Source organism: Eumetopias jubatus, unplaced genomic scaffold, assembly GCF_037043125.1.
Source record: "Eumetopias jubatus isolate StellerSeaLion01/CBP00866 unplaced genomic scaffold, mEumJub1_p1.0 scaffold_8, whole genome shotgun sequence".
Classification (NCBI taxonomy): Eukaryota; Metazoa; Chordata; class Mammalia; order Carnivora; family Otariidae; genus Eumetopias; species Eumetopias jubatus.
In genome coordinates this window covers 131,976,825-132,082,753 of record NW_028274814.1, presented here as the reverse complement: position 1 = coordinate 132,082,753, position 105,929 = coordinate 131,976,825, and the positions used below count along the sequence as shown (strand labels likewise).

The window sequence follows — 105,929 nt, the reverse complement described above, 5'->3', positions numbered from 1 at the left end:
GAAATGGAGGGATGGGTGGCCTGGGAGTCGCGGGGGCTTCCCTCCGCGGCGGGATTCACCGCCCCAACCCCCCCCCCCCCGCGCCGCAGTTAGGGAGAATTGGAGGAGAAGGGAGGGGGCCGGGAGTTGGGCGCAGAGTCCGAGATCAAGGGGGACAAGATGAGGAAAGGCTGCCTCCAGATTGGCTTGGCCTCACCTCGCCTGGCTGACACTGCAGGGCCTGGGGGCTTCTTGACTCCGGCCGGGCACCCCCACAGGCGGCTCCCCGGTCCGCACCAAGCGCCAAGCCGTTTTCCGGCCTGCCGACTGCGAAACTCCCCCCCTCCCCCCGCCCCCTTTTACGCGAGCCCTTTAAAAACCCGGGAGCCACAGAGCTGCAGGCAACTCCTCCTGGGAAATGTAGTTCCCCCCCCCCCCCCCCCGCGCCGAGCCCCAGCATTCTTCCCCCATCCCCCTTCCGCCCCCGGCGCGGGGAGGGGGTCAGACATCATCTGTCCAGTCACGTGGGGAGGGGCCCAGGCCTCCCCGCTGTTATTCCACTTGCCAAAAAAGGCTTCAGTGTTTCCACCTGTAAAAAGGTGAAAGGCCATCATCTGTCCTACCTACCTCTGGGGTTGTTGTGAGGGTGGAATGAAATCCTGTATGGAAAAGTGTAAATTGCATTAGAATGCCAGGGGTCAAGTTTTTCTAATGTTCATATGTTTGCACGTGCCAGCCTTTATTAAATAGCATCTTCATTTTTCAGAGAGGAGGTCTAGAATGACTGAGTGACTTGTCCAAGGTGGGTCAGCCTGAAGGAGGGTGGGAGGGTGACACTCCCAAGTCAATGACTCCCATTGCACCACCTGTGCAGGACATGCACTCATTCTGGGCTTTGGAACCTTAGGGTATTCACTTGATAAAATGCCCCGCACTGGGGTAGTCACTGGGATATGGCCGTGAACAAGGGATAACAGATTCCTGCCCTTGTGGAGCTGACATTCTAGTTGAAAAGATAGATAAGCAATAGACCAGATAAAGAAGTCAATTATCCAGTGTGTTGGAAGGCCATAATTGCAAAGACAAAATTAGAGCAGGATAAGGGGGAGGTGATGGGGCAGTGGTAAAAGGATGTGGTTTGCAGTTTTCAATGGGGTGGTCAGAGAAGCCCTCATTAAGAAGCTGACATGTGAGCAAAGATTCAAAGGGGGTGAGGGAAGGAGCCATTCTTATTCTTGGAGGAAAAATCTTCCAAGCAATGGGAACAGCCCGCGCAAAGTCCCTGTGGCGGGAGTGTACAAGATGGCTGAATTAAGGGGGACAGCAGGAGAAGATGAATTTTTAAAAGGTAAGAGCTGGGGAGAAGTGAAGAAGGCACGGGTCACATGGGGGTGTGGGGGGCTTTGGCTCTTACTTGAGTAAGATGGGAGCCATGGGAGAGTTTTGAGCGGAGGAGGACATGATGGGACCCACAGACAATGGTCCAGCCCGGTTAACTCTGGTTGCTGTGTGAAGAGGCTGCAGAAGGCAAAGACAGAAGCAGGGTGAGGAGGTGGTTGTGATAATCCAGGTGAGAGGTAACGGTAATTTGGCCCAGGTGGCAGCAGTGGAGGGGATGGGAAGTGGTCAGGTCTTAGGGCACCCCAAGGACTTTGGCTTGAACACTGGGAGAAAAAGCTATCGTGAACTGAGGGGGGGAAGACTGAAGGCAGAGCAACTCGGAGGGGTTAGGTTGGAGATGTCTCCCAGATGGGGTGAGCGGAGATGCCGAGAAGGCAGGTGAATAGGAGAATCCTAAGTCTGCAGGGAGAGAGTCTGAGGTCTCAGATGCACATTTGGGAGCTGTCAGCAGACGGCTGGCAATTAAAGGACGCGATCAGAGGGAGAGCAGACAGGAAGACAGCGAAGGACCAGGCCTGGGGCTACTGACAGGACGAGGTGGCAGTGAGGAGGAGGCACCAGCAGAGGGGACCAAGAAGGAGCCGCCAGAGAGTTGAAAGGCAAACCGGGGGAGGAGGGGTGTCCCGGAGGCCAGGGAGGAAGGAGAGTGTATCAGGGGTGGGGAGGGAGAGGCCGCCTGTCCAATGCCACAAGCCAGGGCAGCAAAAGCCATCATCTGGAGAATGAGAATGGGTGACCAGAAGATCTCCCAGAGCCCTTCCAGCTCCCTGGGACTCAGGCAGGGCTGGGGGCGGAGGGCGGGGAGTCGGGCCACAGGTTCGGCCCCCAGCTTTTAAACATCTTTCCTTCAGGGACAAGAGGAAATCAGAGCCTTGGCAAGAGGCCGGAGATGAGGGAAGATTTCCCAGAAGAGGACACAGGAGCTGGGCTTTGAAGGAGAAACAGCATTTCCACAGGTAATGGGGGCGGCCAGTTGGTGGAACAGCGGGGAGTGGAGGCGTGGCCAGGGGCCCCGCAGGTGACTGTACAGGCAGAAGTGAGGTGACTGAGCGGCTCAAGCAGAGATCCAGGCGGAGGGGGATCCAGGCCTCACAGCTGGGCAGAGGGGGCATGGAATGTTTTTGCGCAGGGGAAGCGGTGCGTGTGACACGATCAGGTTGGCATTTCTATTACGTATGTAGGTAAGTAAGTAAGCAAGCTCTGCACCCAATGTGGGGCTCGAACTCGGGACCCTGAGATCAAGAGTCGCAAGCTCCACCGCTGAGCCAGCCAGGTGCCCCCAGGGTTGGCATTTTAGAAGGTCCTCGGGCTGCAGCCTGATGGTGGCCTGGAGGGCGAGGGTGCTATCTGAGGGGTGTGGGGCAGTCGCGCCAGGTGCAGGGATGGAGAGGAGGGGCTGGATTTCAGTGACATTGAAGAGGTCAACCCAGCAAGTCTCCCGGAGAGAGAGATGAGGGCGAGCAAGCTGAAGGTATCAATAGGGGTGTCAGTATATGGACTGTGGTGGGTAGGGGAGAGGGCAACTCTGGCCACGTTGGGCTTGCAGAGCCTGGAGGGCTCTGGGTGGGGGTGTCTGGAGGCTGCTGGGCAAAGAGTCAGGGACTCAGGAGAGAAACTGGAGCTGGAGACGAGAAACTGGAAGGGTTTGCAGCAAAGTGCCGCCATTCTCAGGGGAAGCGTGGAGAGAGAAGTCCACGGCTCCTGAGATTCCAGCAGGTCAAGATCAGGGGGCGGAAGGGGAGCCAGCCAACAATGTTGGGGAGGTGGGGTGAGAGCCAGGGCAGAATGATGACCCCCCACTCCTCTGGAAATCTCAGCCAAGCTCAAGGCTCAGCCCCTGGACTGTCTCCTCCCTGAGGTTGTGCTGACTTCCCAGCCTCCCCTGTCTTGCCTTGTAGCTCAGTGCTTCCCAAACGGAGGCAGTTTTGTGTCCCCAAGGACATTTGGCAATGTCCAGACACAGTTTCGATTGTCCCAGTAGGGGGCTGCTTCTGGCATCTAGTGGATAGAGGCCAGGGATGCCTGTCGCTTTAATGCCCTCCAAGGCACAGCCCAGCACCCCCACCCCCAACAAAGAATTGTCCAGAGTGCCAAGGTGGACAAACTGTGATATAGTCAGAGAAAATCTGTGAAGTCCAGAGTTCCTGGGGAGGTGGGGGCATCCTGCCTCACTTGTGCCGTCAGTCCCCAAACTGAATATAGGACTTTTCCTATCAGAGCTGCTCAGAGGATATTAACAGACACAGTGTGAGCTCAGATGAATCCTCCCCTGGGATGGACAGCACCTGTCGGTGTGCCAAGCACTGGCCTAACTTTAGACTTGTTAAATCTTTCTAGCTGTGCTGAGGGGTGGACTGTTAGTGTCCCCGGTTTACAGATGGGAAAACTGAAACAGAGAGGTGAAGTAACGCGCCCAAAGTCACACAGCCAGTGAGTGGCAGAGCTGATTTCAAACCGAGGCGTATCTGACATCAAGTACCTACCACTTTGCTCAGCGGCTTCTTTTTAAAGAGCACACACAGAAGGAAATGAGCAATGGGTTAGGTCCTCGGGCCAGGCTGATGGCTCAGGGGACAGGGGCCCCGTCACATCACCTGTGGCCATCCTTCCTTCTCTGGGAAATTCACCGAGTGAATAGATTATCACCATTGTCCTTAAGTCAGGGAGGCCTTACTTAATTTCATTGAACAAATGACGTGTCTCTTTCTTTCAAACAGATTATTCATATTACACGGGAAGAGAAATGTCTGCAGATTTTTCTTTCTGGTGAGAAATCTTTTTTTTTTTTTTTAAGGTTTTATTTATTTATTTATTTGAGAGACAGATAGTGACAGAGACAGGAAGAGAGAGCACAAGCGGGGAGCAGAGGCAGAGGGAGAAGCTGACTCCGTGCCAGGCAGGGAGCCCGAAGCGGGGCTCGATCCCAGGACCCTGATATCATGACCTGAGCCGAAGGCAGACGCCTAACGACTGAGCCACCCAGGCGCCCCCATCTTAATCATTTTTAAGTGTTCGGTAGTATTAAGTATATTCACACTGTTGTGCAGCCCACCTCCAGAGTTCTTTCCATCTTGCAAAATCAAAGCCCTGTCCCCATTAAACAGCTCCCTGTCCCCTTCCCCCAGCCCCTGCCACCCCCATGTTACTTTCTGTCTCTATGAACTTGACTCCTTCGGGAATCATACAGCGTTTTGTTTTCTGTGACTGACATCACTCAGCGCCACATCCTCAAGATTTATCCATGTTGTAGCCTGTGTCAGAATTTCCTTCCTTTGAATAATAATCATTATTGATGGCTGGACAATATTCCATTGTATGTATGTATCACATTTTGTTTATCCATTCATCCACTGATGAACTCTTGGGCTGCTTCCACCTTTTGACTATTGTGAATAATGCTGCTATGAATACGGGTGTATCATGCTTCCTTTAAGAGTAGAGAAGATTTTGCCCCGCAGTGCCCCAGATGAGGTCAGAGAGTTATGCCTGGCCGGCTCACTTCTACCCTGGGGAGAGGGAAGAAAAGAATAAGGGTATAAACTCCTGCCACACTGTAGCAAATTGCTCCAAATGGGGTGGTTTGAAACACCACAAAGGAGTCAGCAGATATGTGTTCCTTCCGGCTGTCCTGTCCGGGAGAATCTTTTTGTCTTTTCCAGCTTCCAGAGTCTGCCCGCATTCTTTGGCTCCTGGGTTTTTTCTATCTTGAAAGCCAGCAATGGCGGGTCAAGTCTCTTTCATGATGCCATCTCTCTGGTTCTGACTCTGCCCCCCCCCCCGCCCCCGCTTCCCCCGCTTAAGGACCCCTGCGATGACCCTGGACCACCCGAATAATCCAGGCTCATCTCCATGTCAAAATCAGTTTAACTCCCCTATTGGCATTGCAGCATAACACGTTCGGTTTGTGGGAATCAGGCCTTGGACATCTTTGGGGAGCCGTTAGTCCTCTCACACACGGTTACCCACACACCTAGGGGGTGCAGGGGATGGGGGATGGGAACAGCATCCCTCCCCATCTGCCATGGCACTGAGTGTGGCCCAGCTCCTGGCCGGGGCTGTTCCGTATTCCAAGAAATCTCATGTGGGCAGAGAGCTAGGGGCAGGGTGGATACTCTCCGGTCACCTCACAGCAGTGCGACTGGTAGGGAAGGAGGGGACATTTGTAAAAACCCACGGGCTGGACTTTGTTAGATTTCTGGTGCCCCCCAAAATCAGTTGGTTTTCAATTTAAAGAGTCCAAGCGACACCTAGCCCAGGTGGAGGTGAGGGGCAGCTCCTATTTCTGGCAGGTCCCCAGACAACGAGTTACCCCAGAACCTTGTTGACAGGAGGAGACCGCCATCCACTGGCCCCTTCTTCCCCCACCTCACCCCGTCCCTCCATCTCCAGGTCTTGTTTTCTTTTTTTCTGATGACCTCGTTCTCCCATCTGCCTCGTCTACCTCAGAGTGTGAGCCTCGCCACAGCAGGTCCAAGTCAAAACCCTTCAGAAGAGGAGGAGGCCCAGGGGGTGCCAGAAGAGAGGCGCGCTTGGGCTCTCGAGGCTCGGAGTCCCGTGGCGGGGGCAGCATTGATAACACTGCAGACTGGGATTGCACGGAGTTCCAAGCAGGCAAGCGGCAGGGGCTGTGAAAGGGGGTGACCAGCAGGTTAATGCAGAGCAGGTGCCGGGGAGGGCCGTGTGGCTGGATAGAGACAGTGCCCGGGTGTGTGGTGTGAGATGCCCGCAGAGAGGTGAGCCACCTGGAGCATGTGGGGTTTGGGGCCACAGCAAGGGGTGTGGATTTGGTTCTAAGTGCACTGAGAAGCCACTGAGCCGAAGGCAGACGCTTAACAACTGAGCCACCCAGGCGCCCCTTAAGTTTCCTTAAAGAGTTAATCCAGTTACTTTATTTTTTTTAAGACTTTATTTATTTGAGAGAGAGAGAGAGAGAACACACACACACACACACACACACACACACACACACACACACACACACACACACGAGAGGGGGGAGGGGCAGAGGGAGAAGCAGACTCCCCGAAGAGCAGGAAGCCTGACGTGGGGCTCGATCCTGGGACTCCAGGATCATTACCTGAGCCGAAGGCAGATGCCCAACCAACTGAGCCACCCAGGTGCCCCCAATCCAGTTATTTTATTTTTATTTATTTTTAAAGATTTTATTTATTTATTTGACGGAGAGATAGAGCCAGAGAGCACAAGCAGTGGGGAATGGCAGAGGGAGAGGGAGAAGCAGGCTCCCCACTGAGCAGGGAGCCCGATGCAGGGCTCGATCCCAGGACTCTGGGATCATTACCTGAGCCAAAAGCAGATGCTTAACCATCTGAGCCACCCGGGCGCCCCCCCCCCCATCCAGTTCTTTTAAAACACAAATTTAAATTACGACAAACATCATTCATGCAAGAGAGTATGCAACATCTATACACAATTCTAAAGGTAATATGGAAACAAAAATCTGTGTTTCTTCTCTCAGGTTCACTTACTCAACCTTGGTCGTCCCTCAGAAGCCCCCTCTGTACCCCTCCCTGGTCACATCTCCGTGACCTCTATCCTGAATCATGTAAAGAATTCTCTTGTTTCTTCTTTATAGTTTTCCCTTATATGTATGCATCCCCATACACTATAGAGCTTGGCTGCGCCTGGTTGGGGACCATATACAAATGATGTCACGCCGCAGCACTCTTTTCTGTGACCTGCTTCTCTCACTCAGTATATTTTGGAGAGTCATCCACATTGGTTCAGGTAGCTGTGGTTCATTCATTTTTGCTCCTATGGTCAGAGCACATTCTGGTTGTATAGGGCTTGAAGTTTATACCATTTAGTGGGTCCTTTCAAAGATATATAAAATTAGAATGCAATATTAGGTAAAAAGTAATTTATATTTAGAATGAGAAAGGAATCACAACAATGACAGAATTTTTTTAAAAGCTGATAAATAGCATAAGCAAATGTATTTTTACTAATTAATCATCTGAGCCACACTGCTAGTGTCCCTCTCAGGCCTCACAAGGGACTCTGGGAGCCCTCACGGGGCCTCGCCAGGGGTTTGGGCAAGGAAGGGACCCTTCAATGAGGTCAACTGCGCAGGGAATCCGTCTCAGACTGTGGTCTGTTCCACTAGAGGAAAAGGCCACAGTTTGTCTCTGTTCTCCTGGTGATAGAATATTCCCGAAGATGTTCATGTCCTCATCCCTGGACACTGTGTATGTATTCTGTTACGTAGCAAGGAGGAAGTCAGGTTGCAGATGGAGCTAAGGCTGCTGATCTTGAGACGGAAATTAGCCGGATTATCCATCATTGCAGCTTTTAAGATGGAAAGAGCCCACAAGCCTCTGAGTTTGGAACAATTTTTTTCTTTTCTCCCTTCCTCCCATCTTCCATCTTTCCTCTTTCTTTCTTTTCCAGAGATGAACATCTATTGAATACTGGGTACATACATATGCTCTCACGTCTGATTCTCACACAAAAACCTATATAATGGGTATTATTAGTGATTTGTAAAGGGAAAAGTTCAGGTAGGAACTCTGGTCTGTCTGCCCCCCACACCTGTCCCATCTTCAAAATGTCCAGTCCTGACAGAACATAGCATGTCTGTGAGCCACGGGTCCCCCGAGCTACCCCTGTTGGACTGCTTGGTTCCAGGAGGCCTCTGGAAGCTGGAAAAGGCAACAGCCAGATCCTCCCCCTAGAGCCTCCAAGGAACAGACATCTGCTGACACCTTGTCTTGAAGCCCAGTGAGACCCATTCCGGACTTCTGAGCTCCAGAACTGTGAGATAGTAAGTTGTGTTTTTTGAAGCCACCAAGTTTGGGACAATTTGTTATAGCCGCCTCAGGAAACTCATACACTACTGTATTGGTTGGACATTTGGGTTGTTTCCAGTTTCTTGGGTCTTGCTTTCCAGACAACGTTGTGGTGACTTTTCTACAGCGAGTGTCCTGGGGCAAACGGGAAGGAATTGCTATATGAGTGGCTTCTGCTTTACCAGCTGGTACCAGCTACTTCCCACAGGCTGCAGAATGGATGGGGGGTTAGGGAAGGGTGGAATGCGTGTGGCCAGGCCCTAGAGGGCCATCTCAGCTGTGCGGGTACTGAACTAAAGAGCCAGGCCTGGAAGGGGAAAGAAGGGGCAAGTGTGAGAAATATTTAGGAGAACAAGTCCACAGGGCTTGCTAAAGGGGTTGTTGTTGGAGGCGGGGGGTGAGGGAGGAACCAGAAAGACTCCCAGGTTCCTGGAGCAGAAGCAAGGATGGGGTGGGTCCTGAGATGGTGGTGGCCAGGGATTCGGACACCAGGACCCTTTCTTGGCCAGCCTTCCCCTTTCCTGCCCTAACTGACTTCTCTCCCGGTCCCTCCTCGTGCTGTGGAAGCTGACCTCTCACTGGCTTCTCCCAAAGTAGGAGAACAATCACAATCCCACAGGGACTAAGAGCCAAATGATGGAGAGAAAGACAAACACTCCCCGGACAAAGGAACAAAAATGCAGGGGATGGGACGCCTGGCTGGCTCAGTCCGGAGAGCATGCAACTCTCCTTTTTTTCCTTTCCTTTCCTTTCCCTTTCCCTTTCCCTCTCCCTTCCTTTTCTTTCTTTTTTCTTTCTTTCTTTCTTTTTTCTTTCTTTCTTCCTTCCTTCCTTCCCTCCCTCCCTCCCTCCTCCCTCTTTCTTTCTTTCTTCTTTCTTTCTTTCTTTCGTTCTTTCTTTCTTTCTTTCTGAGGGGTTAGGGGAAGTGATGTGGGAGAGAACCTTAAGCAGACCCACGCTGAGTACAGAGCCCTGACACGGGGCTCGATCCACGACCCTGAGATTATGACCTCAACTGAAATAAAGAGACGCTTAACTGACTGAGCCCCCCCAGGCTCCCCAGAGCATGAGACTCTTGATCTCAGGGTGGTGAGTTCAAGCCCCACACTGGGCACGGAGCATACTTAAAAGAGAAAAAAAAAAAAATGCAGGTGACAGCTTCACAGTCAAACTTCAACTAATTTGCTAAGATTTAACGCAACAGGCCACATCGCCGAGGAAAAGACTAAGGCTTTTTTTTTTTTTTAAGATTTTATTTATTTGACAGAGACACAGCGAGAGAGGGAACAAGCAGGGGGAGTGGGAGAGGGAGAAGCAGGCTCCCCACTGAGCAGGGAACCCGATGCGGGGCTCGATCCCAGGACCCTGGGATCATGACCTGAGCCGAAGGCAGACGCTTAACGACTGAGCCACCCAGGCGCCCCAAGACTAAGGCTTTTGACCTCACAGAGACGGTTTGATATGGTGCGTGGATGCCGTCCTTTGGAGGGCTCTGCGCCTCTTACCCGGGGGCAGAGGCTGCCCGTGTAGACACGGCCAAGTGGCTATGGAGTGCGACTTGAGAAAAGCAAGCAAAGAATAATGTGTCTATGGGATCTCATTTTTATAGAATAGGCAAATTGGAGGGTTCTCATATATATTAGGCATAAAATAATAGTTCACGCTTATTGAGCAGTTTCTATGTGCCCGGCACTGTGCTGAGGGCTCTATCCATAGGTCCTGATGCGTTGGATCTCCTGCTGTTGTTCTAACTTCCTTGGACAGATGGGGAAGGAACTTGCCTAAAACAGGTCTGGCCCCCTGCTCTTAACTAACTGTCAAAGCTGACCCTCCCTCCCTTAATCTGGGAATGAGGTGGGGAAATTTGCCTCTGGCCTGGGGGAGCCCCAGGAGGGATGAGCTCTGGTCCCCAAGCTCTCCCTCGAGCAGGTCAGTGGGTCAGATTAGCTGCCATCTGAACTGTGACAGTCTTGACCTTAGGACAGTTAGGCCTCAAAAGAGGGAATACTCTCTGTGGGAAAAGGCGTGGACGGGTGACTCAAGCCCGGGGCTAGAGGCGGGCATTTCACAATGCCCTGGAGGGGGCGGGACAGACGCCACGTGTGGCTTGGACTAGAAGCCATGCCTGACGCACCCTTTCTGGCGTCATTCCCACTTCAGGGAGCGAGGACGGGTGCTGGTATGAACCAGAAGGCTGTAACCTTGGGGCCCACGGGCAGGCAGGGTTGGGCACTGTGCAAGTGAGACTGGCCTCCTCTGGACTGAGTCATCCCCTGGGATTCTCAGACTATTCTGGAAGAAACCTCAAGAGGGAGACACTGAGCTGCTGCTTTTTTTTTTTTTTAAGATTTTATTTATTTGTTTGACAGAGAGAGACACAACGAGAGAGGGAACACAAGCAGGGGGAGTGGGGGAGGGAGAAGCAGGCTTCCCGCTGAGCAGGGAGCCCGATGTGGGGCTCCATCCCAGGACCCTGGGATCATGACCTGAGCCGAAGGCAGACGCTTAACGACTGAGCCACCCAGGCGTCCCGACACTGGGCTTCTTACCAATAAATGCATGGGGTGCATGAGAGATTGGTTGAAAAAAACCAACGGCGCAGCCCTGGGACCAGCGTGGTTCTCCAGGCTGGGTAAGGGGGCCATGGATGTGTGCACACTTACCCTCACATTATTGCTGACCGTTTCCTCGGACAGGGGGACCTGGGTCATGGTGGGCTCTTATTTTTTACTTTATACAGTTCTAGTTGGTTAAACTTATAATTTAAAATAGTTCTATACAGTTTTATTTTGGCAAACAATAAGCACGTATTTTGTAGAAAACAGAACCTTCATAATGTCCAAAAACATACATATGATGAAGAAAACAAAATATAGAAAAAGCCCTTCAGAGGAAACATGACGAATGGTAAATATCTGTAGCATACAGAAGATGCTTACAAATCCTTAGAAAGAAAATGGTAACACCCCAGTGGGAGAGAGGACATAAACAGATCATTTATAGACCAGTAAATGCCAGCATCTCCTTGACCCCATAAGTAAGTAAGCAGAGATGTGCACCTGTAAACAACAGCAATGTCAACTTTGTCACCTTTCAGATTAACTAAGACTTTTAGAAATGATGACAGTGCTGGAGTGGGGCACCCCCCCCACCCCGCCAAGGTCACAGGCATGGACATTATTAAGTCAACACGTCTAGATAGCAGCTTCCCACGAGGAATCAGGGGCCTTACCCTGTTCAAACTCAGCCTGGATCTCATCATGAGAAAAGAACTGGACAAACCCAAACTGAGGGACATTTTCCAAGATGACAGGCCCGTACCCTCCAAAAACGTTAAGTCACGAAAGACTGCAAAAGACAGGAGGCATACTCCAGATTAAAGGAGACAAAAGAAATCTGCTAACTAAATAGAACACGTGATTGATTGTTGGAGCTTGCATTTTTTTTTTTAAAGATTTTATTTGGGGCGCCTGGATGGCTCACTCGTTAAGTGTCTGTCTTCGGCTCAGGTCATGATCTCAGGGTCCTGGGATCAAGCCCCGTGTCGGGCTTCCTGCTCAGTGGGGAGTCTGCTCCCTCTCCCTCTGTGTGCTTTTTCTCTCTCTCCCAAATAAATAAATAAATAAATAAATAAAATCTTTTAAAAAAATAAAAAGAACAAATTGTAAGCCACGTCACAGAAGCAGGTGGGGAAATTTGAATGCAGGTTGTGTATTAGATCCTATTGTACCTGCGTTCTATTTCCTGAGTGCGCCTTGGATGGTGATGATGGAGGCCAGTGCTGTCTACTTCGGAGATGCACTCGGAAGGATTGAGAGAGAGGGTCATGATGGCTGCAACTCAGATCACTCAGCAAACTCTACGTAGTTAGACATCTGTGTAGCTTGGTGGACGTGGACGTATATGCAGGCGTAGGTGTCGACAGAGAACCACGAGAGAGAAAGCAAAAGGGACAGAGCTGCAACAGCTGGTGAGCCTGGGCAAAGGATAGGGGAGTATTTATTGCCCTCTTCTTGCAGCCCATCTGTAGGGTGAAAATGTACAGAGTAAGTTGGAGGACCAGTGTTCAAGGCCGAGTCCAGCAGCAACGCCTGTTCTCAGCCCCACACCTGAGGGAGAGAGGCAGGGTGCCAGCCAAACGCCACTGCCCCTCCCCTCTCCTGCTCTCCCCGCACCCTTAGAGCCCCACCCCGTAGCACCTCTAGGCTGGAGACCTTTTGCTGGCCTCTCTGGGGCCTCATGCCACAGGCCGCCTACCCCACCCCAGGCCCCATTCCAGAACCCTGGGCCAGTCCTTTCTAACCACCCCTCGATCCCCACTTAGCCCTGCTCTGGGGCCTTTGCCTCACTGGACTTGCCATCCATCTTCCCTAGTGCTCAGGGTGTGTGTCCTTTCCCGCCATGGACAAACATTGGCCAGGCGGTCACAGCCAGGAAGGTCACGGAAGGCTCTGGAGATGGGGGTCTCCCGGAAGAAGCCCCGGAGCACCCTGTCCTAAGCCTGAGGCCCTGCTTCTGTCACTCAGTGTGCGGAGCCTGCTGAGGAAGCCCAGGGCACACGGAGGAGTCATTTGTGTTTCTTTTTTTTGCAAAAAGCAGTAAGACCGAACATCAGCACCAGCTGTTTTCCTAACCTCAGGACACGTGCTCTGCTATCAAAGCGGTCAGCTGAGCTTGACCTTGGGGCCCCTCATGCAAGCAAGAGCCCGCCTGGAGGAGGAGAGAAGGAGCAGTGCCTGGGTGGGGGGCCTTGGGTGTCTGAAAGCAACACACAAAACCAGACCAGAAGTTCCAGGAAAAGATGGCAAAATGCGCAGGTCCCGGTCCCTGTCCTCCGACAGGCCCAAACAAGCTGCCTCCCGCTGCTCCGTGTCCTCCAGGCAGCCCACTTCCTCACTGCGCGGGGGAAGGAGCCGTGGCCTTCCTTAGGCTCAGCTTTTGGGAGTGAAAGACAAAGACTCCTAGAATCCAAGAATGCCAAATAATCAAATTATGGAAGCTGAGATTTCTGTACTCCCTTATATTAGAATTCTCACTTAATATTAGAATTCTAAAATGTAAAATATTAGAGTCACGATCTCTTCCAGCCGGAAGGTGCTAGGCAGATAGGCAAATACTATTTTTCCACTCTGTTCACCACACTCAGATACACGAACTGGTGCCCTGACCATCACCAGCGGCCAAATGCACCTGGAGCCGAGGCCGGACGGCGAGGGGGCCTGCGCACCAGGGACCTCACAGGGGTCATGCCCACCTAGGGCCCAACCGGCACCACTCCCCGCAGGTGTTCATAGAAAGCAAAGCACTGCTCCCAGGACGGAGTGGGCACAAGCTCTGGGTCACCGCTGCTCTTTTGGAAAGGTGCAGGCCCGTTTCCCATGGGCACTGAGGGGGTTCAAACACTGTGGAAGGCAATTGAGGTGGGCAAAGCACCCAGATCTCCTGTGTGACCCCAAGTAGTTTTCTAACCCTCTCTGGGCCCGTGTGCTCTCTTAAAAACTCGGGGTTTGCAGGGCGCCTGGGTGGCTCAGTCGGTTAAGCCTGTGACTCTTGGTTTTGTCTCAGGTCATGATCTTAGGGTGGTGGGATCGAGCCCCGCGTAGGCTCCTCACTCAGCAGGCAGTCTGCTTGAGATTCTCTCCCTCTGCCCCTCCCCCTGCTCACACTGTGTGTGTGTGTGTGTGTGTGTGTGTGTGTGTGCGCGCGCGCGCGCATTGCACACGCTCTCTTTCTCTCTCTCAAATAAATAAATACATCTTTAAAAATAAAAAAAAAACAAGTCAGCGTTTGAATGGATCTCATCCACCCACAAGAAGTCCACAAAGTCTAGCATAGTGGTGAGGTCCATGTTGTCTGGGTTCAAATCCCAGCCCTACCACTTAGAGGTATGAGGCTCTTGGCAAACTGACCCTTCTGTGCCTCATTTTCTTTCCCTGTAAATAGGAGAATAATGGCACTTGCCTGATAGAGTTTTCCTGAAGACTAAATGTATACACATCTCTATACAGAAATGTGTGTATAATATATACATAATGAATGATATATATCATATGATGTGTGTCATCTGTATGTCACCTAGCAGAGGGCCTGACACATAATCAGCGTGGTTTAAGTGTTAGCTGTTGTCCACACTGTTGGCATTTCAGTCTCCTGGACAGAAATGATATGTTTACCCACAAGAAGGCTGTAGAGACTCACAAACGTGTGGAGTGTCTTTCCTTTTGGTTATGATTTATGTCAATTCAGTGTGGGAGCAGTGGATTTCTCCTACTGATCCAAAGCTCTGACTGGCAGTTCCATATGGCTTTGCTTAATTTTTTTAAATGCAGGAATTTCTTATTTCTGAATGTAGTTTGAGAGACCAAAACTTATTTTTTTATAGAGATTTTATTTATTTATTTGACAGAGACACAGCGAGAGAGGGAACACAAGCAGGGGGAGCGGGAGAGGGAGAAGCAGGCTTCCCGCGGAGCAGGGAGCCCGATGCGGGCCTCGATCCCGGGACCCTGGGATCATGACCTGAGCCGAAGGCAGATGCTTAACGACTGAGCCACCCAGGCGCCCCGAGAGACCAAAACTTTTAAAACATGGGAGAGACCCATGTACAGGAACCTAACCTAAGGAAATAACCAGAAATTCACACGAATATTTGTGTACAAGGATATCCACCACCGCATTATTTTTCTTTTAAGATTTTATTCATTTATTTGAGAGAGAGAGAGAGACCAAGCCTTTGTGGGGGGGGGGGGACAGAGGGAGAGGGAGAAGCAGACTCCCCGCGGAGCAGGGAGCCTGACGCTGGGGGCTCGATCCTGGAGCTCCCGGATCATGACTTGAGCCGAAGGCAGACCTTTAACTGACTGAGCCAGCCAGGTGCCCCATCATTTTGAGGTTTTGAAGTAGCCTATGTGTAGTGTGACCCTATAAAAAGTATGTACATTTTACATTAAAAGAAGTATATAAGCCTGTGTACATGGGATCATAAAACAGACTGACGAGACATTTGACAAATTAATAACGTTTAGCTCCAGGTGGTGGGTTTTTTTTGATGATTCTTTTTTCTTTTAGCTCATTTGCTCATCCTCACTTTCAAAAATTCACATAGCTCACGTGTATAGTAAATAAGTCTTTTAAGCTTAGAGGGAATATACTAAAAGTGGCAAAAAAGTTGGTTTCTGCTATACTCAGAGCACTCTAGGTCCCTTGGTGGCTGAGCCTGAGCCCCACCTCAGTTCCCCAAGACTTGCTGGATTGGGGAGCCCCATCCTGCTCCCCTCAAAGGAGGTTTTCTGAGGGTCTCCTGGGGGCCTAAGAGCCTTGTGTTCATGACACCACTGCATCTTCATCACCTTCCTTTGAGGCAAGGACGATTCTTTCCATTTTATAGATGAGGTAGTGGAGGCTCGGAGAAGGTAAGGCATCCGGCCACGGTCACGCAGGTGACAGGTGCTGAAGTCAGAACCAAAACATGCTGGATTCTCAAGGGCATGCCTTTGGCCGTTGCCTGGCCCTTCTCAGTCTTCCTCTGAGCTCTGGGTAGCAAGAATTACTGCCAGCCCCTCTGTGCATAGGCAGTACCGGCTGGGCTACCACTAGGCTCCCTCCTTCTTTGACTACAGTTGTTGTGTACTCAGCCTGACAAAGAATTCCCCAGATGCCCTCTGCATCTTAGACAGCTGAGTTAGCAAAATCCTGATAATGGTGGAGCCAGTGTCCGTGTCCCCCTTGGAGTACAGTGATGAAGCCTCTGATGTTTGGCTCGACGCATGGCCCCCTAAAGTGGAGACTGCCTTTCCCAGCTTCTTTGCAGCTAGATGTGGCCACGGGCCCAAGTTCTGGCCAAAAGAATGTAAGCAAAAGCGTTGGGCTAGAGCTTCCTTAAGAGAAAGCTGGCTTAAGTCCTTTGTCCCTTCTTATTTCACTTCTCCTACCTGCTGGCTGGGATGCAGATGTGGTGAAAGGAATTAGAGCAGCCAGCTTGGACCATGAGGTGCATCTGTGAATGGAGGCTGTGCATGATGGAGTCTAAGTCCTAGATACAAATATATAAGGAGCCTGGATCCCAGACACTGTGGCTCAGCCTGGGATCCCTCCCTTCAGACTTCTCTGCATAAAATAAATAATTGTCTTTCCTTTTTTTTTTTAAGATTTTATTTATTTATTTGACAGAGAGAGACACAGCCAGAGAGGAAACACAAGCAGGGGGAGTGGGAGAGGGAGAAGCAAGCTCCCTGCGGAGCAAGGAGCCCGATGCAGGGCTCGATCCCAGGACCCTGGGATCATGACCTGAGCTGAAGGCAGACGCTTAACGACTGAGCCACCCAGGCGCCCTAATTGTCTTTCTTTTTTACTGTCATTGCCTCTCACAGTCAAATATATCCTAGCTAATCCACTCACGGATGACCACTCTTTGCCAGAAGCTGGTTCTGGGGACAAAGACAAGTCACACGTGAGCCCTATCTTCACGAAACTCACAGCTCGGAGGGGAGATGAAGATGAAATGGACAGTCCCAAGACAACTATTTTCTTTTTTTTTTTTAAAGATTTTATTTATTTAATTGACAGAGAGAGAGAGGGAACACAGGCAGGGGGAGTGGGAGAGGGAGAAGCAGGCTTCCCGTCGAGCAGGGAGCCCGATGCGGGGCTCGATCCCAGGACCCTGGGATCATGACCTGAGCCGAAGGCAGTCGCTTAACCAACTGAGCCACCCAGGCGCCCCAGCAACTATTTTCAATAGAGTTCTCACCACGAGCCAGGCCTCCTGCTCAGCACTGGGCACTGTGCTGAGCGCAGGGACACCTGGGCTGGCCCTCAAGGGGCTCCCTGGCTAAGAACACACACTGTGATTCTGGAGGCTTCTCTCCATCTAGAGCAGCAGCCTCTGACCCAGCGGCTCTAGAATGTGGTTCCTGGCATCAGTGTGGGTCTACCCTTCTCAGCGGGTCTGAGAAGGCAGCCTGGAGCCTGGGGGACTGGCCGGGCTCAGCCTGGGCAAACCCTGGGGACTACCTTTCTCATTGCCCTGTGTGGACGTTCAGCTCGGGAGGAGAGGGCGGAGGCGGCGTGAGCATGTGGAGAGGGTGCGTGTGTGTGCAGACACATGTGTGTCTGCATGTGCATGTGTGCACTGGAGTGAGTGTGCACGTGTAAACACACACATGTGGGTGTGCATGAGATGTATGAGGGGGTGCATGGAGGCTTTTGCCTGGATAGCTAATACATACGTGCACACTCGGCATGTGTGTAAGAGAACATGAACATATACTATGAAACATGAACACAATGTAGTGATACTAAGATATTATTAAGTACTTGAAATGTGTTAATCCGAGCCTTAGAAATCAGACCAGTGAACAGCTGTGAACTGTAGGGGAACTGCCTCAGGCAGACCTCATGACGTCCCCGTGAGCCGGTACTGTTATGATCCCCAGGTTAGCGGGGAGGGAACTGAGGCACAGAGAGGTTAAGTGACCTGCCTGGGGTCCCACAGGCCGTCTGCAGTCTGTCCCCAGCCCACACCCCGACCCCCATGCTGCCCCGCCCTCCCCGCACAGCCTGCTTTGGAGCAGCTGAAGCCCCTGGTTGCAGGTGCGAGGGCCTGGTGGGCGGGCGGGGGAGCGTGTGGGGCGGGCTGGGCGTGCGCGCGGCTGCTACTCCGTGGGGTGTGGCCACAGGCGTGTCCGGCCGGTCCGGCCCTCCCCCAGCCTGGAACGCCCTTCCTCCCCTCTTGTCCCCTGATTGTGCCTACTTATCTCTGGAGACCAGGCGCAGCTGTCGCCTCTGCCTGCGTCCTGCTCTGGCTCCTGGGTCAGGTGCGTCATCAGCCCTCCCCGGCGTTGTTGTCCTCAAACAAGGTAAGGGTGTGTCCCTTCACATCTGTGTTACCGGGTGCTGGGGAACAGGCCCCACCAGGACGGTCACAGGTATGACAGTAGCTGCCACTCAGTGGGCGCGGTTGCTGTGGCAGGTGCGTGCAGGAGGGGCGCCCTCCTGCCCTCACCGAACCCCAGTCATCAATCTCATCTCAGGTGTGCGGGAAACGAGGTCTCAAAGGGTCAGTGGCAGGAGCAGGGACGCGCCGAACCAGGCTCTGGCTCTGTCTTCCCCATACCATGCTCCCTTTGGGGCTGTTTCATTATTTTTTTTAATTTTACTTATTTTTTTAAGGATTTATTTATTTGAGAGAAAGAGAGAGAGTTGGAGCAGGGGGAGGGGCAGAGGGAGAGCGAGAATCTCAAGCAGACTCCCTGCTGAGCACAGAGCCCACCGTGGGGCTCGATCGCACGGCCCTGAGATCGTGACCTCAGCTGAAACCGAGAGTCGGACGCTTAGCTGGCTGAGCCCCCCAGGCGCCCCAACTTTGACTGATTTTGGAATAGATATCACATGCCCCGAGAAACCATTCAGGATCGATGAAAACCTATAATCCCGAAATGAGTGTCCCTCTGCCTTTATCCCCCAGCCTCCCTGCCCCCTCCCTGAGGCAACCACCGGGCCAGTCTCTTGTGTGTCTGGGGCCCCCTTCCCAGTGGGTTTGCTCACCCTGTGTGCATGTAACCCCCCGCCCCGAGGTTTATAAACGTATATAAGCACATAGGCCAAACTGTGCCTCCACTTCCCTTCTCACGGAGTGCGGCATCCCACAGCCGGCTGGGCCCCCGGCTTCGTTTCCCGCACGATTCTCCGTGGAGATCGCTCCGAGTCAGCACGCCGCTGCCTCGCTGCCTTGTAACTGCGTGGCTCGCGTGGCGGTGACTTTATTTAAACACGGCCTACCTCCAGCGCAGCAACGCATGTTCTTGTGTAGACACAGGCGGTCACTGAACGCGTGAGGGAAGAGGTGACAGAGCGCACGACGTTGGGGCCCAAGTCCTGAGGGACCCCAGGCATGGGGTGGAGGTACCTGCCCCCTGACTCCCTAAGGACACGGGAGGACGTGAGAACCCGCCGGAGGCCAGGGGATCGCAGCTAGGGCCCCCCCGCCCCGCGCCCCATTGCTGCAGTGTCGCCTGCTGGTGAAGGGCGGCCACCGTTCGGTGTCGCTTCGCCAGCACAGTCAGCTGCCCCACTCCGCAGGGGGGCCGCGCTCTGGAGAGGCCTCGACTCAGGGCCCAGGGCCAGCGGGCCGGCAAGCCCGGACTCAGGCCCGGGTGACCATCTTTGGGAGGCAGGCCCCTCGCCTTGCGCTGGTAGAGGGGATGGAGCCCCAGAGACGGCCCCCGGCCTTAAGGAGCGACAAGGGAGCTTGCAGAAGGCAACCGGCTGCATCGAGGGTGCCCGAGAGCTGGCGGGCCTGCAGGGGAGTGGAGGGACTGGGGATGGAGGTCTAGGTGGGGAGCAACACTGCAGGGGCTTCGGCACCCTCTGTGGCACCTGGGGTGAGTCCGGAGCTGCAGGACGGCGAGGACATGAGGGCCAGCCAATGACGCGGGCACCGTTGGAACACCCTCCTGCCCTTTCCGGGGGGCCTCCAGCCTTCCCGGCCCCCAGGGGACAAAGCTCTTGCTCTGCTTTGCTAGGGAAGTCATCCAAGTCAGCCCAGCAGAGGCGCACCCAGACCCGTCCTCACACCTGCACCCAAGTAGGGGACCCAGAACAGGTGTCCAAGCAGTCTCCAACGAGAAGACCTTGGTCGGCTCGGGAAGCCCCCTGCCCCGCGCAGTGAGACCCACAGACCCGACCAGCTCTGTGAGCGGGTGACTCGCTGTGCTGCTCTGAGTCCCGGCCCCCTCCCCTGGAAAGTCGGACGGTCGTGCACCTCCCTCGCTGGGCTGTTCTGGAGACGAAGAGAGATCATGAAGGCAGAATGTTTGTTCCAGGGCCGGGAACGCAGTGAGGGCCCAACCGAAGGCAGCTGTTATCACTGGGGGGGGTAGCGTGTGAGGCAGGAGATTTGGGTGCTGGAGGCAGATGTGCCAAGAGGTGAGCCACTGAATTATTGACCTTGGTGAGTCATGTCCCCCTTCTGAGCCTCAGTTTCCTCTGTAAGACAGGGACAGCAGCAGGTACTTCAAAGAGTTATTGTGAGCGTGAACCGGGATGCTGTCCAGAATGTTTGCTCACGGCAGGAGCTCTGTCAGAGCCGGCCCCTCCCTGCCTGTGCCTCGGAGCCTGCAGGGCCCTCGTAAAGTCCAGATGGGACGCTGGGATGACAGGGATGACTCAGAGTTCCGCCCCGGCCCTTTGAGGTACCAGAAGCCGCCATCAGCTCCCAGCCCCTCAGACTGGCTGCCAGGCTTCCCAGTTGGTTTATGAGGAGACCCGGCCCGTCGCCACTTGGTGTGCCAGGGAGGCTGAGGCCGTGGCTGTGCCCTGCCTAGAGGCGTCCGGCTGGGTAGTCACTTGCTTCCGGTCAGTCGGTCAGTTAGTCAGTCAACACACGCATCCAGCCAAGACCCCATGTGCTCTGTGCAGGGCCCTGGGGAAACCGAGGAGAATCAGAGCTGGTCCCTGGCCTCAGGGGTCTCATAGTCTGGGAGAGCCATACGGAAAGAACACGTCAAGTGGAGAAGCTGTGGAAGCCAGAACAGCTGTTCAGCCCCATCTGGGTGGGGTATCTGGGAGGGCTTCCCGGAGGTGGCAGATGATGACTGATCTGAGTCCTGACTCTACCAGGGGAGGGGCAGAGAGTGGGCAGGTATGTGTGGAGGAGAGAAGTGAGGACGGCCAGGTGCGTGGCTGAGCACCCTCGCGAGATGGAGGCGGCTTCTTGGGGGAAGCCTGGAGCCCAAAGGGGCAGAGAAAGGCGCTGGGGCAGGCTGAGGGGCTCCTGTGCCAAGGCCTGGGGAGGCCTTCGTGAGGGGAAGCAACAGCCAGCCAGCTTCCTGTTTTAGGAAGCCCATGCTGGTGGGGTGCGGATGAGACAGGAGGGGAAGAACCAGAGGCTGGGGAGCAGGGAAGGGGATGAGCAAGGACAAGCAGCTGCAGCTGGGAGCTGGGCTCAGTGCGGAGGAAGTCAGGCGCTACCCACTGGCCAGGCTGGACTCCCCCCCACCAGGCCGCCCTCCGTCAAGATGGTGCTAGGACATTCTTTGAGAGGATTGTTTGCACTGAAGGGTCTGGCCTTGTACCTGGCAACACATCCTGCCCTGGGAGAGAGGAAGTCTCAGGAAGCCCTGAGAAGCGACAGGTGGGAACCAGCCAAAATGAAAGGAAGAGGTCTGGATTCTCACGGGCCTTGGAATTAGGGTTTGGACCAAGTTTAGCCAGACCTCCTGGGGAGGGCAGGGGAAGGGGCATCCAGCTGACTTCTAATAACCATAAAATAAGAGCTGCTGTTTTTGAATTACCCACTGTATTCCGGGCCTTGGGCCCTGCATTTTCCTGTTGTTTCGGTGAATCCTCATACCCCTCCGTAACGATAACCACCACCGCTGTGAGGGCACTAGGCAACATTTGTGTTGAGCTGCGAGGCCCTGGCCCCCTGCTCAGCCTTTTATATGTATTAGCTCACTTTGGATTGTCACACGGTTCTGTGAGGTATGCACTACCACCCCCAACTTGCAGGTGAGGAAACCGAGGCACAGAAAAGTTATAGAACTCGCCAGACGGGGCAGTGCTAGGAGTAGGGAGGCGATGGAGCCTGGCTGCCGATGGATGGGGACCCGGACTGAGATCTCACGCCTGCCTCCCGCAGGTGTGTGCCAGCTTACGGAGGGACGTCCAGGCTCGGAGCAGGGGCAGTTGGGAGAAGAGGGAGGGTGGGAGTGGGGGGGGGGTCTGCATCAGTAGCGTTTCCTGAGGGGGCCACTGTGGGGTGACAGTCCCGCTAGAGCAGCGGCAGGTCCTTGGGGCTGAGTGTGGCTGGGGGTCTCAGGGCCCTGAATGGGGTGGGGGCTGGGTGACTGGAGCTCCATAAAGGGAGGCAGAGTCTGACTCAGTGTCAAACTCTGTCCTCCCCGACAGCACCCCGTACCCCACACAGCTTCCTACCTCCTGTGGCCCGACAAAATTCAGTGGCCTCTTTGTGGACCTTTACTTCCAGCCCCTGTTGACCACTCCCTTCTGGAAGCATTTGCGTGCTCCGGCTGCTGTGGACCTACCTTCTGCCCCTCCGGGAGTCCTGTCCTCTGCTCTTGCCCCCGTGCTACATCCCACCCCCTTGGCCAACCTGCAGCCTTCGCTAGACTCCATACGTGGAGGATACCCCCCCCACCGTCTTCACCCAGACCTCTGTCCTAAGCCAGGGCGCCCCTGTGGCTCCCCATTGGGTTAAGAATGAAGTTAGAGCTTGGACCCATGGTCCCCCACTGTCCCCACAGATCAGGTTCTAGCTCTGGCCTGTCCCTCTGGGTTCATTTTAGGTCACTCTATGCATCCCTCTAGCCAAACCCACCTGCCCTGTGCCTGAATGGGCTTCACTTTCCTAAGTGCCTTTGAACATGATGTTCCCCCGACCTGGAACACGCTCTCTGCTCTCTTAGCATAGCTAGTTCCTGCTCAGCTCCAGCACCCCCTCCTCTAAGAAGCCTCTCCTGACCTCTCAGGCCAGGTCTGCTGCATCCTCTGTGCTAATTGCAGCTCCCTGTAACTAACCGAAGAACAGCAGGTGGGAGGGAAGACGAAGCCTTGACAGTGGCCTTGAGACTGAGGCTGCTCAGGTCTGGAGTTCCTGAGTAAGGTCTGGGCTGGAGACAGACAAAAGCCAAGGATGAGCGGTCAAGGTTGTCACAGAACAGGTAGAAGGCGGCACAACTGGGGACAGACCCCGGGACCTCCAAAATTATAGGGCTGCGCGGAAGAACAGGGCTCTACGGAGACGGAGAAGTAGGAGCTGGAGAGGGAGGGCGAGAAGCAGGAGTGGGGAGGAAAGATGGCGCCCAGTGAACCACTTCCAGCATTCAGCCCTGGTGCTGTCCTCTCCCCTTGAATCTGGGCTGGCCCTGTGACTTTTTTTTTTAAGATTTTATTTATTTGACAGAGAGAAAGAGAGCACAAGCAGGGGGAACGGCAGAGGGAGAGGGAGAAGCAGACTCCCCGCTGAGCAGGACCCCAGGATCATGACCTGAGCCGAAGGCAGATGCTTAACTGAGCCACCCAGGTGTCCCCCTGTGACTTGTCTTTGGCTAATGTGATAGAATGTGGTAGACGTGATACCACAACACCTCCAAGCCTCAGTCATAAGTTTGTAGATTGCTCCTGGGTCTCTTGAAACTCTCTCTTAGGGAAGACAACTACCATGTAAGTCAGACTACAGACTGCCCTGAGGCCGCCATGTTGTGGGGAAGCCCAAGCTAGGCACGAGGTGGCCATGTGGAGAAAGGGAGACGGCTGTCCAGTGCCCCCCTCCCCCCACCAGCTGTCACAGCCACCCAGCTGAGGCCGCAGACCTATGAGTGAAGAGGCCATCTTGGATGTCCAACCCAACGGAGCCTTCAGATGACTCCGGTGCAGCCACCACTTGACAGCAACTGCAAAAAAGACACCATCATGAGAACTGCCCAGTTGAGCCCAGGCCATCCACAGGACCATGAGTGATCATAAAAAAGCTTGTTCTAAGCCATGAGGTTTGTGGGAATTGGTTAAACCACAACAGATCATTGAAACAGTTGGTAATCTAGTACCTGAACAGCCCTCTGGGATAGACATTATTGTCCCCATTTAACAGATGGGGAAATAAAGCCCGGAGAGGGATGTGACTCAGTGAGGTTCATGTAGCCAGCTGGAGGCAGCAGCTGGGGTTCGAACCAGGGCAGGTTTTTCTGGTACCTCAGCCTCTGCTCTTTCCACAGCACATGCCTGGCTTCCTGAGAGCACACCTTGCGGCCCCAGCACATGGTTTGGCCCAAATGCCCTGTGTGACAGGTCACTGGGTTTTCCCCAGGGCAGCCCACCTGGGCACCCGCTGGAACCCCAGCTTTTCCAGCACAGACATGATTCACACACAGCCAAATGCACAGATTGTACAGTGTACAGCAGGGGACATTTTACATGCGTGTACACCCCTGTGACCACTACCCAGCACCCCAGAAACTTCCCCTGTGCTCACTGCTAGCCCGTGTCTGCCCCTGCCCTGGCCCAGAGGTCCCCACTGTTCTGATGCCCACCACCACAGTGACGGATTGGCCTGTTCTTGAACTTCACATAAATGCAATCGTATAGCGTGCTCTTGTGTGTCTGACTTCTTTTACTCAACATTATCTGGAGGATTTATCCGTGTTTTTTGTGTGGAGCTGTTGTTCTTTCCTATTACCGTGTAGTATGCTGAGGTGTGACTATCCCACAATCTACTCATTCATTCGGACATTTGCAGCCCCCCACCCCCACTCAAGACGTCCCCCCCCGCATCTGACTGGAACTGCCTCCCAGGCCCGTTCCTAAACCCATCACTGGCCAGGGAAGGGGTACATTTTCCCCACAAGCCTACAAAGTTGCTCCCCTGCGGGCCTTTCCCTGAACACACTGGGGATGTTTATAGGGCATTTGCTCATGTTACTCCCTCACTTGAAATGCCCTTCCTGATTTTTCTATCTGGAAAAGACCTATTTCAAAGTCACCTCCAAAGGCCCTCTTCTACCCGCAGGCTGGATGGGGTCTCCTCTGGGTGCCTCCGGCCTCTGGGACCCCACAGCATCCGGGACCCCACCTGTTTTCGTGGCCTCGGTGGGGGCAGGGCCAGTCAGTCCCTGATCAGCTCCCCCAGTACCCAGGCTGGACTGATGGGAAAGGCTGTGGGGGGCGAGGCTGGCTCACTCTATCACCCCATCTTGGACACAGCCCTGCAGATTGGACCGCCCGCGCTGGGCTTGCAGTCGCTCATGGCCAGGACCAGGGTTCAGCAGCAGCACAACCGGCCAATTGGGGGATGAAGCCTCCAGCCTGGTGGGCCTGGGGTAGCCACGTCCACCAGGGCTGGACGTGACCTGTGAGCACAGCCTCAATGTAGGACTGGGGCCGAAAGGCACCCATTTGACAGGGAAGCAAATGAAGGCTTAGAAAGGGGTCGTGGCTTGGGCGCCCGGGTGGCTCAGTTGGTTAAGCGACTGCCTTCGGCTCAGGTCATGATCCTGGAGTCCCGGGATCGAGTCCCACATCGGGCTCCCTGCTCGGCAGGGAGTCTGCTTCTCCCTCTGACCCTCTTCCCTCTCGTGCTCTCTCTCATTCTCTCTCAAATAAATAAATAAAATCTTAAAAAAAAAAAAAGGGGGTCGTGGCTTGCCCAAGGTCATCAGGGGCAGAGCCTCAGCTCCTGTCCTTTCTCCAAGGCCTGGGCCTAGGGCCCACTCCAGGCCTTCTCAGACTTGGAGACGACATGAATCACTGGGGGGGTCTGGACTTGTATTTCTAACCAGCTCCCTGGTGACCCTGCTGGGGCTGCTGGTCAGCAAACCCCACGTGGTGCTGCAAAGCTGTCGCCGGCCGGACTAGATTCTCGCCTCCCTTTCCCTTCAGGAAGGGTGCGTGCTGGGGGGGGGCGTGGGTGATGAGGCCCCAACCTCCATAACCCGCCCTGCCCCAGCCATCCTGGACACCAGAGCTGCGGGAACATTTTATTAAGTTAAGAAGGCTCATGGAGCAGGAGAGAAGCCTTCATGGGGCGGCTCCAGCGTTTCCATGTCCAGCACCCCCTCGGAGGAGGAGGAGGCGAGGCCTTAGGGACAGCTGCTGGCTCCCTCTGCCCGTCTGTCCCTCTGTCCAGAGTCCCAAGGTGTGGGTCGCCTCAGGGCAGGAAGTAGGTAGTGGGAGGTAGGGAAGGAAGAGAGTGGCTGGCTCCCCGCCTCTCCCATCGGAGTCTGCTCTGCGCCGGCTGCTGCTGGGCCTCGGCTAGACCCCTGGGGCAGGGCCACGGGCCCAGAAGCCCGAGTAGGGGGCTAGAGCCAGAGGAGGAGCCCGTGATGGAGGCACATGGCCACCAGGAATTGCTTTCTTCAAAGTATAAAGTGTTTTTGGGGGGGGAAAAAAAGGGAAAAAATCTATATAAAAATCTCTTCACATATAAAATCCTGAAGAAGGTGCAAGGTAAGACCCAGTGCGAAGGGCGCGCTCAGATACGCAGAGTGTGTGTGTGTGTGTGTGTGTGTGCGTGTGTCTGTGTGTGGTGGGTATGAGTGCACGTGCGGCCCACAGAGGGTGGGGAGAAAGCTTGGCTTCTGACTTCCATCCAGCAGGAAGGAGGGCGACTGACTGGCCCCCTCAGGCCAGGGGACGGTCTGCCGCGGGGCTGGGCCACCAGGACCTGGAAGACAAGAGTCGGGGAGCTGCGCGCTTAGGCCAGGCAAGGGTGGCCTGGAAGGCTGGGCCAGACCTGTGCCTGCTCCTCTGGGCTTCTCCCCACATAGCCTGGCCCCCAGGGTGGCCTCTCCCGACTGCCTCAGGCAGTCCCCAAGGATCGGTCTGAATGAAGCAGCCCCCGGCAGATGGGGCATTAGGAGAGGCAGCATCGGAACGCTCTGAAGCCTGGGAAATCAAAGACGGCTGTGAGACTAAGTCAGGGGGCAAGCTCCATCCGGGATGTCGGAGGCGTGGAACTCAGGGGAAGGAATGCTGTCACTGATCAGTGACCTGCGCCATGCCTCCAGCTCGAAGGTGGGGCAGGCACGCCAGACTTGCAGGGGCACTGGGGGTCCTGACGAGGGGTGTGGGTTCATCAGGCTGCGGGTGGGGTGCGGCGTTAAGTGCCTGCTGTCACGGGGGGGCACATGGCAATAATTGGGCCCTGAACTGCACCTCCCCACCTCTGAAGACACACGCTCAGGTTTACAAAGCAGCCTCTGGCTGAGCCTGACCCACTGACAGCCCCCCACCCCCCATGTGGCTAGAATCACTGTCCCCGTTTACAGAAAGGGAAACAGAAGCCATGAGAAGGGAGCGTCCCGGGTGAGGTGGCACCATGGGTCGGGTGTGGGCGAGCCTTGAGCTCACCTCTCCAGGCCCAGTGCCCCACCAGGCCTCACCCCTGCACGGCCCTGCCCACCCCTTGGCACTCACTTCTACTCGGCCAGGCTGTTGCGCATGGATTCCTTCTCCTGCAGGGCAGCCATGGCGAGGCGCAGGTGCTCCTTCAGCTGCTCGATCTCCCGCTCCGACCGGGTCTTGATGTGGTTCAGCTCCACATACACATCCTGGTACTTCCCCGAGGTGAAGCGCTTGTCCTGGGAGGGCGCAGAAGAGCCGTGAGGGCATGGAGCCCCCCCTTCCTGGCCTTGCCTACCCGGCCCATGCCCACCATGCTCCCTGCCGGCCGGCACAAAGCCGCCAAGCCCCTCCATTGCCTGGTGGCCTGTCCTTCCTGGTGGCCCCTCGGCACCCCCGGGCCTGGGTGCACCCTCCCAGCATGGCCCAGTGACGGCTTCCAGCATCGTTTTCGTCCCTCGAGACGGGAGCTGAGGCTCCGGGAGGGGAAGCCTTTGTCTAAGACCACTTGGCAGTGAGGGGCCAGGGCACGGACCAGGTCAGCCTGGCCCGGGGCTGGGGCTCCTTCTGTGAGTCTGACTCACATCTTCACGGAGCCACCAACACATGTGGGTGCCAAACACACGGGGACATGGCACGGGGCAGGCGACAGACGCACAACCCTGGGCCCAAATCTTGGCCCATCCCGCTGCCGGCCACACGGCTCACTCCTCACTGGAACGCGGGCGCCCCTTCACGGGGCCTCGGGCCTTTGTCGTTCACAGCTGTCTCCCCCGCACCAAGCACAGGGCCTGGCACACAGCAGGTGCTCAATAAGTATTTACTGACTAAATAAAGCAAGTGTAGCTGTGGGCAAGTCACTCACCCTCTCTCAGCCTCAGTGTCTTTGTCTGTAAATAGGGACAAGGACACCTACGAGGGAGAGATGCGAGGAGAGCCGTGAATGAGGGGGTGAGGAGGGTGGCTGGCACAGCGTGGGTGCTCATGGGATGGGGCACGGAGGCGCGTCCAGAGGCTCCCTGCCCACAAGCTCCGAGTCGGGCCCTACCTTCTGTAGCATCTGCAGCTCATCCCGGAGACACTGCACCTCCTTCTTCAGGTACTGGAGCTCATTCTCCTTCACTCGAAGCAACACCTAGGGTCACGGTGCCGGGCTGACCCAGGGCCACAGCACCCTGCAGGCTGGCTTCTCTCTGCTTCAGGCCCCTAGACTGGAACTCCCAACCTGCACCAAGACCCACCACAGCCCAGGGCCAGGCTCCTCCAGGAAACCCTGATTTCTTCTTGCTCTCTCACCTCTGTCCACACAGTGAGTGCGTGTCTCATGATCACCTCTGCTGTTGTCCCAACACAGTACCCGGCCCTCAACTTGAGGGCAAGGAGGATGACCTCCAGGGAGCTGGAGAGGGCGGGCCTCCCTACAAAATACCTCATTAACCCGTCCCCAGTCTGAGCAGCACGGCTTGCTATTGCTATTCTGACTTGACCAAATCAGAGACAGGTTCAGCCAGGACTGGAGAGGCTTAAAAGCTTCAACTCCGGAGCCAGACTGCCAGGTTCAAACCCCAACACCTGCGCTGACCAGCCGTGAGACCTCGGGCAAGGTACCTGACCTCCCTGCATCTGTGTTCTCATCTGTAAACAGGCACAGTAAACAGTATCTACCTCGTAGGATTGTCACGAAGATTCAATGAGTTAACTTACGGACATTCCAGACACAGAGTAAAGCCACATACAAATTTTCATAAATTAAAATCAAGTAAAATAAAATAAAATAAAATAAAATATAAAATAAAATAAAACACTAGGGGATCTGGGGATCACACATATTTTCTCATTCCAACTTTCCCCAGTAAGGGGGATGCTAGCCTCCTTTTACAGAGGAGCTCCTGGGGCTCAGAATGGTGGGGTGACTTGCCCTGGTCACCCAGCAGCTAGGTGGTAGGCCCCTGATGGGAGGGCTGGACTCTGGCGGTAGGGCTTTGTCCCAGGAGCCCATCCCAGCTGCGCTGGCTTCTTCCCCCCTGGGGCCCGGCCCTGCGGAGCCATACCATTCCCTGCGCAGGGCACACCCAGCCCATGGGGGTGCGGAGAAGCTGCCAGGCTGCCTGGCACCGGGGAGTGGGGGGGGCGGGGGCGCTCACCTCCAGCTCACAGGAGCTCCGCTCGCTGCCGCGCCCACAGCCATCTCCCGTGCCCTGCGAGGCAATGAAGCCACGCAGCCGGTCGATCTCCTCTGACAGGCGGGCGTGCAGCTCCTGGGAGGCCCGGGACAGTCAGCGCGGGGACGACGGACCACTGCGCCCGGGGCCCCCGCCCCCACCCGGGGCCGGGCTCACCTGGTTGTGGCGCAGCAGCTCCTGGCCCTCCTGCTGGCAGCGCCGCAGCGTGTGTTCCCGCTCCTCGGCCTGCCGCGTCAGGGCCCCGATCTCCAGGCACTTTTGCGAGTACTGCTCCGACAGCACCTGCAGCTCCCGCTTCAGCGCCGCCACGTCTGACCTGTCCGGGGCAGGGGCGGGCAGGGATGGCGGGGGGGGGCGGGGGGGGGGCAGGGGGGGTGCTCAGCTCGGGGGAGGCTCAAAGCAGCTCAGGGACTCCAGGTTCCTGCTCTGGTTCTGCCTTCAGCCCACTGGGGAGCTGTGAACTGGTGACAGCCTCTTTGGGCTGCGGGTGCCGCCTCGATGAGGTGGGGGTTAAGCCTCCAAGGCCTCTAGGGCCCAACAATCCGGAACTGTCCTCTGCGGTGGGGAGGGACACCTACTGGCCAAGGGTGGTACTGCAGCCCAGCTCTAGGGGACACGAACCAGGGGAGGCCGCGGAGGCTGAGACCAGCCGGACAAGAAGGGGCCTAAAGGACTATCTATGTGGACTGGCATGGGGGTCTGGCCGAGGGCCCCCTGCCTCTGTCCCCTGTGCCCGGTGACTGGGTCGGGAGTCTCAGCTGGTGGCAAAGTGTTGCATCCTCTGCCAAGGGACCTCAGCACAGGTTCCTGCCTCACGAACACCAGGGTGGGCAGCCGCTGGCTCAGAACGAGGCCCAGCCAACAGACCCCAGGGTCCGGGTGCAATCTTACTGGTGCTGCTTGCGAAGGCCATCGGGGCCCTGTGGGAGACTCCGTGTCTTGCTCAGTTCCCGGCTCAGCTCCTCCTGGTAGGCCTTCTTCATGGCTTCAATGGCTAGAAGCAGGGCAGAGGCATGAGGGGAGCTGGGGGAGGGGTCAGCAGCAGTAGGCTCCACCTCCCCCAAGACCCCACATGTACCACTCAGACAGAAGCTAAGAGCACCGGACCGGGCTGTCTCAGGAACTGAGTGGCTTTAGGGAAGTTGCTCGACCTCTCTGAGACTATCAAGGGAGGATACCAATCCCTGTCTGCTGGGGTGGGACAGTGCTGGGCAGACACTTCAGTATCTGACCTGTCAGTGACGTCCAGGTGGGACCCCACTCAGTCCACCACCCCTGCAGAGCCTGGAGGGTTCTTTCACAAGGCCAAGCTCCCTGGCCCAGCCCGCTGATCGTACCCAGTGCAGGGACTGCAGCTGGTACAAATCTGTGACTTTTCACAGGGGACTTAACCCCTCTGTGCCTCGGGTCCCTTGTTGGAAAGCGGGGAAAACAACAGCACCTTCTCTTGTGCGTTATTGGAAGACGTGCATAGAGCATTTAGAGCAATGCCTGGCCCAGAGTAGATGTGCAGAGAGCTCCCGCTGGCTTATTTTCCAGACTGTAAGCAACCAAGGACCAAGTGTTTTCACACTCACACAGGGTGGTTGGGAGGACTAAACAAGCCGTCGTCCACAATCTTATCCATAATTCTAAAATCCAAAGGCTCAGAACACTGGAAGTTTTTCCTAACTCTTTCAGTGGCAATCCCTGACCTGAACAGATGCAAGGCTATCTGTGGTCAGTTGTAGCCCACTTGAGCGTAACTCTGAGAAGTTTCACCGTGAAAATCTTAGCGCTAGATTTCAGGGAAGAGCCCAGACTCTGCTGGGAAGGATATCTAATAGGTGTACTAGGTTACCTTCCTAAAATGCAGAACACACCGGCTCCAGGGTTCGGGATGAGGGGCCGTAGGCTTGCGTGCATGAAGCATGTGACACAGCACTGGCAGGTGGTAAGTTCTAGATCAAGTGACTTCTCTCATCATTACTATGATTCTGCAAACCCCACGGGAGTGCCTAGGATGTGCCAGGCTCACACGGGGGGTGTGCAGGGAACACAGGAAGGGAGGGAGATGTCGAACATCTCGGGCGTTCCTGTTTCTGGCTTGGGAGAGCAGAGGGTGGGGTTCAGGGACCAGCTCTGCAGTCAGGATGCTCTGAGCTCCCACTCCGGCTCTGCCATCTCCAAGCTGTGCCATATGGGACAAGTCACTAACCTCTCTGAGCCCCAGTTCCTCATTTGTGAAATGGGGTCCCTCCATCGGGCACTGCAAAGAGCTAAGGGTGCTTGCGTGGGGAACGGGGCTTAGCGATAGCTCACAAATTTGCTCCGGCCCTCCCCAGGGTCTGGCCCTTCCCTCCCCCAACCCCCGGTCCGCAGCTGAGCAGTCTCTACCCCGGCAAACAGCGCACACGTGGGCATGGAGTTGGAGCTCAGTGCGTGCGTGCGCGCGCCTTGGGGTGAGATCCCCAGAGGCTGCAGGCCTCTGAGGGAGAGTCACAACCCAGGAGGACATGGGGGTGGGTGGGGCTTTTATTGCCTCGGTTTCCCCTTATCATGTAGGAACAGAGGCCAGTTCTGGGGGCTCCACCCCTTCCTAGACCCCTTTCCCAAGTTTGGCACAGAGACCCCCCCTTATTTAAAGTCCTCCCCGATTTCAGCGAGGAGCTGCAGCCTGGGGTCCTCACCTGAGGCCGTGGCCGCCGTCTCCTCGGCCAGGAGCCACTCCTTCTCCTGCTGCAGCCGCTGCAGCTCACGCTCGTGGTGCCTCTGCAGCCCCTCCATCACCTGCTGGTGTGAGGACTCCATCTCGGCCAGGCTGCGCTCGCACGCTTCCTGCGGGTGGGAAGCCAGCTTCGTCCCGGGGCCGCCCCCGCTGCCCAGATGGTGGCCCTTCTCCAGCCCCAGGTGGTGAGCCTCAGGGGCAGGCCCATCCTGGGCCGGCCATCTCCACCTCTCCTCCCTGGGGCCCCATACCACCGACCACACCTGCCCCTGCTCCCCCAGTCCACAGACCTCACCCTGTCACTCTCCTGCTCCCAACCCTTCAGAGGCTCCTATCCAGTGGGGTCAAGTCCCTGCTCCTGTGTCTGACCCTCGTGGCCTCGGGCTGAGCCTTTCCCCACCAAGGAACTCCAGTTAGAAGAAATAATTCTTCTGCATGGTCACAGCTCTGAGCTGTAACTAAGGCTAAACCCTCTGCCTGGAACGTTCTTCTGCAACTTTCTCTTCCAGGGTAACGGACTTGGCCTGCAGTCCAGCTTAATGTCCTCCCCGCTCTATCTCTGGACAGCCTCTCCCCTGCCTCCGAAGGCTCTGGCTCTGCCAGACTGTAAGTTCTCCAAAGACAGGGAAGACCTGATCCAGCTCAGAGCCCCCCAGGGTCCAGACCAGAGCCTAACACGCGTCAGGTGCTGAGAAAGTGAGCTGAAATTGCTGAGATCACAAAATAGGGCCTGTAGGCAAGACTGGCAAGTGTTTCAAAGACTGATAATACTCGTGCTTGGGAGAGTCAGCTGCAACAGATGTATGGGGGGGGGGGGGCACCTGGGTATTGTCATCACATTTTTAGTAACTCCCCGTTGACCCCACAGAAAGTCACATGTGTACAAAGACTCTGGGACAGGGGTATTCCCTACAGTAAGGTTGGTAAGACATGAAAACCAGAAACAACACCTAACAGGGAAGCCCTTAAATGATGGGATCAAGCCTTACAAGGGCTCCCAGGCAGCTGGTGAAGAAGAGAGCTGCGCACGTGGACTGCCTTGGAAAGGTGTCCTGAAAAGTCAGGTGACGCAAGCTGGTCTCTGACAACACGTACAGTGCGATCCCACTCGCGGAAACAACACAGAGCCACGCATCCGAGTCCACGCATGTCAAACACAGCGAAGGGCATGGGAAGATGCCGTGGGGGGCAGAGTAGGGGCACCCAGAGATGCCCACATCGTACTCCCTAGAACCTCTGAATATGTTACCTTATGTGGCAGCAGGGCATTGACATTGCTAATCAGCTGACCCTAAAATAGGGAGACTATCCTGAATTATTCCCTGGGCCCAATGGAGTCACAGGGTCCTCAGATGCGGAAGCAGAGGCAGGAGGGCAGAGAGGGAGAAGTGGCCACAGAAGGTCAGTGATAGGGGCGTCAGTGATAGGTGGCTCAGTCGTTAAGCGTCTGCCTTCGGCTCGGGTCATGATCGCAGGGTCCTGGGATCGAGCCCCGCATCGGGCTCCCTGCTCCGCAGGAAGCCTGCTTCTCCCTCTCCCGCTCCCCCTACTGTGTTACCTCTCTCGTTGTGTCTCTCTCTGTCAAATAAATAAATAAAATCTTTAAAAAAAAAAAAAAGGGTCAGTGATAATTCACTGTGGGAAGCGAAGGGGCCAGACTTTCCACTGCAGGCTTTGCAGACGAAGGATGGGGCCAGGAGCCCAGGAATGCAGGTGGCCACAAGCCGCTGGAGAAGGTGAGGAGACAGGTCCCACCCGGAGCCCATGGAAAGGATTTGAGCCCAGCGAGACCGCAGTTAAGCTGCTCCCCTTCAAATCCAGGGGCTGATACACCCATGTTATCTAAGGCTGTGGTGACTTGTTCCAACAGCAACAGGAAACTCTAGGGATGTGCTCCGAGGGTGATCAAGGTGACGCCTGGGGCGGGGAGAGCAGGCAGGGGAAGGAGCGCTCACGTGTTTATTTCGAACCTTTTGATTAGACTGAATTATTTTTGAAAATGTAAACATATTTTTTATGTAATGAAATTTAAGATCATGAAGAAGGAAAAGGGAAGAGCCCTGGAGGAAATTGAAGCTGAGGGCCCAGATAAGAGTATATCCCCCATGCCACTGGGCACCTCACGGTGTGGGGGGGGGCTGACCCCCACCTCTCCAGCAGCTGCACCAGGGGGCTACAAGGACCAGTCTGGGGGAAGGGCCAGGTGTTCTGAGTGGGGGGCAGGTAATGTCTGTCCCTCTGCATCTGTCCTGTGTCCCTCCAGTCAGAACAGCAGAACATGGCTTTGGAATTCCACACACCGGGTCCTAATCCTCGTTGTACCAGAGTGAACTTGAACAAGCCTCTTCCCCACTCCGAGCCTCAGTGCCCTCTTCTATAAAGCGGGCCCTTAAGACCAACTCATGAGGGTCTCTAAGATAAGCCCACCTACAGAGATGGGAGCAACATAGGGGGTGGGGACTGCTGTCCTTACAAGGCCAGATGAGGTAGGCAGACCTGGCAGCTAATAGGGGGTCCAGAGGCAGGAACCAGCCCATGAGGAAGGAGGGGCTCCTAAAAGGCCAAGTGCTGCTTTCTCTATCTTCAGGAGGGCCCAAGGTGTCCAGTAGCCACCTCTGACATGGATCAAAGCAAATCAAGAAATGCCTGTTACTCCCTCTGCAATAAGCTGGGGGGAGGCCAGAAGAGGCAATGGTGGCCCCCGGCAGGTGAAGCCCCAGACCCCCCAGCTGCTGTCCTATGTGGCAAGCCCCACAAGCTGAAAGAGGGGCTCCCTGCCGGACTAAGATACCAGGAATCCCTCCCCAGCTGTCACCTCTCTAGGGTCCGCTGACTCCCCAGCCACGTCCTCCTGGGCCAGAGGGGGACACAGATGGCTCAGCTCCTCTTCTCTGGCTCCCACCACCTCTGCAGCCCCTCCTCCACCCCGGTCTTCGGCTCTGTTTCCTTATCATTCCCTTCTCACCTCCACACCCGCCAATTCCATTTGCACCCCAGCCCATCCCGACCTAACAAGATGAAACGCCAACAGCCCTTCGTGTGCCCAGTAGCCTCATGGGGACCAGGAAACCTGGACTGCAGACACAGGTCTGCCTCTAGATCGAAGGTCTCACCTCCTCTCTATGCCTCAGTTTCCCCACCTGTAAGCTGAGCAATCAGAGCAGTGCTTTCAAACTTCATTTTAGTGAAATCTAATGTAGGTTCTAACAGTAAAACAGACAGATGAGGCTGCTCCGATACCAGATCCCGATGGCTGCGAATGGAACCACCCACCCAGAAAGGCAGCCCCTGGGGCATCCAAGGGCTGAGTACACTTTGAAGCCCTCTGGTGGGGGTCTCTGAAGGGTGTCCCAGCTGCCTCAGGCCCTGCTGTGGGGCCTCACCCAGCCTGAAGATGCCCCCACCCACTCCTTCCTCTGGCCTCAAGGGAGCCTTTGACAACACTGGTCCCTCCCGGCTCCCCTCTCCATGTCAGGTGACCCCAAAGCTAGCCCCCCTCCCCCACCCAGGTCCCAACTCCCCCTGGCCCTGGTCTCCCTTCAGCTGACTGCTCCACCCACCACTCAGCCCCATGGGGCTCCCTGGCCTTGCACAGCGGACCAGCCTCAGGGCCCCTGGGGGCCCCCCTGTCCTCCTTGGGCCCTGTCACCCAGTCCTCATCTCTCCTCCCTGTGAACCCCCCCTGCAGCCCTCGCTCCTCCAGCCCGTCCTAGGTCCTGACACCGCCCTTGCCCCCTCCCAAGCCCCCCTGCATCCCAACACCACTTTCCGGACGTCACTGTCAGACCCCAAATCCCCTCAGGTCTGGGGAATGAGACCCCAACTCCTTGGCTTGCTGGAGGTCTCCACTGTAGACACCTACTGGCCCTCCACCTCCTGCCCCAGCCCGTGCCGCCACCCCAAAACTGGTGCCTTCCTGGGCGCCCCACACAGCCACCTCCAACCCTGGAGCTTCTTCTAGAAGGCCCCCGTGCCCAGAGCCTAGGACCCCAGCAGAGTCTCTTCTACTTCAGGCAATGGCGTGCTGACTGGAGGCAGCTGATGGTCATATTCTTCACAATTTCGTGAGGTGGTTGTTAAGCGCAGCCATTTAAAAAGTTAAATTATATAAACTTACAATTAACTACAGTGAAAACAAAGGTGATACTCAAAATTTTCATCACTTCCTAGTTATTTCACTGCATTTTATTATTGTCTATGCTTGAGGGTTTTCTCGTGTTTTTTTTTTTTTAAAGATTTTAAGTATTCTCTACACCCAGTGTGGGGCTGGAACTCACGACCCCGAGATCAGAAGTCGTGCGCTCCACCAACTGAGCCAGCCGGGCGCCCCTATGCTCTTGAGTTTGTTTACGTCTTCTGTACCTTGTCTGGTGGAAACGCTCTATAATTCTGTGCAGCACATACATCTTCCCAATTCGGTGTTCAGGGACATCAGCCACAGTGGGAGTGTTTACACCATGGAAATTGGTAAACATTATAGATCAGGGCTTGACTTATTGTTTTGTTGATTGTCTGGACTTAAGCAAGGGATAAGAAAATGCTAATAATGCAGATTAAACTTCCAAGTCTGCCAAATTTATGACCATCACACTGTAACTAGAACACGGACCTGAAGAAAATCTTCTAAATAGAATATTCTCAAAAGAAAACTATTATCCAGTTCGGCCAAGAAGTTACTCGTGACGTTGACCAAGTAAAGTTCTGACGTATATCTTCTCGTTTTACTCATTAACATGAACAAAACAGTCAACCAACATTCATGTTAGAACAATCCTCGTCTGCCAGTTAGCTGAGGACACAAGCATTCGAAAAACCCAGTGAAAGTATTCTGAGAAAATTCAATTAGCTATATATGGAATTCACAAGAAAAGTGATAATTTCGTATTTGTACACTGTGTCCTAAACCTCCTTTATATCAGCAAAATTGATCAGTAATTATCAGTAAAATTAATCAGTAACATATGTCAGCCTGTATATGTGCTTAAAATACACACGTATTTTTCTGTCAAACTGTTTCCAGACATGGCCAAATGTCCCCAGAGGAACAAAATCAGCCCTAGCTGAGAACCACTGTCCCGGGCAGGCCCAGCGTCCCACATCCTGCAGGCCACCTGCTGCAGCGCCTTGGCCTGGCAGGCATGCGTGGGATTTCTCTGTGCTGAGGCAGTGACCCTGGGGGCCTGCCCGTTGGGGGCCCCACTCCCCACTGGCTCTCCTTCCCCGGGTGGTGTGGGAGAAGGGGTCCAGGTACAGAGTGTCCCGGGGGGCTCACACACAGTCTCTGCAGTCAGCCGGAACCGAACTCAAATCCCACCTCTGACATCTGCAGCTCAGTTGACCTTGGGCAAGTCCTATCACCTCTCAGAGCTCAGTGGCTTGTCTGTAAAATGGGCACAGTGACCATGGCTACCTGCGGGGCACATTCGATGAGACGATGCAGGTCAAATGCCTCACACGGGTTCTGCGACACTCCCAGAACGTCAGTGGTTCTCTGAAACCTCGGCAACCAGAAGCCTGCCCGCAGCCCCCACCAAACAGCCCCTTGGCCTCACCTGCGAGATGTAGCCCGGGGGGACGTGGCTGTCCTCCTGGGACCTGGGTGCACCCTGAGGAGCCTCTCCCTGAAGACGCCATGCCTCCAGCTGAGCACGAAGAGACTGGACCTACAAGGGGATGGGGGGGGGGTCAGTGGGAACCTGGAAGCCGGGAAGGGGGTGCTGGGAGGCAGTGAGGAGCTTTGGGTTTGAGCAGGGGACGCAGCCTGTGGTGGAAATGCAGGCAAAGGGGACATTCCAGCTATTTCCTGGATGGCCAGGTCAGTGACCCAGGAGAACTTTGTCCCAGGGAAGACTAAACAGGTTTGGGAGCAGGACACTGTGGTCACAGACACTGATTACATTACGTAGTAGGTGGTCTCTGAGCCTCCGTTTCCTGTCAGTACAACTGTGACGAGGTCTACCCTCTGGACCATGAGACTGCTCAGAGGATTACGTGAGCCAATACAGGGAAACAAGGCCAAGGATGAGGTATACAGAAGACGCTGAGTAAGTGGTCTCTCCCGGGGCGCCCGGGTGGCTCAGTCGTTAAGTATCTGCCTTCGGCTCAGGTCATGGTCCCAGGGTCCTGGGATCGAGCCCCGCATCGGGCTCCCTGCTCGACGGGAAGCCTGCTTCTCCCTCTCCCACTCCCCCTGCTTGTGTTCCCTCTCTCGCTGTGTCTCTCTCTGTCAAATAAATAAATTAAAAAAAAAAAAGTGGTCTCTCCCTCCTCCTCCCTTCTATGTGGTTGCTGAGGACAAAACTGAGAAGGAAAAAAAAATGCCCCAAAACAAGAAACACCAAGGTCCAGGAAAGAAGATTCCAGTTCCTAAGAGTCTGAGGTACCAGACAGTGAATCAGGGGTGAGCTCCCCGTCCCTGTAGGTATGCCAGATGAATGCCACAGTGACTGCAGGCACAGGAGGGCCCCTGGCGGCGGGGGGGGGGGGGGGGGGGTGTTCCCGGAGGCCAGCGGTGATGCCTACCTCCTTCTCCAGGGCCTCGTGGCTATCACCCGGAGGCCCCCGGCGCTCCCCGCGGCTTTGGTTGAGCAGGGCGGTGAGAGGCACCCGCTTGTTCTCCCGTAGGGGCAGCTTCTCCAGCTCCTGCCACTTCTTCTCAATCTCCTCACTGAGCCGGCTCTGCTGGTCCTCCGTCAGCGGGGCACCCAGGCCCCGGCGCGGCCCCTCACCAGCTGCGGTCTCCGGGGGCCGGCTGTCCGTGGCCTCAAACCACCTGCGTCGCTCCTCGGAGCGCTGGGCCAGGTCCCGCTCGAGCTCCTCCTGCTTGGCCGGGCGGTCGAGGGTGCGGGCCGGGCCGCGGACCCGCTGCGGGGAGCCCTGCGTCAGCGGGGAGAGCTCCACGTAGTCCAGGGACGGCCGCTGCCCATCCGCCTTCCTCGGGCTGCCCCGACCGATGACCTCAGAGCCCCCCCGCTGCTCCCCGGCCTTCAGGGAGCCCTTCTGGGTGCTGCAGCCGTGCAGCGTGTTCTCCTTGTTGCAGTCCGAGAGCCTAGGGTGCCAGCAGAGCCTCGTCAGGCGGGAGGGAGTGAAGGGTCAAGCACTGCTGGAGGGCCACCCCTGGGCCGGGGCCCGGGGACAGACCCCCATCTCGAGGTTAGGACTAGAGCTTCATCATTAACAGACCCTGAGAAGCATCCCAGGGTCCACGCTCAGCAGCAGAGGCACCAGGAGAGCTGGGGTCCTGCTCTGGCCCCCAGGGACCTCATCTGTGACATGGGCCAACAATGCCTCTCACAGGATGGATGCGAGGACCAGGTGAGTGAAAGTGTGCAAAGCAAACAGAGCCCCTGGCCAATGGTGATCAAAGCGTTCCTCCCAGCAGTGTGGTTTAAGATAAGGTCCAGGGTTCAAGGGGCTCACGGTGGGCGGGGGAAGATGAGGTGACCGGTGACCTCTGGGTGCACAGAGTGCCAACTATGGCAGTCCTCCCCTTCCTCCATTAGTAATAGCGGGGTACATCGTTGGCTGGCCAAAAATGACACCCCCCCCCAGCATCCCTTGCAGCTGTGTGGCCATGTGACTGCATTCCTCCACCCAGGGGTGTGAGAGGTGGTTCCCTTTAAAGGACTGGGCATGCCCTGGCCTGGCTGCTGGCAGGAACTCCACGAGAACGGAGCCAGACACAAAGGTGTGAGTTGTGGGCCGCAGAGCTGCCCCGCCAGGCCTGGATCACACACCTCTGGATTGTTCTGGAGAGGGAAAGCAAGCGCTCCCTTATTTATGCCACTGTGTTTGGGGCTTCTTTGTTAGAGCAGCTGAGCCTATAGACTACCTGGAAGCCCTGCTGCAGAGTGCTCTGGAGTCCACAGAGCCCTTCCACACACATCCCTCCCACAAGGCAGACGTCACGCTCGGCATGACAGATGAGGAATCTGACCCTCAGACAAGAAAGTCACGGGCCTGAGGTTGAACAGCCGAGGTATGGCCAAGTAGGGGGGGCTTATGCTTGGGCCCCCCAGTACCACACGCCATTCCTGCTGTTCAGCAGCTGCGATTCCCAGCCCCGCCGTGGGCGGTGAGGGTTTAGACTGGGGGGGGGCTCTGCCAGCAACTCATTCAGTCCTCCACTCCTCCGCGCATGGCGACGTCCGGCGGGGTGAGCTCCTCATCCGCACTGCCTAACCACACCCTCTCCCCAGCTCAGGCTCAGACACAGCTCCCACGGCTCGGAGACAATCAGCCACTAGCGGGGGGCCTCTGACTCACTGGCATCTTCTCCGAAGAGTCAAGATCCCTCCCCGCCTTTCAGATGTGGGGGACTATAAAGGAATGGCAGTCAAACCACAGATCCTCAAAGTATTTTCGGGTGAGTGCCAAGAATGCTCCTTGCCCTCTCTCCATTTTGTTGATGGAGAAACCGAGGCCCCAGAGGTACAGCCACCGGGCCCTCAGCTGGGTGCCAGAACCCCACTCAGGGATGCAGGGGTAGGTGCCTCCCTCAAGGTCCCAGTCCAGCTTGGCACATACTTGGTGACATCCGGGGCAGAGGTGGGTCGCACGGTCTTCCTCAGAGCCTCGATCCAGTTTCGCCGGATACCCGAGGTCATGGCCGACAAGGTATAGATAGCATCCTTGGTCTGCAAGTCCACCCCACGGGCAGGTTGCCACATGGCCAGCTCTGGCCCCACCCCGCTCCCTCGCCACTCTGCACCCCAGGGAGGGTGGCCCTCTCCCCCCAAGTAGGGAACCTAAGGTCCTGCACCTAGGGATGAGCGGAGGGTGCCAAAGCTCCCTTCCACCCGCGGGCTCTGCGGTCTCCCCAACACTCCACCCGTCCTCCCCCACCAATGATCTCTGAGGCCTCCCCAGAGACGCCAGGTGTTGGCAGCAGAGCTTCTGACGGCTCTCAGGACAGGGTCTCCAGGTCAATGAGTGACAGGAGCCAGTCACGAAGCCCATCGCCGGCCCCCCCACCCGGCCCTGATGCCACCCCAGCTGCACGGCGGCTCACATGGATCTGGAAGCCATAGTTTCGCTGCACCGCATACTCAGTGACGTCTGTACAGGAGCGCAGGTCAATCTCGCCATCCAGCTCGTCGGCCTGCCGCAGGAAAGCCCACGATGGTCCACGCCTTCCACTTCCCCGCTGGGCGCCCCCGGTCCCCTTCCAGGGCCCCCAGCACCTGATGGGGACAGGGAGTCTTCCCACTTGGTCTCACCTCCTCAGCGGTGGAGTCCCTGTAGTACTTAAGGCTTGAATCTGTCAGCACAAACCAATGCTTCTTCCACTGTGAAGAAGAGGTGGCAGTGAGCGAGGGGAGGGGGCCTGTGGGGAGGGCGGAGCGGAAGGGGGTTTGTGGGCACCGTTCTGCAGCCATCCTGGGTGCTGCCAGGTCAACAGTAGGGCCCCAGCACCCTCTTCTGCCCTGTTGATGGCCCGTGGGGGCAGGGGACAGAGCAGAGGCAGAAACTCCAGATCTGAAGCCTGGCCCCTCCAGGGGCAGCACCTGTGAAATGGGTTGGCCTTTCCTCAGTGCCGACACCTTCCCTTTCCTTCTGGGAGCCCTTCTTTGATGTGTTGACAGTCCCGTAGCCCTCTTGACCCTCTCCCTTGAGATCACCAAGGCTCCTACGAGTAACCCCCTCCAGTGCAGACCAGGAAGGGGTTGTGACCTGTGTAACGTCATTTGCCCAGCAAGTCAGGGAGCAGAACTTTGCACGTCTTTTCCCCCAGGCCCCTCTGGATCACCTCAGTAGCCAAGGACAAGGGACCCAGAGTGGACTGGAAGGTGTCCTGGAGGAGGTGTCTGAGCACTGGTCCTATTGCTCCTTGAGCTAGGTGCTGGTTACACGTGTGTTCAGCTTGTGAGGACGTTCTCTGCACATTTATGATTTGGGCCCCTTTCTGCAGTGCATCTCTGCTCCAGCTGGGGTCAGGTCAGCAGGCCACAGAGGGGAGGGCAGGGGTGCCAGAACAGCTTGATATTAAATATGCCAAGCTCAGCCCACCTCTGGGCTTCTGGCCATTCACTGGAATGCCAGTTGAGGTCCACCCACTCCCAGGGTCAGCACATGCCACCCAGTCCTCAGCCCTCCTGGGGCTCCCCCAGATCACCAAACTCTATTCACTTTTTTCTAAATACTTAGTTTTCTTCCCTCAAGAAGATGGCAAGTTTTCAAGGATGTGGCAGAATGACGCCTGCGACTTCTTTCCACACGGCCTCCCCTAAGAAATAGGGCTTAGCATCCAAGAGACCTAGGTTATAATTATTTTATCCCTTGCTAGCTGTGTGGTCTTCGATCGGGTATCTCGACCTCTCTGAGCTTCACTCTTCTGACCTGCCACGCGGCGCTGATAAGAAGTCCCTAAGCCTTCTTGGGAGGTCAGAAGTGTATCTATCCCTCCCTTGTATGTTTCTCGTAGCACTTAGCATAGGGTCAAGCACCAGGTTACTGGGGATTGTCCTAAGAGTCGCCCGGGTTGCCACTCAGAACCTCAACTATCCCTCTACAAAGCAGGGCAGGGCTTCTGTGCCAAATGGTCTCTTTGGTCCTTGCAGCCTAATCTATGATGGCTGAGACAGGAGCCAGATAGAGTTCCGTGGCCTTAGGCGGCCCAAGTTCTAGGCCTGGGTCTACCGAAGGGGCTACTAGGCCCGGAAGAGATGGAAGCTCTGTGGGCCTGTCCCCTGTCTGTGTGCACCAAGGGGCTGGGCTGGCTGAACTCCCAGGGTGGACATTCCAAAACCCTGCGAAAGAAGATGAGTAGCGGCCAGTTCTGGGTGGGGCCCATCATCTCTGCCCTCCGGAGACCCTGGGTGGGGAGGCTGGGAAGGGTCACTGGCAGGGTTCCAGGCCTTGTGTGAGCCTGGAGCACAGCCACCAGAGGACCAGTGAGCAGGCAGCAGGAATGGAAGGCTGTGGGCTGGACGGAATAAAACATGTCGGTAGGAAACACAATGAGATTCCCTTTGGCTCTGAGCCCTCCCCGGCATGTGGGCTGCACGCAGACCCGAGCCAAGGACACATGCAGGACAGGGGCAGGGAGCTGTCCCCTCCCAGGCTGAGCGGGCAGGAAGCCAGCTCCAGCTCCCAGACTCCAGCCAGCCTGGCAGCTGAATGGGCAGAGCCAGCGAGAGGCCACTGTCCCTCCTGGTTCTAAGGATGGACACATTAGAGAAAGGGAAGGGTTCTTAGCTGAGCTCTGGCAGGGACCCTACACGCCTCAGCCTCTCCGACCCTGTTGTCCGCCCTGGAAAGAATCATCATGATCCATCATGCCCATTCCATAGATGTGGTTCCTGAGGCCAGAGGAAGCTGTGGCTCGACCGGTGGAGCCCCAGGCTGGTGAGACTTCAAAGTCGGTGCTCTGAGGCCCACTTCAGGGGGGCGGGAGAGGTTCCTGCACGCCTGAGTCTTTGGGAATCTGTAATGTCTCAGGCCAGATGATCTCTCTGAGCCCTTCCACCCCAGACCCTCAGACCCAGCCAGCATCATCTAGAGACAAGAAGGCCGAGGGGCTCTCAGTGACACGAGGGGATGGGGTGTAGGGCGTGAGGGGCTAGGAGGCCTCTACTCCTGCTGCCCTGTATGCCGGCAGACTGTTCCGGCAGCCTGAGATGACTGTAGCCTCTGCATTCCCACCCCCACAGCCCAAGGCCCACTGCGACTGCCCAAGAAACACCCGCACTCAGGGTGCCCGCTCTGGGCCCACCCGGGTCTCCTCCACTCAGAGGCCGGGCTCTCCAGGAGCCTAGACAAGCCGTGTTAGCAGCTCAGCCTGCTGGGCTGCCCCCAGGGACCTGCTGGGGTGCTGAAGCTGCCCAGACCAACCCGTCCCCTCTTGTTAGAGCCCTCCTACCTCTCCAGGCTCATCCAAGATTGACATCCATCCCTTCTTGAAGTTGAGCAGATCGGGCTGTGGGAAGATGAGGAGGCAGGTGATTTAGGCCTGGCGGAGAGCCAACCAGGACTGCACCCATCCTGCCCCCTGAGTCCTGTGAGACTGGGTTTCTGGGGAGCCAGGAGAGGGGGGCTGAGGGCCCAGGTAACCCCCAAATCAAGGCAGGCTCCCCAGCCACTGAGGCAGCCTTGGCCCCTTTCCCTCCGAGAGCCAAGAAGGTAGGCAGGGTGACTGGCACATCTACCTTAGATGCCCAGGCTCCCCTCCCACCAGCCTACCTCCTCACCGAAGAGTAGGAGAGAGGGGCCAGAAGGGCTCTGCCTATAGAGATCCCAGAGAGCGCTGAGAACAGCCTGAACCAGCAGGCCTGAGGAAACTGTCCCGTTCCTCTCACCGACGAGGCCAGGAGGCCCACCAGGAAAACGCCCTAATGACCCCGCTCATCCCCCACTCACTGATCCTCCTGTGTTCCAACCAGCCCTGCCCTTTCCATGATTCCTGGAGACCCTGAAAGATGGAGCCAGGCCGAGGCTGGGGTCAGAGATCCTCTGGTGCCCTCCAGATCTCTGGAAGGGCCAGGAAGATGGGACCTCAGTCCTGGCAAGCCCTACCTGCCGGGTGCTGCCCAGGGGGGCGCGGGCCCGGGGTCTGGGGGCTCCCAGCTGCAGCATGTTCCACAGAGACCTGTGAGCTACGTGCCACACACCCCCCCTCCCCGGGCCTAGACGAAGCAGCTACTCATCCGGGCATTTTCTCTGGCCATGCCCTTCTGGTGGGCTCCAGCCCACAGACCCTCCCAGCCCACGGCAGACTTCTCTCTCATCTAAGTCCTGGTCCCCTCAGCAGAGTGTCAGCTTCTGCCCACTGGCAGGGAGGAAAGCGGGGCGGGCCAGGCTGTGGGCAGGGAGGAGGCAGCCACCTGTTGCCGTGGCCCTGAGCCCACCTATCAGCGCCAGCATCACAGCCTCACCAGGCCAAGGTGTCTGGTTGCGTGGAAGGAGCCTGCGGCATGGCTCAGTGGGGTGGGCAGCAGAGACAGGAGCTGGAGACCGGAGCCACCTGACCTGGCCACCTCCCCTGACCCGCCTTCCTCCCCATTCTCCTCTTCCACAGGTGGAGGAAGTGGCCCAAGAGGGGCTTGGGCCAGCAGCCTGGACATCCAGAGCCATCCAGGGCCCAGGCTGTGGGGCCAGAGCCCCTGGATCTCAGCAGGCCAGCAGCCCCACCCCTGCATGGAGGCCCCTCCCTGCATACCTGTCTGAGGGAGGGGACCCAGGCTCTGCTCAGAGCTGGGAAACCCTGGGGCTGTTTCCCGCTGTCTCTCTCCATTCATCCTTACCCTGCTCCCCACAAGTGCCAGAGGCTGCTTAGGGTGGTCCCCAGCTAAGACTGAAGACCGGCAGCTACGCCCGGGGCCACCAAATCACCTGGGTGACCTCCATTCAGAGAGGGACCTCCAGGGACCCCAAGTCCAGGCATGCTGTGACTAGGCCTCAGCAAAAACCTGCTGAATAAATATTACCCTCCTTTACCTTCCCGGTCTAAATTCCTGTGCTTTGGGGGCCGTCTCCGCCCCCACCCCTTGGCCCCGAGAAGCCAGGCTATCCAGGATGGCCCACAGAGCTGGCACTGCTGTGCTGGTCCAGGGAAAGCTCCTGGGAAAGCTCCTGGGAAGGTACGAGCGGACAACCCAGCCCATCAGACTGGGCCAGGACTGGGAGATCAGCCATAGGCTTCCAGGGGTGAGCAAGGGCTCCCCAACTAGAATGAAAGGCTGGGACCCCAAGGGCTGCCTGGAAAGCAGAGGGTGGGGTGGAGGTAGGGTGGCGGGGGAGGACATCACATCCCCTCCCTGAGCCCTGGCTGCCTAATGTGGCAAATGATGGGGGGAGGGGTTCTGCCTTCCCCCAAGCTTTGTGAGAGGGCTGAATGAGCTATACATGGAGAAGCTCAGTGACCCTCTGGAAGCTGGTACAAACATGCTGCACGCCATGTCGGGTGCTAGATGGCACACTGACCTTAGGGGCAGGAGGCTGCCAATGTGAGATTTTAAATCCGCTGACAGGGAAGGTCCTGCAGTAACCTGGGAACCCCTGTTCAGGGTCAAAAGGTCTGCTAGCTTAAACCTCTCATGCTGTACCTTCCCTCGTGGCCTCTAGGGCCCAGCCACCCTTCCTCGACCTGAGGAAGCTCACCTGCCCTTTGTCCCTCCAGGAGTACCAACCAGCTCTCTCCTCCTTTTGGTCACGGCCACAGGTCAGCACTGCCTCCCACCTGCCTAGACCACTGACACAGCCCCCTCTAAGCACATGCTTGGCAGGCGGACCCCCTCTAAAAGGCCTAGTGTCACAAGTCTGCTTCAAACCTCCAGGGATGGCTCCAGGGGGCTTCAAAACAAAGTCCAGCTGCCTGATGGCACAAAAGCCTCAGCTCAGCCTTCCAGCCTGGCCTCCCCCTTGCATAGGGAACCCCATTTTTATATCATCATCACATATGCTCTCTGATCCTCAACACATCAGGACTCCAGGCCCTCCACACCAGCCCATGTCCTCTGCTTAAGTATCAGGCTTCCTCCTCCACCGGGGACCAGGCAAACCCCTAACTCATGCCTTAAGACCCAGCTTAATTGCCACCTCCGAGGTCCCTTTCCCAGTACACACCACACCCCAGCCAGCCGCCTTCCCACAGCCTCTGCTGCATCTGTGATGATCTTGAAGCCATTCACTTATCCCTCACAGGCTAGAGTAAAAGCAACTCACTGTTAGGGACGGGTGCTGTTCACCCTCTAGGACCAAGGGGCTAAGGGAGTGTTTGTTGAAAAACATTTTTTTGTTTGTTTTGTTTTAAAGCACCAGGCACTGTTTTAGGCCAGGAAATCAGCTGCGAAGGGGAGATGTGGCCCCTGCCCTGGTGGAACTCAGGAAACAGACAGACAATAAACAAGTGGACAGGTATATAATTTGATGCCAGGCAGTGGCTAGGCCAGGAGGCTCCAAGGGCAGGGCTACACCGGGCTAAGGCTAAAGGAGGTAGAGCAGATCTGGACTCCAGGCCCAGCTTCCTGAAGCCTTTAAGCATTTACCCATTCACGGCAGCTTTACCACTCGCTCCCTCCAGATATCTGAGCTCAGGGCTGGGGTCAGGAGAGAGGAAAAGGGTGTGACGAAGACACAGGAGGGACACCAGGCTGGGGCAGGCTCAGGCATGAAGGCAGCCACAATGAAGCCAGCAAACACTGTCAGTGGTGATCATGAGCCTCCTCTCTGCTCCAAAACCTTTCTTGGCTCCCCAGTGCCCCCGACCAAAGCCCAAACTGCTCCTCCTGGCCTTTGAGGCCCTCCCTTCCAGGCCCTCTTTCTATCTTCTCACCTTTCCCCAAACCCGACCAAGGTGTGTGTTATCTACACTGTTCCCTCCCACTAGTCCATTTCCACCTGACCAAGTCCTCCAATAAGAGGAGGGTGTCTTCCTTTGGAAACCCCCACCCACCACAGGGTCCCTCCTCCAAATGCCCCCACAGGGGGCTTGGAGCTGCCTCACCCTTGTTCACCATGCGCTTCCTCAAGAGAGGCAACAGTGTACCTTTCTTATCTAGCCCCAGAGAGAAAGCTGGGGCAGATCTCGCTACAAATGCTGGCTCAGCCAGGGCCCAGCTATGTCACCTGGGGCATGTTACTTCCCCTCTCTACACCTCAGTGTTCTCATCTGTTAGATGGGAAGTTATAATCAACTTTAAAGGATCAACTCTGGTAATGTGAAAGCGCCCAGTTCAGGATCTGGCAGGCACCCAGTAGGCAATGCAAGTACCCTCCCCAGGGCCTGGGGGCCTGGGAGCCTGGGGGTGGGTGGCCAGGACACTGACTCAGCTCCTCCCCCCACATCCCTCTCCGCTCACTGACCAAAGGGAGGCTGCTGACGACAGGAAGAGCCAGCAGGGAGGTGGCAGGATGTGCGGAGGCCGAGGAAGTCCAAGCAGCGGCCAGGTCATCACACTCACAGGGGCAGGGACCCTTAGGGCCAACCTCCAGCAGCCCAGCCCACTTCTTGTCAGGGTCTCCACGGATTTGCGCATGCGCAAACACACCCTGCTCAACTCCATCACCCCACCCTCCTAGGCTGTCAGAGCCTCCCTAAGGCGCCAGCCAGAAACCAAAAGCAGCCCCGCCCCTCCCTCCCAGAACATCATGGTCAAGGGGCCAGACTGACCTGGAAAGAGGCTACTCCTTCCTTTACACTCAGGATAACCTAGGGCAACTCACCACCACTCCCTCCCCGTGCCTCAGTTTATCCAACTGTGAAATGGGAATAATGGTGAACTCGGCTGTGGAGCCCAATATGATCATTAAGGCACAAGTACTGATGTGACCTGGGCAGTGTTCATCCCCAAGAGAAAGACAAATCTCTGCCATCGTGTCCCCCACCTCACTCGTGGGCTTGCCCCACCCAAAGCCTCAGCGCCTCTGCGAAGCGGCAAGCCCGACAGAACATGGCATCGCTCCGCTTCAGAAATCCCAGGACGGGCTCCCGGACAGGGTGCGACGGGATGGCCCCTTCTCACCCACCCAACCTCGGGCCAGCGCCCACGCGGGTAGGCAGCCCTCCCAGGCCTGGCTCTGCGCGACCCATTCGAGCCGGGGAGCGCCTCTCCAGCCCCGGGCGAGACCCCAGACCGGGCCCATCCCCGTTCCTCCCACTGCCCGGAGCCCTGGGAGTCCCTACGGGTCCAGTAGTTTGGGAATCAGGTCAGGTCTTCACCAAGGCGGCTGGAGGAGAGGTGGGAAAGGGCCATCCGAAATCGTCCGTGACTGGTCCCGCAAAAGTTGCGGGGGGGGTAAGGGTCTCCCCAGGACAGGGAGTTCCCATCTCCTGGGGGTCGCTCTGGCTCCTGGCCCGGAAAGGTGAAGAGGAGGCTGGGGGAAGTTGAGGCAGGACGGCCGGCCTGTGCCGCTGAGGTCGCCCTGTCTTCCGGCCGAGACCTCCTCTCGCCGCTGGGAAGTGAAGGGGGTGCCCAGGAGGGGAGCGGCTCGGCTCTGGCTCGGGCCGTCGGCTCTCCTCCCGGCCTGGGGCGCAGAGGGGCTGCCCCGCGGGGGACACTCACCGTCATGGCGGCGCCCCGGGGCGGCGGGAGCAGGAGGCAGGAAGGTTGAAAGGGCTCTCGGGCCGGGCTCAGCAGCGCGGGAATCCCGCCGCCGCCGCCGCCCCTCTCGGCCGCCCGCCGCCGCTCCTCCGGCCCTTCCCTTCCCCGGCGCTGCCCCGGCCCCTTCCATCCGCCCATAAAACTTTTTTTTTTTTTTCAAACTTCCTGGGAGGACCCGGGAGGGCCAATGGGCGGCGGGGAAGCCGGGACAAACAGCGGCGGGGGCCGCGGGCGAACCAATGGGAGCGCGGGTCGGGCCGGGGGCGGAGCCTGCCGCGACGGGACGGGTGCGCGAGGGCGGTCGGGGCCGGCGGATGGGGGCGGAGGGAATCGAGGGCCGGGCTCGCGCCGCCGGCGCGCTGGGAGGAAGGAAGGACCTAGTGTGCAGGTGACTCGGTCGGGCCCCGGCTCGGGAGTGCAGGGCGGGGGCAGCCGGGTGTGGCACCCAGTCGCCCTGCTATGGCTCCCGCGAGCCGCCGGACGGAGCGATGGGTCCACTAAGGGCTCGGCGCGTCGGTTTGACGGAGACGTGGGCAGTGCACCCGGTACTAACAATTCAGGGGGTCCCACTCGCCGAGCCCCGCTCGTTACCTGTGTGAACCTAATTTCGGCCTCTCCACAGACCTGACGGGGAGGTGTCCCTGTCCCCATTTTACTAATGAGAAAACAGGCTCAGAGAGGTGAGTCGACTTGCCCAGAGTCACAGTAGGAAGGGACGGGATTCCGAGCATGTAATCTAAGCCCAAAGCGAGTTCTGGAGTGGTAGGGCATTCACCAAATGGCTCCTCCTCACAAGCGGGTCTTTCTCGGCTTAAGAACCCCATTTTGGGATCTTGGGTGTGGGCGTACGCCCGTTTCTCACATTCCCAGCACTTGGCAGGTTGTAAGAGGCCTTTTGCCTGCAGAAGCTCATCTGAGCCTTGCAGCAGAGGAGGGACTTTGGTGGAGTGTGTTGAAAATGCAGCGATAGCTTGTGTGGCATTGTGATTCAAACCCTGTGTTACCTTAAGCACCGTACTCAACCCCTCTGGGCCTCAACTTCACCCTCTGTAAAAGGGGATAACGCTCTTATCTCCTGATGTTCCTGTAAGGATTAAGTGTTAATTTAAGTAAAGCACCCAGAACCCCTTTATCCCTAGTTAGCTAGCGTTGGGGGGGGGGGGTGCAGGGGAGCTTGGAATAATTGCCATTTCAATTTTCTGACAGCTCAGTTTTGGAGTTCAAAAATTATTGCTGTCATAACTATAATTACTCTCCCCATTTCACAGATAAAGAAACAGAGGGCCAGGGAGCTGAACTTCCTTCCCACATTTCCCACTGGGTGCCTCTCCTCTACCCTAAGGAATGAGTCCAAGAACCAGCCTGTCTTCCTTTAGACACTGGCCTTCCTGTTTTCACGTGCTGTTTTCCCACTCTACCCCTGTACCTCACTCAGGCATTTGACCCTTGGTAGAGTGAGTGAATAAACAGAAGACCTCACCAGCCACCAGTGCTCTGGCCCAGTGGCCCCTGGCAGCACCAACCTCCTTGCTGCTTTCCTGGCCTCTGGGACTCCTCTTGTAGTACCCTCAACCCAGCGATCAGATCACTCCCTTGCTCAAAGTTCAACACCTCCCCAGTGCTAGTAGATCAGCTCTGCATTCTTGTGCCAGGCAGTCAGCGTCCATCATAATCAGACCCCTGCCTGTTGTCTTCCATCATTATACACACACATTTTACATGCTCAGGATACAGAACATGGAGCCACCGGGAATTCTCAGAATAAGCCAGGTCCTTTGTACCTCGGATGGGACTGCACATTGCATTCCCTGCCGGGTCTGGAACACTTCTCAGCCTGTCCTCTGTGCCGCAACACACACATACACTCTCCCTCCCTCTCTCCCTCCCCTCCCTCCCCTCTCTCCAAACCCTCCTTGTTTGCCTGGAAAATGCCTCCTCACCCTCCAGCTCTCAGTCCAAAGGAAGCCAAAGTGCTACCAGCACAGATTTAGAATCTCCTGGTCCAGTGCTCCCTGCATCCGTATATTTGGCCACTAAAGGGATGACCACAGTGTTCTTACCAGTTACAAGTCAGTGCCCTCACCAAACTGAGCTTCCTGTGGGCAGAGACAGAGTGTTTTTGTCTATATCCTGGAGGCCAGCCCAGGGCCCCAGCCCACAGTAGGTCCTCAGTAAACACAGTTCCGATGAATGCATGCACAAACGAAGGAATGACTCCCTTACCACAAATTGTCCTGGTTCGGACAGAGATGGCACAGACCCAGGGACCCAGGGCTACCAAACTCCAGGGTTATCCATCTCAAACCATTACTCTACTGAGGATAAGACCATGAGGCTCAGAGAGGGTGATGATGGCCCAAAGCCATACACGTTAGTGACAGAGACAGAACTCAAGTTTCCTGGCTCTTGACCTTGGACCGATTTCACTCTCCAACCCACGAGGTGTTTGAAGCTGCTCTAAGTAACTGGGATGCCCCGCTGGCAGTTCCATCCCGTAGCTCCTGATTTTTCTCCCTCCCAGATGAGAAGACATCTGCCAACTCAGAGCCTCCATGGCCACATCTGTGTAATGGGGAAAATCTGCGGAGATTCTTGGGGCTGCAAGCAGGGCTTGGAGATCGGGATGCTCAGAGGCGGGAGGGCTCTGCAGTTGGCCCAAGCAGGGTTCAAATCTCAGCTCTGCCCCTGTGTGACCTAGAACAAGTGGTTTCTCTCCTCACCGAGCTTCATTTCCTGATCTGTAACATGGACAATATCCACCGTACTTAGTATGCCTCGTGGTGAGGATTAAATGCGATCAGGCATGTCATGCACCGAACACAGAACTGAGCACAAAGGAGATGCCCGATACACTCTGGTTATCAGCAGCAGCAGCACCACTCCGGAATCCTTCTCCCCATTTCTCTGCCCTTCTGTCCGCCAGGGACTTACCTGCTCCCTCCTACCAGGCCTGCTCCATGTTAGTGACCTTTAGTTAGTGTGATAAGGTAAATCCCGCCCAGGGCTTGAAGGTACCACTCTGCCCAGATAACCATGTTTGTCCGATCACCCTAGTGCCTTAACCCCCAAAAGCAGCAGAGAGGAAATCATGAAGTGGCTGGGAAAGTTAGTGTTTGGATGCCGCCCACCCCCTACCATCACACCTCTGTGCATCCTGATCTCCCCAAGCTCTCTCTGCAACCCTGAGAGTCGCTATAGACTTTTCCCCATTATACAGATGTAGCCACTGAGGCTTCGGGTGATTAGCTGCAGCCATTCTCTCATCTAGGAATGAGGAAAATCAGCAAGAGGCTGGCTCCTCTAAACCCTAGCTGCGCCACTCGAGCAAGTCAGCTCACCTCCATGAGCCTCCATCCCCTCATTTGCAAAATGGGTGCACTGTCGCTAACATGTCCAGCCTAGTGCTGGACCCAGAGCCAGTGAGAGTACAAGAGTCAGCCTGTCATTAAGAGAAGAGAGCCCTTGAGCCAGCCAGTGGCCCCTGCAGAGGCCAGGCCCCTTGTCTCTGCTGTGAAGGGGGCAGGAGGGAGCCAGTCACAGCTGCCTCCCCTCCCTGCCCTTGAGGAAACCCTGAACCAGAGGCTTGAGTGTTTACAGCCCTCTCAGGGCAGGGGGTAGGTTACGTAATGCCAGATGTTTGTGAAACTGGCTCAGGCCCAGGTCTGAGACACACTTTGCAATCCCAGAGCCCCCCACAGGCCATCCCGCTCTCCCTTCCCCCCCAAAAAAAACTTGGTTCCCCTTGGCCCAGTTGCTGATTGGGAGCTTTCAGCCGTGTAGATTATTCAATCCCACCTCACCCCGAAAACTGAAAACAGCCCCAGTCCTGTCCTGGAGGTGGGAAATCCCACTCGTTTGCAGAGACCACGGGGCCCTTAGGACCGTGTTTCCATCCTTCCTTTCTCTTGTGGGAGCCCCAAGTCCCCCCGCCTCGGCCCCCACTCTCCCTCCTTTGACTAACGCCAGCGTCCTTCCTCCCCTCCCCGTCTCTCCCACCCTCATCCCTCCCACCCCGCTGGAGCCAGCCTACCCTTTGCCACCTGAGGACCCCCAGAGACAGCAGGAACGGATTGAACAGCGTGGGACGGTCCCCGGGCATCCGCCATGAGGTCACCAGTCGGCCCTTGAGTGGGCTCCCAGACTTGCCCTCCGCTGGCCTCTTGTCTGCCTGTCAAATAGGGTCCAGTGTTGGCCCCCAGGTCCCTTTGGTGGGACGGGGGGGTCCCTGACTAGTCTCCCCTGCCTATTCTGCCATGCCCACCTCAAAGGCCCAGGGTTCCCATCTTTCTTGTCTCACAGAACTGCCAAGAAAAGAGCTTGTTGGGGCGCCTGGGTGGCTCAGATGGTTAAGCGTCTGCCTTCGGCTCAGGTCATGATCCCAGGGTCCTAGGATCAAGCCCCGCATCGGGCTCCTGGCTCAGCGGGGAGCCTGCTTCTCCCTCTCCCTCTGCCTCTCCCCCTGCTCATGCTCTCTCTCTCTCTCTCTCTCTCTGTGTCTCGAATGAATAAATAAAAAAATCTAAAAAAAAAAAAAGCTTGTTAATTCATTCACACTACAGGGTGTTTGATAGGGCTCTTGGGGCTCAGCACCTTTGGAGACGTGCACTTCACCACCCTAAAGTCAAACCACAGGTGGCCAGTAGGAGGGGCGTGCAGAACCCCGTGTGTTCAGCCTGCATAAGGTTTTCAGATTATTTTGCATTAGGTTCCAATGTTAAAAAATCAAGAGATTAACATATAACCGCAGATTTCCAGTTTCTCTTGAAATACCTAAAGATGTGGAAACTCTGGGTCCATCTCCCCCATGGCAACAACCCGTCTGGCACCAAGAGGTCACAGAAGTGCTTCCATCTGCCTTCCCCTCCCCCCTTTATGAAAGGAATGAATCACAGAGACTTCTGCAGCCACCCCTGGCAGAGCCCCCAAATGTGCCCCCTTTGCAGTCATCCTTGTTGGGGAGACAAGCCCCAGCAAAGCGGAGGCATTTGCCCAAAGTCCCCCAGCAGCTTACTGGCAGAGAGGTAGGACAGAGTCCAGGTGTCCCCACTCTTCAGAATCCAGAGATCATCTGGCAGTGGGACATAAAGCATCAAATCACAGGCCCAGGAAGGCTTTGGGGCAAGGACTGCTCCCCACCTTCCCACCACATTCCCCCAGCACAGCCCCGGCCACTGGACCAGGAGCTGCATGCACTCCAATTTACTTCTGGCCTACACCCAGGCATGCAGAAGGTGCTGGCTAAGTGTACGTGAATAAATGAATGGATGGATGAACGAACGAGCGAGCGAACGAGACAGTCATCAGCTCTGTCCAATCCAGGTTGCCTGGGGCTGCATTGAGAGGCTTCCGTGTTGGTGGAGATTAGAGGGAGACCCCTATATTGCTATTTCTTCTTTGTTCACAAAACTCTGGCCCCAGGAAATATGAAGAAATAACCCAGAAAGAGGAAGAGCAAAGTTGCCAGAGCAACTTTGTGAGAGCAAGAAGCGCCTTCAGTGACCAGTCCTCTGTCCCCTCCCATGTCACAGACGGGAAGATGGGCCACCAAGCAATGAGAATCCTGCTGCCACTGTAGGAGGCCATGTAGGGAATCAGGGCAGAGCCAGGAAGCAACGTGCAGGCAGCAGAGGGACTGTGGGATGGGGGTCCCAAGCCCCAGGTTCTAGTTGGAGGTCAACAGCTGCCTGGCTGTGTGACCTGGGATGACTCGTTTCCTCATCTGCACAGTGAGGGGCAGAATCCGCCCCCCCCCCCAGCTCTGATTAGCGGCAGGGCCAGACCGGGGGTTCCAGGCTGCCAGACAGATGCATCCCCCCCTCCCACCACCACCAATCGGCTTCTCAGGCGGAGCACAGAAACAGTGGAACAAGAGCAGGATGAAGAAAGCACAGCCGCAAGCAGCCTGTCTCCTTCTCCCTGCCTCCTGCTGCCCCAGGCTGTCAGCGCTGACCTCACCTCTCTGGAGGCCGAGCGTGATGAGAACAGTCTGTTTGGCAGGTTGTGGGGAGGGGTGGGGCGCAGCAATGTGCTCCAGCTGCAGCCAGGCCTCGCAGCAGCCTCACTGGATCCCACCCCCTGCACACATCTCTCCCGCCCCGGACCCTGGAGACCATCCAGGCTCAGCTGACGGCAGCACCTCCTCGGCCCTCTTCAGTGGTTCTCTGGCTCCAGCTCTTGGAATCTCTACCCCTTCTCCCTGCCTGGCCAGCCCTCCAGAACCAGATGGGCCTTACCTTCAGACACCATCAGAGTCAAACTGCCATTTGCCCAGAAAAGGGGAGTGACTTTTCCAGGACATTCTAGCAAGTTAAAAGCAGAGCCCTGGGCTTCTGACTCCAGGATCGTTTACCTGCCCAGGTCCCCAGGCCTAAAGGTAGCGCTGCTGCCCAGCTCCTCTGGAGCCCCTCCTCTTGAGGCCCTACCATGCACACAGATGACCCCTCGGAAGAGCCATCCCTGGTCTGGATGACCCTAGAGCTCATCAGAGGACCTCAGCCCAGCTCCAATCTGATTTCCCTTCCCTTCACCTCCCTATGTTCCCACACCCACGACCCAACTACCGAGTCGGCCTGCTTCTGGTCGGTCAGTGAGTCTTGGCCTTTGCTTGGTTCTGAATCCTCAGGCTCCTCTGATTGGAACTGGAGATAAGAAAGAACACAGCTTAGCTCAGGTTATTCCCCAGGTTCCATCCATGTATCTACCTTCTTATCCATCCCTTGATCATTCATCCATCCAACATCCATCTAGCATCCAATATCAATAGATCCATGTATTATCCATCCAACCAACCAGTGTCTACCCTACATTATCCACTCACTAACCTATTCAACATCCATTATCCCACTCATACATCCATTCCTCTATCCATCCATCCTACATCCATGTAGCCTTTCTCAACCCATCCAACATCCATCCATCCAACCACCCATCCATCCATCATTCTACTCATCCTTCCAACATTCATTTACCCATCATCCATATGGTGTTGGATGGGTGTCACCACCCATCATCCATACTCCACATTTACCCTTCCCCACACCATCCATCCATATTCTACTCATCCATCCATCAGTTCATCATCCCGTCTTTCATCTAAGCAACATCATCTACCCAACACCCATTATCTATTCCACCATCACCCACCTCACTTTCCACCCAACATCTTTTTATCATTTATATTTACCTATTTATCTGTCCGTCACCCATTTACACACCTATTGTCCATCATTCATCCATCATCTACCCACTGAGCCACCCATCCTCCGTTTGTTTCTTGCATGCATTTAAGCATTCATGGATTCACTGATCCATCATCCATTGAGCTGAGCTCCTCTGTTGTGTCACATTCTGGGCCAGGAGCCAGAAGTGCAGAGATAAAGTAGGTGCAGCTCCCACCCCCAGAGGGCTCCTCTTTCCTATGGAGGAAATGACAACTTTCTTATGGGGGAAATGACAGAATTTCTGAGCCTAGAAGGGAAACATTTCCAACGTAGGGGTGGGGTGAGTATTCAGGGAAGATATCTCAGAACAGGGCACCTGGTCTAAGACTTGAACGATGAACCAAGTGTTCGGTGAGTGAAGAGGGAAGGGAAAGCATCCTAAGCAATGGGAAAGGCACGTGCAAAGGTAGGGAGATGTGCCCGCAGAGCTCTGCATTCATCTCCGTGGAGTAGAGAGCAAATGTGGGGTGGAAGGAAGGGCAAGGGGAAGCCATGCCAAGGATTTGCATAGAGGGTGACCAACTGGCGCCCCAGCAACCTGGTAAATGCCTCTGCGGTGTCATTCGTGAAATGCCCTTAAGCACCTGGTGCTCCCTCCCGCCCCTCCCTAGTGGCCATGGCTAACTTGCCAGGGACTCCGGCGCCTCACCAGGGAGCAAGTGCTGGGAAAGACTCTTTCCGGTAGACCAGGCCAGGCAGCAGTGTCCCAGCATCCACTGGGCCATAGCACCCCTCCTCCCTGAGCTGCCTGTGGTCCGTATGCCTCCCTGACAAATATGACAGCTTCTTGGGCGGGGGCTCCAAATTCCCCAGTCCCCCTCTGGCCAGGAGGGCAGGACCTAGTTGGTTCATCCCTGCATCTCTCTGGTGTCTGTGCATTGAGTCAGTTGGAAAGTAAGTAGATAAAAGCCTCAGGGAAATACAGAGGAAGGGGCTCCCCAGTCGGACCCTGTGCTCAGAGGCTTCACAACATGGCAGTTAAAAGCTGGGGCTTTGGAATTGAAGCTTTGATCTAATTTCTCACAACTTATGCATGTGTGACCCCCAGCAAATGCCAGACATGTCTGAGCCTTCTATCAGGCTGAGGCATACATGGCAAAGGATGTAAGGCACCAGGCTCAGAACCCAGTATAGTGTCGTCCAGGAGGGAGGTGGCATTGGGCTGGACATCAAGGAAGTGAGGGCATTTGGATGAACGAGCAGGAGCCTCCAAATCACCCCAGCGGAGCCTATGAGGGAAGCAGCTGGTCCCATTTTACAGGGCAAGAGAGGCTGGGTGCCCCAAAATGCATGCTGCATTCCCAGTGAGCTGAGACTAGCTTGCCCTGCTCTGGCCTCCCCAGCCGCCAGCTGCAGGTAGATGCTCCGGGCAGCACCAGCGTACCACTGACTCCGTGACCCCGCCCCTGGGGCGAAGGAGGCAGGGAAGGGACCTGGTGAGCTCCTACTCCGTGTCAGGACTGGGCCTGCCTTGCACATGGGCCCTCATTTAAATAGCCTGGCTTAGCAGCCCGCTCAACCCAACAAGCATTTGTGCAACCTCTTCTCTGTGCCTAAGAGGAGCTGGTAGGGGCCAGAAAGGGCTAAGTGAAGCTGTCCAGACTTTGAGGAACTTCGAATAGGGCAGGGTGGAGGGGACTTGACCACACTGGTTGCGGTCCAAGCCAGGGTCAGGTAGGAACCACCAGAGGCCGCAGGAAGAGGGCCTGCACAGCCGGGAAGGGGGAGCGCCCTGGGCAGAGCACCTTGCTTGAAGCCCCGGGGTGGTCTGCGCTGAGCCGTCCCATGGGATCCGCTACCCCAGCCCCAGCCCTCACTAGCTGTGAGATCTCGGGTAGTTTAACCTCTCTGTGCCTCCAGTTCCTGATCTGTGAATACACGGTGCCTTCAGGTTGCTGTGGAGATTAAAGGAGGAAAATACCCAGAAATACCCAAACCAGGGCTTAGCAGCTAGTAAATGCTGGTCATCAAAAAGTGTGGGTCGTTATCACTGCTGCCCAGTTGGGTGGTTGGGAAAGTGTTGGTCAGGAGGGAGGATTAGGGCTGAGCCTTGGAGGGCGTGCAGGAGCCAAAGAGAGGCCTTTCTAAGGATCCTTGTCTGGGCGGGGCGGCTTTCTTTTCAGGCTGCCCCTTGCCTGTGAGACAGACTTACCTCCCAGTCTGGCAAGCTGGGACCCTCTGCAGGGCTCCTGTTTCCCAGAGGGCCCAACTCCTCCAGACCAGCCTTAGCCGAGGTCTCTGGTCCACTCGTCACTTTGGTCTTTGGCCACTGGGTGGCGGTGCAGGCAGGGCTGGGTGGCTGGGCAGAGCTCTGGGGCCACTGCCCAGCGCTCTGTCCATTGACCAGTGTGGACTCCTCCCAGCCGTCAGGCTGGCCCTGTTGCTCTAGCTCTGGGGCACCGTTTGTGCCTGGGGAACCCACCTCTGGCCCTGAAGCCGGGGCTGGGGTACCCCAGTGTCCAGCTGGGTCCTTGCAGGGCAGCTGGGCCTGCAGGAGCTCCAGGAGGCCTTCCCAGTCCAACCTGGGAAGGTGGGAGGTGAGCGTCAACTCCTCCGTGCGGGCCGAGGCCCCTTCTCTGGGCGCCCCGAGAAGGCCCACGAGGTCCCTCCCATCGAGCTCGCGTCGCCTCTCAGGGCTGTGCAGGTGTGCGCACATTCCCTCAGCCCCCCAGCCCATGGTGGTGGGTGTCTCAGGCCTTTGGGATTTCAAGAACTCTGCTGGGCCTATCCTGGAGTTCTCTGGGGGGCTCTTAGGCTGGTGAGCACTGGGCAGCTCCTGCAGGCCGCCCCAGCCTCTCTGAGCTGACCTGTCGGGGGACTCCCGCAACCCATTACTAGGGGGCTCCTCCCAGGCCTCTGCCTGCCCCCTGTGGCCGGTGGGGCCACCCAGCTGCCCCCAGCTCTCCTCAGACTCCCTGAGAGGGCCCCTCCAAGTTCCCTCTGGGGCTCTGGCAACCCCCCGGCAGGGCCCCCCAAGTCCTTGCCAGTCCCCCAGGCCTGGGCCCTCCTGCAGGCTGTCGCACCCTCTCTCCAGATGTCTGTAAGGGCCCTGAGTTCCTGGAGGCTCCTCCAGACTCTGCCACCCCCCCAGAGGCTGTCTTGGGCCCGCCTGGCCACTTTCCAGAGGTCTCTCTGTCCGCCGCTCCCTCTCAGGGGCCCTGGCTGATGTCCTTGGGGGCAGCGAGGACCCCTGGAGCTGCCGGTCCCCTTCAGGCCGCCTCTCGGGGCTCCTGGGATGAGGGGGCTCTGCTTGGCTCCTCCGGGCCGGTTCTGCCTGCTTCGCAAGGGACTTGGTTACCTGAGGATGAGGTGAGCGGGTGGGTGAGGCTCCAGGACCCTGACTGGGTGGTCTCTCTCTAGGACAGAGACTGGCCTTTGCCAGGCCTGGGGAGAGGCAGGCTGTCTTCACAGCAGCCTGGATGACAGCAAGCCACAAAGTACCTAGGGTCCCTGATTTCCCTCCCTGGGCAGGGGAGGGGGGGGGGTCAGCTCTTTCCTTTCACCCAGTCTCCTCACTTTCAGAAAGAGATCTTTAAAACGCTGCTTACTTTCCTACCCACCCCCGCCCCCCGCCAAGATATTGATTCCAACCTGTGCTATCAGGTGCTGGAACTTCCACCACCAATACCCCACCCCACTGGGTCGGGCCTTGCTCTCTAAGAGTTTCTTTAAAAATACGAATGGCCACCCTGGAAGACATAGCCCTTAAAGCCGGAATGATGCATCTGGGGCTCTCCCTGAAAGCTTTTCAAGATAGCAGGTGCCTAATGAAGGAGGGTGACGACATGGAAGGGCGATCTACAAAGGACTAATGTGGGGTCCTTCTCAATTTTGCCAAGAGCTGCTGGCTCTTTGGGAGAGGGGGAAGCTGGAGGCCCATGATTGGGACTTGGACCCTTTCATAAAGGACCTCCTTCCCAAGACCCAAGCCTGGCACCTGGGGGAGGGGAGAAGCAGTGGCCCACCTCTCGGGGCTGCAGGGGCCCGGGGCGGACTGGCAGTGCTCACCTCCCTGCTGAGGGCAGGGCTGGGCTGTCTTCGGAGAAGGTGGTTCTGACCTTGGCTGGGCCGCTGCGACTGCCCCTCGTCCCGGGCCTGGAAAGCCCCTGGTGCCTCGGACTTCCTATGAGCAAAAGCAGCCGCCCCTCTGAGGGCCCTTGGGGCTGTCCCACTTCCAGCATCCTGGGTCCTCTACTCCCGCCCCCAATCGGAGGAGATGTGGGAGACTGGGGGGCCCGCCATGAGCTTGTTGAAGGGCTCTAAGTAAGGGATCATCCTCTCAGGTTCTCAGTTTCCCCTTCTGAAAAATGAGGATGGTTGACCACTCTAATCTGTCTACCTCAGGGGGCAATAAAGTGGGGAAAAAGGGTAAGCACAGGATGGGGGGCTTAGCCTTGGCCTTGACTGCCTCCTGTCTCACTCAGTACTTCCTGTTTCTGACCACCACCCCACGAGCAGCCCACCACTCACCCCTAGACATGAGCACCTACTGTGTACCAGGCACTGGGCACACATGATCGTAACAGCACACATTGAGCACTTCCTATGTTCCAGGTGCCAAGCACTTGACCATCCCACTTTCTCTCACGTACCCCATGAGGTGCGGAGGGGAGATGCAGAGAGTTATGTACCCCCATATCCCATTCTTTCTGCCCTTTTCCTGTCCACATGGTGAGTTTGGGATTTCCCAGGCCTGTCTTTCCTCCCCCTCGGTAACTAAGAGGGTTCCAGCACTTAGCCTTGAACACTCCAGACCATCCTAGCTGTCAGTAAAAGAGCTCTGAGCAAGATCAGAAGGAAGAAACATCCTCTACATTTCCAGAAAGTCCAACATAAACTGTTCACGCAAATGTCACTTCTAAGACACCTGGACTCCAGGCATTGTTGCCACATCCAACAGAGATAACCTCTAAGCTGTAAAAAGTCCCTAGTTCCAGTTCATTGTCTTGCTTAACAATGAGTAGCTGTGGTTGTTAATATTTAACATGACATCTCTGTTGAAAGGTAGCAACCAGACAGAATCTGGGCACACCTCTCCCGTCCCGTATGTAAGGGCATCAAAACCCAAGACTCAACAGCTCCACTGGATGTTTATTTCAACAGGTCTGACTTCATCTAAATGGACAAAGGGAGCTGGGTCTCTAATGGCTGGACTGACCTGAGGGAAGCCTGAAAGAGATGACCCGGTGCCGAGCCCCAACTGAGCCAGCCAAAAGGGAAGGAAGAGGGATCTCTGCTCACCAGACCTGTGCTCTGCCTTCAGCCTGTCTCTCCCTTGGGAACTACACTGAAACTCCACAGAGGCTTTGGAGAGTAAAAGAATTATGAGTTTGGGCTTTGTTGCTGTTGTCTATGGCTTTTGCCAATGTCATTAGAATAAGACCCATAAGGTGCCTGGGTGGCTCAGTTGGTTAAGCATCTGACTTTGGCTCAGGTCATGATCTTGGGGTCCAGGGATCAAGCCCCGCATCAGGCTCTGCGTTCAGTGGGGAGTCTGCTTCTCCCTCTCCGTCTGCCTCTCCCCCTGCTCATACTCGCTCTCTATCTCAAATAAATAAATAAATAAAATCTTAAAAAAAACAAAAAACAAAAACAGACCCATAAAGTAAGTCAAGTTTTTGTAGACTCACAGGAAGCCAAAGTCCTCTACCCCGGAGTTAGTGTTTCTGAGTTTAAGTGCTGCTTGATCAGCTTCTATTTTTAATCTATCTGAGACTAGGAGGGTTCCTTGCTCTGTTAGATCTGAGGCCTCAGAGGGAGTTTTCCCCAGAACCAGGTGTTGGGGGCTCCACATAGCGAAAGCTCCAAATGACTAGGCTGGGGAGGGTAACAGAGAAGACTGCTCAGTGCAGGGCGTACAGGAGAATGGGTACCCCTCGAGTGGATGCACTTTCTGTATAAACTCCAGCTTGCCCAACGATCATCCCTTCTGAGAAGTTTCCCCCATGTGGAATTGAGAGATAGGAAGAAAGGACTCAAGAAGATTCTGAGAAGCCAACGGAGAACCCAGTCCCCTCGGGCTGCCTGTTCCTCAGTGTTGGTGTGGCTGCAACAAGGGAGACGAAGCATATTTCCTTTGGAAGCTTGGATGGGCTCTACTCTACTTCCAGAAGGTATTAAAGGACAAAAGCCATCAAGTCTAGCAAATTCCATGAAGGCTCTGTTTTACATTCAAGAGATTCCAAAATGTTTATATGATGCTAAGATAAGGGATTCCAAAGGCATCTAGAGGGGGAAGAATGAAGCTATCAAGCCAAAACATCTAATGCTTTAATGGGATAGCCCTTTAAAAGAAATTTTCCAGGCTCAGTTAGACAATGCTTGGACAGAGTAGATGCTCAATAAATACATGTTGAATGAATATATGGAAGAAAATAAAAGCATGGCTCTCTAGCCACCCACTCATAACTTTCAGTCTGTCCCTTACAGATATTTAAATAGGTTTTAAAATTTCATCTTCAGACGACAAATGTTTTTCTATTTGGAAAAAGTGCCATACAAGAGAAAATAACTTACGTACTCAGTAGAGTTATAAAATCTTGATTAATAGTAAATAGTCTACTTCAAAATGTAGACATTAAATATATACAATTTTTTGTCTATCAGTTATACTGCAATAAAGCTTTTAAAAGGTAAACAACTTCAAAGAGAGTAAAATAAAATGAATAGAAGTATCTATGGAAAAATAATTAAACGGTTAACAAGAGTATAAACATATTCCTGACTTCTATTATAAACTTTTCTCTCTCTCAAAGTTATTGCCATAAGGAAAAAAAGAAAAAGAAGAAAATATAACTCTGGTATAAAGACCTTTAGTGTCCCTGCTGAATTATCAGATAAAATCAAAAGTATGCACATTGATACTGGACCAAAAATAGTAATCATAAAAAAGGCCAAAGACAAGGGGGTTTTTAGGGCAGTTAAATACTCTGCGTGATAGCATAATGGTGGATACATGCCATTATATGTTTGTCCAAACCCACAGAACGTACACCATCAGAAGGGAGTCCTATTGTAAACTATGGACGGTGGGTAATAATGCCATGTCAATGTAGGTTCACGGTTTGTAACAAATGCTCCACTCTGGTGAAGGCTGTTGTAGTGGGGGGAGACTGTGTGTATAGGGCGGCTGAATGGGAAATCTCTGTACTTCCCATTCAATTTTGCTATGAACCTAAAACTGCCCTAGAAAAATTAAAATGTGTGTTTTTTGTTTGTTTAAAGACCAAAGACAGAATTACAATAATGATGGAGACCCCAGAGGTTGTCACCTGGGTAGTAAATGGATAAAACTTACCGGAGAAGGAAATCTGAAAAGTAAGAGATAAGGTTTCTCAAGTAGATTCAAACCTAAGAGAAAATACTGCCCCAAGGAAAACAAAGAAGAATTCTGGAATGCAAAATACTACCCGCTCCCGGGGTGATGGAAAGTTTCTCAAATTAGGTTGTGGGTGGCTATACAACTCTATCTCAGTAAATACACTGTAATGTACTGAATTATACACTGTAAGTTTTGAGACTTCCAGACCTACTTTTTTGGGTTCTTTTAACCTTAACTAATGGTATTCCAGCCCCGGTCCTTGAAAACTCTGGGGCTGGAACTGCGGGAGAAGGAAATCTCAGCCAGATCGAGAGGAAATGTTTTCCCTCCCCGAGCTGTGCCAAAGCAGACGCTTTGGGTCATAAACCACCTGTGCGGCCCTGCTGACCAAAGAGACTTGCGGGATACTTAGACTGGACTTCTGGCATTGTCGCCATGTCCCAGGAAAGTGACATTTAACTTCTACAAAATTTGTAATTCTATAAGTTCTCTTATTTAAACTATGTGGCTTTTGGGACGCCTGGGTGGCTCAGTCGTTAAGCGCCTGCCTTCGGCTCAGGTCATGATCCCAGGGTCCTGGGATCGAGTCCCGCATCGGGCTCCCCGCTTCGCGGGAAGCCTGCTTCTCCCTCTCCCACTCCCCCTGCTTGTGTTCCTCTCTCTCACTGTGTCAAATAAATAAATCTTTTCTTTTTTTTTTAAGATTTTATTTATTTATTTGAGAGAGAGAGAATGAGAGATAGAGAGCACGAGAGGGAAGAGGGTCAGAGGGAGAAGCAGACTCCCTGCTTAGCAGGGAGCCCGATGCGGGACTCGATCCCAGGACTCCAGGATCATGACCTGAGCCAAAGGCAGTCGCTTAACCGACTGAGCCACCCAGGCACCCTCAAATAAATAAATTCTTAATAAAATATCTGGCTTTGGCCATTCATTTTAAACTGACATCTCGGGGCGCCTGGGTGGCTCAGTTGGTTAAGCGACTGCCTTCGGCTCAGGTCATGATCCTGGAACTCCAGGAACTCGAGTCCTGCATCCGGCTCCCTGCTCAGCAGGGAGTCTGCTTCTCTCTCTGACCCTCCCCCCTCTCATGTGCTCTCTCTCTCATTCTCTCTCTCAAATAAATAAATAAAATCTTTAAAAAAAAATAAACTGACATCTCTGTTTTCTGAAATTGAAGGGGACCCATGAGTTTTCTTGGTTAAAGTAGAAGAGAAAAAAAAAAAAGAAAGAAAAGAATTAAAAAAAATTTTTTTAAAAGCAGAAAAGAATCATAGGTACTTTCTTTTCCTTCATGTAAGAAGGAAAAAATAAATAAACCTGTGATTCTGGATCAAAGAAAGGGTTTGTGAGTTTAACCTTATTTAAGGTACTAACATTCTCCCCATTTTACAGATGAGGAAACTGAGGCTCAGGTAGGTTAAATCACTTTACCAGGTCACATAGTCTGGGGAGTGGGTTTGACCCGGGATTTGAACCCAGCCCGCCTGACCCTGGTCTTTGCTCTTAACCACTAGGCTATACACAGTATCACTTGGTTTCCAAAAAAACCTCCTAAAATGTGGAAACAGAGATGAAGTGACTCGCCCAAGGTCACACAGCCAGTCAGTGGCAGGATGGGGGTCTGCACCCTTTCCATCTGCCAACCTAAGCCTGTGAAACTTCCACCTGTCCTGCCGCCGAGACTCCTCCCCAGCCCACCTAGCTGGCCCCGCCCTGAGCTCACCTGCGCTCTTGCCCGAAGAGGCGCTCCACCTCTGCTCGGCCAGGGCTGCGGGTGCGGCCCCCGTTGCTGCACTGGGGCCCTGGCTCCCTCTGCGCCAGCCTCCTGGGTGGGGGCAGGTCAGCCAGCACGGTGTACTCTTCCCTCTCCAAGTTGTGCCTGGTCTCCCCAGGGGCTGCTGAGCCCCGGGAGCCCCCCGAGCTGCCTGGCGGAGGTGAGGGTTCCAGGAGTGCTAGGTCACTGGGGGGGTGGCGGGGTGGGGAGGAGGCTCTAGGTGCATCCCGGTGCCCGATGCACACTTGGGGGGGCAGCATTGGGGAGCCATGCCGAGAGTCAGTGGAGGGGGCCAGGCTCTCCATACTAGTCCCTGGGAGATCCTGAAAGAAGAGGGAGGGCTCAGGGGCCTGGCGTGGTGGGGACGAGAAGGAGGGTGCATCCCGGTGCCCAATACACACGGGGGTAGGCATGTGGGGCTGCTCGTGCAGAGAGAGTGTGGAGGGGACAAGGCTCTCAGTGCTAGCCCTGGGAAGATCCTGGAATAACAGGGAGGGCTCTGGGGGCTGGCGCGGCGGGGAGGAGGCCCTGGGTGCATCACGGTACCCAATACACACAGGTGGGGGGAACTGAGGAGGGTCATGCTGGGGGGACTGAGTCTCAGCATCTGATGTGTCTGGGAGGAAGGGGAAGGGGTCAAACTGGGTGTGGCGGGGGGGTGAAGAAGCCCGGGGGGCATCCCGGTGTCCAATGCACACGGGTGGAGGTATATAGGGGGGATTATGGTGGGGCGATTCACTCTCAGGTGCGTGGGGGTCTGGGAAGAAGGGGAAGGGGTCATGTTGCAAATAGCGAGGAGGTGAAGAAGCTCGAGGGGCATCCCGATGCCCAATACACACAGAACATGGAGGCTGGGAGGGCTCAGAAGGGGTCTGGGGTGCCCCGCGGGTAGCAGGGTACAGAGGTGAAGAAGTCCGAGAGGCACTGTGGGGGCCCGGGTTACGGGAGGAGGAAGCGGCTGGAGATGGTGAGTTGTGTCGAGGAGATCCGGAGGAGAGAGGTGGGTCGCGCTGAGTTGGCCTAGTAGGAGATGAGGTCTGAGGAGGCCTGTCCCCTTGGGTTGGCCGAAGGGCAATGGAGGCCCAGGGAACTTCACTTTGCTTGGAGCGAGATGGGGAAGAGGTTCGGGGGCCTTCAGTCTGGGTCGGGCGGAGAGGAAAGGAGGCCCAGGGAATATCTTTGTTAGTACGATGGAGAGAATTCCTGGGATGGTCCCGTTGTGTGCAGCATTGAGGGGAGGGAGTTCTAGGGTTGTCCCGCCGAGAGGAAGACTGTGGATTGTCTCGTTGAGTATAAGAGGTTCTAAGGTTATTCCATTGCATGTAAGAGGTTTTAGGGTTGTCCCGTTGGGTAGAAGAGGTTCTGGGGATGTTCTGTTGAATACAAGAAGCTCTGGGGTTGTCCCGCTGGGTGGTTCTGTTGGGAGAGGGGGCTCTGGGATTGTCCCGCTGGGCACAGGATGTTCTGGAGTTGTCCCGCTGGGTGGCTCTGTTGGGAGAGGGGGCTCTGAGATTGTCCCGCTGGATGGTTCTGTTGGGAGAGGGGGCTCTGGGATTGTCCCGTTGGATGGTTCTGTTGGGAGAGGGGGCTCTGCGATTGTCCCGCCGGATGGTTCTGTTGGGAGAGGGGGCTCTGGGACTGTCCCGTTGGGCACAGGATGTTCTGGAGTTGTCCCGCTGGATGGTTCTGTTGGGAGAGGGGGCTCTGGGACTGTCCCGTTGGGCACAGGATGTTCTGGAGCTGTCCCGCTGGGTGGTTCTGTTGGGAGAGGGGACCCTGGGATTGTCCCGTTGGGCACAGGATGTTCTGGAGTTGTCCCGTTGGGTGGTTCTGTTGGGAGAGGGGGCTCTGAGATTGTCCCGTTGGGCACAGGATGTTCTGGAGTTGTCCCGTTGGGTGGTTCTGTTGGGAGAGAGGACTCTAGGATTGTCCCGTTGGGCACAGGAGGTTCTGGAGTTGTCCCGCTGGGTGGCTCTGTTGGGAGAGGGGGCTCTGGGATTGTCCAGTTGGGCACAGGATGTTCTAGGGTTGCTCCGTTGGATGGTTCTATTGGGAGAGGAGGCTCTGGGGTTGTCCCTCTGGGGAATACATGTGGGAAAAGAAGTCTGAGGGTTGTCCTGTTGAATAGAAGAGGTTCTAGAGTTGTCTTGTTGGGTGGCTCTGGTGGGAGAGGAAACTCGAGGACTGTTTCGTTGGACGAAGGAGGTTCTGGGGTTATCCCGTTGGGTGATTCTTGAGGGAGAGGATGCTCTGAGGGTGTTGTGCTGTGTGAGAGAGGTCCTGGGCATGTCCTGTTGGGTGGATGAGGTTTTGGGTTTGTCCCGCTGGGCAATTTGTGTGGGAGAGGAGGCTTGGGGGGTATCGAACTGTGTGGAAGCAGTGTGAGCAACATCCCTCTGGGCAGAACAATGAAGAGAGGAAGCCTGGGGGGTGGCACTGCGAGGTCCGCCCTGCGGTGTCTCACAGGAAGCCGGGGTTAGTGCCGACCGGTGCCGCTCCAAGAAGTACCCACTCTCTCCCCGGAGCTTCGCCCAGTGCTGTCCAGCGCTTCGGCTCCCACTGCAGGTGTCTGGAGAGAGGGGAGAGGCAGGTTCAAGATAAGGGGAGGAGTCTCACACACAACCTCTCTTTGTCCCCTGGGAGAGATGATTAAGGCAGAGCCCACAGCCCCTTCTTAGAGGACCCACTGTCCAGACCAAGTGAGTCCACCCCTCGGAGTGAGTTAGATCGGACGAGGCTTAAAGGTCTCTCTCAAGCTGAGGCTGGGAACTTGACACTGAAACCCCAGCTGACTCAGTCACTGGGAGGTAGGCTCCAGAGCTGAAAGGACATGTCGACTGGGGATCCCTGCACAAATTTGTAGAGAGCTCTTTTGACAATAGCCCATGGGACCCAAGAGAGGGAGAGGTGGGTCTGGGGGCAGCTACCTAGCAACTTCCCTTTCCCTGTTCTACCTCCTGCGAGTGAGTTCTGAGAACTCCCCCCATCTCTTCTAAGGAGCCTCTTTCACGTGTGATAGCTCTAGAAAGCTCCCATTCCTTATACCCAGAGAGGCTCCTGTCCTGGATGCTCTCAGGGCTGCCCTGAGCCCAGTATGGACTTTTGTGAACCTGCAGCATGGACCTCACCTGGGAGTTTGCTAGAAATGCAGACTCTCAGGGCCCCCGCCCTGGGTGCACTGCGAGGAATCTACATTTTAATAAGATTCCCAGGTGATTTGTATGCACATTACAGTCTGAGCAGCCCTGGTCCGAGAGATTAATGTAACTGCCCTAAACAGGGACCACTTCACAACACCCATTCCCAGGGAGGGACCACCATGACCTCAGTGTCACCCTCCAGCCCCCTCAGCCCTTGGTCACCCAGCATGTGGTGGCCCCCAGCTGTGTGTGTGTCCCTGGGCCGGAGCTTCAGGAGAGGAATGAAGGGTATGGTGGCTTCTGGAACGAGCCACCACTGCTTTCATTAAAGGCCATGCTTAAGGGGCTCCTGGGTGGCTCAGTCAGTTAAGCGTCTGCCTTTGGCTCAGGTCATGATCTCAGGGTCCTGGGATCGAGCCCCACATCCAGCTCCCTGCTCAGTGGGGAGTCTGCCTCTACCACCACCCCCCAGCTTGTGCTAGCTCTCTCGCATGCTCACTCTCTCTCAAATAAATAAATAAAATCTTAAAAAAGAAAAGAAAGGCCATGCTTAAGATGCCCTCCCCTCCTGCTTAGAAAGCTCTGTCTCCTCCAAACTTTCTGACCTGCTGGCCCCGAAGTCTGAATTTCCAGCACCTAGCAAGGGACCAGAACCAAGCACATAGCAGCACTTAATTTTTCATTGTTGTTGCCCAATGCCTGACGCCCCATGGCGTTCCAAATGGGCCGGCTTCTCTTATCCGCCTCCTCCCACCTCCCCCTCAGCCACCCACATCCCTCGCCTGGATGGTTGCAATAGCCCCCAGCATCTGCACTGGGGGCCCCAGGTCATCATCCATTCAGGGAGATCCTTTCCAAAAGCAAACCTGGCTAGATCACCCCTGCTTACAAGGAGGGACCAGAAAGCTATCAGACTGGAGGAGACTAGGAGACATGGTGTCTCCATGCAGTGTGGGTCCTGGATGGGAGCGCAGGACCACAGAGGGACGTTAGTGGGGAAAACGGATGAACCCAAATAAAGTCTATAGTTTAGACAGTGGTGCTATACCAATGTTAATTTCTTAATTTTGATAGCCGTACTTTGGTTTTGTAAAATGTCAACATTAGGCGAACCAGGCAAAGGGTTGTAATGGAAACTCTCTGGACTCTTTGCAACTCTGCTATAAATCTAAAATTATTTCAAAATAAAAGATGGCAAAAACATCAGGGGCTCCCAACTGCATTTGGAAGAAAATCCAGGGACTTCACATGGCTGGCGAGGCTCTGGCCACCCCCACCAGACTCCCTGCTCCATTTGGGAAGGGGCCCCACCTTCTAGTTTTCCACTGTGTCTCCCCGGCTAAGGAAAGTGCTGAGCACACAGGAAGGGCTCAATCATACTGTGCTGCCCGCCTCCAGCTCTGAGCTCTGCCTCACCCTTTGAGCACGGGTGCTGGCTGAGATGGCGTTCGCCACCACTCCCGGTGCCTCACAGTAGGGTCAGTGCCCCCAGCCCAGGCTTCTTCCTTGCCCGCCCACCTCGAGCATCCCTTTCGGCCTGGCCCCCCCAGGATCTGACCTCTCTCCCACAGCCCCCTAAACGCGCACACAGGGCAGGCTCTACATAAGTCCTAGGGCACCGTGTCCTGTCCCTCGGCCGGCGGGGCTCTGTGCAGCCTACCCCTTGGAGTGTGCTTTGCAAACTAGGAGGAGCCCAGAGCGGGATGTCAAGGGGTTCCTAATGTCTCATCCTGGAGTTGGTTAACTCCTCCGGGGCCTTGGCTCCCTGTCTGCAGTGTGGGAGCCTGCCACCAAGTGGACAGTAGTGACTGCCTTCGATCAAGAAGGGCACAGAGTGAGGGTTCCCCCCACTCCACTGCCCTGTGTGAGAAGCAAGAAAGCAGGTATTTAGTACAAAATCCCACCTGCCTATTAGGCCACTCTCACTCCGGGGAGGCATTTGGCTCCCTGCGTCTTCTGTGATATTACTTCTTCCCATGCACCCTCTCCCCAGGGCCTGAGAGGGCAAGGCAGTGGGGATGGGGCGGTGATAAGATCTGATTCATGTTTTTGTTTGTTTTTTTGGGGGGGGGAGCACATGTGCCTGCGAGCAGGGGAAGGGGCAGAGGGAGAGAGAATCTCAAACAGGCTCCACGCTCAGCGTGGAGCCCAATGCAGGGCTCGATCTCACGACCCTGAGACCATGACCTGCGCTGAAATCAAAAAGTCAAATGCAGGGTGCCTGGGTGGCTCAGTTGGTTTAAGCGACTGCCTTTGGCTCAGGTCATGATCCCGGAGTCCCGGGATCGAGTCCCACATCGGGCTCCCTGCTCAGCAGGGAGTCTGCTTCTCCCTCTGACCCTCTTCCCTCTCGTGCTCTCTATCTCTCATTCTCTCTCTCAAATAAATATATAAAAAAAAATCTTTAAAAAAAAAAAAAGTCAAATGCATAACCGACTGAGCCACCCGGGTGCCCCTTGTGTTTTGAAAGGCGGCTCCAGCTGCTGTGGGGAACGGACTGAGAGGGCCGGACAGAATCCGGAGGCTTGAAGGGGACTCTGGCGACAATCCCAGCGGGGGGCAGCAGTGGTTTGGCCAGGGAGTACTTGTACAGATGGCAAGAAGGGGACAGATTTGAGGTGTGTTTTGCAGGTGGCCCTAACCACAACTGCTGACTGAATACAAAGGTGAAGAAACAGAGAAATCGGGAAAACACAAGATTGGGGGCCTGAGCCGTCAGAATGGTGGTGACATGGAACAGACTGCAGGAAAAACAGGCTTGGAGGGAGGGTCAGGGTGTGAGCGGCCCCCTACATCAGCCTCCTCTCTCCCCCCGACTCCCGTGCTCCACATGCTCCCATCACCCCCACCCGGCTCACATGCCAGTGAGGTGCTAACCAGGGTCGTGAGCATCTGGGGGTGTGGCCTGCCCAGCAGCCTTTTCCCTTTCTCTGCAAACGATGCCCCTGATTTCCTGTGAGCAATCTCCTCCCCCACTCTCACGCCATGAGGTGTGCACAGGCGCCTGACCCCATCCCTGATCACCAGGTTGGGCACGTGACCCACGTTGGGTCCCAGGGGAAACCCTAAGGACAAGATTGTACCCTCTTTCTTGGGAGCTGATATGCAGGTGGGATAGAGCTTGGGCCTGCTGCTGCTCATCATGCCACGACTGAGGGACGGTCAGGCTGAGAACAAAGCCAGTGCAGAAGAAAACACAGTAGAAACCAGATTTCTGATACTGTTTGAACATCTGGATCCAGCCATACCTGAAGTCACAGCCACCTAAACTTTTTACTTATGTGAGTCATTTCATCTACATTCAGTCGGTTTCTGTCAATTGCAACCTAATCCTAACCAACCAGCTGTGAGATGATGTATTTAAAGTAGGTCGCATGGCACACCGTGGCCGCTCCATAATTATATGGGAACTGTACTGTTATCACTCAGGCCACCAAAGTAAGATGTGCTGGGGGACCCAGATGGCTAGTGAGATCTGGCCAGGCCCCGGGCCATCATGTGGTCACAGCGACCAAGCTGGCCTAGCAGGACTCACCTTCCTTTCTCTGGCCTGCGGTATCCCCTCCCACAGGGGACCGGGTGAGGAGAGATGGAGCCCTTCGGGCACTGTCAGCTCTTGGCCCTTCCTGGGGCTTCCTCGGGATCATCACGGTGAGCTCGTCCCCACTGGAGGCCTCCTCCGGCCTTTCAACAGTGTCCCAGTCCTGCCAGGGAAGGGAGGAGAAAGCATGGAGCCTCTAGGGCCCGTGCTCCCAGCATGAGATAGGTAGACAAAGGGAAAGGCCCTGACATTGAATAGCACCTGCTGTATACTCAGCACTGCACCGGGCCCTTTGCAGACGTTAACTTAGCTAATCTTCAACCAACCCTTGAGGCAGGCATGTACGTCAGAGCTAAAAACTTGCCCTAAGTCACGCAGCTGGGAAATGGTTTAGGTGGGAGGGGACTTGAACCCAGCGCACTTGGACTCCCTGTGGTCGAAAGGCCCTGGCATGGCAGCCCCCAGTCGGCAGAGACGCCCCCAGGGTCCAGAGAGAAGTGGGTTCAAAGCCTTGCCCCTCCACTTCCCAGATACATGGCCTCAAGTAAGTTGTTTCCCTTCTCCGAGCCTCAGTTTTCTTGCCCTAGAATGGGGCCATAAAGTCTCTCCCTCAGAGGGGGTGGTGAGCCTTCTTGAGCCCACACCTGCCGTCCCATCACTTTCCCTCAGAGGTCTCACAGATAACCTGCCTCTCCTGCCCTGTGACAGCCCTTTGAGGGGTGAATACCCCAGGAAGTACCCGCGTCTTCTCTTCTCCCAGCCAAATGGCCCCCAGCCCTTGCCTGGGCTCCCCAGCCTGCTCCCTCTCCTCTGTCCTTCAGAGATCTATGCCAGGGCTGGTCATGGAGCTCAGAGGTGTGTGACCAGGACAGGGCCCAGAACCAGTCCCATCCTTGCTCCGGAGAGCATGCCCAGCATCCCGGTCCTCTGTGACCTGAGAGTATTTGGCAGCCTGACCCCATTGGTGATTCACCTGGAACTTCCTGTCAATTGAAACTCCTTCCGTCTTTTCACGGAAGAGACACCTGCCCCTCCCAGGCGGTTGGTCCGGGCGGCCCAAGGTGCTGGCTAAGTCTCCAGAGGGCCCTGGCCCAGTTCCCTGGTGTAAGAGGCTCAACCCTTGTCTGGAGGTTTGGGGGCTACCCCAGGGCTGGCACAGAGGGGCGATCTTGCCCCGGCCTTCCCTCCCCAGCTCACCACGGAGGACGAGTCGCTGGTATCATCAGGGGTGTCGCAGTCAGGGCTGGAGCTGGTGCCAGACTCAGGGCCTTCGTCGAAGCTGCCTCCGAGGGAGGAGGCCAGAACCCCCAGATAGGGCACTGTCTCCGGCTCCTGGCTCCTGTGTCCAGGGGCGGCTGTGGGGGCCTCTGCGGGGGCCTCTGCGGAGGACCCTGCTGACTGGCCCCTGGGAGAAGAAAAAGACCTATGACTTCTTCCCCCAAAAGTCATGGGAACTAGGGAGTAGTACCCCACCCAGGTACACACACACCTCACACTAGAGCAAAGGAGGGAGTGAACACCCAGGCCTCCCTGTGCTGGGCTCTTCACATGGACTGCCTCATTCAGCTACAACAGTCTCCCTTTGAAATGTGTGTCATGATTCCCATTTTACAGATGAAGACACTGAGGCTCAGAGAGCTCAAGGGACTGGCGAAGGTCACAGAGCCAGGAAGGGGGACAGCTGCATCGTGAACCATGCCTGTGACCCCAGCACCAATCCTGTCACTGGAGCAGGAGTGGGACCCTCAAGCTCAGTAAAACTGACATGACAGGTGTACTGGGCTGAAGGGGGGGGCCTCAAGAGGTAGCAGGGCTCCAGGGATAGTGACAGGGTCACCAGTCTGGATGCCGAGGGAGGAAGTAGCAGAGAAAGCCCTGCTTTAGACAAGCCAGTCCAGATAGCCAGAGGCCCAAGTAGGCTTATAGATGGCAGTGTCCCCAAAGAGTGACCCACAGATGGACCTACAGGATGGAAAGGGATGATGGGCCCTGAAAAAGGTCTGTGGTCACATGAGTTTGGGACATACCACATACTTCTACCACCCTACCCAAAAGCACAAGGCCTGCTAGCAAACTGAATTTTCTGACAAGTCTTGCAAGACAGATATTCAAATCTGTTTACCCTGGACTTTCTGAAACATACTTGATGGCAGGGCTGGTTTTGGTTTTTTTAAGTACTACCTATCTGTGAGGCATACATGTTCCCAAAGCAAAGCTGATTTGATTCAATTCCTCTTTTTTAAACAGGGAAACTGAGGCATAAAGGAGGGAATGACTTGTTTCCTTAGCCCATCGGGGATGGGACAGAGGCTGGAACCCGGGTTTCTGGGCCCTCGGCCATGCCCTCCCAAGGCACCATGGCCTCAAAGAGGGACTTCAGTTCAGCTCAGGCCTGGGGGTGGAGGGAATCCCAGAGCCTGGAGCAGCACATGGTCAGGTAGGTGGGTGGTCACAGGTACCTACCTGTTTAATCTTTTAAAGCTGTGCCAAGGGAACCAGGAAATGTGAGCAGGCTGGGGGCCATGCCCCCTGCAGGGTGGGTGCATGGCTGCTCCTCACCCTGGAGCAAACTGAGCTAGGGCCCACGGAACATGCCCACTGCTGGCCTATGCCCAGGCCGTGTGACCTGCCCATGTGACCCATGCCCACAGCCAGCACAGACAGATCCTGCCATCGTGAAGGGGTGTAGGGTGGGGTGGGTGAGGGCATCCTCCCCTAGGGAGCCCCTCCCCAAGCCCTGGGGCTCTACCCACCTCTCAGGCCCTGGCCCAAGGCCCGGGCCCACCACGGACTGGCAGCCGGAGGCCGAGGAATGGGGAGGGTCCTCAGAGGCAGGCAGGCGGCGTGGCAGGTCGCAGTAAGGCACCCCAGCACTTGGAGGGCTCCCCGGCTCCTGGGGCAGAGTTGGAAAGAGGAAGCAGCTCCTGGCCCACGTGGGGGTTCCCTCCCCCTGCGCAGCCCCTCCCCCCACCAGGCAGTGTAGCGGAGTGTCCAGGCATCTCCTCCTGGGATCTCAGGCTTCTCAAGGAGAGCTGTCCATCAGGCGGGCAGCGTCTCTGGGGACCCAAGCCAGGGGCTGGCGGAGGTTCAGGGTGTGTGCAAGCACACGTGTATGTACAGGTATGTGTGTGTATAAAGGCCTGTGTGTGCAAGTGTGCCCCGGCGCGCCGGGGAGGGGGACACTAATGCATATGTTTGCATCAGTGCATGTGAGTTTAGCTCTACATGTGTGTCGGCGCATGTGCATGTGTGTGCTGGAAGGCTGTGAAGGAAACAAAAGGGCCCAAACGGGTCATCTGTAGCTGGAGAACAAGGTCGAGAGCGGAAGGTGAGGAGGAGGGACCAAGCCCACCTGGAGAGTGAAGGAAATGGGTCTGAGGGAGAAAGAGGAAGTCTGAGGGGACAGAAAGCGAGCCCTGGGTGGAAGGAGCAAGGGGAGATTTGCCCTGCTGCAGGGGGGTTGCAGGGGGCTCAGGGGCAGGAGGGTCCAGGCCCCGGGGTGGGGGTGGGGCCCTGAGCCGGCAGCCTTCTCTCCCCCGCCCGCTTGGCCAGGCCACACCTGCGAAGGCTGGAGCCGGGCTCACCCGGGGGGAACGGCGGTGACTCACCTCGGGGAAGGCCCCCCCATTCCTCCCCTCCTCGCCGGGGCGGCGGGCCCTCCCTGGTGGTGGGAGCCGGCGGCCGAGGCACCCTGCACCCCGCCTCCTCTCAGGTTACCTGGCCGGCGGGCTCTGGCGGTGGCGGCTGTGGGCTGTCAGCACCCTTGTCCCCGGGGGGCTCCGGCTCAGGCCCCCACGCTGCCGCCCTCCCAGGCCGCGACTCTGGGCCGAGGCGGCCGCGGCCGAGGCGGCGGAAACCTTAGAGGGGCCGGCTGCGAGCAGGGGCCCCTCATTACTCTTTCATAAGCCGGGACCCAGCCAAGAACAATGCGGGACATGAAACCGCAGGAACCTGATCCCCGCCGCCGTTCACCTGAGAGCCCGGCAGGGAGGGGGGAGGCTGGGCGCGGGCTCCCGGGGGACCCCGGAGCTCAGCGCCCAGGGCTGAGGCCACATCCTGGCCACACTGCAGGGTGGGCACCAGTGTGCAAGAAAGCCAGGGAGAGCGGGCCCTGGGCAGTGCCAAGGAGCGGGGCCAGGGTGTGCGCAGGGCCATCCAAGCCAGAGGAGGCCCATGTGGGTTCAGTTTCGGCCCCTGCCCTGGAGCCAGATTCTGATCAGAACTCGACAGTGGGAGGTGTCAGATCCACAGCCCAGCCTGGCGCCTTGGCCGCCCTGGGAACCTTGCCACACAGGAATGAGGAGGGAGCAGTGGGTTGGGTACCACCAAGGGGTCCAGCCCAGCTGGGCCCGAGCAGGACCCCCAGCCTGTCATGGCACCTCCTCCCTGCTTTCACCCCAAGACCCCATCACTGCCCACTGCCCGCCTGAGCAGGCCCCGAAGCCTGTCCCTGGCTCTGATTTCCCGTCTGGTGGGTCAGCACGGGCTCTGGCCTCAGACAGACATCAGGCCCAATCCTGGCACCTCCACTTCCTAGCTGGGTGACCTCAGCCCAGTGGTTTCCCTCTCTGAGCCTGGTTTTCTCATCTACAAAACTGGGATGATAAGAACATGCACCTCCTAGGGATGTTAGGACAATTAAATGGGTCAATATTTGTAACTTGCTTAGAACAGTATATAATAAATAATGTAAAAACATTAAGTAGAATTTTATTAGTGTTAAATCAATAGAATGTTAAATACATTTAAGAATAAATACATTGAAAGGGCACCTGGGTGGTGCATTCCGCTGAGCGTCCAACTTTTGGTTTCAGCTCAGGTCATGATCTCAGGGTCCTGCGATCGAACCCCCAAAAGAACCCCACGACAAGCCCTGCATCAGGCTCCCTGCTCAGCGGGGAGTCTGCTTGGGATTCTCTCTCTCCCTCTGCCCCTCCCCCAGCTCGTGCTCTCTCTCTCTCTCTCTCTCTCTCTCTCTCAAATTAATAAATAAATCTTTTTTTTAATTTTTTTTCAAATTAATAAATAAATCTTAAAAAAAAAGAATAAATACACTGAAAAGGGATGTGTGGTGCCTGGCAGACAGCAGGACCCTCCCACGTAGCCCGTCCTCCCCCTGCAGATCCTGGCTGTGACCTGATTTCCAGAGATAACCACCTGCCCCCCTGGCCTGTGGGAGGCTCAGCTGAGAAAAGAGCAGGGATGCATCCAGCACCCAAGCTCCTAGGGGAGCTAGAGTAAGCCTCAGAGAGAGGGTTGCCCTGGGACCTGGGGCCACATCTGTACATTCCTGGGAAGCATAATGCCTGGCACATTTTAGGCACCTGTTCCTTAAGTGTGAACACATGAGCTGGCCTAAGGTCTCAGCCCAGACGTGGCTAGACTGACACTAGAACTCAGACCTGTCTGAATCCAAGTTTCTCCTCCTGTTCCACACTTGCCATCTCCCCACCCACTGCGGAAGGCCATGGGCATCAGAGACAGACTCGCAGGGTCTTCAGGTGTGTTTCCCGAACTTGGGGCTGAGGGTAGAGAGCTATTCTTGGAGGTATTAGGACAGGTAGAAAATTTTCTCCCAGGTTTATTTTTTGGCTTGGGAAGGAGGAAGAGAGGAAACTAACATGTATTGAATTAGCCACATGTCCTTGGACTAAACAGTGCCAGATGCCCTGAGTGAGAGGCCCTGTTGTCCCACTTCCCCCATTAGGAGAGTGAAGCCAGAGAGGGTAAGACCCCAGGTCACATGGCTGGTAAATGGCAAACCTAGGATTGGGACCCTGGCTTGCCTGGCTCTGAAACTGAACAGTAACTCCCTTAGGGAGGCCACCTCGTGGAGCCTAACGTCCCGCATGGAGCGGGCTGCCAGGCTCAGGAGGAGCCTCAGGACCCTCTGGGAATGACAGAGCCATGGGGGATGGGGCGGGGGAGGGTCAAGGCTGGAGTGGTCCATGGAGATTCACAGTCCCATGCTTCTCGTAGCTTCTGTACCAGGAGCTCTGGGTTTACACAGAGCAGGGCTTGGCATAAGACCACAAGGATGGCAAAGTGAGAAAACACCTCCCCTTTCTCTCCTTCAATACCTCGAGGGAGAGTTTCCAGTAGGTGTTAGTATGCCTTTAATGCCTCCCTAACACCTGCCAATCTCTCTTTTTAAAGAGAGACAGCAAGACTCAGGCTCAGAGCCTTCAGCTGACAACACTCTCTAGTGAGAATTTAATGACATTTCTGATTTTCTTCCTTTTCTTTTTTTTTTTTTTTAAAGATTTTATTTATTTGACAGAGAGAGACACAGCGAGAGAGGGAACACAAGCAGGGGGAGTGGGAGAGGGAGAAGCAGGCTTCCCACTGAGCAGGGAGCCCGATGCGGGGCTCGATCCTAGGACCCTGAGATCATGACCTGAGCCGAAGGCAGACGCTTAACGACTGAGCCACCCAGGCGCCCCATGATTTTCTTCCTTTTCTTTCTTCCCTTTTAACCTTCTATATAAAGGATATGATCCTAGTTTCCCATTTGTGGTGATGCTATAAAGTTTTGTTTTAGTATAAATTTTAAAAAGGGTGTTTATTTAAAGCATAACAAAATAAGTACTAAATAACATGAGGCCATGGCAAAAAAATCATAAAAGCAGGAGAATGACTTGCATTTGGGAAACATAACGTGGTCCCACCAGCTCATTGTACAGATGGCAGAACCTCTGTTCTGCCCAGGAGGAAGGCCAGTGTCTGGGTTTGGCCACAAGTTAGTGGCCCACCAGGCGCAGCCCATCCTGAACCCCCCATCCCAAACCACCACAACCACTCAGGGAAGCTGGCCAACCTGGTGCCTTGGACTGTGGGCCTCCTCAGGGTAGAAGCAATTTTGACAGCTGCTCTGGGCAAGCACATTGGCCTCAAAGTATTCGCACGGGGCATTCCCAGCCACCTCCTCCATATTGGTTGAGTCAGGCCAAAGTAGCTCCTGCGATCCTATGGTGGGGCCTGGGAAGAATGGGGGGGAGGCAAGGACCAGGTAACTGGCTGGCAGCCCACCAGAACCCAGCCTTAGCTACCCCCAGACAGATAAGGACTAAGGAAATAGGTTGTCCATCCATTCATTTAGCTGTTCATTTATTCACTCGGTAAACACTCTTTAAGCACCTACTAAGCACCAGGCACTCTGCCAAGCATTTGACATGTGATTTCTAGTCATCACTGCAGTGTTGCTCAAAGTGTGTTCCAAGGACGCTGCATTAGACTCAGCTGAGCCTCTCATAAAACGCTTGTTCCTAGAGCACCTGGCAGGCTCAGTCGGTGGAGCATGCGACTCTTGATCTTGGGGTTGTGAGTCTGAGCCCCACGTTGGGCCAAGAGATTACTTTAAGAAACAAAAACAAAAACATATTCCCAGTTCCCTCCCCATATCCACCCAGTGAGAATCTCTTGGAGGTGAGGCCTGGGGTTGCTCATTTTCAACAAATTTCCCGGGTGAGGCAATGCACCCCAAAGTTTGAGTACCCTGGCCTCACAGTTACCCCACATTGTAGATAAAGCAATGTCAATTTCAGACAAGGCAACTAAGGCTCACGTAGGGTCCACACCTTGCTCTAAGTCCCAGGGGCTGAACTGAATTCCAGCCCAGGTCTGTGTCCCTCCCCACCCTCTTGGAGGTGGAAGTGAGGGGCACTGGATCACACTGCCAATTCACACAGGTTCCTTGGGCAACGCTGGGAGTGAAGCAAAAGCCAGCAGGTATTTTCAGAGTTGAGGACAATGTCACACAGCAAGGATGCAGTACAGTTTAGCCAAAAAGAAGCCCCGGCGCTCTGACTTGAGCACAGGACCCTCCCATCTGGGTGAGGCCACTGAGGGCTCTGGCGCCATGTCCTGGGACGGGGGAGAGAGGGCAGACCCCAACAAAAGAGTGACTTGAAGATGCCTTCCTCGCTCACAGAGAGCCCCAGGAGGAGAGTGGCGCAGAAGATGAACCCATATCCCCAAACCCCATGCACCTTGCGGTGCCCCCAGGTCACCTGCCCATACACCGGTCCTCACCTGGTGAGTTTCCTCCAAAGCATACCAGGACATAAGGCCTTTGTAGCCCAATCTCAGCTGAGACCTGGGGAATTTCACATCCTCCCCTGGGGCAGCCAGGGCGAAGGTTCCTGGCTTCTCCACCATCAGACCTGGGGAGGTGGCAGGAGCCGGCGTGTTGTGTGAGGAGGGTACCCACTGGCCCCTCAGCCTCCCTGGGCTGTCATCTCCCCGCGGCGTCCCCTGCCCCAGTGGAGGGGGCGCGCACTGGTCCCGCCCAGCTTGGGCGGTTCTTTCCTGGTCTGACCACATAAAGGAGCATCGCCTGAGACAAGACAAGGCGGCTCATTTCCCTGGGGGCGGCTGGGGGCTCTATTCCACGTGCCCCTCACTGCTCCCGCTTCCTCCTCTTTCTTAATTCCCAACCAATTGGCAGAATCCCGTAAAATGCACATTAGGTGTGGCTGTAACAATGAAAAACCTTCGGCGGACACTCATGCCCCACCCGGAGAATGGACTCCTGGACCTCTCCGGCGGGTCAGGCCAGTCCCTGTCCGTATGCCTCGCCCCTCTCCCTTACCCCAGTAGCGTCCTCTCCCCGCCCCCGTCCCCCCTTTCCGCTGCGCAGTGCTACTGACCTCGGCTCGGGTTTCCACGCACAGGGAGTGCCGGGGTGGGATGCCGGGGTCACAGCTTCTATTTTAACAATAAATCAGAATGTTGCCCGGGAGGTGGACGAAGACCACTCCCCTGCCGCTCTTGCATAGGCTCGCTCTAGGCGCTTCATTTACATAAAGGCTGTGGGATTGGACAACCCGAGGGCAAGGGGCGGGGCGGAGGCGGGCGGTGCCCCGATGCCTCTGAGCGCGGGACCCGCCGCACGTTTAGCCTGAGCTGCATCTGGGTCTGGGTTTCCAGGAGGCCCTTCAGAGAGCTAGCACTGACGGGCCTGGCTCCCTCTGATCTCTTTCCCGCCGGTGCATTCTCGCTGCACTTCCCTGGACTGGCCTTACTCCAGATGTTGGGCTAGAGACTTAAATTCTCTATGCCTCAGTTTTCTCATCCGTAAAATGGGAAGAGTAGTAGTACCTGTGGGGATCAAATGAAATGCCCGGGGTTTTCAGCCTCCATTTGCTTGCTTCCACTGATGCAGAACTCACTCACAAAATGCACAGCTCTCCTTTTTTTTCTTTTTTTACTCTGCCCCCTTTTTAAGCTAACATTTATTCTGCACTAGGTACCAGCTCCAATTCCAAAATCTTTACATTCATTAGGATACAGTAACCCAAAGGGTTAAGTACCAAGATCCTCATTTCACAGCGACTAAGGACAATTAACTTGCCAGGGTCTCACAGCTAGTAGGAGGCAGAGCCAAGACTAAAACCCTGGTGTGTCTGACTCTACTAGCACCACAGAGCATCTTCATTTACTAATTCGTTCAGACATTCACATGTATCTCTGCTGGGCACTGGGGAGATGGTAACATGAATAAATTGTGCCTCCTTCTGAGATGAGAAGCCCACTGACCAGTGGAAGAGATAGCCCGTAAACAGGTCATCCTGGCCCAGGCTGGAATGGGTGAAGACCCAGTTTAGTAACAAGAATAATGAGCTTTCAGCCTGATCCCACTTACTGTGAGCAAAACAGGAAGTAGTGAGACAGAGGTCCGGTATCTGGCTCCAGCACCTCTTGGCTGCATGATCTTGAGAAAGTTACTTGACCTCTCTGAGCCTGGTGTGGGTTAGACATTTGGTTTGAGTTTGAGGGTCAGGACATGGCTGGGGCCCTTTAGCCCCATCCCCCCACCCTCTCACCCCCACCAATCAGTAAAACCTGTAGCTAACTCAGGGTGGTGTTCCTGACAATTCAGTTCATTAAATACTTATGAAGCCCCTATTTAGTTGGGTGTGCTGAGGATACTTAGCTAAAAAAAGATTGAATCTCCTGATTCCTTGGTGTTTACATTCTAGCAGAGACAAACAGACCCCAAACAAGATAAAGATTTATTTATTTATTTATTTATTAGAGAGAGGGAGGAGGAGAGGCTGAGGGAGAGAGAGCATCTCAAGCAGACTCCCCGCTGAGCAGGGAGCCGAATACAATGGGGGGCTCTTCTCAGGGCTCGATCCCACGACCCTGAGATCAGGGCCTGACCCGAGATCAAGAGTCAGACGCTCAACTGACTGAGCCACCCAGGCGCCCTGATGCCAAGCAAGATAAATAAGCAAGATACGGAGTATGTAGGCTGGTGAGAGGTGTTAAGGAGAACACTGAAGCCAGGAAGGGGGGTGGAAGTGGCTGGTGTGGGGAGAGCATTACATTTGAAATAAGAAATAAGGTGGGCACGGAAGGCCTTGCCGAGATGGTGACACCCTAGCAAAGCCCTGGAGGGGAGGGAGTGAGGCTGCAGGCCCCGCAGGCCCCGGGGAGGAACAGTCTGGCGGAGGGGAGAAAGGAGTGAGGCAGGAGGAGAGGGAGGGAGGAGGGAAAGAGCCTGGGGGCAGGACGGGGGTTGTCCTGAGCGCTCTCCCTAGCTCTGGAGCCACCTGGCGGGGCCCCTGGAGGGCAGGAGAAGGTGGTAGGCAGGTGGGCGTCAGCCAGCATGCTGGAGAGAGGACCAGAAGGAGGCAGGAGGAGGGGGCCAGGGAGCTCCGGGGACTGTTGGGAGAGGCCTCCCTCTTGGGAGGGGGGGGGTCCATGGCTCTAAGAGCGGTTGAGGCCCAAAGAGGGGCCTTCAGTCATTTAAGTAATGACAGTCCCTCCTTTTCCCGAGTGGGCAAAGCTGGCCTCTCTGCCTGCATATTCATGTTTCTCCCCACACCTCCCTGCAATGCGAAGGGCAGCCGTTGCCATCCACGTAGTATAGAGGTGAAACTCAAGGCTGAAGCAAGGTGTCCAGAGCCACTCAGTTACTTGATGACGGAGCCTGGTCTAAAAACCACACACACAAGAGTCCTGCGCGGGATGGCTCTGATGGCTCAGGGTTAAGGGCACAATGGCAGCCGGGGCAGCACGTGCCACCCTTGTCACCATTTATCCTGGTGACACCATCCCCCTTCCTGCTCCCTGCAGGGTCTGTGACTGCTCACCTCCATCTTTGCTCATGCTCTTCCCCGTGGCTGGGATACTCTCTCCTTAGGTCTGGGGTAGCTGAACCACCACTGACACTTCCAGACCCACTCCACCCCTCTGCCCTCAGTTTCCTCCTGCCCTCCCAGCCCACCCTGCCCACAGGCCTGTTGGACAATCCCATGCCTTGGGCAGGCAAGGTAGGGAGGCAGGGGGTGGTGGCCCCACGGTGCAGAAGCAGGAAGGCCCGAGTCTCTCACAGGGTCATCAGGGCTGACTCCAGTCCATGCGACCCTGGGAAGTGGTGATTGGGTGCAGCCAGGCTTCCTTTTACTGAAGAAGCCAGAAATCTGAACTTCTGCATGAAATTGCAACATCTTGAAATACGGCAAAGTCAACTTATTTAGGTTTTGGTTTTGATTTGGTTTTTGCCACAAAAAATTGGGTAAACGCTCAGAATTGTTCCTCTCCACAGAATTCTTTTTTTTTTTCTAAGATTTTATTTATTTATTTATTTGAGAGAGCAGGAGCAGGGGCCGGGGCAGAGGGAAAGGGAGAAGCAGAGTCTCCACTGAGCAGGGAGCCTGACGCAGGGCTCGATCCCAGGACCCTGAGATCATGACCTGAGCTGAAGGCAGATGCTCAACCAACTGAGCCACCCAGGTGCCCATGGTCAAACTGTCTTTAAATACTCTTGAGTCAAACCAAGCTAATGTTCAGAACTTCTAGCCCATGCAATGTCTCTGAAATGGTAAATCACAGATTTTTTCATTCCCTTAGTGATAGCTTAAATGGCACCCCCTCCAGGAAGCCCTCCCTGGTTTCCCCAGCCTTAAGTAAGGGCTCACTGTGCCGAGATCCTGTGCAGGACTCGCACAGCTCCTGGGGTGTCTTTCACATTATGGACCTTGTGAGTGCACCCCTTGGAGGTTAAGACTCGGCTCGTTCAGCCAGTCAGGCAGTATTAATGTCTTGCTTCCTGAGGGGGCCACCTCAATGCACAACTGCAAAGTGGGCTTAATGGAATTGCCTAGACTGTGGGGTTACTATGAGACTGTAGTGAGTGGTATACAGTAAGTGCTCAATAAATGCTATTATCATCTCTCCTCCACTCAGTCCCTACAGCTACGGCTCATGAAATATAAGTCACTGGAGGGCAGGGACCACACTGTCCTGTTCACCAGTGTATCCCCAGTGGCTGGGACTTCATAGGTGCTCAATAAATGCTTGGCGAGAGTGAATGGGTTCCTGCATGAGAGGGCCTCCCTGCCTCCCCCGGAGTAACTACAACAGGGTCCTGGAGCCTCCAGGACTCCCGGTGCAGCCTCCACACTACCCCTAGGGAGATCTCTCTAAAACAATCACCGACCCTGACTTGCCCCTGGCAACTCCCCAGCCCCACCTCAGGGGCTCCCACTGCCCACAGGATAAGGGTCCAGGTCCACAGCTCAAGTTTGAGGCCCTTCAGGGTCTGGGGCCCAAGGGCCTCTGCAGCTGCTTTCTCTCTGGCTGCTCCCCACCTTTACTCACCAGGGCCCTCTACCCGCCCATCCCCTCCCTCAGCTGCCTGGCCAACCCAAGTCATCTTTCAAGATTGACATCAAGGATCACCTCCTCTCGGAATCCTTCTTGGATACCCTCCCTGCCCTCTGGGCTCTAAGGATGTCTGCCCTCTAACACTTGATGTCAAAACCCTGACCTCCAGAGGGACGTCCAAGTGTCTGCCCCCTCTGAGGGGTAACTTCCAACATTATGTAAGGGCTCGGTTTTCTCCCCCGTCAAATGGAGCTAATTCCCACTTTGCCCTGCTGCTGTGAGTTAATAATGTGACTGGCACATGAGAAGTGCTCGATAAATTACTTTCCCATCTGATTTCTTTTGGTTGTTATTTGGCAATCACGCTGACTAGGGGGCGACGGAGATGGGGCAAAGTCCCTCGCCCTCTAGTCAGCATGATTGCCAAATAACCAAAAGGAATCAGATGACAGGGAAGGTTTCAGTGGAGGCCCAGGAGATGGATATGGTGACGGGAAGGAGGAAAAAAAAAACCAGATTCAGAAATTTGCAGACAGGCAAACATGGCAGTAGGGCCAAAAAAGTTCTGTAACAGATTATTTCAAGGGCCATTGGGAGCACCTGTGGGGAGGGGGATTGGGTCCTATGTAATTCGGCCAGGACTGGCTCAGGACCTATGGTGAGACGGGCCCTGTGCCAGGGGCAGAAACAGCAATTACTGACACAACTTCTCACTCAGAAGGCTCATGGTCTGGTAGTGGGGACAGATGTCACTAGGTTACAATGTGTTCAGTGGTTACAAGAAGGAAACACAAAGTGTCATTAGGCCCATGTTGGGGGGGAGGGAGGCTGGAGGAGGGGTCAGGGAAGGCTTCTCTGAGGAGGTGGCCCACAGAGACAGAGCGAGAAAGGTGTGAGCAGCCTGGGAACATCTAAAGGGTGCCTCCAACATCTGGAAGATGTCAGCTCTGGGGGCTCCAAACCTCTGAGGTCCAGGGGACTTTGGAGAGGAAGAAAGCCTTGGCTTCCCTGGCATGGAACCTTCTCCTCCACAGCTCCCAGCCCCGGTGGGCAGCTCCAGCGGGCCTGCCCACCTGTCCCCCTGGGGAGGGCTCAGCCGCCCCAAAACGCATTCTACCGGGACAGTCCTTCCTCTACTGAGCTGAGAGGCCTTGCTCCCTCTGCTAGCATCGGGGAAGTTCACGGCAGTCACCCAGGAACAGAAAAGCAAGCGTCTGCTGTGCTTTGGTTCCACACAGTTGGATCCTCTCCTGACAGCCCTTTCCTTATACACCTACCTTCTGTGGGACACTCTGCTGCTCGTAGCCATGATTTTTATTTGAGAGAGCCAGCGAGAGAACGAGAACGAGCAGCGGGTAAGGGCAGAGGGAGAGGGGGGAGCAGACTCCCTGGGGCTCAATCCCAGGACTCTGAGGATCACGACCCGAGACGCCCAGGTGCCCCGCACAATCCTCAGTTCTTACTCGGGCACATGATTCTCCAGAATGAACCACAGGACCCAGCCTTCCCTACAGCCAGGGGGCTCCCTCTTCCTCCTTCCTCTTGCCTCTGCCTTCTGCCCAACCCATGGCACAGAACAAGTGTCAAGTGTTCTTAAAAGGAGGGAGGGACATGTTCTTCAACCTTTCCTCCTTCCTGCCGGCTGAAAGGCAAGTATGATGGCTGAAGCTCAAGCTGCCATCTTGGACCATGAGGCGGAAGCCATGTGTTGAAAATGGCACAAAACAGGGCGCCTGGGTGGCTCAGATGGTTAAGCATCTGCCTTCGGCTCAGGTCATGATCCCAGGGTCCTGGGATCGAGTCCCCCATCAGGCTCCCTGCTCGGCGGGGGGGCCTGCTTCTTCCTCTCCCTCTGCAGCTCCGCCTGCTTGTGCTCTTTCGCTCTGTCAAATAAATAAAATCTTTAAGAAAAAAAAAAAGAAAGAAAGAAAATGGTACAAAACAAAAAGCTAAAAGCCTGCCATCCCAGCCCCCCAGCCCCCCTGGCTCCAGGCTAGTTATCTCCCTGTTACCTCCTCTTATACAAGCCAGTTGTTTTTAAATTTTGTTTTCTATTATACGCAGCTAAACCTAATCCTTCTTTATAAATCTCCTAGAAGCCCCAAGCCCAGGAGGCCCACCAGACGGAGAGTGGCAAGGAAAGAATCCAGGCGTGGAGCATGGAGAGAGGGGCTCTGGGGAGAAAAGGCAAGTTCTCCAGAGGGTTCTGATTCCATCACTTCTGATCCCAAGATGGGCAAAATCGCTGACTCAATCTCCTTGGTTTACTGTAAGAACTGATGGCGCACACGGGAGAGAGAAGATGAGAATACTTGTAAATATCACCATGTGTAGCTCTAAATGGTAAATGACCCCCCCACGGCACTGGGGACAGGAGAAGAGACGTGCCTGCCCAATGGCAGCCCTCCACGGGCTGAGCAGAAGGAAGACCTGCTTGGGGGGTCAGCTCCCCCTCCTGCCAGGCCCTCCCACACCCCGGGGCCTGATGGCACTTGCGGCTGCTCCTGGCACTGCACTCTCCTGTCACCCTGTCCGTCTCTCACTGGGCCTGAGCTGGGTGGGGAATGCTCTGGAACTCATCCGCTTCCACCACTTCAGTTTCAGCTGAGGAGACCAATGAGGCCAAGAAGTTTTAGCCAGTAAAGGGCGGAGTCCGGCGCCGCTCACCCCCCTGGCCCAGCAGCCTGCTTTTCAGAGCAGCTGGCTGACTCTGGATTCTTCCAGTGTTATGCTTGCCTGCAACCCGGGTTAGGGGGCCCAGACCTAACACTACCTGTGTCTCACCCCCACAGGGAAAACTGTTGGACAGGGAAGATGGACCCACCTGCCTGACGGTTTCCACCACCTCAGAAGCCTGCCCTTGGCACGCGGTATCAGGGTCAGGGACAAACTTTAGACCACAAGTGTACTCAGTTTCACAAATCTGATGAAGGCTCAGTGGGGGAGACATTTGGGAAGATGCCCCAGGTTCGGCTCTGAAGGCTCCTCCTGGGGGGGAGTCACTTCTCAGCTGTCTGCCCCTGCCAGGGAGCAAGCTCGGGCCAGAGGTGCTGGCCTCCCTGCCGTGGGCCGCAGAGTCACCCCACCTCGGTGTTGCGTTACCGGGCCAGCCAGGCGGACACAGCACAGGACTGGGCACGGCCTGGTTCTCGGGGCTCACTCTACGCTGTGCCGGGCTTTGCCCGTCAGCCGGCGGCGCTGGGTCTTGCTCGTACGAGTGGCACTCGGGGGCTTCTTGGTGGAGTCTTGGGCCTGTCGGGGACGTTTCCTCTTGGTCTTTTTGCGACTGTGTGCGTGCAGTGACGCCGTGAGAGCGGAGATCCTGTAGGAGGTAGAAGGCTGGTGAGGCTGGGGCCGCATTTACTGTGGGGAGCAGGGCCTGGGCGGAAAGCTGGGCTCGGGGGTGAGTGGCTGCCTGGCTCACAGAGGAAGTCGGTGCAGGCCGCAAATGCTGGGAGTACTAAATCCATGCCAAAGGCAGCCTGCTCTGACCCCAGAAGGCCCGCCAGCTCCTCCGCTCATAAAAAGGCCCTTACCCCGGGGCACTAAGGGCGCCCAGGCCTGGCCACTGTCGGGGATTGGGGGTGGGGAACAGGGAGGAGGGGACACTCGATAGGCAGAGCAGAGTGGCTGCTCCAGGCCCCACACCTGCCCCATGCCACCCGCCACAGGCCGGCGAGAGGCGGCTCCAGAGGCCCGTCACCACTGCCAGCCACGAGGGAGCAGTATTCTAGGGGACAGACCAGGGCTCACCGCTGGGACAGGAGGGGGTCTCTGGACTTCCTGGGTAAGGCTCTGGTCGGCTTCTCCACAGAGGACGCCTCTTCCTCGGACCCGTGCCCAGCCCCCTGCCGAAGAAGCACACACAGGACAAAGATGGCACCCGGAGTGGTAGAGCGCGAGGCCTGACACCAGCTGTCACGGCTCGGTCAGGGAGGGGCACGGCCTGCGGCCTCGAGGCCTGGCTCAGGGCTCGGAGAAGGCCACGGGTGGACAAGCCATGTAGCCCCCTGAAGCGGAGAGCGCACAGGGAAGAGCTGCGTCTCACAGCCTTGTCCCCCTTTTCCTCCAGCCGCGAGCGTCTGCACGTCCACTGCAAGCTGAGGCCGGGAGGGCTTACAGAAGAGCGAGCAGGAGACAGAAGAGGAGGATGAGCTCGGTAAGGGTGCCACAGAGCGCTGGCTCGGGGCTCAGGGACGCCTTCACCAATGACAGGAAACGTGCTTTGCCTTGTGACTGTGGACACACAGGTACTGAAATGCCCACCCCACCCAGACGGACGCAACTCTGATGGAAACAAACATTTCGTGAGATGGTACCTCACTGGGAGGCTCTGTGATACTTCCAATGACATTCTGTTCTATTTCTTTCCTCTAAATTTAAAAAAAATTTTTAGGGGCACCTGGGTGGCTCAGTTGGTTAAGCAACTGCCTTCGGCTCAGGTCGTGATCCTGGAGTTCTGGGATCGAGTCCCACATCGATCTACCGGTACTCCCCTGCTCACCGGGGAGTCTGCTTCTCCCTCTGACCCTCCTCCCTCTCATGCTCTCTGTCTCTCATTCTCTCTCTCAAATAAATAAATAAAATCTTTAAAAAAAATAAAATCCAATAGCATTGATACAACTGGAGCGTATACTTTAAAAAATAAATAAATAAATAAAATTTTTAATCTGGCGGGTTTTTTGGTTTGGTTTTTGTTTTTTTTTGAGAGCTTATTAGGCAGTTCTGCCTGCGTAACGTTTCCCCATCACTTCCAAAGCCTCTCCCTCGCTCATATTCCCCAGCAGGTAGTCCCCCCACCGAGGAGGAACACTGCATTACACCAACTGAAGCAAAACAACACACCATGCTGCTGCTTCACCCAAAAGCAGGGCTTTCCTCTGCCCTTTCCGGAAGGCTCCGTGGCTCCCGAGTCAGGGCCCATGGAGTGCTTTTAAAATTTAGGGGGATTCCCCCTTTTTTAAAAATGTCAGTTGCAATCTGTGAGTACCTCCCCACTCATAGCTTGCAAACTCAGTGTTAGTGCGCACGGCCGGGCCATGTTTTTGCTATTCCGACGCACTGCAGTGATCACCATACCCCGCTGTCTTCGGTGTTTCTCTTGGATGAACCGCTTTTACACGCACAGTAATCCCCTGAGACAGGTGCCATCAGCAGTGACCCCCACAACTTACTAGCGAAGACACTTGCCCACGTTCCCACAGCCGCTGAGTCATGGAACTGGATTCTGCAAGCCCCAGGGTCAGGGATTTTGTCCAGGCCCAGAAGAGCACCCAGGAGGGAAAGAGCCCCTCGCGCTGCAATCCCCATAAAGGGAACAGCACTCGGCACCCCCGACAAGCCAGCCTGCACCTGGGGCCCGTCTTCTCTAGGGCTGGAAGTTACACCCACCTCAGGTGGAGACAGTCCCAGCAGCCGGGCCCCCGAGAGGTCCAGGTCACTGATGGTGGTCACGGTGACTGTGTGGTTGGGGTGGTCATACTGCACCGACTCTGTCTTTGCCGTCACCAGCCTGTCCAGTTCATCTGCCTCCTCTGTGCAAGGTGGGCACAGAACCGGCTCTCAGCCTCAGAGCACAAGTAGCCAGACTCTCACCCCCTGCCCAGCCCTAGAGTGCAACGGCCCCCTCTACGCTATGGGAGAGTGTCCAGGAAGTCACCGCCTCCAGAGCCCAGCCTGCAGACACATGTAAGCAATTCAACTCCTCCCTTGATTCTCCGGAGAGACCTCAGACCATCTGGTTCTCATCTAGGACAAACCTCGTGTGACCCCAGCAGCTCCTGCTGCCCACGTCCCCCCACCTCCGCCCCCAAGTCCTCCAGGCCTCAGGAACTGGGCTTTCTGCTCAGGATCGCTTCACCAAGAGGTTGGTTCTTCCTGTGTCTGATCCACTCACATTTAGAGTTTGCTGAAGACCGTCCCTGGCCCTTACATCACCACCAAGACCCCTAGAGCTAGGGAAGTTAGCTTCTGCGCAGCCCCCACACCTCTCCCCTTCCACCCACCAAGGGATAAATAACCTAGGCCTGTTGGCTATTCTCCAGGTCAGGGCAAAGATGGGACTTACCCAGAGCCTCCTCTCTCTCTGCCAGCATCTTCAAGTATTCCTGATGGCGCTGAAACCAAAAGGGAAGGGAACACAGTGAGTGTGGCCTCTCCAGCCAACCCCGGGCAGGAGCATTGTTCATCTCCAGGGTGAGTGAGACCATGAATGACTCCTAGTGAAACACCAGGAGATTCCATCCTAAGCCTTCCTCAGACCAGGGCCCACCATGATTCTACCGGTACAAACTGCTCCCCAGGCCTGCCCACACCTTCCGTTATTCCTGCAGATGCTCGTATTAAGGCCATCCAAGGATGTAAATACCTCGGGAATCAGATTTTATATACACACACACACTCTCTCTCTCTCCTTCTCCCTCTCTCCCTACCCCCCTTCCCTCACCCATCTCCCCCTTTACACCTCCTCCCGGAGCTTCTTTTGCTCCTCCTTGAGCCGATGCTTGATCTCCTCAATGGCTGCCTTCTTCCGCTCTATCTTCCTCTTATGGAAGCCAGTCAGGTACTCCCTATAGGAAAGAGGCAAGGGAGAATCGGGAGGAGACACAAGGAAAGAAAGGCTCACACCGGGAAGAGAAAAACCACTAATACTGTACTATTACAAAAATGTACACATGGGCACCTGGGTGGCTCAGTCAGTTAAGCACCTGCCTTTGGCTCAGGTCATGATCCCCAGGGTCCTGGGGTTGAGTCCCGCATCGGGCTCCCTGCTCAGTGGGGAATCTGCTTCTCCCTCTCCCTCTGCTCCTCTTCACCCCGCCTCCGCTGCTTATGTGTGCTCGCTCTCTCTCAAATTAAAAAAAAAAAATCTTAAAAAAAATGTACATGTGTCACCTCACGTATTCCTCACACCAACCTGTGTGGTAGGTACCAATCCCTGTTTTACAGATGGGGACACTGAAGCACAGAGAGGCTAGGCTACTTGCCAAAGGTCATAGAGTGTAAGGTCAGGAGAAAGAGGGAGATGCTGCTTCTTTCCACCCACCCCCGCCTCCAGGGCTCTCAGCCTCAAGCAACAGGGCCATGTAGGTGGGCCTATGCACCCTAGGACAGGCAGGGGGCCCTTTTTATGTCGCCAGATTCCATGACCCAGTGAATTAAACCACTCCTAGCAGGGCTTTCAAGGCCACCCTCACCCAGATAGCCACAAACTTTCCACTGGACTGGCACCCCATATCCCCAGGACAGCCGCCCCCAGATCCATCAGTAAGCCCCTTCGATGCCACCCTGCATTCCCCTCCCCTATCTGATCTGGGCTGCTTCTCATCTCTCTAGTGCTGGCTGCACCATTCCCAAACGTTCGCGGGGCCCAACACTAGGCTTTTCGCTGACCCACTACCATATGGCAAAGTAGCGCTCTGAGCGAGGGACATCTGATGGACCGGACGCTGAGGCTTAGGGGTCCAGCTCAGGGGTCCCGAGATCTGGCACCCACACACCGAAGGAGCTCAGGACACGTCTGATGAGGGCATAAATGATTATGCATTAAGCAACGCTCATCTCATTCACTCCTCATTCATCAACAACACTGAGTGCACCACGTGCGGGGCCGCTGGGCTGGGCCCGGGAGGTCGAGGCCTCAGCTCCGGGGGGGGACCCCCCGCCCCCCGGGCCCCACCCCCACCCCCACCCCTCTGGCCGCCCGCACACCAGGAGCCGGGTCAGCTGGGGCGCAGACCTAGCGACGGGAGGGCGGGGCGGGCGACTCCATTCCCCAGGCGTGGGGGCCTACCGCGGCCGCTTCCATTCCGCAGGGGAGGGGGATGTCGAAGGGGAGCCTCGGGCCACGCCGAGAGGGCGGGGCCGGAAGGGACCTCTGCGTGAGCGACAGCCGCCGGGCCTCGGCCCCAGCTGTGGCCCTGGCCGGTGGCCTGAAGGATATCAGCTCCAGCCTTGGCACTCACCGCCGCTTCTCTTCGTCGAAACTGAGAACAAGCCGCGGCCGCCGGTCGTCGCCATCTCGCTTCTTCTTGTTGCGGCCCATAGCGGTGAGGCCTCCGGCGGCGCGCCTCCAGCTTGCCTAAGACACTTCCGGGTGTATCGTTTCTTAGCCTCTCGGGCGCGCCTCGCGCTTAAGACTCCTCAGTTCCGTTGCTCAGGCCCCGCCTTTTAAAGGGGCCGCGGAGCCCGCCTCCCCAGCCCTGCCCTCTGTGTGTAATACTCAGATACTTGCCCCCCCTCCGGTGATTCCTTTTTTTTTTTTTTTTTAAGATTTTATTTATTTATTTGAGAGAGAGAGAGAGAATGAGAGATAGAGAGCACGAGAGGGAAGAGGGTCAGAGGGAGAAGCAGACTCCCTGCTGAGCAGGGAGCCCGATGTGGGACTCGATTCCGGGACTCCAGGATCATGACCTGAGCCAAAGGCAAGTCGCTTAACCAACTGAGCCACCCAGGCGCCCCCTCCGGTGATTCCTAATCCCAATCCCTGTCCTAGACTAGCAGCGGTGAAAGAGAGGTCCCAGTTTAGCACGGTGCCTGGGCACGCAGTAGCCGCTCAATACGGAGTTATTAGTAAATGGCCAAATATTGCTGATCCTACTTTTGATTCTGATGTCAACTCGTCAGTGGTCTCCAAGAACACATTTCTGGCGCCACACTCCGTGGATTAGAATCCTGATACCCCCAATTACAGCTGTGGTTCTGGACCGATTGCCTTCGCTTGGCTGCAATTACCCTATTTGTAAAATGGGGATAATTATAGTGACTTCGTAGGGTTGTGCAAGGCAGTGGTTTTCAGACTTTGGCGTTTATCAGAATCCCCTGGGGGGCTTGCTGAAACCAAATCTCTTGGCCCCACCCTAGAGTTTCTGAGTCAGCGGGTCTGGAGGGAGCCCCATAATCTGCAATTCTAACAAGTTCTATCCTGCTGGTCCACGGACCACACTTTGAGAACCATGATGATTAGGAAAAGTGAGTTAGGTGACATTGCGTGTAAGTAATATACGCCACACTTGTGTTTGCTACACAAGCCATCTCCCCTCTCTGTGTCTCCACTTCCCCAGGTGTGGCATGGGGGTGTGATAATAACACATCCTTTACTGAAGACGGCGGGCATGTGAAGGCATTCTGTGAAACACCGCCTAAAGGGGAATTTCAGTAACTGGGATGGGATGCCCGAATCCCCCACTCCCAGTTCATCCCTGCTGGGGCGCTGCACACAAGCTGCTGCCCTTGCTTTGAAGGCCTGGCCAGTCTGGTGGGGCTGGTGGTCGTTACCGTGTGGGGGATGGTACCTGTGCTGCAGGAGCTCCGTGCTGGCTTCTCCAGTGCAGAGGGCTTCCCAGAGGAGGTGACCCCAGAACTGGCTGAGAGTGGGGCTATCAGAGGAATAACAGACCCTTAAGACCCGCCTCCCCCTCCATTTCTCCTTGGACAAGTGATTGGAGCCCAGAGAGCAAGTCAGCCCACGTGTATTGAGTGCCTCCTGTGTGCCAGGCACCCAGAGAGGGGACCTACCTGTTCTCTCAGAGAGTGGAGGCAAGTTGTCCAGGGTTACAGGGCTATTCTGTCTCCCTCTGTGCTGAGGAATGTTCTCAGGGTCTCCTGTGGATTATTCCAGTGGATCCTCACAACGGCCCTGTGAGGTTGGTGCTCGCTCCTTCCTTCCCTCCCTTCTTTCCTCTCTCTCTCTATTTTTTTAAAGATTTTTATTTTTTTATTTGAGAGAGAGTGAGCAAGAGAGAAAGAGGGAGCTTGCAGGCATGAGCCAGGGGCGGGGCAGGGGAAGAGGGAGCCCATTAGGACCCTGGGACCATGACGTGAGCCAGCTGAAGGCAGAGGCTTAACTGACTGAGCTACCCAGGCACCCCTCTTTCTTTCTTTTTAAAGATTTTATTTTTTAAAGTTATTGCTACACCCACTGTGGGGCTCGAACTTAAAACCCCGAGATCAAGAGTCGCAGGCTGCACCGAGCCAGCCAGGTGCCCCCAGCTTTCATCCCTATTATACAGATGAGGAAAGGGAGGCTCAGACAGGGAAGTTGTCCCGTGAGGAAGTGGTGTATGGAGCCATTCCCTGACTGCTGCCCTCGCTGATCTTCCAGGCTGACACAGAGACAGGGACCAAGTAAGGGCACAGCTGCGCCTGCAGGACCTTGTGCGGGGAGCTCTGGGCTGTTGGCCCACCCAACCCTCGCTGCCTGCCTGCCCCCCGGGGGGGGACCTCAGGGAGCCTCATGTGCCAAAGCCCCCAGTGCAGGGAGAAGCCCACCTGCCAGGAGACGAGCCGAGGGACTGGGACCCCACCCAGACTCTGAAACTTCACTGCAGCTCATGGTCTGAAACACCCACCACTCTTTGGGGGCACCTGGGTGGCTCAGTCCGTCAAGTGTCTGACTCCTGGTTTTGGCTCAGGTCATGATCTCAGGGTCATGAGATGGAGCCGCAGTTGAGCCCTGGATCAGGTCCCTGCACAGGGGGAAGTCTGCTTCTCTCCCTTTCCCTCTGCCCCTCCCCCCACTTATGTGTGCTCTAAAATAAACTAATAAATCTTAAAAAAAAAATAACACACCCACCACTCTTTGGATTGGTTTCACCTTGAAATCATTTTTATGTTTATTGAGCACCTACTTGATGTGAGAAACAAAGGCAGAAGAAAAAATTACTAAATTTCCTGACTACCTACAGCCCATTGACAAGTCTTTGAAACGGGCAGAGTGATATTCCTCTAGGAACTCCACTTCTTGATGTTAATTCTCTGCTAAGGGCAAAAGGCAATCCTAGCCTGACCCCACCCTACCCCCATCCTGTAAGTCTACTTTAACGTATAAAAATTCCTTTAGAAATTTCCTTTATCTCTAAACCCCCAAGACATGTGTTGGCAATCATCCCTCAAGCACGTGGCCCACTAATATACATCTGAAGGGTCTCATGACTAAGGTTTTACTAGACAGTAAAATGACGTTTTCCTAACAATAGCTAGCCCCCTCAGGGTCCTGGAAGCCTTACTTCCAAAATTCCTTAGAGACTTACACTATCCCTAACCCCCTCCCAACTTGAAAGTATATAATGGGCCACTCCTCACGCCCTCTCTTCTTTCTGCTCGTACTTTAATAAAACCTGTCCCCGTGCTTTAAGAAAACCACCTTTTTGTTTGCACCAAAGAAGTTTCAAGAGTGCAAGGGCGCCTGGGTGGCTCAGTTGGTTAAGCCACTGCCTTCGGCTCAGGTCATGATCCTGGAGTCCCGGGATCGAGTCCCGCATCGGGCTCCCTGCTCGGCAGGGAGTCTGCTTCTCCCTCTGACCTTCTCCCCTCTCATGTGCTCTCTCTCTCATTCTTTCTCTCAAATAAATAAAATCTTTAAAAAATAAAAATAAGTTTCAAGAATGCATTCTTGGTTGTAGGTTTCGAATCCTAATGTCTTTCCTACGTCACTACTGTGTGCCCGGAACCAGGCATTTCTCTACATTATCTCACCTAATCCTGGCAACAACCCCACAGGGTAGATAATGAGTTTTAATTTGATGATGAGGCAACTGAGGTTCAGAGAGATCTAGTAACTGGTCCAGGGGCACACAGTGATGGGGCTGGGGTTTGAACACGGGTTTGACTCCGAGCCCAGTTTCCTTCCTGCACACCCAGTGCTCTCATTCCCTATCTGCCCCAGAACTTTTCTCTGCCCCATCGTAGTTCCTCCCAGTCCTGGGGTATTGTGGGTGTTCAGCCGGTCTAGCAAGAATCTGGGGAGCTGAACGGAGAGGACCAGAGAAAGACAGTCCAAGAGACACTTTCTCCGATGTCCAGCAGAGGGCGTCCCGGCACAGCCAGACTTCCAAAGCTGTTTCTCTCTGGGCTGCCACTTGGGTGCCCCAGGAGAGCCTGGAGATTGGGTGTGGCTCGTGGCAGACCCCCCAGCATCTTCACTCCATCCTCCTGGGCCCTCTTGTAGAGATGTGCTCCCCAGGGGACTCAGTGCGATGGGAATCATCCACCCAAAAGGGCCCAGGTGCAAATAATGGCCCCCATTTTACAGATGAGGACATTAAGGTTGGGGGATGAGAGAGCGCCACCCTGGGTCCCACACTAGTGCTGCCTCGCCTGGAGAGTGAGATTGACTAGGCTCCCACCCCCCACACACACACCTCAGAAGACAGTGCCCTAGGGCTTGGGGAGAGCCTGTTGAGGTGCTGATTCTAAGTCATCCTGAACACTGGCTCAGTTCTAGGGGCTGCTTCCCAGGGAGGTAGGGGCCCTGGAGCAGGGAGCAGGAAGCAGAAGGTGCTGGGGAATGGTCAGTCTGCGGGTTTCCCAGGCCATCAGCTCAGGTCCCATCACTTATGACAAGTGAGTATGATGGGCTGGGTTAAATAAACACTGCCCTCTGGGACGCCTGAGTGGCTCTGCCTTCGGCTCAGGTCATGATCCCAGGGTCCTTGGATCGAGCCCCATGTCGGGGTCCTTGCTCTGTGGGGAGCCTGCTTCTCCCTCTCCCTCTGCTTGTGTTCCCTCTCTGTCAAATATATAAATAAATAAAATCTTTTAAAAAACTAAAAAGTATAATAAATAAACATTGCCTTCTGAAGGAGTAGAGCCTGGTGGGTCTTGGAAGGCATGTCCTCTTTGGAAACCAACAGAGAAGGGGCTCATAGAGACCTCATCTCAGGCCGACTGAGTTTCCCCAAACTCCTCTGCTCTGCAGGGAAGAGGCTGTGTGCAGCAGGCCTCTGGGAGCTGGGAGGCTGCCTACCTCTACTCAGTTCCCTGCAGGGTGGGGGGCTGGCATGTCCCCCCAACACCCCACGGCCCAGTTCCTCCTATACAGAACCAGGCCAGCAGAGGCGTCTGGCTGGCTTAGTCCATAGAGCATGTGACTCTTGATCTTGGGGTCATGAATTCAAGCCCCAAGTTGGGTGTAGCGATTATAAACAGACAGACAAACTTAGGGAGAAAAAGGGAAAAGAACCGAGACAGCAGTTGTGCCAGGACCATTGCCTGAGCCCCTCTCCCCAGTGTTGGGTTGAGGGTCCTGCCCAGGGTCACAGAACCAGCAGCTTCCAGACTAGAGTCCTTGGTTGCCCTTACGCACCAGCACAGGTGGTATGTGGCCTGGGGCCACAAAGCTGGGCTGCCTGGGCAGCTCCACAGAGCTCAGCAGGGCTGGTGCAGACCAAGGAGTCATGCCATCCTACGGAACGGTCTTCCTTTCCTTCAAACGGATGACGATGGAGCGGAAGGCTACCTGAAGCCAAAGCACAAGCTGACACCCTGCAACTTCCCTCCCACCCCCACTCCTGGGTGGGACATGTGTGACATTCCTCCAGGAAGCTCCTATCTTAATGTTAATGGCTTGGTAGAAGGGTAAACAACCTTAACTTGACAGTGGCAAGGTCGCTTTAGCAGTATCTTGAAGGTCCCCTTTAACAATATCTAGTAGGTCCCCTTTCGCATTAACTTGTAGGTCCCCTTTAGCATTATCTTGCAGGTCCCCTTTGATGTGGGAAACAAAGGCAGAAGAAAAATTATTAAATTTCCTTACTACCTACAGCCCATTGACCCGTCCTTGAAACAGACAGAGTGACATTCCTCTAGGGACTCAACTGCTTCAATGTTAATACTTTGCTAAGGGCAAAAGGCAATCCTAGCCTGACCCCCCCCTCCACCCTCCACCCCCCCAGGATCCTGTAAGTCTACTTTAACATAAAAATTCCTTTGGAAACTTCCTTTATCTCTAAATCCCCAAGATACATGTTGGCAATCATCCTCCAAGCATACGGCCCACCGATATACATCTGAAGGGTCTCATGACTAAAGTTTTATTAGACAGTAATAAATGACCTTTTCCCAACAATAGCTAGCTCCCTCAAGATCCTGGAAACCTTGCTTCCAAAATTCCTTAGACTTAACACTATCCCTAACCCCCTCCCAACTTGAAAGTCTATAATGGGCCACTCCTCATGACCCTAGTGCAGTTTCTGCCCACGGGTCCTGTCCCGTGCTTTCATAAAACCACCTTTTTGCACAACCAAAGATGTCCCAATAATTCTTTCCTGGTGGTCGGCTTTGAACCCTAACATTTTTCCTACATCATATGGCACTCAACATGGGGCTTTGAGTCCAGACTTCATCTGGACTCTGAGCCTCGATGCAAACTTGGTGAATACTTTCTTTTCTCTTCCTTTACTCTCGTTCCAGGGCCTCTTCAAGGAGTACGGTCTTATTGGAACACTTTCATGCTGATTGCTCGGGCTGCAACCCTCTAGTCTGTGGCTACTCTACAGGGAGGAGGAAGCTTGCCTTTTGGCTGGAAGTTGGTACCCTGGCCAGGATGGTAATAAGACCCAGAAACTTGATGCCCTCTCTTACTCCTGTCCTTATACAAAGTTGTCTGTCTTGAGCACGGGACAGCCACCTAAGTCACCAGGACGGCTGCCATTCTTAAGTCTCCCGTGTGAGGTTTCCGCCTGATTGATCTAATGTGATCCCCTCCACATTCCTGCTCTAGCCACTTGGAGCCGGCCAAAACTAGTACCCGATGGAATTAAAACCCAACCCGGGACCATTTTCTAGGGAAGTTGGCTGTAAGGACCACATATGTTGGAATGTCGCTTAGATCATGATGGATTTCCATCTTCACTGTTTTCTGTCAATGTCCTGTACTAACTACTTAAAACTACAACATTTGGTAATTTCCCCCTTGTGAAACTTTTCCAGTATTTTCCATGGGTTAAAAACAGCAGGGCAGTACACAACCTTCAGGGCATGTGATGGCATGGCACGGATATTTCAGTCCATTCACCGGCACCCATCGGCAGCGGAGGATGCGATGGGGTAGGGGAGGGACGCCGGCATCCCTCCTACGGGGACTTTTATGGCAGGAATGCCTTCACAGGAAGGCAGGATTCTGATCAGTAGCGATGTCTTGTTTGAGAGACACCTCCGGTCGCTTTTGACACATGAGAACCTCTGACATATCCTGCGTGGGATGCTACCCGGGAGTCGGGGGTATGTGGTAATGGGCCTTCTTTACTTTTCTAGTCACATGGCCTTAGTAGGCTTCTTCTTCAGTTCCCAAGGACTCTCCCTAGGGGTGCCTTTTAACCCACTGGAAACAATTTGGATTGCAAAACTTAGGAAAGGACTGAGCGCCTGTAACACTGCATGGCCTCAGTGGGAACTATCAGTTAGATCTCCTCTGCAGGAAACAGGGCAGAATGTGTTTGCCCGAATGTGTCTGGCTAGTAAACCCCCTCCTTACATATTGGATGATAATTACCTAAATAGGCCTCCTCCTGGTAAACCCGGGTTGCTGGAGGAAACACAGGCCATCTCAGACAAAGGGGACTCCTGACTCTCTCACTGTTCTTCCTGTTAGATTTGGGGGCCTCTCCCTCACTCATATCCCGGGTTAATGGCTGTAATTGGAGCCAACTGTGGTTAGTCTACCTCGGGAAAGGGACTTTAAGGAATATTCCCAAGAAGCTGCCAAAACTCCCTTTGTTTTGGGAAAATTCCCTGTCTTCTCCGGCCCGACATGGACTGCCTATTCCCCCCTTGTTGGTGGGAAAGCATGGCGTCTGTGCCTCTGTTGGAGCTGATGAGCTCTAGAACCAGGAACCCTTTCTCTGCCTTCTGGCAGCACTTTGCCTCTTCTGTCTCCCCCTCCCCCTTCTGTTTCTGCACCACCTTGGGTGGGGCCTGCATGACTGGCTTCTAGACCATCCTCCGTGCCTCAGGCACCAGGGCTCCTTCTCCCTTCACTGTCAGGGAGCATGAAGAGCACCCCCTGGACCTAACACCACCCACTCCAGATTTCCCCACCAGCGTCTCAGGTAAAAATTGACAATGGGAAGGATCCAGGTGGAACATAAATCAGTATTTACACTAAGTTAAGTTTGTTGGTTTAATTAAGATAGACATGTCTTTAAGTTATCAGCAGTAAACGTGAAACTTTTATTCTATCGAGGTTTACTGAAGGTCAAATAAGCTCCTGTTATCTCTGTTGTAATTTGGTAGCAAAAAGATGACTTAAAATGGTTAATTGTCTGTCTCATCAAAGTTCTCTTGGGTAATTGTTAAGATAGCTTTCAAAGTCTTTGGTAACTTGAAACTTTATAAAGTTTTGCTTGGATGATAAATGGGATTAAATTCCTTGGACATCTAGGTCTTTTCCAAATAGGATAAAGTGCTAAATCATTGATTACCGAATGTAGGTTTGTCCTTTTGACTTTTTATTGCAGCAAAGAAACTAAGGATATTTAAATCTGTTGGTAAACATGTTTTGTGCTTAATTGATTCATAAATTTGCCATCTGAAGAATTCTGGTGAAACAGTTCACAGCTGGTTACTACTTAGTTTTCACTGGAGACTAAGGTTTCTTTTTTTTTTTTAAAGATTTTATTTATTTGACAGAGACAGACACACCGAGAGAGGGAACATAAGCAGGGAGAGTGGGAGAGGGAGAAGCAGGCTTCCCGCGGAGCAGGGAGCCCGATGCGGGGCTCGATCCCAGGACCCTGGGACCACCACCTGAGCCGAAGGCAGACGCTTAACGACTGAGCCACCCAGGCGCCCCTCTTTTTTTTTTTTTTTAATATTTTATTTGTTTATTTGACAGAGAGAGACACAGCGAGAGAGGGAACACAAGCAGGGGGAGTGGAAGAGGGAGAAGCAGACTCCCCACTGAGCAGGAAGCCCCATGTGGGACTTGATCCCAGGACCCTGAGATCACGACCCGGGCCAAAGGCAGACACTTAACGACTGAGCCACCCAGGCGCCCGAGACTCAGGTTTCTAAGAGTGCAAAAATTATGCTAAATGTAATTAAGAGTGATAGAAATAAGGGAAACAACTCTGTATGTAGAAAAGTAGAAGATATGTAAGAAAGATACAGGGAATGGGAATGCATTTTTGTTGAAGGTGAAAGAAGGTAATTTTGTCCTAAATGAGACTGGTTGTTTGGAAGGAAATGGCTTGGAACAAAATCTGAATGCAAAGGAAAATTGTGGAAGGTTTGTGATGGGAAATCTTTGGAATGGAATATTAGGTGTGGTCAGGACGGACTAAGATGGAAATGAATGGATTTTAAAGTACACTGGTATGAGACTGAAAGTCAGCTTTCTCTGTTCAAAAAGACAAGCTGGGCACCTGGGTGGCTCAGTTGGTTAAGCGACTACCTTCGGCTCAGGTCATGATCCTGGAGTCCCTGGATCGAGTCCCGCATCGGGCTCCCTACTTGGCAGGGAGTCTGCTTCGCCCTCTGACCCTCTCCCCTCTCATGTGCTGTCTCTCAAATAAGTAAATAAAATCTTAAAAAAAAAAAAAAAAAAAAACAAGCTTTCGGGGTGCCTGGGTGGCTCAGTTGGTTAAGTGTGCCTTCAGCTCAGGACATGATGTCAGGGTCCTGGGATGGAGCCACATCAAGGCTCCCTGCTTAGCGGGGAGCCTGCTTCTCCCTCTCCCTCTGCCCCTCCCCCTGCTTGTGCTCGCTCGCGCGCTCTCTCTCTCTGTCAAATAAATAAAATCTTTATAAAAAATAAGACTTATTTAAAACAAAGAGAAAAACCCCAAAAGACAAGGTTTCTTGAGTTGTTCTGCTCTTGATAAGAAAATGTAAACAGTTGTTTTCTCTTTGCCTGCCCAGAAAAAAACAGTTTCTATGTTTTGCCTTTATCAAGTCTTTAACATCCTTAATCCTATTTAGGCACGTGCTTTAAAACTTTCTAAGGTTTTGGGGCACCTGGGTGGCTCGGTCGTTAAGCGCCTGCCTTCGGCTCAGGTCATAATCCCAGGGTCCTGAGATCGAGCCCCACATGGGGCTCCCTGCTTCGTGGGGAAGTCGGCTTCTCCCACTCCCGCTGCTTGTGTTCCCTCTCTTGCTGTGTCTCTCTCTCTGTCAAAAAAATAAATTAAATCTTTAAAAAATAAATTAAAAAAAGGTCATCATTACTCAGTGTTCTGGCTATGGAGGTGTTATGTGTCACAGAATAACCGACTTTCCTTGTCAATTGTATCATAATGAACTCTCAGAGCATTAACAGTGTCCATTTCTGATTTTTTGTCATTTATAATTGTTCTTATTGTCTTGCAAAATGAGTTTCATCTTCAAGGAAGTTCATATAAAGGACTTTTGGGACAAAACAGGTATTCAGGGGTGCCTGGGTGGCTCAGTTGTTAAGCGGCAGCCTTCGGCTCAGGTCATGATCCCAGGGTCCTAGGATCGAGCCCCACATTGGGCTCCCAGCTCAGCGGGGAGCCTGCTTCTCCCTCTCCCACTCCCCCTGCTTGTGTTCCTGCTCTCGCTATCTCTCTCTCTGTCAAATAAATAAATAAAATCTTAAAAAAAAAAAAACAGGTATTCAATATCTTTAAGATCATGAAAATGAAATGGGTAAGAATTTCCAGAACTAACTAAAAAGCTGCATTCAAATTAAACAAGAATTAGTAACATGGGACTAAATGAACTAAAAAGATGATTATAGTTTGGTGACTCTTGTTTGAAACATTGCTGGTTCTCTATGTTTACTCTTCCAGACTAAGGAAACTTTTTAAGATATCCATGACTTACAGAAATGTGATAAAATATTCATTTGTAAGCAAATTAAAGCATTTAATTTTTCTCTCTACCTAAACCCTCCAAAATTCAAAAGGTCTCAGTAAGTATTCTTTCTTCCATGGCAATCATAGTCATTTGCATAAGTTCAATAAGAATCTATTCTCCTTGTAACAGGACATCATTGGAAACATTGGTTATTTTACCAAGGCTTTGACTGGAATGTCATATTTGAGAAAGGCATGCATAGACTCAGATTTGACCAAACAGCTTTCAGGACGTAAGGTTGACTTTATGAAACCCTGAGCCATAAAGCCCTTGGGAACTGTTGGCCTGATACCTTGCTTAGAGTTCCCAGCAGCCTCACCAGGTGAGTAAAGGATGTCACTTCCTGGCAGGTGCAGGAACTTCAGGATACTTTGGGGGCCCTCATGAAGAGGAATCCACCCAAATCTACAGGTATTGCAGGCATGTCTGATGGCAAGTACTTGGCTTGGCTTCTGGCCTGGAGAGGCTACTAAAAGTTCGACCTAGAGATTCCTTATAAAAAGTTCCAGCAAAGTAGATTCTCAAAAATCTGTATGATCAATCCTTATTCTTGCTGAGCTTATGTAAATAATTAGGCCAAGTTTGTTAAAACTGTGTTCTTCAGATAAATTAGTCCTGATTTAGCTATCTCTGATTGAAAATGAGGGTTATTTTAGAAAAATCATGTTTCAGTAACACACCTTTATGGATGTTAAATTCTAGATCTGATTGTCTTTAAATGTTTGCTGCTTACCTAAGCTAGATAACTTGAGGTAAACTTCGGAAAACTTACTACAGTAGCTCACATATAGACAATCTTCTTGCTTGTTATTCAATGGGGATAATAACAGGACCCCATGGGCACATGATTATTTAAACAGCTGGAAAATGGGATTGATTCCCCAGTGATTGCATAACTCAACTAGCACATTGACCAATTCTATGTGGCCAGGATGATGAAATCATCCCCTAAAAGCCAGAGCATACCCCACTCTGTAGGGTTAACTATAGACTTGTGGAGATAATGGATGACCCCACTTTCATTATGATTGGATTGGATGATGCCCTTGGGGATGTCCTTATCTCTTGACAAGTCTTCTCCCACTTGGCAGTGATTCCTTATAATTAGGATATTGTTAACGCTGGACTTCAAACAGAGGTCTTCTTGATGGTTTCAAACGTCATAGTCATATTTATCATAGATGCCACCACTTTTGAGTTACAATTGTAAACAAAGCCTTTCGCCAAGCATATAACAGCCCTCCTGGTATATGCTCACCACGGGACAGTCCCTGACTATAAAGACTTCACCTCAGGTCCAGAGTGCCTTAGACACCAAAGGCCACCAATGGATGATGGAGGACGATTTATTAAATACCAGTCTACACTTATAGATATGCCTGAAATAATACTTGAAACCTGTCAGACTTTAAACTCAGCTACCCTTATGCCTGAACCTGACCATCGTACTTCTTTCTTCTTCTTCTTTTTTTTTTTTTAGATTTTATTTATTTATTTGACAGAAAGCGAGAGAGGTAACACAAGCAGGGGGAGTGGGAGAGGGAGAAGCAGGCTTCCTGCCGAGCAGGGAGCCCGATGAGGGGCTCGATCCCAGGGCGCTGGGATCATGACCTGAGCCGAAGGCAGACGCTTAACGACTGAGCCACCCAGGTGCCCGACAGTTGGTTTACTAATGACAATAGTTTCATGGAAAAAGGAATAAGAAAAGCTGGGTATGCTTTAGTGCTCACTCGTGCTTGGCAATTGCCAAATCTTTAATATTTTCTTTATTTATTTTTGAGAGAGAGAGAGATGACAAGTAGGCAGAGTGGCAGGCTGAGGGAGAGGGAGAAGCAGGCTCCCCGCTGAGCAGGGAGCCCAGTGAGGAGCTCGATCCCAGGACCCTGAGATCATGACCTGAGCCGAAGGCAGACACTTAAGGACTGAGCCACCCAGGTGCCCCTGCAATTGCCAGAGCCTTAAAAATTAATACTTACACTGACTCCAAATATGCTTCCCTAGTCCTACATGCTCACGGAGCAATTTGGAAGAAAAGGGGCTTATTATCAAGCCATAACTCCCCAAAGATGGGCCTGAAATTATGACTCTTCAGGTTGTACGCCTACCTAAGGAAGTAGCTGTAATTCACCTCAAAGGACATCGAGGGTACGACCTTAGAATCTGAGGAAACAATTCACTAGACCGTGCAGCCAAGCAGGCAGCACAAAATAAACAAATATTAAGTCTTTTATCAATCTTAACTCCAATAAAGTCCTTAAGTCTGGTCTATTCAGACCAAGAAATGCACAGGACTGCCTTGTTAATAATGAAGGAAAAATCTTTATACTCAAAAATAACCAATTGAAGGTAATACAGGGCTTACACCAGGCTACTGATTTGGGTAAAAAGGCCACGGAGGTGACAAAATCTTTGCTAAGAAAAATTATCCCTAGATTTGGACTCCCTTGGTCCCTACAAAGTGACAACAGACTGTCTTTTATTACACAAATTCAAAAGATGGCCCTCCAAAACTGAATAGCCCTTGATATTTTGACTGCAGTTAAAGGGACCCAGACTTAGATGACTGTCTCCTAACAGGACCCAATGGCTCTCACTTGTGTCCATAGCCTCCCCCAGGCTGGAAGGCCACTGTACTCTGGGGTTTTGCCTGGATGCATGGGCACATTATTAAAACCCTTACTGGGAACCTGGGTGGCTCAGTCGTTAAGCATCTGCCTTCGGCTCGGGTCATGATCCCAGGGTCCTGGGATCGAGCCC

The 105,929-nt window shown here is 54.7% G+C and overlaps 2 protein-coding genes across 5 annotated transcripts; both read right to left on the bottom strand.

Annotated features, from left to right (window-relative positions):
- Nucleotides 1–25,663: 25,663 nt before the first annotated feature.
- On the bottom strand, nt 25,664–78,894 carry TRIOBP (TRIO and F-actin binding protein). Of its 2 annotated transcripts, XM_088025376.1 has the most exons (22): nt 78,781–78,894; nt 74,717–74,856; nt 73,161–73,368; nt 71,958–72,126; nt 65,232–67,851; nt 60,196–60,310; nt 58,340–59,485; nt 55,528–55,605; nt 52,998–53,135; nt 43,789–43,845; nt 41,147–41,215; nt 40,939–41,028; nt 40,455–40,564; nt 38,451–38,976; nt 37,481–37,591; nt 31,891–32,038; nt 30,113–30,215; nt 29,378–29,537; nt 29,183–29,296; nt 28,087–28,173; nt 27,114–27,277; nt 25,664–26,361 (listed from the first exon to the last, which is right to left on the bottom strand). In XM_088025376.1, exons 1-21 carry the CDS (start codon nt 78,892–78,894, stop codon nt 27,116–27,118), a joined length of 6,465 nt encoding a protein of 2,154 aa, XP_087881502.1. In that variant the 3' UTR covers nt 25,664–26,361; nt 27,114–27,115. The 2 variants fall into 2 exon arrangements, with proteins under 2 accessions (XP_087881502.1, XP_027971231.1); XM_028115430.2 differs by lacking the exons at nt 52,998–53,135; nt 55,528–55,605; nt 58,340–59,485; ... (4 more) ...; nt 74,717–74,856; nt 78,781–78,894 and adding an exon at nt 48,929–49,105.
- Nucleotides 78,895–87,487: 8,593 nt separating this feature from the next.
- Nucleotides 87,488–92,678, bottom strand: NOL12 (nucleolar protein 12). Of its 3 annotated transcripts, XM_088025374.1 has the most exons (8): nt 92,543–92,629; nt 91,978–92,097; nt 91,286–91,426; nt 91,042–91,143; nt 90,646–90,694; nt 89,970–90,112; nt 88,332–88,426; nt 87,488–87,900 (listed from the first exon to the last, which is right to left on the bottom strand). In XM_088025374.1, the coding sequence occupies exons 2-8, from the start codon at nt 91,978–91,980 to the stop codon at nt 87,735–87,737; spliced, it is 699 nt and encodes a 232-aa protein (XP_087881500.1). In that variant the 5' UTR covers nt 91,981–92,097; nt 92,543–92,629; the 3' UTR covers nt 87,488–87,734. The 3 variants fall into 3 exon arrangements, with proteins under 3 accessions (XP_087881500.1, XP_087881499.1, XP_027971473.1); XM_088025373.1 differs by lacking the exon at nt 91,978–92,097 and having other exon boundaries at nt 91,286–91,424; nt 92,543–92,678; XM_028115672.2 differs by lacking the exons at nt 91,286–91,426; nt 91,978–92,097 and having other exon boundaries at nt 91,042–91,147; nt 92,543–92,678.
- Nucleotides 92,679–105,929: the final 13,251 nt, after the last annotated feature.

Coding starts and splice junctions, on each gene's coding strand:
- TRIOBP (XM_088025376.1), bottom strand. CDS start 78,894: ATGGAGGAGGTGGCTGGGAATGCCCCGTGCGAATACTTTGAGGCCAAT. Junction 73,369..74,716: donor CTTGGGCCAGGGCCTGAGAG/GTGGGTAGAGCC, acceptor TTCTTCTCCCAG/GGGCCAGTCAGCAGGGTCCT. Junction 38,977..40,454: donor TCTGCCCCGGATGTCACCAA/GTATGTGCCAAG, acceptor CTGGCACCCTAG/GCTCTCGGACTGCAACAAGG.
- NOL12 (XM_088025373.1), bottom strand. CDS start 92,622: ATGGGCCGCAACAAGAAGAAGCGAGATGGCGACGACCGGCGGCCGCGG. Junction 91,144..91,285: donor ATGACCTGAGCCAAAGGCAG/GTGCTTAACTGA, acceptor TCCTATAGGGAG/TACCTGACTGGCTTCCATAA. Junction 90,113..90,645: donor AGAGAGAGAGGAGGCTCTGG/GTAAGTCCCATC, acceptor CACCTTGCACAG/AGGAGGCAGATGAACTGGAC.